This window comes from Marmota monax, unplaced genomic scaffold (assembly GCF_021218885.2).
Source record: "Marmota monax isolate L192 unplaced genomic scaffold, Marmota_monax_Labrador192_F-V1.1 WCK01_AAM20220418_F8-fsc00225, whole genome shotgun sequence".
Classification (NCBI taxonomy): domain Eukaryota; kingdom Metazoa; phylum Chordata; class Mammalia; order Rodentia; family Sciuridae; genus Marmota; species Marmota monax.
Genome location: NW_026694524.1, coordinates 27017 through 152953, shown reverse-complemented (window position 1 = coordinate 152953; position 125937 = coordinate 27017). Strand labels below are relative to the sequence as shown.

The window sequence follows — 125937 nt, the reverse complement described above, 5'->3', positions numbered from 1 at the left end:
TTTTTATTTATCTTTATTTGTTTATTTTTATGTAGGGCTAAGGATCGAACCCAGTGCCTCACACATGCTAGGCAAGCACTCTGTCACTGAGCTCCAGCTCTAGCCCATGTAAATAGTTTTTATACTGTATTATTAGACAATGATGACAAGAAAAGAGTATGTGTTCAATAGAAATGCAACCCCCTACTCTGCCCCAAATATTTTCCATCTGTAGTTGGTTGAATCCTCAGATGTAGAACCCACAAATAATGACTGTACTTTTTAATTCCAAGAGGGAAAATAGTAATTTTATAGGAGAGAAAGCTGGCAGACACCATCTTAATAAAGGAATTAAATTCTTGTAAAATACTGGATTGTAATTTTAATTTTCTTTGTTCTTGAAAAAATAGAATTGTGAAATGTTTCAGTGTATATGTACTACAAATCACTGTTATCCAATACATACAATTTTATGTCAGTTTAAATGAATAAAAACTATAGAAACAAATATGAAATATTTGATATATACAAAATAATTTGTGCCAAATGTATATAATAATGAAGTGAAATAATAAACACCCAACATGAGAAACAAACAAAATTCTTGTAAAATACTATGTAATTTACACTCTCCTTAATTTCCTTCATTGTATTCCTCACTGGAATGAAAGCTCCATGGGGGGAGTCTGAAGGAAGGGACTTGTCTGCCTCCTTACCACTGTGTCCCCAATGTCTAGAACAGAAATTGGCACATACCAGAGCTTAGAGGCAGGAATAAATGCATATACAACTGTCTAAATTCATCTCATTGTCAGTATTCTCTCACACACACACCTTTGTGTGAATATTCAGGGCTGAGGATTAAACCGGGGCCTCACACATGCTAGTCAAGTGCTTCTACTAGTGAGCCACACCCCAGTTCAGGATTCTATTCTTATTTATTTGTTTGTTTATTTATTTTTGGTATTTGGGATTGAATCCAGGGGCTTTTACCACTGAGCCACACCCCCAACCCTTTATTTTAAGACAGGGTAAGTTGCATAGGACTCACTAAGTTGCTGAGGCTGATGTCAAATCTGTGATCTTTCTGCCTCTGCCTCCTCAGTCCCTGGGATTACAGGCAGATGCCACCATGCTCCGTTAAAGAACTCCATTTTTTTTTTTCACTCGGGGGCACTCCACTACTGAGCCACATCCCCAGCCAGTTTTTGTATTATTTAGAGATAGGGTCTCACTGAGTTGTTTAGTGCCTCGCTTTTGCTGAGACTGACTTTAAACTTTAAAACTTTTCTCCTGCCTCAGCCTTCCAAGTTTCTGGGATTACAGGCATGGACTACAGCACCCAGCCAGAAGTCCATTTTTAAGAAAGCTCTGCTGTGTCTGTGCTAGCCTCTTGAGTAGTTCCAGCCACTAGGAGGGTAAAGTAGAAGGATCACTTGAACCTAGGCATTCAAAGCCAGCCTGAGCAACCCAGAAAGACCATTTCAAAAGGCCAAAACAAACAAAAAACAAAAAGGGGGGGCTAATATATAGAATTCCCAAGAAGCCATAAAAATGCGTCCTCTCAGTGAGGCTTTACATTTCTGGAGGCAGTGTAAAATGCTCCAATACTTTCTTCCATTCCCTCTCTCCTTTGCCTACTTTCCTACTTCACAGTTATTTTTTTTCTATCTGTTCCATCCAATTGAAATGTCCTTCCCTCTCCCATGGGAAAGTCCAAATCCTGTTTCAATTACTGTATATGCAATATGACTATGTACAATATACTTAATACATCACTGATACAACTGAAAACAATTCAGAGAAGAACTCAGCCACACTCATTGCTTCAGGTGCCACCTCTGCTGCTCCCCAAATTCAGATCTCCTGTGCAGACTCCACCCGCTGAATTCCAGACTCTGTCCCCAGACCAACATCTCTACTTGGTTGTCTGACAGGCATCTCAAATGTAACAGCCAAAACCAAACTCTTGATCTTGCCTCTCATCCACTCCTGTTGGAGTATTTCCCATGTCAGTTGATGGCAATTCCATCCTTCCAACTGCTTAGGCTAAAAACCTGGAGGCTCAGCCACAGAACTTCTGTTTATCATACCCCACATCTAATTTCAGTAAATCTGGCATTTTTGCCTTCAAAATAAATTCATAAACCCGGTGCGATGACGCATGACTACAGATCCAGTACTAGGGGGGCTGGGGCAGTTGGGAAGATCACTTGTGCTCAGGAATTGAGACCAGTCTGGACAACATAGAGAAACCACGTCTAAAAAAAAAAGTTTCTGGACATGGACATGGTGACATATGCCTGTATGCCTTTAATCCTAACTACTCCAGAACAGGAGGTTTGAAAGTTAAAGGCCAGCCTGGGAAATTTAGGGAGATCCTGTTTCAAAATAAAAAAATAAAAAGGATGTAGCTCAGTGGTAAAGAGCCCTGGGTTCAATAACCAGTACCACACACACACACACACACACACACAAAATCCTTAAAATGGTGAATTGGGGGCTGGGGATGTAGCTTACTGGTAGAGCCCTTGCCTAGCATGAAAGGCCCTAGGTTCCATCCCCAACACCACAAAAAATAAAACTAACCTAAAGGATCCCACCCTCTCCACTTCTATTTCCACCACCCACCATGGGCTGATTGATGATGTCTTATCATCTGCCACAGTCTGGCTGGGCACAAAATAACTGAGCCCCCACAAAGCCTTGTAGGTTCAAACAGCAACTCTTTATTCCCCAACTCTCACCGGCACTGCACACACACTACTCGGGAACACACTCCTTCCACGGAGCTCCTCGCCTCCAATCTCCCCGAACTCCCGCGAGAACTGCACGGGAACTCCAAAGTAGCAGGCGCCCAAGGCAGATTCCTGGAGCCGCCCTATTCCCGGAGCAGGGTCCATATACAACTCAATCAATCCAGCATCACAGCAATGATATACAGCTTAACTCAAATCATCATCTCAATGGTTCGCTGGTGTCACCTTTCAACCATTCCCTCTGGCAATATGCCAGGCATCATTTTGACTCTGGCTGTGGCTCTCAACAATCATCACTTCTTGGACTCTTGCAGATGCCTTTTAGCTGGTTTCCCTGCTTCTACCTTTCCCCCTATAGTTTGGTCTCTCTCCACACATAGCAGCCAGACTGTTTATTCTAAAACATAATTGGGGGTGGAGCTTAGTGGCAAAGTGTTTGCCTAGCATGTTTGAGGCACTGGGTTCTATCCCCAGCTCTGCAAAAAAAGTCAAATAACACACAATGTAATTTCTATTTTGTGACTCCCTGTTTAAAACTGTTATGGCTCCCCACGGATCGGTTCTTAGACTAAAAGGTAGACATCTCATCTGGCTTGCAATGCCCTTCCTGGCCTGGTCTTGCCTTTCCCAGACCTCATGTCATAATCCTCCTACTTTCTCTTTCTTCTTCAACTCTACAGATTTCTATGCTCTTCCGCAAAAATGCCAAGATGCACCTGGGCGTGGTAGCGCACGCCTGTAATCCCAGCAGCTCAGGAGGCTGAGACACAGGTTTGTGAGTTCAAAGTCAACCTCAGCAAAAGCAAGGTGCTAAGAGAGACCCTGTCTCTGAAAAAAAAATACAAAATAGGGCTGGGGATGTGGATCAGTGGTCAAGTGCCCCTGGGTTCAATCCTTGGTAACCTCTCAAAAAAAAAAAAAGTGCCAAGATGCTTCTAACATCAAGACTTATTGTACCTGATATTTCCTCTGCCCGGAATGTTTTTCCTCCATGTTTCCACATAGCTCACTTCCTCACTTCTCACCAGACATTTCCTGACTACTTCAAATGGTTACCAGAAAGGTCTCTCTGAGGTGAGGCAAGGAATAAATAAGAAACCAATCTGAGGGAAAATTATTCTCCACGATTATGAGGTTAGTCAGTCTCCTTGCTATAGGTCTTGCTATGTCACCAGTGCCCTGCACTTAGAAGGTGCTCAATATATCTTTTTCAAATGTGAAGGTCATTGAAAGGATGTGAGATAGAGAATTTGGGGTAAAGTGATAAAAGCATTTTATGTTAAACACCTTTGCTCATCATCACATCAGTGAGGCCTTCTTTAATTACATTAGCTAAAATTGCCACCTGTCCCCACAAATTTCCCCTTAACTTCCTCTTGCTCTATTTTTTCTCCATAGCATTTAGTAGTCATCATATATAGTGATGTGCCAAATATTGTTTTCATCAACAGACTGCATACATGACAGTGGTCCAATAACATTAAAATGAAACTGGAAAATTCCTATTGCTCATTCTTTCCTTCCTTCTTTCTCCCCACTCCTTCCTTTCTTTTTTATTTTTATTTTTTGGTACCAGGGATTAAATCCACAGGTGCTTAACCACTGAGCCACATCCCCAGCTCTTTTTTGTATTTTATTTAGAGATAGGTTCCCCTGAGTCGCTTAGGCCCTCGCTAAGTTGCTGACATTGGATTTGAACTCATGATCCTCTTGCCTCAGCCTCCAGAGTCACCAGGATTACAGACATGCACCACAGCACCTGGCTCCCTCCCTTTCTTTTTTGCAAGTGCCAGGGACTGAATCCAGAGTCTCATGCATGCTAGACAAGGCAAGTGCACAACCTCTGACCTACACCCCCCAAACCCAAACCCAAGACCCCCAAAGTCCTGATTCATTTTTGTTTTAAGAAGGGGTCTCGGGCTGGGATGTAGCTCAGTGGCAAAGCGTCTGCCTTGCATTCGCAAAGCCCTGGGTTCGACCCCGAGTTCCAGAAAAAACAACAAAAAAGAACCCCACCAAGAAGGGGTCTCAATGTATTGCTCTACCACTGAACCACAAATGCAGACCTTTATGTGTATTTTTATTATATATAATTTATATTATAGATGTAACTTTTAGTGGTAGAGGGCTTGCCTAGAATGCCAAGGTCTGGGTTTGTTTATCAGTACTGCAAACAAACAAAAATCAAGCCCACCCAGAGACTTGTTTCGTCCCAGCTACTTGAGAGACTGAGGGAAGAGGGTCACTTGAGCCCAGTATTTTGAGACCAGCTTGGGCAACAGAAGGGAGACCCTATATTATAAAAAATAAAATAAGTGATTTATATTATATAATCACAGATACCTACTATGATACATATTTATATGTGAAACTATAATTTTTACTTATTTTTTTATGTTTATGGTCTGTCTCACTCCAAAATATTAGTTTCACGAAGGCAAGACTCCCCATCACTTGGCCCACAGCTTGAGCTCCATAAACGACAAATGAATGAACTCCTTTGGCTACCTGAGCCTCAGTCTCTCCATCTGTAGGATGGGTGTGCCTTTTAATCTGGAGGCACCATCACTTTCCGTTTCCTTTTCCCACCGCACAGAGTACGGCTCCCGGAAATCCTCAGCTCATGCTTACATTTTCCCGAATTCTGCGCGCTGATACCCACCACGTGCACCAGACACTGGCCAGACAGGACTACCAACCCCAGCATGCCACTCGCGTTTGGGACGTACCATAGCTTGTAGGGGTATCTGGATCTGAAACGGGCGCCAGAAGCACTGGAGCAGAGGCAAACACCCCTCTTGCCAAGCATCTGTGGTACATTCCAGGCCGGGGGCCCTCTAAGGCCCCGCGCTTCCGACCTCCGCGCAAACTCTGGTTCTTCTTGCACGACGGAGGTGGTTTGCTCTTCCGTTGCCCCGTGGCTTCGGCTCATCTCCAAAAAGAAGGCGAGGCTTCCGCCCGGCACAGGGGGTGAGCTGGAGCACCTTTTCCCCAAGCCCCTTCCTTGGACAGCACTTGGAGGAGGGCGCTCCCCAATCCCAACTTTGGGGATCCCTTAATGGGTATATCTGGTGGCTACGGGCCCGGGGTGGCATTTATGGGATGTCTGCTTTTGAGAAGACCCTTAGTAGGCGGCCTTTGGGGGACCCTGGGGTGGGATTTGGGAGTCTGTTTCGAGGAGTACCCCTCGGAGGCAGGACTTAGGGGGAAGCTAGGGGAGACTTAGGGTCTGTATATGTGTACTCGTCCGGCAGGATTTGGGGTGTTTCCCTTGAGAGAGAGGAGAAGTTGGAGATTACTAACGTCTAGGCGAGGTTTGAGGAGGGCTTGTTTCAGGACAGGACCCGGTGACAGTGGGAACGTTCGGGACCGACGTGGCATTATGGAGGTATCTGTGGTCTTTGTGACCTCGGGTTCTATGATGAAGTCTCCGCGCCTGATGAGGTTACTCGGGACTGCGAGACTGGACACGTTGGGGCTCAGACCCAGGGAGAGGAGCCCCCCCAGCTTAGGCTGGGAAAGAGACCGTCTGCTAGGCTCTTCCTGAGCGGACGTAGTGCTTCCCGGCCTTCGTTGGTCGCGGCGGTTTTCATTATTCATAAGGAGGTGGGGCTGTGGTGGGAAGCAGTTTTTGGTCTCTTTCGCACCTGGTTCGCCAGAGGTATCTGCTTGCGAATTATTCTCGAGGGGGCGGAACAGCGTTCAGAAGGGGCATGCTGAAGGGGTGTTCCAAAGCCTGCCGTGCAAACTAGAGTTTATTGCTTATTCATACAACAATCAATCGAGGTGAGTAGTGCCCCGAGTTTTCTGAGACTTTTCTAGGGGCACTGTGCCCAATTTATGAGGGGCGTGGTTTTCACAGCTTCATCTGCATGATCCGCGGGTTAGATTTCTCTTATAGATTCCAGGATTTAAGCCCTGTGTCTGAAGGATGAGGCCTCGGCATTTCCTTCCTTCTGGCCCAGTAATCCCAGATTATCAACCGAGCCTCTGGATTCAAATCCCATGGCTTCATGCCAGTTGTGTGATATTTAGCCAAACTTCGAATGAGCATGAAAAATGGGTATCTGGATAACGGGTATACGGATAAAATCGCTCATTTAGCGACTTTTTAAAAAATATTTTTAGTTGTGGATGGACACAATACCTTTATTTTATTTATTTATATGCGGTGCTGAGGATGGAACCCACTGCCACACACGTGCTAGGCAAGCGCTCCACCATTGAGTTACAACCCCAGCCCTTAGTGACTTTATAAGTCCATTTTATCTTCAGAAAAATCCTAGGAGGTATGTTATTATTATCCCACTTTATAGATGAGAAAACTGGGACACAGGAAGGCTAAGTAATTTGCCTAAGATCACACAGTGGCCCAGCCAGGATTCAAACCCAGTCAGTCTAGTTCCTGAGTCTATAGTCTTAATAATCAAATGCTATAACATCCTTCCCCCAAGTTAATAGTAGCACCACTGCTGGGCACAGTGTTGTATACCTGTAGTCAGGCCACCAAGGAGGCCGGGGCAGGAGGATCACTTGAGCCCTGGTGAGATCAGCCTGGGCAATACTCTGTTTTTTTTAAAGGACACTACTATTGTTAGTTATATAGTATTTACTATGTATCAGTGTTCTAAACCCTTTCTACAAATTTAGGCATTTAAACTCCAACCCAAGCCAGGCACAGTGATGCAGGCTTGGTCCCAGCAACTCAGGAGACCAAGAGAATCTCAAGTTAGTGGCCAGCTTCAGCAATTTAGGGATACCCTGCCTTAAAATAGATAGATAGAGGACTGGGGATGTAGCTCAGTGGTAAAGCGCCCCTGGGTTCAATTCCCAGAACAAAAAAAAAAAAAAAGAGGGGGAAAGAGGAAAAAGAAACTCCAATGCAAGGTAAGTTACTGTTATTTTGATTTTCTGGATGGGGAAATAGTGGCCTAAGTTGGGGGTTTCTGTAGTGGCTGGAGATATCCTCACCCATAACTAGTTTTATATTAATGTAAATATGTTTGTATATAAATATACACACATATAGTATTTTAAATATATACACATATGTAATTTAAAAAAAAAATAGCAGTGTTTTGTGGCGATATTGTTCTAAGGCTCATTCCATAATTCACTTTTTCTGATTTTCATAATAAATTCATCTCTGTGAGGTGGATGGGTTCAATCACAATTTTAATCTTTACAGTTGTGGAAACCGAGGCACCTGTCAAAGGCAAATAGTGCATCTGGATTTGGTTGGACCAAGGCAGCCCTGGTTCCTGAGCAGTTAGTCAGGGATGGGAAGGAGGGGCTTATGCTTTCCACTGGGTTTCCCTGGTCTCTGCAGGGTCATCTATTATTACTCATGAACAGGAAGGCATGACCACATTGCCTTGACTATGTATCATAAATCCTTATTTGCTGGGATGGTTATCTATGAGTGTTTATGGCCATTCAACCTCATGAATAATTAATATACTGGGTGGGACCTTTGTTGACCTCTCTGAGTTTCCAGGTTGAGCTGCTGCAACAGCATCATTCATTATTCAGGAGCCAGGGGAGCACGGTTTTCCCTGCAGTAGCCCCATTTCCCTGAGTACAAGGTATTAGATGTAGCAATAGGCGGTCCTGCCTCTTTTGTTCCAGCCCACTGGGCCTTATGCATTATTCATGAATAAGATGCAGGCTTGGTCTCCTTGGCATCCAGGCTGCTGCAAGATTATTCATTATTCATGAGCAGTGGGTGTGGCTGCCATGTTTTAACATCCACTCTCTGGTTGCCTGGTGTTAGAACCAACTGCCTGGCTTCGTGTCTAATTCACAATCAGGAAGCGTGGCCTTGAGGTTCTTCCTTGGTTTCCATGACAGTCTGAGTGCAACAATTCATTCCTTATTCATTTTCCATGGGGCGTGGCCTCTTGTTTTACCTGTTTTCCTAGTTACTGCCACAGTACCCACCAGGTGGAGCTGTTCCCCTTCTAACCGAAAGAGTCACAACCGGGCAGGGAACATACATGATTCATGAGTGGGCGCGGCCCTCCTGCATCCGGGTTCCTGGGGGTGGGGCCCAGGGTTTTGTTCCGGCCTTGGGCTCTTCGGCCGCCATCTTGTGTCGGCAGAAGGGAAGAAGGTGGCAGGGAGCAGCACCACAACCACAACGGCCGGGGGAGGAGAAGGCGGCGGCGGCGGCGATTCTACGCGGCCCAGGCGGCGGGGAGGAGGAGGAGAAGGAGGAGGGTGGCGGCCGGGCTTGGCTTCGGCTCCTTGAGGAGTTGGCGGCGGCGCGACCCGGGGAACCGGCATTGGTAACAAACAGCCTTTCTCGGCACCTAGCCCCGGGGCAGGGGATTCGGGAGGCTGTGGAGAGGCCTGGGCTGGCGCTGTGCCAAGCTGATGTCTGGGCGGGCCGCTGTGACTCGGGCGCCAGTGATCAGCGGAGAAGGGAGCATGCCAGATTCAGGGGCGCGGCCGATGTTTCCCATCTGGGACCACCGGCTCTCTCTCAGGGGCTGCAAAATCTGACCTTGGGGTCGGACCCCCCCCCCCAAGATGTGCTTATGGAGACTCAAGTTTAACATCCTTAGTCAGGTACCTGACTCCATCTCGAACCTTATATCAGACCATAACTTCCTCCACTTTCCCATAAGGGCACTAGGATCAGCATTGCTGGGTTAAGCCCTTTCCCATTGTGTGATATTAAAGACTTTCCCAGAATCTCCCTTCAGACTCCTCGTGGCTTCCAAGAGGGACCAGACTTCAGGGAGGGTCCGTAAGGCCATCATTTCTGAGAGAGCACCTTCTTTAGTATTTCCCTTAAGACATCCGCTGGCCCACCCCCCTCCTCTGCCCCTTGCATACACTATCTGCCTTTAATGGGATTAGACCCTTTGAAAAGCCATTTTGCATTTTGGCCCTGGCCAGCCTTTTGGAGGCCCCTTTATACATCTGAGGTCTCCCAACCCCACCTGACCCCTAGCATCTTCTATCAGATACCCACTCTGGGCCCAGCATTTCTATTCAGAGACTGCTCTTAGCATCTGCCTTTAGAGATTCCTTTTAGTTCCTAGAATCTGCCGTTAGAAACTTTCACTACTTTGGGTAATTCTCCCTGTTATGTGTTTCTGGTGTTCTCTTCTGACACTACTGCTCACAGGCCTTAGCAACTTCCACATCAGATATCAGGGAGGAACTATTTAGATACATGATCCTCCATTAAAAATACCCTGCCACCATCTGTTCTTGCAGACCCTGTTGGCTTCTACCCCATTCTGTTGGACAATCCTCTTCCTGACCCAACCTCTGCCTTCAGAAGCCAACCAGGGTTTTAACTTCTCTTTTAATCGCACATCAGGCTTCAGAATCTGGTCTCAAATCTTTTCAGGATCCCCAGCAGCTTCAGTCAAAAGCCCTCAGCTTCTGCTTCCAGCCTCATAGAATACCAGTATCATACCCTAACAGGCCCACTAGACCTCCATCAGAATTGAGGGGACCCTCCCCCACCCCCCCGCCAAGCATCTACTTACAGAGCTTGCATGGGATCGAACATAATTGGTCAGAGAAACTAACTCCACTTGAGGACCTAGCCAGTGTTTACTTACTAACGTTTTTAAGGCTAAAACTGTCTGGATTCATCTTTCTTTCTCCACCTTGTCTGCAGCTATGGTACCTAGCATATCCTGTCAAGAGAGATCCATGAAGGGCCTTTGTGTTCCATTAGAAATCCCTCCCCAAGGGTCTGTCCTCAGAGACCTCTCCAGCCCCTCAGCATCCATTCTCACAGCCTCCTGGGACTTTAGGCATTAGTGTTATATACCTCTCATCCTGAGAAACAGTTATTTTTTGGTGGAGGGTTTTTCTGTGCCACCAGCATCCTTGGGCTCTAAAATCTCCCACCCATTCCTTGTGCAGCTTCCCCCAGCAACTGACCATCTTCCTCCTTGCAATGTCTGGGGGCCAACTGAAGTTTCTCGGACCTCCCCAAAAGATCCTTTTCCAGAGATGCAGATTTGAGTGTTTCCTAACACCATGGCTGGGTCCCCCTGGAACTTCTAACATCTCCTTTTCTATCTCCCTCAGAGCTCCTTGGGTTCAGACCCTGATTTTCCTTTTTCACATTCCCAAGGAATTACCAATTAACCCTTCCCAGGAAGCTTGGCAGGCCTTAGTATCTCTTTTCTGTGCCCTAGCTTCTCCATCCTGATCACTTGGCCCTGTGCCTGCCACTTCTCAAACCTACTTCAGGACTGTACCCTCAACTGTGGTTTGAGGGTAAAACATGCTCTGGCTTCACAATCATCAGTTTGGATACTGCAGGTCAGTTTTGAAACCCTCTAAAGCACAGTTCAGCTTTACTAAACAATTCACATAATATGCATTTGATAGGGGCCTGAGCGCTTGTTGAGGGTATACATGATGATGGTGGTTGTGGTGATGATTTTTGCTGGATGTGGAGATGTTTAGCTCCTTTCTGGGGGTTTCTACACCAAACTCCTCTTCACCTTGAGAAAGGGCTTTTCCAAACCTTGGCAATTGAAATCCACTTTTGATCAATTATCCCAAACCTGCTTAGGCCCTTGCTGCCAGCACTAGGGGTCTAGAGATAAAAGTTCCAGTTATTAAAGAACTTTCTGGCCCTGGATCATCTCCGATTTAAGGAGTAAGGAGAGCATATGTCCTAAACATACCAACCAAATGGCAAGGCAAAGATACAACTAAGTATTGGAGGTCCCTGCAGGTGTCCTTGCAGGATCTCACATGTTCTCAGGTCCGAGTTCTGACCACAGACCTTGACTTCTTTAACTCTCCTAGCAGTCCCTTGAGGACAGTTGTATTTGTCCCAGCTTTTGGATAAAATGGGGCTCAGAGGAAATGAGATCCCTACACTGAGTCAGGGAGCCAGTGAATGGAAAATAGTAATTGCCTTTGTCTCCTTCCTAACTCACCAAGCCTCTTCCTATCCAGGTTGGTTCTTAGCATTCTCAGCAATTTGATCAGCAGACTCATGGGCCCTAGCCAGCCTCCTACCTCCTCTTGTTCTTTCCCTTACCCTCTCATCCCTTAGCCCTCTGGGCAGGGCCTGGAGCTGGGTCCTGTTTACCCAGGAAAATTCAACAAACTATTCTCCACAAGCTGTGTGACTCTGGGTAGGCAAGTGGAGTTGTTTCTAAGCCTTTGTTTTCCCATTTGTGATTTGGGCATAGGGTTATGTGGTTCATGAGCATTGTTAGGATTAGACAAAGCCTTTTACCCTGGGATTGACTGGCAGTAAGCTTGGGGTAGACCATAGGGAGCTCTTGTCATTGTGGTTAGTGCTAGAGTGTGACAGGTGCCAGGGTGGAATCTTAAGTACTTGGTGTGGTTGGGTATCAAAAAAGGCTTGGTGGAGGATCAGTTATGTGAACAGAAAACTTCAGGGTAAGCAAAGGTTCAGTGCTTTGAGGAGGGAGCATTGGGGGTGAGGGGAAGTGATTGTGGGTCCTCTAGTCTCTAGCATCTAGATCTAGCCCCGCCCCCTCCCGTGGCCCCTCAGAGTTCATTGCCACTGCAGGCTGTATTCTGTCTCTGCAACCTAGTATATGACCCTTAGTAAGTCACTTGACTCTGAGCTCAGGTTTTCTCATTTATCCAGCAAAGACGCTAAATCCTGCCTTGTGGGGTCAGAGTCATTGAGGGGATGAAACTTGATAATACTGGGAAGTAGCTTGGGCTTCAGAGTCAGCAGATCCTGGTCAGGTCCCAGTTCAGCCATTCTCTGTGGGAATCTTGGTCAAGTCATCAAACATCTCTGAATGAATTTTTTTCTCCCTGTGTGAGTTGGGGGTTACTATTGTAGTCTAAACTCCACAGGGGTGACCTGAAGACAGATTGGAGACAAGGCTCGTACGATGTTTGGTATGGTATCTGGCACAGGGAGGACTCCTAGTGAATTTTATCATACTGTTAACCTGTTTAAGGGATTCCACATATAGATGAGACTTGAAATGTTTTCTTCTTTTTTTAATTGGCCTGGGCTCATTTTCCCCTCCCAAAGTTTGAGGTTGGATAGTTGGGCTTTGTAAAACTCCTCCCTGACCCCCTGGGGACTGTGTTCTCAGTAGGGTATCCCCTGCCATCACGCCACCCTGATAAGTGTGATACCCTGATGACTGTCCAAGCATTGTTTCCCTCTTGCACATCCCCCTATCCCCATCCCTGGGATAAAGGGAGAAGAGAGTGAGGGGAATGGCTGCTTGGTGTTGCCTACCTCCTTTGTGCCAGGTCTGTGTTTTTTCTCGTCTCAACCCCTTGGGGAAGGTAAACTGTATCATCACCCCTATTTTACAGGTGAGGAAATCGATCCCCATAGGGGTTAAATGATACCCGTCAAGGAGCAACATGGTCAAGATTTGAAACCAAGTCTATCCTGAATCCACATCCCTCCTCTGACCTCCCCACAAGTAGTCTTGTCGTTTCTTCACCCCACAGGATTGGAGTCTCTCCCTTATTTTCCTGGGCTGGGGAGAGGCAAATGGCTTAGTGGTCAACAACGTGGATTTGCAAGCCAGACCACCTGGGTTCAGATCTTACCCCCAACAGTGGTGTGACCCTGGGCAAGTCACTTCATCTCTCTATGTCAGTCTCTTGTAAAACAGGGTTGCTAATACATTAGTCTTCCTAACCCCATAGTCATATTAACAAGCAGGAAAATGTTCTTGTGTGCCCCAGGCTCACTTTGAACCTTCTTTTCCCCTCTAGATGTCCAGCTCGCCGCTGTCCAAGAAACGTCGCGTGTCCGGGCCTGATCCAAAGCCGGGTTCTAACTGCTCCCCTGCCCAGTCCGTGTTGTCCGAAGTGCCCTCGGTGCCAACCAACGTGAGTATCTTCTTCCTGGAGACTGACAGGCATGATGGTGGGTGGGAAGGTCCTTTGTATCGTTGTGCATCTCTCCACACCCCATTCCTGCACATCTCCCTAAACCTGTTCTTGCCCTCGATCCCTAGGGAATGGCGAAGAACGGCAGTGAAGCAGACATAGATGAGGGCCTTTACTCCCGGCAGCTGTAAGTGGGGCTAAGGCCTGGCTGGGGTAAAAGGGTAGGGTTGGGTGGGTCAGGCCCTGACCTGTAGTGCCCCCTAACTTGGCAGGTATGTGTTGGGCCATGAGGCAATGAAGCGGCTCCAGACATCCAGCGTCCTGGTTTCCGGCCTGCGGGGCCTGGGTGTGGAGATCGCTAAGAACATCATCCTTGGTGGGGTTAAGGCTGTCACCCTACATGATCAGGGCACTGCCCAGTGGGCTGACCTGTCCTCCCAGGTACCTCTTCCCAGCCCCATTCTCCCTGTTGAGGCACCGGCCCCACTGCCTGCCATAGTCTCTTCACTTTTTCCCCCCTACTTCCCTCTTTGTAGTTCTACCTACGGGAGGAGGACATTGGTAAAAACCGGGCTGAGGTGTCCCAGCCCCGCCTCGCTGAGCTCAACAGCTACGTGCCTGTCACTGCCCATACTGGGCCTCTTGTTGAGGACTTCCTTAGTGGCTTCCAGGTACTTGGGACACCCCCCACCCTCCTGCTTAATTCTCTCTGAGCCCATCTCTAGTCTGTTCAGTGTTATTCAGGATTTAACAGGCCAGCCTGGGCACCAGGTTTTGTGTTGGGAAGTCTACAGGATGGATGAATTCTAGCTTTACCTGCTGTATTTTGGTGCAGGTCACTTTGACCCTATGCCGTAGTTTTCCTGTTTGTAGACTGGGCATGGCAGCAGTATTGACTTCATTGGGCTTCTGTGAGGGTTAAGCGTTTAGAATAACAGCTGGCACATGGTAAGGGCTATATGGATGTTTGCTAAATAAAAATTCTGAGCTGGAACGAGGGACTGTGGGAGTTGAGGTTCTGTCTTAGGAGTCCTTGAGGGCCAGGGCACTAGAGCTGCACCCTAGTGCAGCAGTAGCCTCCCACCTCAGTGGGCAGGGATGGGCTCTTGGGAGAGAGCAGAGACTCAAAGATCACTGCCTGCCAAGCAGGCGTTGTCTTGAACCAGGAGCAGACGGGTATGGTAGGAGTGAGCTCAGACTTTGGCTCGAGACAGTTTTACTCCTCCTGGGTCTTGCAGGGCATCCAAGGTTGTAGGCAGAGAGCAGTGGGTGTTTGTCAAACAGGTGAGTCAGCTGTTCTCCAGGCTCTGCGCCTAGCTATCTCTTTAGCTTTCCTGACATAATGTAGGGATGCATTTTTCTCTACACTGAGTTTCACCCTTGCTAAGTGGAGTTGTACCCGCAGCAGTCTTCCTTAGGAAGACTGAATCAGAAAGACCCCAGACATCTATACCTTAAGGACTACTTGAGCCCTCCCCACCTCTGCCATTGTTTTCTCCCCCTTTCCCCTCGTTCCCCATAGGGCTGGGCCCTTGGCCTGAGCCTCCACTTCTCCACAGGTGGTGGTCCTGACCAATACCCCCCTGGAGGAGCAGTTGCGAGTGGGTGCATTCTGTCACAGCCGTGGCATCAAGCTGGTTGTGGCAGACACACGAGGCCTGTTTGGGTGAGTGCTGCCCCTGGCCCTCTTTCCCACTAACCCATATCAGGCCCAGGCCAAGACCCCCAGATTGTCACTGCCTTCATCCCTCCTCAACCACCTGAATTTTATATTTTGTGTGTTCACCTTTCCCCATATGGCATTGGCATATGATCTGATCCCCCCAGTGAGGCACTGAGTTTGTATATATTGACTGCACTTTGAAGGATGTGTAGGGCCTGTGTGCATGGGTTTGGCCATCAGTCTTGTCGTCTTCCACTATAGGCAGCTCTTCTGTGACTTTGGAGAGGAGATGGTCCTTACAGATTCCAATGGAGAGCAGCCTCTCAGTGCTATGGTTTCTATGGTCACCAAGGTGAGGAGACCAGCCTCAGGAGGCCTGGCATGCAGATGGGAAGTGGTAGTCCTCCCTGTCTGCTCCCTGAGCCTGCTTCTGAGGCTCACTCTTCTTTAACCAGGACAATCCCGGTGTGGTTACCTGCCTGGATGAGGCCCGACATGGGTTTGAGAGTGGCGACTTTGTCTCCTTTTCAGAAGTACAGGGAATGATTGAGCTCAACGTAAATCAGCCCATAGAGATCAAAGTCCTGGGTGAGCTAAGGCCATGGGGGCATTGGAGGAGAACTGGGTAGGATGTTATAGGGAGGAAACGTATCCCTGGGGTTCAGACTGAGGGGAGACACATCCTGAGTGGCTGAGATGAACCAGAAACAGACTCCATCAGTGCTCGTGGGCATGGGAAAGAATTTCTTTATGTTTGAACTGCCATTCCTGGGAGAAGGAATATGTAGTGTTAGAGTTGAGCAAGGGAAAGATGCTTGAATGGGGCAGATCAGGGGATCCACTCATGTCTGAGCTCATTTGGATAGGAGTAGAGAAAGGGTCTCCATTGGAGACTGGGGGCCAGGGACTACTCAGGGCCTCATGGGGTCTGAGCTGGCTCTGGGGTAGAGGCTAGATGTTTTTTAATGTCTAGGCTGGGGCAAGGATGGTTTTTTTCATTATCTTGTGGGCATTGTGGATTAGAAGGAGGGTGAATAGACTGATGACCTCCCCCATCTACCATAGGTCCTTACACCTTTAGCATCTGTGACACTTCTAACTTCTCTGACTATATCCGCGGAGGCATCGTCACTCAGGTCAAAGTACCTAAGAAGATTAGCTTTGTGAGTGTGTGAGGGGAGCAATGGGGTATGATTCTAGGCATTTCCAAATTCTTTGATCCTTTCTTTGGTTCTAATGTCCTTCTCCTATCCAACCCCCCAGAAATCCTTGCCAGCCTCACTGGCAGAGCCTGACTTTGTGATGACAGACTTCGCCAAGTTTTCACGCCCTGCTCAGCTACACATTGGCTTCCAGGCTCTGCACCAGTTCTGTGCTCAGCATAGCCGGCCACCTCGACCCCGCAATGAGGTAGTGGGGGGCGGGTGAGACAGCCAGGGCATAAATCCTTGGCTCTAAAGGCCCACCATGCCTCTCAGTCCACTTTCTTCCCTACCAGTGGCCTGACAGGGCCTCATTTGGTTCCTTCTGCCCCCCAGGAGGATGCAACAGAACTGGTGGCCCTAGCACAGGCTGTCAATGCTCAAGCCCTACCGGCAGTGCATCAGGATAGCTTGGACGAGGACCTCATACGGAAGCTGGCTTATGTGGCTGCTGGGGACCTTGCACCTATAAATGCTTTCATTGGGGGTCTTGCTGCCCAGGAGGTCATGAAGGTCAGCATGGGTGGAGTGGGCCTCATGCTTTCCTGACTCCATCATTTGCTGTCCATCTGTATCAGGCCCCAGTGAACCACTGACCACCTCCTTCCCCTCTCCTTCCCCCTTGCCAGGCCTGCTCTGGGAAGTTTATGCCCATCATGCAGTGGCTATACTTTGATGCCCTTGAGTGTCTTCCAGAAGACAAAGAGGCCCTCACAGAGGACAAATGCCTCCCGGTATGTGAGTGGAGCTCGTGGCTATGGGGAAGGCATCCTTGGTGGCATATCTGGGAAGGCCCCTCTCTGATCCTCTTTTCGCATTCCTCAGCGTCAAAACCGTTATGATGGGCAAGTGGCTGTATTTGGTTCAGACCTGCAAGAGAAGCTGGGCAAGCAGAAATACTTCCTGGTGAGTAATCCCACTGGAAAACCTGCTACCTTCCTTCCCCTGCCCTCTAACCACTTCTTACGTGCTTTCTACATCCTTAGGGGGAGGGTCTTTTTGTTTTTTTAACCACCTCACACCTTATTTTTGTTACCGTAAAGGAAATTCAGGTGTAGCCCCTGTTTTCTTCTCTGGTGCCTTGTCATTAAGATGGTTTTGGGCCAGTTATTTATTTATTTATTTAGATACTCAGGGGCACTTAACCACTGAGCCACATGCCCAGCCCTTTTTTTTTTTTTAATTTTTTAGTTGTAGTTGGACACAAAACCTTTATTTCACTTATTTATTTTTATGTGGTGCTGAGGATCGAACCCAGGGTCCCGCATGTGCCAGGCGAGCGCTCTACCGCTGAGCCACAACCCTAGGCCCCCAGCCCTTTTTTTTTTTTTTTTTAAAGAGAGAGCGAGAGAGTGAGGGGGGAGAGAGAGAGAGAAAGTTTTTAATATTTATTTTTTAGTTATCGGCGGACACAACATCTTTGTTTTGTATGTGGTGCTGAGGATCGAACCCGGGCCGCACGCATGCCAGGCGAGCGCGCTACCGCTTGAGCCACATCCCCACCCCCCCAGCCCTTTTTTTAAAAAAACTTTATTATTAGGGCTGGGGATGTGGCTCAAGCGGTAGCGCGCTCGCCTGGCATGCGTGCGGCCCGGGTTCGATCCTCAGCACCACATACAAATAAAGATGTTGTGTCCGCCGAAAACTAAAAAATATTAAAAAAATTCTCTCTCTCTCTCTCTCTCTCTCACACACACACACACTCTCTCTCTCTCTCTTTAAAAACAAACAAACAAACAAAAAAAAACTTTATTATTTATATGCAGTACTGAGAATCAAACTCGGTGCCTCACACGGGCTAGGCAAGTGTACTACTACTGAGCCGGCCCCCCAGCCCTTTGTTATATTAAGGTGCTCAAGGTCTTGCTAAATTGGCTTTGAACTTAGGATCCTCTGGCTTCAGTCTCCCAAGTCCCTGGGATTCAGGTGTTCACCACTGTTCCTGGCTATGGGTCATTTCTTAAAGTCCTGGAACCTGCAGACATGGTGTCAGACCTTCTGCTGGCTCTAGGACAAGTAAGGGGCCATGGATACTTCATATCAACCTGTGTCACTCTGATTTGCTTTCATCTATCTTGGCTGTTTCTTAGGTGGGTGCAGGCGCCATTGGCTGTGAGCTGCTCAAGAACTTTGCCATGATTGGACTAGGCTGTGGGGATGGCGGAGAAATCATTGTCACAGATATGGACACCATTGAGAAATCAAATCTGAACCGACAGTTTCTATTCCGGCCCTGGGATGTCACGGTGAGTCAGGTGTTGTGAGAGTTAGGAGATAAGGCTTTTTCCTTAACAGTATTTTGGGGTTCCCAAAACCACTCCCAAGCTCAGTGTGTTTCACTAAGAGGACTCCTACAACTGAATATTTAGTTGTACTTGTAGCTATGATTTATTACAGTTAAAGGACACACTGCACTATCAGCAAAGGGAAAGGAGCATGGAGTGAAGTCAGTTGCAAGTTCTTCTGAGTCCTCCCTCTTGAGGACATGCTTTATTTCCTCAGTTGCAAATTGTAATAAGACACATGAAATGTTGCTATCAGGGAAGCTTGTTAGAGATTAGCCACCCAGGGCTTTTATTAGCAGGTGCTCATGTATGGAACTCATGTGTCAAACTTCTGGACTCCAAGAAGGAACAAAGGTGTTCAACATAAACCGTGGTGTTTGCATCAACAGTTTAGGTTCAGTGAGTCAAAGATGAAAGTTTCTAGACTCTAGCCAAATGCCAACCTTGGAAGCATGCCTTTCTACAGATTGTGGTTTAGGCAGCTAGGGTCACTCCTCTGCACATATTTGTAACTGAGTTATACAGGGTTCTAGTGGAGAAGCCCATAGGGGACAATTTATATTTTAGCCTGCCCAGTATCTACTTTCCTTCCCTACTGGGTCATTCATTTATTATATGCCAAATAGTTATTAAGGTAGCAGGTACTATTCTAGATATGTGAGATACATTAAAGAATAAAACAAAGTTTCTGGTGGGGGAGACCAAATAGTAAATAATATATAAAATATTGATAGAATACATCAGTGAGCTGTACTGTTCATGTTGCTGGTGAGCAGTTCTGCAGATGATACAGCAAAAACACTATAAGGAAAGTTGAGTATACCAAGGTCAGTGTGCAGCCTTGATTACTGTGTTTAAGGAGAGGGCTGGGGTTGTGGTTCAGTGGTAGAGTGCTTGCCTAGCATGTGTGAGGCACTGGATTCGATCCTCAGCACCACATAAAAATAAATAATAAAATGAAGGTATTTCGTCCATAGTTAAAAATATTAAAAGTTAAGGAAAGCCTCATTTCTGCAAGACCTTAGTGGATGGGAGTGCCCTCTTCTGGGGAAGAGTGCTCCAGGCATAGATAAGACCCCACGGTTTATCCTGGTGGGGAAGGATTTTAAGCCAAGGAGGTGTGTGACCTGACTTAGGCTTTAAAAGGCCTCTGCCTTTCCTGTGTGCCAGCAACTTGGCTGTGTTTGGGGAAATCAACCCTGCGTATTGTTATCTGAAAGAACAATATATGTTGGGTTTAAAAAAAAAAAAAAAAAAGATGTTGCCCACTGTCTCTAATATGTACTTGTCCTCTGCTTCCCTGGCCATGTGGCATTGTCATAGGCTATCTCTTCTACTAAACCAGGGAGCTCTTGAACTCACGGTCTCCTTCTTCTCCAGTATTAAAATAAATCCTCAGGTGGATGGCTCTCTATAGATATGTATCAAGATAGCACAGAAATAACTGGGCCATGTTCCTCCACACTCACCCTGGAACTCTTCACCCCCTTAGAAGTTAAAGTCTGACACAGCCACTGCAGCTGTGCGTCAGATGAATCCACACATCCGGGTAACAAGCCACCAAAACCGTGTGGGTCCTGACACAGAGCGCATCTATGATGATGATTTCTTCCAAAACCTGGATGGCGTGGCCAATGCCCTGGATAATGTGGATGCCCGTAAGTTTGGAGGCGGGTGAGGAGGTCAGGGTCAAAGTTGTGTGTGGATGTGCATGTATGAGGGCTGTGGATCTTCCTGTCCTTTACTGATGTTAAGTTTCCTCCTCTCATATCTTTCCCCTCTATCTCCCCACAGGCATGTATATGGACCGCCGCTGTGTGTACTACCGAAAGCCGCTGCTAGAGTCAGGCACACTAGGCACTAAGGGAAATGTGCAGGTGGTGATTCCCTTCCTGACAGAGTCATACAGCTCCAGCCAGGATCCACCGGAGAAGTCCATCCCCATCTGTACCCTGAAAAACTTTCCCAATGCCATTGAGCACACTCTGCAGGTGAGTGGCTGTGGTGGGGAAGGAAAGAGGGTAGCCCTGTGGCTGCTGCTAGTCTCTCAGCCACAAGGCCCTTAGCCTTCGGATGTTGTAAGCCTAAGTGAAAGATGTGCTTTTTCTCCAATCTCTCCCCTTCCCCCACTTCTTGCCTGGCAGCCTAGGTTTCTAGGATGACTCATTCTTTTTTTCACTTCTATTTTTAAGTTTTTCTAGCATGTAGACAAGTATAAACAATACTATGCTGGTTACTCAAATGCCACTCCCTCTCTAGATTTAACAATTGTTAATGTTTTACCACATTTATTTCTTAGATTGATATAGTTTTTTATTCTTTGTGCTAGAGTGTCTTGGATATCACAACACTTTACTTCCTACTATTTCACTCTGCCTCTGCAGAGTAAGGATATATTTCTGTATAATAGGGTCTTTTAACCTCAGAACTATTGGCATTTGGGGGCTGAGTATTTCTTTGTCCTGGGGATGCTGTCCTGTGTATTGTAGGGTATTACCCAGCATCCCTGGATTCTACCCACTAGATGTCAGTAACACCCCCTCATCACTGTAACAGCTAAAAATGTCTACAGACATTGCCAGATGTCTTGGGGGATGGGGGTGTACAAAGTCACTCCTAGTCGAGAACTACTGCTATCTAAGCAAAGCACCATTTTCGTAATGAACAAAATTAATAGCCATTTTTTACCATCTCCAAGTTATTTGTTTTCTAATACTTAGTCCATATTGAGTTTTCCCTAACAGTTGTTCAAAATGAGTTTTACAGCTTGTTTGTCAGGATAATTCTGTCTGTATGACACACGCACATGCGGAACAGCACACATGTCATCTAGCTGAAGTCTTACAAAGTGAACATGCCAGACCACAATACAGAGTCTAAGGATAACCAGTGTTCTATCAGAATAAATCTCAGCACAGTGTTGGAGACCAAATCATTAGGACTGGTTAGGAGTATGGGGGTGGGAAACAGACCAGTTCCACCTGTCACTTTCCCTTGTGACTCTGCGGTTTCAAAGTGGACGTGTCTATATTTGTGCATCCACCAGTCTCATTAGACCATGTATGACCTTGAACTGAACCTCTTTGTGCTTCATATTCCTCCTCTAAAATGCGGGATAGCAGTAGCAACTACTTCACAGTGCAGCTATAAAGACCTTAACACTTACTATATAACTGGCACTGTTTCAAGGAACCTTTAAATATGTTCACAGGGAGCTGGGCCTGTAGCTCAGTGGTAGAGTATTCATGAGTTCAAGGTCACACATGGTCTAGTGAGAATGTGGTAGATGCACAAATATAGACACATCCACTTTGGAACCGCAGAGTCACAAGGGAAAGTGACAGGTGGAGCTAATCTTTTTCCCACCCCCATACTCCTAATCACACTGAATGGTTTGGTTTCTAACACTGCACTGAGAATTATTCTGATAGCACACTGGTTATCCTTAGATTCTGATTTGTGGCCTGGCACGTTCACTTTGTAAGACTGCAGTGGGTTAAATGCCCAGCTCTACAAAGAATATACTCACTAGCAACCCCATGAAATAGGCATTGCTGTTACAATGTCTATTTAGAGGTAGGGACATGGAAGTCAGGGGATTGACATGTATGCCTGAAGTTACAAAACTACATAATATACAGCAGAGTTGGGATTTGAATTGCAATCTCTAAAGTTTATATTCTCCAAACTACGTCACTAATGACTATTTCCTATCCTGGGAATTCTCAGAGGATAGAGCCTTTGTTGTGTTTTCTGCTGAGTCTCAAGAGCCTTTTTGTTTTTTTGTACTGGGGATTGAACTCAGGGGCATTTTACCACATCCCCATCCCTATCTATTTATTTTGGTACCAAGTAATGAAACCAGGGGCACTTCCTTACTACATTTTATTTAGAGACAGGGTCTCCCTAAGTTGCTGAGGCTGGCTTTGAACTTGAGGTCCTCCTGCCTCAGCTTCCCAAACGTGTGCCATCTCAACCAGCTTATTTGTTAATTTTGAGCTGGGTTCTAAGTTGCTTAGGGCTTTGGTAAGTTGCTGGGGCTGGCCTCGAACTTGTGATCTTCCTGCCTCAACCTTCTGAGTCACTGGGATTACATGTGTGTGCCACCACACACAGCAGATATTTTTCTTTTTTATTGTGATGTAGCATATGTAGAGTAAGATACACAGAACTCAATTTTTTTTTTCCTGATACTAGGGGTTGATCCTAGAGGTGCGTTACTGCTGAGCTATATCCATAGTTTTTGTCATACATATGTTGGTGTAATTATTGTTCAGATCAATTCAATTGTCTTTTTTTTCTTTTTATTTTTTTTGGTACCAGGTATTGAATTCAGGGGTACTTGACCACTGAGCCACACCCCCAGCCCTATTTTGCATTTTATTTAGAGACAGGGTCTCACTGAGTTTCTTAGTGCCCCAAAGTTGCTGAGGCTGGCTTTGAACTTGCGATTCTCCTGTCTCAGCCTCCTAAGCCGCTGGGATTACAGGCATGCACCACCGTGCCCGGCTTAATTCAGTTGTTTTTTTAAATTGCAGTGCTGGCATTGAGGGAATGGGGAAGGTTGTGAGGACTTCCCCTTCCAGAGCAGCCATGTATTTTACTTCCTACTTGCTTTATTCACTGGTGGGCTTTCTCATGCTCTTTTCTGCAGTGGGCTCGGGATGAGTTTGAAGGCCTCTTTAAGCAGCCGGCAGAAAATGTCAACCAGTACCTCACGTGAGTAACTCACAAACCCCCTCGCCCTCTTCCCTGCCTGCCAGACAAGGTATCCTGTCTTTTCTCCATCACTGTCACCCTCAACACCAGGCACACTTTTCAAAGGAACCAGTGAATGCTTGGGCCTCATACTGCTGGGGGTCAGGAATAGCTTTCCATGGAGAGGGTGGGATTGCCCTGGAGCCTACTCCTAGGGTCTCTGTGTAATCTTGCCCCTCGGCCCCTCCGCTCCCTGATAGAGACCCCAAGTTTGTGGAGCGGACATTGCGGCTGGCGGGCACCCAGCCATTGGAAGTGCTGGAGGCCGTGCAGCGCAGCCTGGTGCTGCAGCGACCACAGAACTGGGCTGACTGCGTGACTTGGGCCTGCCACCACTGGCACACCCAGTACTCTAACAACATTCGGCAGCTGCTGCACAACTTCCCTCCCGACCAGGTAATGCCCTCTTGCCGGTTCCATTTGACCGCATGCATTTCCCTGCAACAGGAGCCTGCCGTGGGCTCTCCAGGTGGCACCTCCCAGTTACTGGTCCAGCCATGGCCAGTACCTTGAATTATGGGGATCTCAGAAAAATGATTATGCCAGACCTGTTTGTTCTGTTTCCCACTCCATGGAGATGAGGTTTCTGTTTTCCTTACCTATGGTGCGGTTGAGTTAAATCCTTAGGCCTCATCAGGACTGTAGGAACTATGGGTTCAAATCCCAACTCTTTTTGAACTTAGACAAGTCACTTCTCTGCACCTCAGTTTCCTCAGCTGTGAAATAGGAACAATGATAATCTACCTCATGGGGTATTTTGTGAGGATTGATTAATTAGTATTTATTGATAATAAGTTCATTGCCTAGTAATCAATAAGAGTTTTTTTTTAATGGCTTCCTATCTTACATAATGTAAATGCTAAACAAAGCCCCTGGTTCCCCTGGCTTTGGAACTTCCATCTACAGTTCACTACAGTGTGGGTGTTTTGATATTGACTCCAGTCAACTTTGAGTGCCCAGCCAGGGATAGTGAGGAAGATTGGAGCCAAGATGATGAGTCAGGATTGCCAGAGAAGCCTCTAATTGCAGATGCTGCTTCACAAAAATTTCTCTCTCCTTTAGCTCACAAGCTCCGGAGCCCCCTTCTGGTCTGGGCCCAAACGTTGTCCACATCCACTCATATTTGATGTCAACAATGTGAGTCTCCTCCTGGGGTTTCTTGGGGTCAGGTGGAGGATGGGAAATGAGGTGGTGCTCCCCACCTGAGGGCTCATATGCTTACCCTGCCCCTGCCTTCCCCCAGCCCCTGCATCTGGACTATGTGATGGCTGCTGCCAACCTGTTTGCCCAGACTTATGGGCTGATGGGCTCTCAGGACCGAGCTGCCGTGGCCACACTTTTGCAGTCTGTGCAAGTCCCCGAGTTCACCCCCAAGTCTGGTGTCAAGATCCATGTTTCTGACCAGGAGCTGCAGAGCGCCAATGCTTCTGTTGGTGAGGGTGTTTGGCCAGTAGGCCAGGAGTTATGACCCCTACTTGTCTCCAACCCTAGTCTATCTTCCCCACCAGTCCTCTTCCCCTGGCTCTGTGACTCCAGGTCTGAGGCTGACCCCCCCCCCCCCCCCACACACACACACCTTCTTTTGCACATCCCTTTCTCTGTAACATGAAGAGGATCAGTTGAGTCAGATTATCTCTCTGCTCCTTCCCACTCTGGCCCTCAGGAGAAAGCCTTTTGTTAAATTCTTGCTCTGTGTATATTTGCCTTGGTTTTATTCTTTCTTTCTTTTTTTTTTGAGAGAGAGAATTTTTTTTTTTTTTAATATTTATTTTTTAGTTTTCTGCGGACACAACATCTTTGTATGTGGTGCTGAGGATCGAACTCGGGCCGCATGCATGCCAGGCCAGCGCGCTACCACTTGAGCCACATCCCCAGCCCCTGGTTTTATTCTTTACTCTCTTTTTTCTTGATCTGTTCATTCAGGGTTTTGGTCTTCACCAGTGATCTCCCCTTATATATACCTGCTTTGTCGTCTTCCACATCTCTCCCATTTCCCCATCCACACATCTCGGCCCCCTCCCCACCCATTTCCCACATGCATCTTCACCCCGGTATTGTCCTCCATACTTAGGCCGAAGTTTACTGACACCTTGTCTATATATTTATTCTCCTGTCTTCCCTTATATATCTGTAATGCATCTGAAACTCTCTACATTGACCTTCCATGTATCTCCTTCCATCTCTCCTTTCCTGTCCCTGTCTACCTTCCAGAATATCTGCCTTTCATGTTCTTCTCTGTATATTGTTGTAATCTTTCCTTTTAACATTTTCTTTCATCTGCACATATTCTCCTGTTTCTTCCCACACATCTCACCCTTGGTATATACCCTTTTCTTCCTCATTCTCCATCTGCCCCTTAGCTGCTTTTTCCTCTGTCCATTCAATTCATATTTCCCCCCCATCTTCCTCTCCATGTATCTTTTTGTATTGTGTGTGGTACTGGAGATTTAATCCAGGGCCCTGTACGTGCCAGCATGGTAGGCAAGTACTTTACCACTGAGCTGTATCCCAGCCTTTTATTTTATTTTGAGACTGGGTCTTACTAAATTTCCCAGGCTGGCCTCAAACTAGCCATCCTCCTCACACTCCTGAGTAGCTGGGATTACAGACATGTGCTACAGTATCCAGCTCTTCCATGTCTTCCTATCTCCCTCTACATCATTTTCCGTAAGATCTATACTTCTCCTGTTTGATCTGTCTCCCTTTCTCCTAACAGCTTCATTCTGTTCCTTAGAGAAATCTCTCTTTATTAGCCACTACCCCCCTCTCTCCATCCTTTTCAGGTTTGTACTATTTTCCAGCTCTACCTCTCCGCTTTGCCCCTCTGCTTTCCTAGAATATCTCTCCTTTCCAAATCCTGTATCTACCTAAATACCTTTTGCCCCACATTTCAGACCCTTGTTTGGATCAAAGGGCTGACAGCATCCTTCTCTTTGTGCAGATGACAGCCGTCTAGAGGAACTCAAGGCCACGCTGCCCAGCCCAGACAAGCTGCCTGGATTCAAGATGTGTCCTATCGATTTTGAGAAGGTGCTTGAAGAGGGCCCTGGGTAGGGCAGGGGTGTGGGCTGAGAATGGATTTCTAGGGATCTGGAGTCAGTGGGGATCAGATCATGAGTTTATCATGTGGCTCTGAATCAATTGGTGGTTCTTAGCCATCCCTCTGTGATCTGAGGAAGTCTAGCAAGGTAATTGCAATGGCGAACACTTGTGTTGCTAGAGGCTAAGAAGTCTCTTCCTCATCTGATCCATTCTTCCCATTAATAACAGGATGATGATAGCAATTTCCATATGGATTTCATTGTGGCTGCATCCAACCTCCGGGCAGAAAACTATGACATTCCTCCTGCAGACCGGCACAAGGTGAGGGGAATCTAGGACTGATGTTCCACCCTCTCCTGGGCTTAAGTTGCTGCATTCTTCCCTTTCTGTAGACCCTGAACCTCTTGCTACTTAAACACTACTACCTTTGGTCTCTTCCTATCTCACAGAGCAAGCTGATTGCAGGGAAGATCATCCCAGCCATTGCCACAACCACAGCAGCTGTGGTTGGCCTTGTGTGCCTGGAGCTGTACAAGGTAGTACAAGGGCACCGACAGCTTGACTCCTATAAGAATGGTTTCCTCAACTTGGCCCTGCCCTTCTTTGGCTTTTCTGAACCCCTTGCTGCACCACGTCACCAGGTAAGGGCCTGCATTGGGAGATGGGGTGTGTCTCTATAGAGCTGGCTTTAGTTTTTCATCACACCTTGTTACGGGGTCAGAGTTTCTGTTGACGTGTAACCTACTCCTTTTGTGCACTCTTTGTTCATTTTTTCGTTAATCACGTTGTTTAAGTACCTGCTACTTGCTGAGAGCACTGGTCTGCTTCCCTCCTGTGGACACCCTCAGAAAAGATGGGGTATATGAATTGTGTCCTGAGAGATTATTAATTATCAAATAATTGCAGCTGACATTTTTTGGATGTATACTAAATGCTTCACTTGATTAATTGATTCATTCAAATATTTATTGAGTACCTACTTTGTGCAAATCGTCTTTTAGGTGCTGAGGTTATATTCATAAAATAGGTTATATAAATATCAATTTGAATGATTTTGGAACTCCCAAAGAAGAACAGGATAGGGAGAGGCTTGAGAGTACCAGGGGTTGGTGAGTTTGGTGTTTTATTTTATTTGGTGCCAGGAATCAAACCCAGAGCATTACATGCTGAGCCTGTGCTCTACCACTGAGCTCCAGCTCCAGCCTCAGCCGGAAGTTTGGGGTTTGAAATGTGGGATGGTCAGGAAATATCTTGCTGCAAAAACTGATGTTAGCTACGTCTTTGGGGGAGGAGAGGGGATAAGCCATGCAGGCCTTGGTGGAGACTGGGGACCAGTCCTTGCACAGGGGTATTGAAGTAGTAGTAATGCCTGGCATGTTGGGGAATTAGGTCAGAGGATGAAGCAGGTAAGAGATGAGAAGACTATAGGGTTCCAGTGGCATAAGATCTTGTCAGTCATCAGTAAGAGTATTTTGCAGGTTACTCAGAGTGATGTGGGGTCCATGAGAGAGTTTTAACAAAAGAGTTTTGTGATCTGACTTAACATGAGTGTAAGGAGATGGAGGTGACAGGGGCTGGCCCTCTGGGGTGACCCTCATCTTAATCTCCCCTCCTTGTGCTGCAGTACTATAACCAAGAGTGGACACTGTGGGATCGCTTCGAGGTACAGGGGCTGCAGCCTAATGGTGAGGAGATGACCCTCAAACAGTTCCTAGACTACTTTAAGGTAAGGACCCTTACTCTTTTATCCTTCCTGGGGATGAGATGTGCAGGTGACTTGCTGGCCTGTCCATTCCCCTGACACTGTTGTCCCCCATCCCTCCCCTCCAGACAGAGCACAAATTAGAGATCACCATGCTGTCCCAGGGTGTGTCCATGCTCTATTCCTTCTTCATGCCAGCTGCCAAGCTCAAGGAACGGTTGGATCAGCCGTGAGTTGGCTGCTGGGTCAGCAGGGGAGGTCTTGTGTCTCTTGGGGATTCTCAACTCCCAGCTCTGCTGGGATACTTTACATCCCTTCACCTGCTCTGCCCCCACCTACCTCCCCTCTTCTCTTGCTTTCTGCTTTCCTGACCCTTTACCCTCACGCTCACCCCCAGGATGACAGAGATCGTAAGCCGTGTGTCGAAGCGAAAGCTGGGCCGCCATGTGCGGGCGCTGGTGCTTGAGCTGTGCTGCAACGACGAGAGCGGCGAGGACGTCGAAGTCCCCTATGTACGATACACCATCCGCTGACCTGCCTATACTCACCTAGGCTGGCCCCAGTCCCCCCTCCCCAGGTCCCTTCCATCCCTGGGTTCCCATTTGGCAGTGGCCCAACTGGCCAAGCCTGGTGTCTCCTCTTCACCCCCTACCTGAATCCCAGTTGCCACTGCTTTCTACCTTGTTTGGAACCTGACTCCTAATAAAAAGATATTAACCCAGAAGTGGCCTGCCCTGCTGGTTCCAGGGAAGGAGGGGCTTCCTGGAGCTATTTGGTTCTGATGGTGGCCAGCTGCCAAGTTCCTAACAGAGTAAATGTAAGAGTTGCCACCTCTTCTTGCTCTTTTCTCTTATGAAAATATGGAGGCACCAGTGAGGCCATAGAGAGTAGGTACCTGGGTCCATGTGAGTTTGATTGGAGGTGGGTTCAAATCCTACCTTCTCCAGTTTAACTGCAAAGAGGAAAGTTTGAGCAAGCAGGCTGCCAGGGCTTGGTCAGTGTTTTTTGTGTCCTTGGGGTAGATCCCTTCCCATCTGGCTCCAAGTACTCAGACACTGGGTAGGCCTTTACAAGATTCCTGGTGGTACCAGCAATGGCTTTGGTGCCTTTACTTCAGATCTCTGCTCCAGGGAGCCTGAATGGCCCTGCTGGCCTGAGGAATGTCACTGCCTTCAGACATACTGTGCAGTTTTTATGGAAGTATTTGAGAATGTCTAGAGAGGAAAAGCCTCTTTTCTGTCTCACCCTGCCCTCCTTGGCTCCACATCTGCCTGTATGCTTCTTGAGAGTGCTCAGGCTTCCTAATCTTCAAGGGGAGACCTGGCTATGGGAGCAGAGAAGTAATCATTGGTTAATGCAAGCAGGAGGAAGCTTGCCCTCACCCCCACTGGGACTGCAGACTATAGAGTTGCCATATTCTGGCTTTGGTCTTGGCTGAGCGCTCCAGACAGTTGAAGACACCAATCTGGCTGGCCACTATCACATAGGTGTCTTCCTCCATTGGTACTAGTGCCTGGTTCCTAAGGATACCACTCATAAATCTGTTCCTTTCCTTCAGGAACCAGTTTCTCTGCCCTCCTTAGAAACAAGACCCCTCATTTCTCCACTTAACTGAGTGTTGGGAATATCTCAATACATTCCTGAACCTGGCTAGGTTCCCATCACAGCCTGTCCCCACACCTGATGCCTCCTGGGCCAGCTCCTAGCCCCCAGGCACAGTATATGCCATTGACCACCTCCCTCTCATGACCATTTTTTTCCCCTTTTGTCTGCTGTGCTTGGGTGACCTCATCCTTCCATAGTTCCCATTTAGTCCTCACCAGGACACTGGGGCTAACAAGCATTTTACCTCTGGTGTCCGATTAATGGTGGTGGTAGCTGTCTAGGTCAAGTGGAGAGACTGCCACCACAAGCACCTTTCCAATATTAGTGCTCCATGTATGGCAGGCACTCCACACATCTGTCCACTGTCTCTCCTGTTACAAATGAGGCTTGCACACATGCTTTATTCCTCTCCCCCATTTAATTTTGGTACTGGGGATTGAACTCAGAGGCACTTTACTATTGAGCTATATCCCTAGCTCTTTTTAAAATTTTTGTTTTGTTTTGAGACAATCTTGCCAATTTGCTTAGGGCCTTGCTAAGTTGTAGAGGTTGGCCCCAAACTGGTGATCTTCCTGCCTCAGACTCCTGCACCCAGCTCCCCAGCCCTTTTTACAGCTCCTTGATCCCCTTGATCCCCTTGATACCTTATACCTGATACTCTGCCCTTCATCAAAACCAGCTTCTGAAGTTACCCATTAATCCTGGCTGTATATTAGTTCCTTTCCCACATACCATTTTACTATCTGTGTTTGTCTACTGTTGTACCTGCCAAATAGAAGACTAGGGGCTCAGAAGGCCCCAGTTGGGTCACTGCTGAGCCCTCTGCACCCAGCAGAGACAATGGACAGGTGGGACAAGGATGTCTCCTCTTACCTCTTCGTGAAACTAGTTGCCATTCAGACATTCAACATTTATTTAGTACCAACTATGTGCCAGGCACTGTTGCACACATTTGGGATCCAGCAGTGAATTAAAAAACAACAACATGGATGTGAGGGACTCCCTTGGAATTTTGCTTTGGCTTGGCATTCCTCAGCCCCATCTCCCTCCCTTTATTCAGATTTCAATCAGATTAGTGGTACCAACATTGAGCAATGACCAGACTTTAATTATGGGTAAGGAAATGATTTGTGAAATTTCAGAATAAAACTTTTCCTCTTAGATAATAATAATAAAGACAAAAAATCCACTCTGACCTCTGGGGACTTACATTCTGCTAGGTCGCAACCCAGAATAGCATAAGTAAATTGTTGGAAGTGGATTGGGGCTGGAAATGTGGCTCAGTGGTAGACCGGATTCCCTAGCATGTGCAAGGCCCTGGGGTCCTCCCCAGCACTGCGGATGGGGGAAAACGTTGGTGCTTTAGAAAGGTGAAGAACAGAGCCAGGTCTGGTGATATGGAGTTATGGGGATAAAGGATTTTTAAATAGGTACTTAAGGAAGTCATCCTGTGGAAGGTGACTTTGATTGAGGGATTTGGAAGAAGCGAGTGAATGAGGCATTCTGATATATGGGGCAAGGGCATTCCAGGCAAATGGAACTAACCAGTGCAAAGTCCTGGATTGTTCTTGCCTTATTCAGAAACTGAAGGAAATACGGCTGGAGTGAAAGAGAGGAAAAAGGGTAGGAGACGTCTATCCAGCGGTGGTGATTTGTCTTTGTCAATATTTCCACCCCCATCATGGCCCAGGAAGTCCTTACTAACATGAACTTTAATGAAAATCCTAACTGGTATGATCAAGGCTGCCGTTAAGGGAAGCTCAGAAGAGGCAGGGAGCCTGCTTTTGAACTGGGATGCAGTGTAAGGAAGTCCCAGAAGGCCCGCCCAAAGGCTGCCGCCCCTTGAGTTGGACTTAGGGATAGTGTAGTTTTTCCACGCAGAGAGAAGTGAAGGATTAGGTATGCCTAGCAGCGCCTGGTACACAACAGAGAACAGTAAACAGAAATAAAGCTACGGAGGGGAACTGCGGACAAGACGGAGTTGAGGTGGCTGGAAAAAGCAATTCAGAGTGCATGCGCTCCCGGGAGACAGGAGGAGGCCCCGCCCCACCCAAAGTTCCAAGCTTGCGCAGTAGTGGAGCCCGCCCATTTAAAGGTCCACCTTTCTTCTCAGCCTAGGCTCCACCCCAAGAGGTCGGAGGAGATAGGAAGGGTTAAGGGCGGGATGGTCCCCGATTGAATGTTCTTTGGACCAGTCACCTTGCGGAATATTCAGCCTGTAGTTAGGAGTACAGAACAAAAAAGAGCTTCCCCCCACCCCGGTGAAAACCAATGAGAATCGGGCAGAGGAGAAGGGGCGATTAGGAGGAAAGGAGAAGTCACGCCTCTTCAGTTCAGCCACGCCCTTCATTCTTGCTCTGCCTCACCACAGGGAACAAATCCGATTGGCTTGGAGACAACCTCAAAGGGCGGGGCTGCACACGTTCACAGTGGGAATGAGCAGTGGGGGGAGGCAGCAGGGCGGGGCTAGGCTGTCCTATCTAAGATGGTAAAAGCCAATGATTATCCAGGCCATCTCTTTTAGAAAAGTCATCTTCTCTTGAACCTTTAAAATTCCTGCCTCCCGGGGCATCTCAAGGGACTAGAACAGATTGTCTCATCTTTTTTCCTCCTTGCAAAAGTCCCGTTTGCCACCATGGGAATGTACCAAGTGAGACCGAATAGGGGTAGAGAGTGGTGACCAGCAGCCTGGCCACTGGCTGCTGTTCACCTCGGCGTTAACAAACCTCGGCAAGATCGAAACTGAGTACTAAACCTCCACATTTACCCCTGGCGCCGTTCCAGGGCCGGCGCCACATTCCCCTGTGGGCGCGCAATGGCCGTGCCCCCTCCCGCTGCGGACGCGTTTTTTGGTACAAGCAGTCAGAGGTGAGTCCCCTCCTTCCCACTTCACCCTTTCCAGCGCGTGCGTGCGCATGCGTGGAGCGCAGCGCGCGCGGCGGTTGGGCCGTTGGCTGTTCGGCCCTGGGATCCGCCGCGTCTCCGCGAGCAGTCGGCTCTGAGCCTCGAGCCGCAGTGAGCACTCGGATTCCAGCGGGCGCCAACGAGCCCGGGGGCATCGCCCACAGCGGCCAAGCTCATGGCCGGCTGAGCGGGACGCCGCCTCCGCCTCAGCCACCGCCGCCGCCGCCGCCTCCTCCTCCTCAGCCGGCGGCGGCCCGGGCCCAGCAGCCATGGCCGAAGACTACTGGGACGGGCGCCTGCGGCGAACTGGAGGAGAAGGAGGTCGCGCGGCCTCATCCTGGGCCGCCGCCCCAGGCGCCACCGCGCCGGCCCCGCGGCTCTGAGGTTGCTCGCGCGCCCCCGCCGGTGAGCGCGTCTCCAAGACCTGGGGTGGGGGCTGCTCCTTCTATAGAACCAACCCCGACACCGGGCGGCGCCCCGGGGTCTGGACTGCCAGACTGGCAGGTGCCCCCTTCCTCTAGCGAATTTCCCAGAATGCATCAGGGTGGGGGGTCATTTGTGGCCTCCCTGACCTTGGCCCCGCCCTGGGCCCGTCCTGGGTGCTGGGGATGGGAAGTGCTGTGGGTGCTAAGGGGGAGCAGGGTGACTAAAGGACCAGAGGATGTGGAAATGAGTGACAGAGTAGCTAAAGACTCAAGGTTTGGTAATGGGGGCCTGAGCTGTGCAGGGGTCGGAGCATGTAAGGTTTGAGGCCCAGTGTGTGTTAATGGAAGGGGATTGCAGGTCCCTGAGGGATCTGGGGTCTGTTTAGGGGGTAGGGTCCCGGGACAACTCTAAGGACTTGCTAGTGGAGGTTTGGGCTGCAGAGGCCCAGTATACGTTAATAGGTGACAGGGTGGTGGAGGTAACAGAAAGTGTGGCGATAAGATCAGGGCTAAGAGGCCTAGTGTGTGGTGATAAGGGTCAAGTTGGTATTAATTTTGTGTATTTGTTAATGGTGGGGCTATAGAGTGTGAGGGTCCAAGGTGTGCTCATGGAGGGACATATAATTGGAGCCCAATGTGTGCTAAAGAGGGTCATGGCCTTAAGGGTGTATGCATGTAGTAATAAAGATCTGGATAGTGTGAGGTCTGGTGTATGCCAAGGGTGTGTAATGGGGACAGGATGGTAGAAGATCTGGGCTTGTGTTAATGGGTATCAGAATTGCATATATGTGTGAAGGATGATGATGATGAGGGAAGTGTCTTAGTATGTAAGAGCTCAGCACACTAAGGGTCAAGGTGAGGTGTGAGTCCACAAAGGGAATGTGAGACTCCAGAAAGTGCAGGGTAATACTGTATATAAAGTTCTAGTGACTGACTGCTAATGTGGGTTTAAAGTCATAGAGACATGTAAATGTGTACCATCTGGGGGAGAGTCAGCCATATGAAATCTGGAATATAAGGAGTGTCAGAACATTGTAAAGACAATGTGTGTTGGTGTGGCACTGGAATATATTGAGGTTCAAGGGGAACAGTGGTAGAGCTGTGGAGGTCATCTAGTGTATAATAGGGGGAAGCAGGGCTATGAAGAGGGCGTAAGTGTGAACCAACAAGGGTTAAAACTGTGGAGGGATTGAAGCAAAGAGAAACAGAGGTCAGGAATATGTGATGGTGTAGGTGTGCCAAAGTGGATTAGAGCCATGGAGAACTGAAGTGTGTGCTAATGGGGGTCAGGGCTGAATGGAGAGCTGTGTACACTTAATGACGGTCAGACCATTACAGAACAGTGTGTTGTGTATCCCTGGGGAATAGGGCTGAGTAAGGGTTCAGGGTGTGCTAATGGGGAGGCAGGACTTGTAAGGCTATGTGTGTGCTAATAGGGGTCAGGGTGGAATGAAGGTCCAGTTTGTGCTGATGGAAGGGATAGGGTAGTAGAACGACTTGACAAGATGTATGTTAACGATGGTCATAGGTGTGAAGGGGCCTGAGTGTGGGCAAAACCAGTCAGGGATCTTCAAGGTTTACTTTGTGCTATTGAGATCTAGAGCAGTGTGAAGGTTCAGTGAGTGTTAATTCAGGTCAGCTGTAGAGTGTCCCAAGTGCATGTTAGTGTGGGCCAGAATTCTGGGGGGGGACCATACATTGATAGAGGATCGGTACTGTGAAGTGAAGGAGCTAACAGGCAACTGGGGCAGGGAGGGGCCTATGAATGTGGTGCCAAGAATTACTTAGAGGGGCTGAGCATATGCCAACGGTGTTTAGTGCAATAAGTTAGGGCTTTGAATGCTGCAGTGGAGTTAGAGAAATCATGGATGCTAATGGGAGTTAAGATGTAGTGAGACCTTCTTGAGGGTATGTGCCCATGACGGTCAGAATGAGGAGTTATATGACCATGGGAGTAATAGAGTGTAATAATAACTGTCCCCAGTGGATTGTGTGTTATGAGGTAGCAAATATCCTTCAGTATGTGAATAGTCGGAGGATAGGTGTGTGTCCTTGGGGGTCATAAAGGACATATGCCCTTTTAAAAATAGTTGTAGATGGACACAGAATCTGTATTTTATTTATTTTTATGTGGTGCTGAGGATCGAACCCAGTGCCTCACATGCTACAACTGAGCTACAACCCTAGCCCCCTGGGCATATGCCCTTTTTGGGGTAGAGTTATATGTCCAGTTTCTTGCCCCCTTCTTCACTTATTTCAAAATCTATAGGCCCACAAAACTGAAATGATAATAGTCTTGCTGCATATAAATGTTGAAGTGTCTGTTCACAGGGGCCTGCTTAGCTTCTCTAAACTCACCACTGGGAGTATTGCATGATACACAGATTTCCTACCACATCTTCCTAAAGTTTTCAAGAAATGGAACGCCATAACGTATCTAGCCCTTGAGGGTTCCAGAAGTCATGACTACTCTTGTCTCCCTCTCTGTCTTCCATTCAGCCCTACTTAGAGTTTCTCCAACCCCTCCCCCATTCCCTGTCACCACATTCAAAGCAATGGGTATCCATGCCATATGGGGACACAAGGTAGTCTTTGGGAGCTGGCCATGATTTACCTTCCTTAGCCATAGGTCCAGTGTTCAGCCTCACAGGTCAGGATTTTGTTGTCGATATCCTGGGTTCTCTGTGGATGGACCTCATCCTCTATCTGGGTCTTTCTGTTAGGCTAGACCCTCTTCCCTTCTTGAGGGCAGTGAGTTTAGCCAGACAGAAGCAGGGGTGGGAGCTGCTGAGTTAAGCACTTGATTTCAAGGTAACAGATGACCCATTTCTCTCAAATGCAGCCACAGCCTCATCCTCGACCTCCTATCTAGCTCTACTTCCCTTGGGCCCAGGGCCATCTTAGTCCCTGCTGTTAGTCCAGATGGTTCCTGGGCCAGGTCTTTCCCCCTCTTCACTGGCCCAGAGCCCAGGAGGAAGCAGAAGAAGGCCAGCTTAAACCTTTTGATGGCCCCATTCTCTCTAGCAGCCCATCTAGGTCATATTCCTGGACCAGCATCTCTGGGCCACCTTTTTTTGGGTTGTTCATGAGTAGCAGGGACTCAACCACCTCAGCAGAGGTTGGTCCTATGTGATCATTTGTTTCTGTCATATGTATGCTTTCTGTGTCAGTAACTATTTCAGGTCCTCAGGATATATGTGAGACCAAAACAGACAGAAATCTATCCTGTTGGTGCTACTATCTAGTTGTGGTGAGGAGATAGACAGTAAAGAGCAAAGAGACCAATAAATAGATGGTGTCATTTCTAAGGAGATAATAAGTGCTGGGTGATCTACTTCAGGATGGTTGAGATTTTTAAATAGGGTTATTCATAGAGGTCTCATGAAGAAGGCGACATTTGAGCAATGAAATGAAGTGGGTGGGGAGTGAGCTATTTTACATTCTGCATGAAGGGTGTCCTAGGTATCAGGAACAACCAGTGCAAAGGCCCTGAGGTAGGACTGCTGAGTGTAGTTGTACGATGACAACCGGGAATGGTCAAGGGGGAGGTGAGGCCAGAGAGGTAACAGGGGCAAATGAGATAAGGGCCACATTGAGGACTGGGGCGTTAATTTGGGGGGTGATAAAGAAAATGTACGTTGTCTAGTAGAGGGAAAAAAGTGACTTGGCTTGTGAAAATCTGAGATGGACACTGTGGGTCCCAACTGGATTGAACCTTTCCAGCAGCTCTGAGGACAACTAGGGTATACTGAGATGGCCCCTCCCAACACCACACAGTGGTTGGGTCTGGACAGGAACTCCGCACCCCCTATCTGGGTAGAGCAGTGGGGTAGTCCACTAGTCACCATGACAATGGTTGCTGGGGGAGGCCTGAGAGTCCTTGTAGCCACAGGGAGCATTCTGCCTTGGCAGTTGGGGGCGATGTGGGGCTGGTGCCAGCAGAACATGCCATTCTATGGGCGCGCCCGGGGCTGTGTCACTGGTCCCTCAGTTCTGGGCGAGCCCCTTGTCCCACCTGTGGCTGGGTCCATCACTACCGCTGCACCTGAGATTGCCTGCTGTAGAGCCCTCTGCTCCCACAGTGAGGTTGCCACCGTGGAGACCAACAATCTACTGGGTGGGCCCTTGCCCTCAGCCAGCCACCTAATTCTGAGTACCCAGGTGGGCTACTTAGGAGTGTTTATATCAGTACTCCCAATAGGTTGTCATAGGTTTTAGTGTGCCCATGGTAGTCAAGCAAATGCTAATGTGGGACCCATTTCTATTCATGTCCCCTGCTCAGGTCGCCATGGATCGGATGAAGAAGATCAAACGGCAGCTGTCAATGACACTCCGAGGGGGCAGAGGCATAGATAAGACCAATGGTGCCCCTGAGCAGATAGGTCTGGATGAGAGTGGTGGTGGTGGTGGCAGCGACCTTGGAGAGGCTCCAACACGTGCTGCCCCTGGGGAACCTCGCTCTGGACGGGGCCCACTTAGCTCTGCACCAGGTTAGTCCACTGACTACTACTTCTCCTTGCTCCCAGTCCCCAGGTGCTGTCTCCCAGCCAAATTCCTCTTAGACTTGTGTTATTTTCATTTTCCTTTCTTTTTCTCCCTTTCCCTACAATTCTTTCTTAACATACTGTCTGTCTTTCCATTGGTGCTCCTTTCCTTGGCTTTGTGTCCATGCTCCACGGGAAAGGGTACCTTGCCTATTAGAGTTGCCCCAAGACTCCCTCTGCCCTTCTGCACTCTGTGATATGATAGCCCTAAGGCCTCTTGGCACTCTGCCAGCCCCGGGGCCTGCCTTCCTAGGGCCTTTGGTTACCTCTGCTGCCACGGGCCTTCTGGCCCTGGGCCAGCCGCAGTCTCCGCTCATCCCTGGAATGAGGTGCTCCACTAGGTGACTACTTTTGCCTGTCATCCCCCCACACACCCTTTCAACCTCTTCTAGGCCCACCTGGGCTTCCCTGGGCTCCACTACCTTGTCCCTGAGGGACTCAAGGCTGTTTCCTGGGGCCATGTGCATACATGGGAATGATGAGGGAATGTGTTGTGTGTGTGAGGGGGGTGTTCTTGACCCCACCTGGCCTGCCTTCCCCCATCCCTACCACCAGAGATTGTGCACGAGGACTTGAAGATGGGGTCAGATGGGGAGAGTGACCAGGCTTCAGCCACATCCTCGGATGAGGTGCAGTCTCCAGTGAGAGTGCGCATGCGCAACCATCCCCCACGCAAGATCTCCACTGAGGTGCTTAACCCCCGTCTTGGTGATGGAGGAGCTGGAAAAGGGGTTGGGTCTGGGGAAGTAGAACTCATGGTCCTGTTTTTCCCTTGTCTTGCCTGCTAGGACATCAACAAGCGCCTGTCACTCCCAGCCGACATCCGGCTGCCCGAGGGCTACCTTGAGAAGCTGACCCTCAATAGCCCCATCTTTGACAAGCCCCTCAGCCGCCGCCTCCGCCGCGTCAGCCTGGTGAGCACCTTCTCTTCCTGCTCTCTCCTCCTCTTGCTCCTCTCCTAATGCCATCCCTTGGGCCTGCTTCAACCTGCCTCCTTCATCCCACAGTCTGAGATCGGCTTTGGGAAACTGGAGACCTACATCAAGTTGGACAAGCTGGGTGAGGTGAGAGACGGCCAAGAGAACTATGGTGGGGATGGAGGTCAGTAGAAACTCCCTGCAGCCTCATAGCACCTCTCGTCACACTTCCTTACACCCCAGGGTACCTATGCCACCGTCTACAAAGGCAAAAGCAAGCTCACAGACAACCTTGTGGCACTAAAGGAAATCAGACTGGAACATGAAGAGGGGGCACCTTGCACCGCCATCCGGGAAGGTACAGACCCCATCTCATATGGGGGTTATTCCCCATGGCACACAAACATTCCATGGTGAGGATAAAAACTAGAGGTTCTGGGAAACCTTTCTCAATGCTCTGGACTTCCTGAGAATGCCCATCACCCACATATCCAGGTATTAGAGTAACCAGGAATCTGTAAATGAACCAGGGAAGGTGAATGAATTGCAAACCATGGTGCCTGCTTTGGTTCTGAGAGTACCCCTTAAAGTGTTCAGAATAGCACCTGGAATGGATTTGCGTTGTATAGAAAGTAAGCATGAAGACTGGGGATGTGGCTCAAGCAGTAGCGTGCTTGCCTGGCATGCGCGGGGTGCTGGGTTCGATCCTCAGCACCACATACAAATAAAATAAAGATGTTGTGTCCACTGAAAACTAAAAAATAAATATTAAAAAATTCTCCCTCCCCCCCCCTAAAAAAAAAAGAAAGTAAGAAAGTAAGCATGAAAACTCAGTTTCACACTGTGCCACAGGCCTGTATACTGAGGATTGGAGCAACTCCCCTTCCCAGAAACCAAAATCAGACTGTAAAAACCTAGTATCTTATGAACCTGGTGCAGCAATCCAAGGTTCTTGTTTCGTACATGTCTCTGCGCTTTATTTTCCACATTTGGAACATGGAGGCACCTTCCTGGCATAGGGTGGGTTAGAGCCAGTTGCTGTGAGATGTTACCTCATGGGGAAAGAAAGAAATGCGGGGCTTATCCCTATCTGGTCCATGTCCTCACCTTTGTCCTGAGAATGGGACTCTGACTCTTGCTCCATCTCATTCCCATGCTTCCTGCAGTGTCCCTGCTCAAGGACCTCAAGCATGCCAACATTGTTACACTACATGACATTATCCACACGGAGAAGTCCCTCACCCTTGTCTTTGAGTACCTGGTAAGGTTGGGTGGCAGTGGGTCCTGGAGGGAGGTGGGGAGATGGCCAAGAGCTTCTGGATGTGATGCTGTTCCTGTATTGCCTCTTTTCTCCTCAGGACAAGGACCTGAAGCAGTACCTGGATGACTGTGGGAATGTCATCAACATGCACAACGTGAAAGTGGGTGTGGGGCAAGAAGCAGGGACAGGAGGGGGATTCCACCCACTCACTCCACTGCACCCCCAAAATCTTCCAGAAGTGGCCATTCCCATTTGACTTTTTTTGCTGGGAATGCTTGACATTGGGTGCCTGTCCTCTTTTGTTTAACAAAGCTCTGGGCTCAATGTGTTTGGGAGGGAGCAGTTCCTGCCTGCTGGGGGTTGGGCTGGTGGATATCCTTTGACCTCTGCCTGTCATTCCTGGGTTCCCAGCTGTTCCTGTTCCAGCTGCTCCGTGGCCTGGCCTACTGCCACCGGCAGAAGGTGCTACACCGAGACCTCAAGCCCCAGAACCTGCTCATCAACGAGAGGGGAGAACTCAAGCTGGCTGACTTTGGTACCACCAGCCTCCCCCTTCTTCCTCTCTTTCCCGCAGCCTTATTCTCCCACCACTCCCCTTCCCCATGGCCACTTAGTCTCATTTCCCATCAGCCTTTCTAAACTTTGCCTAGGACACCCTCTACCCACTGCCCGTGATCTCCTTATTCCAGCTGCCCCTTCTCTTTGCTGCCCAGGCCTGGCCCGTGCCAAGTCAATCCCAACGAAGACATACTCAAATGAAGTGGTGACACTGTGGTACCGGCCCCCTGACATCCTTCTCGGTTCCACGGACTACTCCACCCAGATTGACATGTGGTGAGGAGAGGTGGAAGTATAGCAGGGCCAGGTGGTGAAGGGGGTGGCTATTGCAGCCACGCCACCCAGCCAACTGCCTCCCTGTTCACTGTGCCCTCCCTGCCCAGGGGTGTGGGCTGTATCTTCTATGAGATGGCCACAGGCCGGCCCCTCTTCCCGGGCTCCACGGTGGAGGAGCAGCTGCACTTCATCTTCCGCATCTTGGGTGAGGAATGCATAGGCCCTAGGAGCTATGGGCACATGAAGGGAGGATATGAGATGTTTGGAATCAAACAACTCCTCCCTGTTAGGAACCCCAACTGAGGAGACATGGCCAGGCATCCTGTCTAATGAGGAGTTCAAGACATACAACTACCCCAAGTACCGAGCTGAGGCCCTTTTGAGCCACGCACCCCGGTGAGGCTGGTGGGTGGGGTGGGCATTAGGGACCAGAGTGTCCAAACTCAATGTAAAACAGATTCCCTTGTCCTTGTGGTAGACTTGATAGCGATGGGGCTGACCTCCTCACCAAGCTGCTACAGGTGAGACCATTTTCCTGAACCAGTCTTAGGGGTGGGGAGGTTCCAGATATGGGGACACAATGACCCCCAGGGGCTCTGAGGCTGGCAGGAAGGAGAGACCTTCTCATTGAAAATACTAATGCACCTACTTCCCCCCAACTCAGTTTGAGGGTCGCAATCGGATCTCCGCAGAGGATGCCATGAAACATCCATTCTTTCTCAGCCTGGGAGAGCGGATCCACAAACTTCCTGACAGTAAGTAGAGTTGGAGAATGGATGAACTGGGGCAGGGATTGTGGGGAACAAGACTCCTTGGGACAGCTGAGCTGGTTGTGAGGGTTCTAGCTGTGCCATCTCTAAAGAGACATCTTTGTTCATACAGTATAATGGGTTGTATTTACTAAAATATTTTTTTGGTTTTCAGTTCCTTTACCTTTCACAAAAATTTTCAAACATACAGTACATAAAAGACATTTCCTGGGCTGGGGATGTGGCTCAAGCGGTAGCGCGCTCGCCTGGCATGCGTGCGGCCCGGGTTCGATCCTCAGCACCACATACAAACAAAGATGTTGTGCCTGCCGAAAACTAAAATAAATAAATAAATAAATAAATAAATATGAAAAAAAAAGACATTTCCTTATATATGTGCTAAAAAATGCACAAAGCTTAACTGTACAATGCAGTTAATTTTCACATACTAAGCACACCCATGTAGCCAACACACAAGTCAAGAAATGAAGATAGAAGCTTCCCTTGAGCTCCCTCACATCATCTTGGTTATTCCAGGCCCATTGTTGTTTTTGTTTGTTTGTGGTATTGGGGTTGAAACCGTGGGCAATTTGCCACTGAGTTTCATCCTCAGCCCTTTTTAAAATTTTGAGACAGAGTCTCATCAAGTTGCCCAGGCTGACCTTGAACTTGCCATCTTCCTGCTTCAGCCTCCCAAGTAAGAGTAGCTGAGGTAATCAGCAGGACCATTTTTAATGCCACTTTTTAAAAATAAGAAAATTCATTTAACCCAATAAATGCTTGTTAACCTTTGCTGAGCATGGTAGCGCACCCAACTACTTGGGAGACCGAGGCAAGAAGATGGCAAAATGTTATAAACAATAATAAAAATAAAAAGGGCTGGAGATGTAGCTCAGTAGAGTATTCTTGGTTTCAATCCCCAATACTGCCAAAAAACAAAAACAGAAACAAAAAATATAATATGATGAGTTCACACAAGTACTATAACAATTCATCAACTCAGCTAATGTGGTTTTCTCTACTTCCCTCTGATTATTTTGAATCAAATCCAATCCCATAGATATATATTCATCCTTAAATAATTTGGGCATATTTATCTATGAACAATTTTTTTAGAAAATGTTATCTTACCTAAAACAATTGGCCCACTGGGTTAAATCATATATAAAAAATGCAGGACGTTATGGCACACACCTGTAATCCCAGTGGTTACCGAGGCTGAGATAGGAGGATCACAAGTTCAAGGACAGCCTCAGTAAAATAAAAATAAAAAGGTCTGTGAATGTAGCTCAGTGGTAAAGGGTCCCTGAGCTCAATCCCCATTATCAAAATAATGGTTTAAATCAGATTCTAAAATACCATCCATGACCTGGACTTAACAGGTAGTCATTGCAATACCATTATCACTCTTGAAAATAACTTCTTTGTAACATGCAATAATCCACATCCCATATTCTATAGTTGTAGCTGGTTTGTGTGTGGAATTATTTGATGAATGAAAGGCCTCTTGAAAAATAGGCAACTTAGAGCTAGGGTTGTAGCTCAGTGGTTGACCACATGCATGAGGCACTGGATTCTATTCTCAGCACCATACATACATACATACATACATACATAAAATATTGTGTCCATCTACAACTAAAATATTTTTTTAAAAATGGGCAACTTGGTCTAATTCCTTCAGTGGGACCATACAGGGGCTGGTCTTGGATGGCCCCATGGGTTTTCCCTTACATAGGTGTCTCTTCCACCCACAGCTACTTCCATATTTGCACTAAAGGAGATCCAGCTACAAAAGGAGGCCAATCTTCGGTCCTCATCAATGCCTGACTCAGGTAGGTGTGGCACCTCCCTTGTCCCTGCCCCTGCCCCACCCACCTACCTGCTTGCCCACCAACAGCCATCTGCTCTGCTTTCCCCTGCAGGCAGGCCAGCTTTCCGTGTGGTGGACACCGAGTTCTAAGCCAAGTTCTAAGCCACAGACCGAGGTCCCAGCAGGCAGCGGCTGGAGGGATGCCACACCCCTCACAGGGCAGACCCCAACTGTATCCTCCCTGCTTGCTGCCTGCCTACCTGCCTGAGCCACACTCACCTGCCCACTTGTCCCCTGCCACCTGCCCAAACACCCAACCATTGGCCTGTCAACCCACCCATTGGCCTGTCTGCTGGGTGCTAACAAAGCTCTCATCACTCCTTTGCTTGGTCTGTCTGTCTGTCTCTCTTTCTCTGTCTCGGTAGTTGCCGGCGGACAGCATGGCCGTGCCAGCCTCCCACACTGAGGCCAGGCCTACCCCTCCTCATCATATCCTCTCCCAGGACCACTACCCCATGGCCAGCCAGGGGTCTGGAGCTAGCCCAGGCTGGGGCTCTTGACTCAGACAAGAAGGTGGCGATGCCTTGGGTCTGAGGCATTCTCTACCTGCTTTCCTGCCTGCCCCATCTGCCTCATGTTGTGTGGGCCTTTTGTTTGTTTGTTTGTTTGTTTCATTCATTGTTTATTTTTTAATTATTTTAAATGAGGTTTTCATTTTTTTAAATGCAATATCTCTGTATACAGACTGGCTGGGCCCCACCCCCTGTGTGAGGCCCTCCCACAGTATTTTGTGCAATGAAGCCCCACTCCCAGCCTTTCAGAGAGGCAGGGACACAGCCCCTATTTGGAACCCTGACCATCACCAGACCCTGGGATCGGCTATGGGAAAGCATGCCTCGGCCACTCGCCTTCCTCCCTTGCCTGCCATTCCCAGCTGCAGGGGGATCTGTAAATTGCTGGAGACTCTGGGAGATGGACAAGTTGTGGGGGGAGATCCCACTCTTTCCCTCCTACAGTCCTGTAGCCGGACCTCCTTCCTTCTCAGGGTCTCCCCAGCCCAGCCCAGCCCTCCTGCCCTGTCTCACTCGGTGCTGTTGAGTAGGGGCCCTGCCAGGAAGGAACTGACCAACTTAGCCAGGAGCCATAGTGTGTATACATGCATAAGCAGGGACAGAGGGACACATGGGGGGTTTGTGCCCAGTTGTTGCTCCCTAACCCCTGGGAGGGTGAGACAGGGCAGGGACAGTCTCCAGGGTCATCCCTGGATGGGTGGTTACCTCCCCTTCCTCTACCCTAAGCCCTTGGGGCCCTTAAACGGGGTGGGAGGGCAAGGGTGGGAGCCTTCCTAATGGGATTTGGGGGGTTGGGTTCCCGAATGCACCATAATCGCTGTATGAAATATTAAAAAGTTTAAAGTGAAAAGCCTGATTGCAAATCCCTGTAAAGGGGTGGGGGCTCAAGCTGGGGTGATTTCTAGAAACTTGGAGAATTCATACCTGGTCCCCATCATCTAGGAGAGCATTGGGAGTAGGCCAGGGACATGGTGTGATTATGAACAAGACCTGATAGATTGTACATATAATGGTGAACATCCAATTGAAGCAGGAAGGGCAGGCTGAAGAGTGTTGATGGGCTGAGAATCAAGCAGAGAGGAGTTAGATATATCCAGCAATAAGAGCCTGACAGGGTAGAGGCAGGGGCTGTAGAGAAGCTGTTTGAAGGACACTGAAAGCCCCAGGGTGTAGGGATGAAGCAAAGAGGCCCAGTGTGACCACCACATATCTGACCAGGACTGATTGGAGAAGAAATGAGATAAGGTTAGATTTTGGACTTCTGAGTAGGTAGAGGAAGAATCCTTTAATACATGGATTAAGTTCAGGAGTGGGATCACAGAGCTGGAAGTTTTGGATTACTGGTGTCCAAGAAGTAGTGGAAACCATGGGCATGGGTGAGGCGATCTTGGGAAGAGGTCCCAGACTGGGACTTACCCTCATGTGGGGATAGTTGAGGTTTTAATTTACTCAAAGTTTTTTCTGTCCTGTAAATTCTAGCTCACATCTCCTGAATCAAGAATAGACAACAGGCTGAAGTGGTGAGGTGCGCAGGGCAGGCAAATGCTGCAAGTAATTGTAAGCCTAATTAAGTGGCTTTTTCTTGAAACCCAGTGGTGGTAACCTGAAGACCTCCAATCACACCACTGTGTCCTTGTATGCATTTTGATGGTATTTCAACTTGTAGTTTCATGGTGCCATAGTGGCTGCCATGTCCCCAGAGATGGGAATGCAAGCCTGGAAAACAGGACACCCTGTTTTCTTGTAACAGGGCTGGAAATTTCACAAGCTCCTCAGCAGATTTCCTGTGCTATCCATCTCTTAGGTAGAATCAGGAGATATGGGCCACCTATGGCAGCAAGAGAGGCTGGAAAAATGAGGACTTTGCAAAGGGGGATGAGATTGCCAGGCCAGACATAAGAGAACTGGAATTCACCCAATTGCTCTAGGAATCCGTAGGGTTATTGGTATGAGCAGAATCTGGTTTCGGAAAGGTGAAGAAACCAAGACTAGGGCTGGGGATGTAGCTCAGTGATAGCATGTACCAGGCCATGGGTTCAACTCCCAGTATCTCAAAAAAAACAAAAGTCTAGGGCTGGGAAGGAAGGCTTCTTGGATTTACCTGGTTGCCCAGGTAAATGGGAAGGGACAGTTTGCAGAGGGGCAAATTAAGTGAATTTGACAAGATTCAGTTGGGCTTGAAGAGCAGTTCTTTGTCATGTGTCAGATCCAACTCAAATGCCACTTTCTTTGGGGGCCCCAAGTGAAAGAAGTGCTTTTTCCCCTACAGGGCTTACACAACCCTCAGGGTATTGTGACCCCTTATCTGTGGCATGTCTGGTTTGGGGGCTGGAATTATGTATGAGTTACAGAGATTAATCTCTGTCTCACAGAGGTTAACTGAAAATGAAATAAATTATGAGGTTGTGTGTGGGTGAGGAGGATTGAAATTGTGCAAGGAGACAGACATGTATGGATATGGGCCTAGGAATGTGTAAAAGCAAGGTTTTTGCCTGTGGTAAATCGGTAATAGTAGCGAAGGAAGTCACTGAAACAGTCCTGGAATCTTGATGAGCCTGTCTTAGGGGAGTTTGGGACAGCCAGGTGGGGACCGCCAACAGGTAGATAAACATGCAGAGAGCCCCACAGAGAAAAAATTCAATCACCAACCAGTAGAGCTGGGAGCCCTAACAGAAAAAAATAGTAGCATAAACTAGCATAGTGTTTTTCAACCAGGGACAACGCCCACAGGGGGCATTTAATAATATCTGGAGGGAGAAATTTGGCTGTCCTGAAGGGTGCCACTGTTATCTAGTAGTAGTGCCAGGGATGTAACTGAACAGCTTGCAAAGTTCCCCACAATGCAGAAATGACAGTAGTGCAGAGGCTGAGAAAGAAACCTGGCCTAGCACAATGCTTCTCAAACTTCAGCCTCAGGATCCCTTTTTTATATTCTTAAAAATATTGAGGACACCTAAAGACCTTTTGTTTAGATCAGGTAGTCTCTGGATATTTCCACAATACACACATGAGAGGAGTGAAAAAGTATTTTGAAAATAGACTCTGAAACCCCTGAGAGGATTTCCTGGGCAGAAAGCCCTGGAGCACAGTTTGACAATCTCGGGCCTGGTGTTTAAGGTCACACTTCTAGAACCAGATTTCCTGAGTTGGAACTACAACTCCAGCACTTATTAGCTGGGGGACAATGTGTTAACATTTCTGGTCCTCAGTTACCCCCACTGTTGCCCATGGAAGGCAAATAATAGTACCTGCTGCCTGAGGCTACTATTTAAATCCAACAACACACTTAAACTGGGCAGACTACTAGTTATTATTGCTGTGACTCCAACACACAACAGGAGCCTGGGGCTGACTTGCCTTCATCACTTTTGTCTACCGAATAAATCTAGTTCAGGAAGGGAAAAAAAAATGGCCTGCAGGCCAAGGTGGTTATCTGGAGGAGACCTCTTTTGCATTGGGTCTTGATGGATGAGAAGGGTTGTAGAATGAAAGGAGGGCACTCTGGTCAGGCTAACAAAAGTGCCACTCCCAGGATAGGGGTCCGCAGTACTTAGCAGAGAATCAGCAGAAAAGCTTTGGGGCCTTTGTGATTCCCTGAACACTCCTTAATATGTCCTTGCCCACCATGGGAAACTCAGCCTCCGCCTTCCAGGCAACCTTTTACCCTAACTCAACATGGCGTTAGAATCCCAGAGAGCACTATTGTCTTTCTTAGTTACCAACTGGGGGTTTTACCCTGTGTATGGGTTGCAGAGATCACAGCCCACCGCCCGATGCCCGCCTAGCCCTTCGACGCGTCCGAGCGAGGGGCCCATTTCCAAGATGGCAGGAGCCCCCTGACTGTTTGGGGGGCTCTGCTTCCGTTTCCGGGATCAGAATCCGGAAGTGGCAGTTGAGGGTCCTCTTCCTATCTTCAGTTGCGTTGGCAGTTAGAAGAGGACGGACGGCGATGGCGGCGGTCGCAGCGGACCCGGCCGCAGCTGCCGTCGCGGAGGCCGCTGAAGACAGAGAAATACAGAATGAGGCGATCCCTGGTCTGGACGACCAGTGGCGCCAAATCGAGAATGGCGAGAGTGGGCGAGAACGTCCACTGCGGGCTGGCGAAAGCTGGTGAGGCTGGGTTATAGCGAAGCTTTGGGTGAGGGGATGGCGGGGACCTTGGCAACCGCGGGGGACTTGGAAGCCGATGTCTGTGGAAGAACTGCTGCGGGGAGGGGCCGGTAGGACAGCGGGCGAGAGGGGCGGGGAAGTGCTTGTGAATGAAACGCAACGTCTGGGAAAGAGGCGGGGCCTGTGTAGTGCAGTCTGACGCCTGAGAACAAAATGGGGTTTGTTGTAGTGGAGGCGGGGTCTGAGAGGAAACAGTCATGGGGGTTGGGGCCTGCGTTGTGGAACCTGGAGCCTGGGAAGGAGGCGGGCTTTGTAACGTAAGGCGGGGGCGTGGCCTGCATTACGTAATGCAGCGTCTGCCGCTAGGAGCAGCCTCTTATTGCTCCCAGGCGCCTGCGACTGAAGCGAGCCTTGTGACGTAAGCTGAAGAGCAGAATCGGAGCAAATAGTTGTGGGCCGGGGGAGGGAGCGAGCGCTTACGTGGAAGGAGCCCGGCGCCTGGGAACGAGGCTAGTCTTGTGAGGTGGGCTGAGGGGCGTGGTCTGAGGCCAAGGAAAGACGGTGGAGGGGAGGTTACTAAGGCAGAAAATGGCGCCTGTGAATGGGCAAAGTTTGTGACGTGATGGGGTTTTTCTGGCGGAGGCCTTCCTAGGACGGGAGAAAGTGCAGGTGATTAGCATTGGAGCGGCCTTCGATGTTAAGTTTTTCTATTTTAGTATTATTTTGCTTTTATAATCAGGAGAAAAACGTCATTTTTAAAAACGGACCTTACCCTGATAAATCGACTTTTTCTACTGATTTTTTTTTCCCCTCATCACTGCTGCTTAAAGTTTACTGCTTCTGGGTTTATTTTATTTCTCGCCAAGTTGCATCTCTCTTTTAAATTGTTAAACGCATAAGATCCTATAAAGATTATAGTATAAAATGTTTACACAAGTCAGATTGACGTACATCCTTTTAAAATAAACTGTGTACTCTTCAAAAATATCAAAGTCCTGAAAGATAAAGGCTGAAGAACTGTCCCAGGTTAAAGGAATTAATTCATTTTAGCAAGTCATGATAACTAAATACAACGGATCCTAGAACAGGAAAAATAAATAATTTTAAAAATCGGGTTTTCTCATTTTTTTCTTTCAATGGACCATTCCATGGAGAAATCGGTAACATTTGATTAAAGTTGATAGATTAGATATTAATGTTTCTGTTTCCATTATTGTGATAATTATATTGTGGTTATGAAAGAATATCCGTGTTTTTAGGAAATGCATACTGAAAATTTTAGGGATAAGGAACCATCGTGTAAGCACATTATTCTCAAATGGTTGAAATAATAGCATATGTAAAAATGCATGTACGGGGGGGGGGGGGTGGGAACTGGGGAGATGTTGGTCACAGGAGAAATTTCAAGCTAGACAAGGGGAACACATTTGGGAGGTCTGTTGTACAAATATGGTGATTATAGTTCATAGATATCTATTGTATACATGAAAGTCGCTCAGAATATTTATTAGATGTAATGGATATGTTAATTAGCTTGATTTAGTTATTCCACGGTGTATACATATATTAAAATACCATGCTATACACTAAAAGTACACACAATTTTGTCAATTTTAAAATAAATAAAAATACCAGAAATGATATATAGAAACAACAATTGAGCCAAAAGGTAAAATGTTAGATTGGGGAGTTTGGATGAAGGGCGTATGGGAAGTCTGTATTATTTTTGCCATTTTTCTGAGTTTTTTCAAAGTAAAAAATTAAGAATAAAAATGTGTGAATTTTCCACCCAGGTTAAGATTCACAAACACAAAAAAATCCTTTTGTGCCCTTTCCAGATGGAAATTCTTCCTACTCCATGAGAAACTGTTATCTTGAATTTTTTAAAATGCGTTTTTGAATTTTGGATTGAGTCTCTTCATTTTCTTGAATGTTCTCCCATAGGTGTATGCATCCCTAAATAGTATTTGTTGTTTAAACTTTCTCTTTTTATGTATGGAGCATATATATAAAATCACACTTTATATATGAAGTTATATTTTTTAAAGTGTGCATTTCTTTAATTTTTAAAAATATACACAGGAGAAGCCATGTGTTTTACATAGGAATACACACATCACAAAGCATTTCTTATAATTTTCCAAAACTCTTATTATATCAGTCTAAAATTTATAAATTAAATATATCAGAATTTTTTTTAAGTTAAACGAAATCCCTGAAACTACTAGATATGCTTAACTTTTACAGGATGTATGCTGTGAGCCCTTATATCAGACAATACATGGTTATATATAACATTCATGGTGTTAACCTTGATCAGTTGGTTATGGTGGTGTCTGGCAGGTTTTTCTATTCTGAAGACACCATTTTCCTCTTTACATAAATAGTGATTCTTTTTAAAACATACATCATGTCCATCCATTCCTAAAATGTTCCAGCAGCTTCCTATGTTTTGCATTGTAAATGCCAAAATTCTTATAGCAACCTGCAGGCCTTTGTGAGGCTGGTTGCCTGTTTCCATTCTGATTTCTTCTGGAATCACTCAGATGACACACCCCCTTCTTCTCCCCATCCAGAGCCAGCCATGTTGGATTCCTGTTGTTTAAACACATCAATTCTTAGGGCCTTTTCCAGTGAGGTTTGCCTACTTTAGAGAGTTCTTTAATAAAAGTACTAGTGAAATGTGTATCCCTGTTACTAGGGAAATAAGTTGAGATTCACTAAATTGGCAAAACAGAGCCAAGCAATGTTTTTGTACCATTACATCATAGCTCTCCAAAAAAAAAGAAAGAAAGAAAGAAACAGAACATTTTATATCCCTTTTGGAGATGTTAAAAGGGGCCTCAAGGATTTGGTCTTTGCCCCTTCTGACCTTTATAACGATGTCATGATTATGTCATTGGTAGATAGGACAAGAAATTCTATCATCTTTGCCAATACAGTTTAAAATTATCCCATCAGTAATAGGGTGATAAAAATGTTTTGGAGCCAGGAGGGAGGTGGTGGTTGCACAACATTGTGAATATATTAAATGCCTCTGGATTGTTCAATTTAAGTTAATTTTATATTACGTGTAATTTCACCTCAATATTGGTTCAGTATTGAAGCCAGATTGTCTGATATCATGGGTATTATCAAGAAACATTTTTGCTAAACTACTTAACAATTTTTTTTTTAGTTGTAGATGGACAGAATGCCTTTATTTTATTTGTTTAATTTTATGTGGTGCTGAGGATCAAACCCAGTGCCTCACGCATGCTAGGCAAGTGCACTGCTGCTTAGCTATAGCCCCAGTCCCCTAAACTACTTTTTTATTTTTATTTTTTTTAGAGAGAGAGAGAGAGAGAATTTTAATATTTATTTTTTAGTTTTTGGCAGATACAACATCTTTGTTTTTTGTATGTGGTGCTGAGGATCGAACCCGGGCTGCACGCATGCCAGACGAGCGCGCTACCGCTTGAGTCACATCCCCAGCCCCCAAAACTACTTTTTTAATGCTTATTTATTTAGATAAGAGCAAAGCTTCTAGATGTTCTTTAATTTCCCTTCCATTTATAGGGTTTGAGTCAGTATTTATATCTGCATCATTTTAAGACTAAATTCAAATATAATAGTATAGTTTCCTTGGAATTTTTAATTTTTATTTTTGATGATGAACCTTCTACAAACATGATTAAATCAGAGTTAACTGAGGGAGTCTCTTGCATGTCTGCAGCGGTTCATAGCTTCCTAACAAAGGTAAGCAATCACAGGGTTCACCTTGTCCAGGTGAAAGAAGGGGAGGGTGGCTGGGTTCAGAGTGTTGCAGCAATGGATAGTGATTTATGAAGGGACAACAACAATTTCTTAGAAGGTTATACTTAGAAATGTTGAGGAAAGATATTTATAGTAGTGTATCTCATTCTATATAATTAACTGTAATTACCTAGGAAGATAAGCTTTCTTTTTGTTGTATCACTTTGTAACATACTAAGTTGGAAAATGAGGACTTTTATATCAATTTCAAGTTAATTAAAATTTGGAGAATTTTAGATGAACATGATGATTCCTGTTGTCCTTTTAAATGGGTGATGAGACAGATCTTTTTTGTTACCTTCCAAAGACAGTTTAGTCATTAAAGAACATTTTAAACAATAACATTTTTCTGAAATTGGGAAAGACATCAAAAATAGTTAGAAAAGATATAGTTGGGCATGGTGGCACACATCTGTAATCCAAGCAATTTAGGAGGCTGGGGCAGGAGGATTGCAAGCTCAAGGGGCAGCTTCAGCAACTTAGTGAAGCCTTAAACAACTCAGCAAGACCCTGTCTCAAATAAAATACAAAAAAGGGCTGGGGATGTGGCTACAAAGAATGATTTTTAATGTTAATTTTTGTTAAAATTCTGTTTTTAAAAAAGAAGTTGATTATTTCCTCCTTTTGCAGTAAAGTTATCACTAAACACAAATTAGCTTTCCTAAATAAGTGAATTTCATAGACTGACTATGGAGGCAAGTAAATTCCCAAAGGGGGAATGAAGGTGTCTGTGGTGCAAGATAGGGTGGGAGATGGGGGGCTCTGTGGAAGGAGGCTATATTTCCCAGAATGAGTGACCTAGCAGGGTCTGCGGGTGGTCAGTTCACCAAAAAAAGAAAAAAAAAAAGGCTTTGCAGAAATGTTTGCCTATTCAGGTGAGTTGTCACTATTCCAAGTTTTTCTTTTTGTTTTTTATTTTATTTATTTTGGTGCCAGGGATTGAACACAAAGGTGCTTAACCCACCGAGCCACATCCCCAACCCTTTTTTTAAAAAAAACTTTATTTTGAGAAAGAGTCTTGCTAGGTTGCTTAGGGCCTCACTAAGTTGCTGAGGATGGTTTTGAACTTGTGATCCTTCTGCCTCAAGCTCCTGAGCTGCTGGGATTACAGGTGTGCACCACTCTGCCCGACTCATTGTGACTTTAAATTGTACATTAATTGCCTAGCATGAAGGCATGCACCTGTAATCCCAGCTACTTGGGAGGTTGAGGCAGGAAGATCACAAATGTGAAGCCAGTCTTGGCAATTTAGTGAAACCCTGTCTCAAAATAAAAAAGGGTTGGGGATGTAGCTCAGTAGTAGAGCACCCCTGGGCCCAGCTACTATTTCAAGTTGTTGTTGTTGTTGTTTTGTCCCTTCATCCCCACACCTCTCTTGTCAAGGGAAAATTAACATGTTGAAGACTCACTTTTGAGCTGAGGGTGTAACTTAGTGGCAGAGAACCTGCTTAGTATGCATGAGACCCTGGGTTCAATGCTCAGCACCAAAAACAAATGAACAAAAAAATAATCACATTTATGAGGAAAAACAACTAACACAATGTGATGTGTGTGTGTGTGTGTGTGCACACACATGTATTATCATTTTTGGCCATTTTCTTAAAAAGTGAGGCTATTAAATATTTGAGACAGCCTTTTATATGTTGAAAATTAATAGCAGGGACTCAGGCTGAGGGAAGAAGATTTCAAGTTTGAGGCTAGCCTCAGCAATGTAGTGAGATTCTGTCTAAAAAAAAATAGGGGGGCTGGGCAAGTGGCTCAATGACAAAACACCCCTGGGTTCAAACCCCAGTACCAAAAAAAGAAAAAAAATCATACCAAAGTAGGGGTATATATGATATGTGGGAGTCTGTAAGCTTTTATGTTCAAGCCCTGGAATCAGAATAATAACAGTCATCATATATTTAACATTTAATATACATCGAGTATTTTTCCAGATTTTACAATTTCTCAAAATTTTGCAGGAAGATTTCAGCACGGCCCTAAATGTTTATCCTTGGAGTGCATAGAAGTTTCTCATTTAAAAGAGGCAGTTGAATTGTACATAAAGAAATGGTTAAGATGGTTAACTCTGTATGTGTGTGTGTGTGTGTGTGTGTGTGTTACTGGGAATTGAAGATGTTGGATTTTTTCTGTTACATGGGTTCTCTTTAACCACTATTTTTGTTTTGTTTTGTTTTTGATACTGGGGATTGAACCCAGGGGTGCTTTACCACCGAGCCATATCCCCAGCCCTTTAAGAAAAATTTTTTTTTAGTTATAGATGAACACAATACCTTTATTTATTTTTCTTTTTATGTGGTGCTGAGGATTGAACCCAGTACCTCACATGTGCTAGGCAAGTGCTCTACCACTGACCCACAATCCCATCCCCTCCAGCTCTTTTTATATTTTATTTTGAGACAGGGTCACACTAAGTTGCTTAGGGCCTTGCTAAGTTGCTGAGGCTGGCTTTGAACTCACTGTTCTCCTGCCTCAGCCTCCTGTGTTGCTGGGATTATAGGTGTGTGCCACCATACCAGGCTTTTTAACCACAATTTTAAAAAGAAGACTACTTATAAATGCAAAATTTTATTATAAAGCTAGTAATCATTATATATTATATAAATATGTCAGTCATAAAGAAAGATGTATAAATATTGGGGCTGGGATTGTGGCTCCGTGGTACAGCACTTGCCTAGCACATGTGAGGCACTGGATTCAATCCTCAACACCACATAAAAATAAATAATAAATAAAGGATGTACTCATCTATAACTAAAAAAATTAAAATGTATAAATATTATGTCTCAATAAAGTTGAACAATAGCTGTAAATGTATATTAATAAAATTTATCATTTTGCCTCTGGGGAAAAAAGCCAAAATAAATCTTATACATGATCCTCCACAGACCTAATACATGAAAAATGACGATATGCCAAAAACAACCTTACGATTATATTTAGCACTTTAAATTCTTTGCAGTTTCTGAGCACATTTTCAAAATTAGTCAAATCCATTTCTTAGCTGAAGAATTTTGCCTCCGTTGATCTAGCCTTTTAAAAATACTATGTACTCAACATTAGCTGCAAACTATTTATTTTGAGCCTAATGTTACAGTGTTATCTCTTGTGACTAATACAAATTACCCATCTTTTATTCTATAATAAAACCTCATGTTTCTCAGCACTGTGGTTGTTTTTTGTTTGTTTATTTGACATTATTGAGCAGTTTTAGTCTTTAATTAAAGATCTCATTCAGTGTCCTAAGAAGATGGCTAATCTAATATCCAAATCTGAGTTTTACTGAATAAATTTTGCTTTTTACTTTTTTATATAATCTTTTTTTAAATATATTTTTAGTTGTAGTTGGACACAATACCTTTATTTTATTTATTTATTTTTATGCAGTGCTGAGGATCGAACCCAGCACCTTGCATGTGCTAGGCGAGCACTCTACTGCTGAGCCATAACCCCAGCCCTTGCTTTTTTTTACTTTTTATATACTGCTGAAACTTTTCATCTTGAATTTTAATGTGTTGATAGTTTAAATTTGCTAGCCATGGGAAGTTGTACAGCTAACCCCCAGATAATCACATTATACCCTTGTTTCTTCTCTGGGCACCAGGTTCCTTGTAGAGCAACGCTGGTATAAACAGTGGGAGGTGTACGTGCAGGGAGGGGACCAGGACTCCAGCACCTTTCCTGGCTGCATCAATAATGCTGAGCTCTTTGAAGGTACCAGGCCCCTGCCTATCCCCTCCCTCTTAACCTTGCCCTGGAGTTCCTATTCCCTCTGTCCCTATGGATGATTGTTGGCCCATTCTCTGCTAGGTCATTGCTGGGTTGGCCAGAGTTATTAGTTCTTGCCTGATTCACCCCTTTGCCTCATACCCTCACCTCACCCTACAGATCAGATAAACTGGCGCCTCAAAGAGGGACTGGTGGAGGGTGAGGATTACGTGCTGCTTCCAGCAGCTGCCTGGCATTGCCTGGTCAGCTGGTATGGCATAGAGCATGGCCAGCCACCTATTGAACGCAAGGTATAGTGGGTAGGGGAGGGTGTTGGGTGGGGTAGATTCCCTGGGAGGTTGGGTGGGAGGAAAGCCTTGTAGGCCCAGGATGGGTCCAGACCCATGTGCCCATGTGGCTCCATATCTACTGGGTGGATGCATCTGTGTCTGCCTCTCTACCCTTACAGGTCATAGAGCTGCCCAACATGCAGAAGGTGGAAGTGTATCCAATAGAGCTGCTGCTTGTCCAGCACAGTGGCATGGACACAGCTCTCACTGCTCAGTTCAGCCACTCTGATTCTGTGGGTGAGTCTGAGGGTCATGGGATGAGCTGGAGTTCCTAGCTATGGGTCACAGTTAATTGAATCAAGGATGCATGGGATTAGGCTTTTGCCAACTGAGAAGGCACCAGTCAGACCACTGAGGACCAAGAAAGCATTGGCCAAGGTGGGTGGAAGCCCTGGGGGCTGTCTGCTGGAGTCCTGATGGTATATGAACTGCATTCCATTGGCTTGGATGGTGTTGCTGAGGATATTTGCTGGGAGTTTCATGTCCTGAATGTGGGTCAGTCATTTGGAGATTGATTGGGGCACAAGGTATTGACCAAGTCTGTGAAGTCAGTGGGGATGGGTCAGGATTGCCAAGATGGGTTGATTATCGTGGGACTTTGAAGATCTTGAATATGCTTCATTTTTCTCCACAGACCTAATATTGCGCACAGCTCGGGAGCAATTTCTGGTGGAACCCCAGGAAGACACACGCCTTTGGATCAAGAATGCCGAAGGCTCTTTGGATCGCTTGTGCAACACACATATTACGCTGCTTGATGCTGCCATTGAGACTGGGCAGGTAAGAGTAGGAAGCTTTTCAGCTCAGGTGGTCTGCCACATGGACTCACCTGATAGTGGTCAGACCCAGGTTGGGTAGGAGCTGGGTGCCCACAAGGCCCTCCATTAATGTCTTTCCTTGTTTACTTTATCCTCCTATCCAGTTGGTCATCATGGAGACCCGAAACAAAGATGGCACTTGGCCCAGCGCACAGCTACGTGTCATGTGAGCTCTTGGGGTGTCTAGTCTAGAGAAGGGGCATCACACAATAAGCAGACTGACTGAACCTATGAGTACAGTGCACCCACATGTAGTAGACCCTGAGCTGATAGCATTTCTCATTCAATCCCAGGAACAGTGTGTCGGAAGAGGATGAGGACTTCCAGGGCCAGCCTGGCATCTGTGGCCTCACCAATCTGGGCAACACGTGCTTCATGAACTCGGCCCTGCAGGTTGGGCCATTAGAGCTGTGTCTGGCATAACCCCAGGGGTGGGCTTCAAGAACTGGGGATTGGGGACAGAGCTAGGGCAGGGGGAACTGCAGGGCAAGGGGTCAAGTTGGAAGCTAAGGCCCCAGGAGTCTGAAATGACATGCTCACATTTGCTCTAAAATATCAATACCTTCTCCCTCTACATGCTCTGTGCTCTTCTTTTTTTTTTTCAGTATTTTTTTTTTTAGTTGTAGATGGACACAATACCTTTATTTTATTTCTTTATTTTTATGTGGTGCTAAGGATGGAACCCAGTGCCTCACATGTGCTAGGCAAGCGCTCTATCACTGAGCTTCAACCCCAGCCCTGCTTCTTCTTTTCTTCTCAACTTTGCTACCACTTTCATCCTTCTCCGAAAATACTATGATCTCCCCATGACTTGCCTGCTCCCCCTTGTCCCCTTCTTTTCCCCTTGCCTCCCTTGTTTTTCCTTTTTATTCCTTCCTGGCTTTCTTTTCTCTGTCCTCATTTGGGAAACCTTCTTTCTCCTCTTCTCTGCCTTATTCACCTAAACCCTCCCCCACAGTGTCTCAGCAATGTGCCACAGCTCACGGAGTACTTCCTCAACAACCGCTACCTAGAGGAGCTCAACTTCCGAAACCCATTGGGCATGAAGGGTGAGCTCGCAGAGGCCTATGCAGACCTGGTAAAGCAGGCATGGTCCGGCTACCATCGTTCCATCGTGCCCAATGTGTTCAAGGTATTATTTCTGGTACCTCACTTTATCTTGCCTCTTATGACTCCTTCATTCCCTCTTAACTCTGACTACACTACCTATCTTTTCAGAACAAGGTTGGCCATTTTGCAACCCAGTTTCTGGGCTATCAGCAACATGACTCACAGGAGCTGCTGTCGTTTCTTCTGGATGGGCTTCATGAAGACCTCAATCGGGTCAAGAAGAAGGAATATGTCGAGTTGTGTGATGCAGCTGGACGGCCAGATCAGGTAAGATGCTCCTGAAAGTATTCATCCTGAAAGTCCTATTAAAACCACTTAGGCCACTGCCTTTTAAGTTCCTTTACCCTGACTTTACCTTTAGCCTCACTCCTAGGTTTACCTCTGTTCCCACCCCCAACTTAGAATTAACCCCTGCCAGGTTCCTGCCCCAAACAGTGAACATGGTTCCAGATATTCCTACCTGGAACTCTACCACTGGACTTGAGTGCTTACCCTTAACCCTGCACAAATACATCTCCAAATTCTGGTTTCCCCCTGCCCTGGGCAAGCTTCACACCCACCATGACACTTTCAACAGGAGGTTGCTCAGGAGGCCTGGCAGAACCACAAACGGCGGAATGATTCTGTGATCGTGGACACTTTCCATGGCCTCTTCAAGTCCACACTGGTGTGCCCCGATTGTGGCAACGTGTCTGTGACCTTTGACCCCTTCTGCTACCTCAGCGTCCCACTGCCTGTCTGCCATAAGAGGGTCCTGGAAGTTTTCTTTGTCCCCATGGATCCCCGCCGCAAGCCAGAGCAGGTGTGTTGGGGGATGGGGACATAACAATGGACATGTAATCAAAGTGTGATTACTTTGCCACACCTCAAGGCTTCTTTTACTCACCATAAGCCCTTTTGATCTTTTTATGGATGCTATTTCTCTCTCAGCATAGAGTTGTGGTCCCCAAGAAAGGGAATATCTCGGATCTGTGTGTGGCTCTGTCCAAACACACAGGTATAGCGCCAGACAAGGTAAGATTCTACAGGGGAAGTTTGGGTAGGATTCAGGGGCAAGGAGGCAGAAAGCCTTAGGAGCCTTGCAGACTGATCAGACCCCTCAATCTCATTCCCAGATGATAGTGGCAGATGTCTTCAGTCACCGCTTCTATAAGCTCTATCAGTTGGAGGATCCTTTGAGTGGCATCTTGGACCGTGATGATATCTTTGTGTGAGTAAGGAGGTGATGAGGAGACAGTACTTCCTCAGGAGGCTGGTCCTCTTTCTTTCTTTTTTTTTTTTTCTCCTCCTGGGGATTGATCCCAAGGGTCTCATAAGCATGCTAGGCAATTGTTCTATGACTGAAGTATACCCCCAGCTCTACTTCCTTTTTTATGATTCAGCCTTAACCCTTCCTCTTTGCCATATGCAGAACTGTGGCAAGGAGTGTCACCTCCTCATTAGGGGAGGGAAGCTACTTTTCTTATTTCATTCAGTACTTCCTAGGCCCCTCCTATGTTCTAGACTATCATAGTCGTCAAAACAAAAATGCAGTTTTGAAATATGAAACTCTAAGATACTTTCTGAAAATAAGAGCATTCAGAACAATTTTGAACCTTTTTTGTGGTGCTGGGGGTTGAATGCTGGGCCTTGCAAATGCTAGGCAACTAAGTGCTTTACAACTGAGCCACATCCCCAGCTCAGTACAAGTACTTTTTATTTAATTAATTTTATTTCTTGCATTGCTAGGGATAGAACCCAGGGCCTTACACATACTAGGATTCTACGGGGGAAGGCCGAGTAGGATTCAGGGGCAAGGAGGCAGAAAGCCTTAGGAGCCTATAGACTGATCAGCCCCCCACTCTCATTCCCAGCACTTTAGTGCTGAGCTATATATTCAGTCCCAGAATAATTTTTAAACATTTAGGCAACTAAACACTAAAATGGGGAGTGCTTTCTGAGTAGAAAAGTTCTTTGCATAGCAATCAGTTTCTTTAAAAAAGAAAGTGGAGGGCTGGGGCTGTAGCTCAGTGGTAGAGCTCTTGCCTCGCACGTGTGAGGCACTGGGTTTAATCCTCAGCACCACATTAAAAAAAGAATTAAAAAAAAGAAAATGGTTTTTATTTACTTATTTATTATTATTTCAGTACTGGGGATTGAATCTAGAGACACTTTACCACTAAGCCACATCCCCAACCCTTTTTATTTTTGAGACAGGGTCTCACTAAGTTGCTTAGGGTCTTGCTAAGTTGCTGAGGCTGGCCTTGAACTTGTGATCCTTCTGTCTCAGCCTCCCTAGTTTCTGGGATTATAAAAATTTGTTTTAAATCCTTTGTCACTAAAATTTTTTAGTAACCCCCTCAGCACTCTGATATTACCAAAGTACTTTCTAAAACAGAATATAAAGTACAGTGTAAGTCATCTGACAGTTTGTAAAGCACAAAATATTTGACATCTTTTTCAGACCCTTTAAAAATAGTTTTAGATTGTGAGGGATGAGTGTGTGGAGCAACTGGGACAGAGTCAGGGAGTCTTTTTTGGGGATTCCCTGATAGCATATAACCTAATGTTCACTCCCGACAGATATGAGGTGTCAGGTCGGATTGAGGCCATTGAGGGCTCAAGAGATGACATTGTGGTTCCTGTCTACCTGCGGGAGCGCACTCCAGCCCGAGACTACAACAACTCCTACTATGGTCTGATACTTTTCGGGCACCCCCTCCTGGTATCAGTGCCCCGAGACCGGTTCTCCTGGGAGGGCCTATATAACATCCTGATGTACCGGCTTTCGTAAGTGACACCTTCCAGGGGCAAGGGGAAGTTGGGGTCTGAATTCAGATCCAGGTGTTCAGCTGCTTATTTGATACTTTCCTTTCAACAACCAAAAGATAGTTCAAACTTAGCATGGCTATATAAGAACTTGTAAGTTTTTTAGTTTCATTAGACCTCTGGTTTTGCTACTGCCTCTTTTAGGTATTGGAAATACAGAGGCAAATAAGACTCATAATGTAGAGACAACTTCATCTTAAAATTTGTCTCATCCTTGAAGGGACTTGGCTGTGTTTTTATTGGTAGATTTTCATTATATCTAAAATCTACCATCCTTGCCATGGCAAATAAAGCAAAGCATTGTCTGCATTGATCTTCCCTTCATTTTATAGAAGTCTGCCCCTCAGAGGCTTCCCTGAGGGGAGTTCACAACTGGTTGTGTCTGTTTACTGGTGGCTTTTTAGAGTTAACATTCCATTCCTGACTGTAGCATATGAGCCTACATTCTCAGGCCACTATTCGGGTCCCTAGCATTTATGTCATCTCTGTGCATTTATGTCACCACCTCACACCTTCCAGGCTTATAATCAAGAGCTGTTTATGTGAGGGCTTAGCAATAGCTTCCCCTCCATGATTACCGAAGTAAAACCCTGGGCTCTGCCCCCACTGTCCTTGTGCCCCTGCCTTGGGAATATCTTCTGTTCTGTTACAGACGCTATGTAACCAAACCCAGCTCAGATGAAGAGGATGATGGAGATGACAAAGGTAAGGGAGAGAGGTTCAACAAGGATGAGGGATCTACACATTGCGTTCCATGGCCTAAGTGGGGGAGAAGGGTTGAGGGTCAGTGGGTGGAGAATTGGGAACAGATGTGACCCACTCAGTGTTCATCAGTATATGCATTTCAATTCAGTCTCTGGAACTCACACAATCCTATCTCTGATATCCCCCCTCATTCTAGGCGAGGATGAAGACAGTGATGAAGAAGAAAAAGAGGAAATGCCTGGGCCCTCCACCAGGGGCAGCCTTCGAGACTCTGAGCGAGAACAGGCTGGGCCTAGCTCTGGGGTCACCAGGAGGTGCCCATTCCTCTTGGACAATTGCCTTCGGACATCTCAGTGGCCCCCAAGGCGACGGCGTAAGCAACTGTTCACCCTGCAGACAGTGAACTCCAACGGAACCAGTGACCGCACAACCTCCCCTGAAGAAGTGCAAAGTATGTCCTTTGGCTGCAAGCTAGGGATGGAGCAGCGGGAGGTGGGATTTTGTAGCAGCAATAGCTGTGACCACCTCCTCTTCGCCCCCAGCCCAGCCATACATTGCCATGGACTGGGAGCCAGAGATGAAGAGGCGCTACTATGATGAGGTGGAAGCTGAGGTAAATGGGATACCAGGGATGGGGGGCACTTGCAGCTTGTACTCCTCAACCCTTCCCTTTCCAACTTCTCCAGCCAGCAATAGAACCAAAAAATATAGGCCCAGAGCTGGCCCGGCCATGGCATCTTGACATTCTTTGAGAGCTCCAAGGCCTCAGGTTCCTAGCTTTCAAGTTTGACCCACTTGGCACATGGCTTCCACATGGCTCCTTGTCTCTCCATTCTTCCTTATACTTGGTCCTGTGACCGTGTATTCACCCACCCTAGGGCTACGTGAAGCATGACTGCGTTGGGTACATGCTGAAGAAGGCTCCAGTGCAGCTGCAGGAGTGCATTGAGCTATTCACTACTGTGGAGACCCTGGAGAAAGAAAACCCCTGGTAAGGGCCCAGGAAGGGGCCTGGAAGGGCTCTGTGGGGTGATACTACCTACCCAGGTGCCTGTTACCTTTCTAAGTATATCTCCTTCCAGTCGGCCCTGCACTCAAACCCTTCCTGCTACACTGGCCACCATCACCCCATATCTTAGAGCCTTTGCCTGGTCTGTTCCTGCTCTCCAGAATGGTCTTCCCCTGTTACCTACATACTTAGGTCTCTAATCATATGTGACCTCCTCAGAGACACCTCCTCTTACTACCCTGTTAAAAGTCACCTTCTGGGGCTGGGGCTGTACCTCAGTGTGAGGCATTGGGTTCAATCCTTAGCACCACATAAATAAATAAAATAAAAGCATGCTTACTGTCATTCTACAACAACAACAAAGTCATCTTCTCCCACCCTTGCCTCCATTTTCTGTCTCTGCTCTTTTCCTTCTAGCTAAGGATTTCTTTCTAGATCAGTTATGCCACTTGAAGTCATGTCCTATAGCCCTGTTTGTATGCTTCATCTTCTCTGTTAGAGAGTAAACTCCTTGAGCTGTGTGTGGTGGTGCACACCTGTTATCCCAGTGACTTGGGAGGCTGAGGCAGGAGGATTGCAAGTTTGAGGTCAGCTTCAGCAACTTAGTGAGACCCTGTCTAAAAAACAAAAAAAGGACTGGATGTTGGTTAGTGGTAAAGTGCCCCTGGGTTCAATCCTCAGTACCAAAAGAAAAAAAAGAGAAAACTCTTGAGGGTGAAGACTTCTAAATTAGTTCACGGCATCTCTTTTGCTGCTTACAAGCAAGTTGGACATTTGATAGATGCTCAGTAGATAGTTGCAGAATGAACAGAGTGAAAGAGAACCAAAATTCTAAAGCCAGTCTCAAAAACAAGAACAGGGGCTAGGGTTATAGCTCAGTGGTAGAGCACATGCTTTGCATATGTGAGGCCCTGGGTTTAATCCCCAGCACATGCACACAAAAAATACAAAAAAAAAAAAAAAAAAAAAAAACAGGACCAGAGGATTAAACATTAGGCAATTGCTAAATATTTGCTGAAGGAAGGAGTGGCTAAAATATGAAAAGAGAAAAGCAGACAAATGAAAGGCTGGCTCCAAAATAAGACTAGCATCTCATGGGCCAGGAGTCACACAAAAATACAAAAGCATATTGGAAAGGCAGCTGACAAGGTTCCAACAAGTAAACAAAAGAATTTTAATGAGAGCAAACCAGAGTACCAGGTAGACTAAAAGTCAAAGCATCATTTAAAAAAATAAAAGAATATCACTGTGGGCCAGACAAGGCACTTGAAAGACAGACAGTACACAGGCCATATAGTAGGTGCTCAGAAGGTGTTCCTTGACCTGACTTGGTTCTTTCTATAGGTACTGCTCCTCCTGCAAACAGCACCAGCTGGCCACCAAGAAACTGGACCTGTGGATGCTGCCTGAGATTCTCATCATCCACCTGAAGCGCTTTTCCTTTTCAAAGTTTTCCCGTGAGAAGCTGGATACTCTCGTGCAATTTCCTATCCGGTCAGAGGCCAGAGGGAGGATGGCTAGGGGAAGGCAGGGCAGTGTGTTGGAGGGAAGCCTAGTGTTAACCATTGTCTCCTTACCCACAGGGATCTGGACTTCTCCGAGTTTGTCATCAAACCACAGAACAAGTCGGCTCCAGAGCTGTACAAATATGATCTCATTGCAGTTTCCAACCATTATGGGGGCATGCGCGATGGACACTGTACGTTTTACGTGCAGGGCTATGGGCAGGGACATGGCCTGAGGGGGGTAATGGACTAAGGGTGTTAGGATGTCCCCAGTGGTGACTAGGTATGTGGGCCAGGGGCAATGTTATCAAGGTGGGAGGAGGAGGGTGGGTGAGAATGCCTTCCTGTCCCTTTCAGATACAACATTTGCCTGCAACAAAGACAGTGGCCAGTGGCACTACTTTGATGACAACAGTGTGTCACCTGTGAATGAGAATCAGATTGAGGTGGGGCATTCATCCTCTTTATACCCCTTCTCCTGACTCCACCCTCCTCCTCTTGCCCGACATCCACACTGACTTGTGTCTTCTCCCTACAGTCTAAGGCAGCCTACGTCCTGTTCTACCAACGCCAGGATGTGGCACGCCGCCAGTCCCAGCCTGGCTCATCTGGCTCTTCAGTCTCCACCACTTGCAGTTCCCCACCCAACCCTGAGTTCATGGATGTTAACTGAGCAGCCCTGGAGCTCACCACAGGGAAGGAAGCCCTGTCTGCCACCCTACTTCTTGTGTCCACCCCACTCTTACCCGTGTTCGGTGCCCCCCCCAGGCATTGCAGGCTTAGATGTGGCTACTGTTTTCCTGTGCTGCTGTATTTCTCTTGCCTGGAAAGAAGAGGCCCTGTGCCCCCGGCAGTGTGCCCTGCCTGTGTGTGCCCGTAGAGCAGTGACCTTCCCTTCTAGTCTTATTTATGGTGTCCCCTCCCCTCTTTCCCCACCTGTGAGTGTTCTTAGTGGCCAATGATGGGGGTTCACCTGAACACAGAGTGTATTTTCTTATTGAGACCCTGTACCTTTCTCTGTGTGTGTCAAATACATAAAGCTCCAGTCTGTTCCTTACTAGGCAGCGTGGTTTATTCTCCCCATGTATGTACTTGGCACCCATTTTAGGCCTAAGTTCTTTGTGCTTATTGAATGCCATGTGTGGTGTGTGGTGGATGCTACTGAGTGCTCATCAAGCAACAGCTGTGTGCCATGTGTTACCTTCAAAGTGCTTTTATAGCACCGTCTGAGTGCCAGGCACTATTTCAAGCACCAACCCTATGCCTAGTTTTTTCCAAAGCCTTTTACAAATACCAATTCAATCCTCACATCTCTGGGGAGTTGTCATCTCTAGTTTCAGATGGGAAAACAGGTACAGAAGTCAAGGAATGCCTCTGGTTTGGTCTAGAGGTCAGTGTATCTCATTGGTCACACTGGAGATGATCCCTGGAGGGAATATTTGGCCTGCTTGGACCCAGAGCTGCACTAACAGCTCTTGTGCAAAGGGTACGCCTGGAAGAGACAGGCAACCCTGTGGGCACACATGTTGTTTTAGGACATAAAGATTGCTCACCAGGCCACCTCTCAGAGGTCTAAGAGGTATTAGTCCCTGTGAGGAGATGCCTGCAGAGGTGGGATATTGACCTGGCCAGACCCCTACCTGATAGGACAAATGTGTTTGTGTTGCCTCTACATTGACCCCTTCTCCCACCAGAAAGGTCCCCCACCCTCCCCAGAGAAGAGTGAGATGGGCGTGCCTGCCACAGAAGAACACAGAGTGTAAGCATTTCCTGACAAACCTCTCCCAGAGGAGCCAACTGTCACATGTGAGAAACTAGGCTCCTGTGGGGACAGCTGTGGGGTGGAGTAGAGAGGGCAAGTGTATGGCCTCTGGACATAAATAAGTCACCCAGCCCTTCACTTGGTGGATTCCTGCTCAGTGGCAGCTGAGGGAACATTCCCACAACATTCCCTCCAGCCTGATACCTTTTCACTGGGTCTGGTAGGACCCACTGGGAAGGCTACTCAGTCCAGCATTGCCACCCACAAGCCTCCCAGCCATTCCATTGACAAAGGCAGGAATCAAAGTGGTTGATGTGAGAAACTCAGCTCAAACTGACTTAAGCAAAAGCAAGAAGAGAGATACTGGTTACAGGTACAACTGGATCCAGGCATTCAAAGGCTGTTGCTGACTTCTCACAGAGACCACATAATTTAATCACTATACCAATCCCTTTTTGTAGATGAGAAAGCAAGCATAAAGAGCTGGCACAGAGGCTGGGGATGTGGCTCAGTGACAGAGCATTTGTCTAGATCATGTGTAAGCCCTGGGTTTGATCCCCAGCTCTGAGAAAAAATGGCATTGGCCCAGAATGGGCTATACAGGAATGCCTCATTATCAATCCCTGACAAAGCTCAGCTAAAACAAGCTATTTAAGAGACCTGATCCAACCAAAGACATCTTGAAACAAGACAATATGTGTAAGACTAAGGAGAAATAAGGCACAGTTACTCAAAGAGTCCTCACTTTTTAAATTTTTTTTTGTACTGGGAATTGAACCCAGGGGTACTTAATGACTGAGCCACATCCCCAGCCCCCTCTCTTTTTTATTTTTTGGTACCAAGGATTGAACTCGGTGGCACTCACCCACTGAGCCACATCCACACCCTATTTTGTATTTTATTTAGAGACAGGGTCTCACTGAGTTGCTTAGCACTTAGCTTTTGCTGAGGCTGGCTTTGAACTTGTGATCATCCTGCCTTAAACCTCCCAAGCTGCTGGGATTACAGGTGTGTGCCACCACGCCCAGCCCCAGCCCTTTTTAAAAAATGTTTTAATTTGATACAGGGTGTCCCTAAGTCCTTAGGGCCTTTTTAAATTGCTGAGGCTAGCCTTGAACTTGGAATCCTCCTGCATCAGCCTCCAGCCTCGGTGGGATTACAGGTGTGCACCACTGACCCCAGTTGAGATTCCTCATTTTAGACTAATCAACTATCAATGTAGGACATTTGCCATGATTATAGAAATAAAAATGATTAAAAGTAAATAAGGAATTTATATTTGGGGTGTACATAGGGTTACTGGGGATTGAACCCAGGGGTACTTATTGTTGTTTTTTTTTTATTTTTTATAATTTTTTTATGATTTATTTTTTAGTTATTGGCGGACACAACATCTTTGTTTGTATGTGGTGTTGAGGATCGAACTCGGGCCGCACGCATGCTAGGCGAGCGCGCTACCACCTGAGCCACATCCCCAGCCCTGTTTTTTTTTTTTTTTTTAAATCACTGTGTTACATCCCTAGCCCTGTGCTACATCCCTAGTCCTATTTATTTATTTGTTTATTTATTTATTTTTGGTACTGGGGATTGAACTCAGGGGCACTCGACCACTGAGCCACATCCCCAGCCCTATTTTGTATTTTATTTAGAGACAGGGTCTCATTGAGTTGCTTAGTGCCTCGCCATTGCTGAGGCTGGCTTTGAACTCATGATCCTCCTGCCTCAGCTTCCCAAGCCACTGGGATTACAGACATGCACCACTGGGCCCAGCTCCTTTTTATTTTTATTTTTTAGTTGTAAGTGGACACAATACCTTTATTTTATTTTTATGTGGTGCTAAGGATCAAACCCAGTGCCTCACACATGCTAGGTGAGTATGTGTGAGCCACACATACTCTGAGCCACAACCCCAGCCCTCCTTTTTATTTTTTGAGATAGGATTTCACTAAACTGCTGAGGGTAGCCTCGAGTTTGAGATCCCCTTTTCTCAATCTCTAATTCAGTGGGATTACAAGTGTGCACCACAATTCCTGGCAGGAATTTACAACTTTTAAAAATAAAAATGACCCACCGACTTGAGAGGCTAAGGGAGGAGGATTGCAAGTTCAATTCTAGCCTCAGCAATTTAGCAAGGCCCTGTCTCAAAAAATAAGGACCAGGGGTGTAGCTCAGTGGTAAAACACCCCTGGGTTCAATTCCTAGTACCCTCCAAAAAGTAAAAAGTTGAGAAAGAATGAAGTAGAAGTGATAGAGCTGAAATAGATTAAATCTAAGAAGTCAGTGGATGAGTTAATAACATCAGATATACTGAAGAGAATTTATATGAATGGGAATACAGGTTAAAGTGTATTATGCCAGGCACAGTAGTGTATGCCTATGATCCCAGCTACTCAGGAGGATGAGGAAGGTAGATTGCAAGTTTGAGGCCAGCCTGGGTGATTTAGCAAGACCATGTCTCAAAATTTAAAAAGAGCTGGGGATGTAGCTCAGTGGTAGAGCATTCACCTACCATGTTCAAGGCCCTGAGTTCAATCACCAGTACCACAGAAAAAAGTGTATTAAAGTATGCATGTTCTAAAAGATTTTCCAGTAGACTAATTTTGATAAACTAGAATATTAAGGTAAAGGGTAAAGAAAGTATAAATTTTAAACAAATGGTAAGGGGAATAAAATAATGACAATCCAAAATAAGGCAAGAAAAAAACAGGCTGGGTGTGGTGGCATACGCCTATAATCTCAGCTACTCAGGAGGCTGAGGCAAGAGGATTGCAAGTTCCTCAGCAATTTAAGGAGGCCCCAATCAATTCAACAAGACCCTATCTCAAAAAGTAAAACTTAAAAGGGCTGGGGATGTGGAGTTGTTAAGCACCCCTGGGTTTAATTTCTGAAACCAAAAACAAAAAAGGAAACAGAACAGATAGACAAATAACATATATGCAATAATTTGGAATCCCTCCACTTCAAGAGGGAATGGGGACCTGCCCTGCCTCTTCAAGACTCACCAAGACTGCCATGTTGCAGGGGAGAATGAGGAGTGAAAGCAAGTAAACATGCCACAAACACTCCTGCTGTTTATTTATTTTTTAAAAACTTCACACTGTGGATTGAACCCAGGGGTACTCTGCCACTGAGCTACATCCCCAGCAGTTTTTATTTTTTTTGAAACAGGGTTTTGCTAAGTTGCCCAGGCTGATCTTGAACTTGCCAATCCTCCTGCCTCAGCCTCCCAAGTCATTGGATGACAGGCCTGCACTACCACACCCAGCCACTCCTGCCCTTTTTAAGGTGACTTTTTCTTTTGTCCATTGATTGATCGATTGATTGAGGTACTGGAGATCTAAACCAGGGCCTTGCACATGTTAGGCAAGCACTCTACCACTGACTACACCCCAGCACCTGAGGGGGCATCGTCTGAGTTGCGCACTCAGTTGCTGGAAACCTTTTTACTGTTTTTCAGAGCTCTAATGCAGTTGGTTCTAACAATTCTACTTTTTTCCCCCATGTTAGGCATTTTGCTGTTATTTCCCTTGTGTATTATGTTTTACGCTACCATGTTTTTGGTGTCTTTTTATATAATCTGACAATATGTTTTATTTGATCATTTACATTTAGGGTCATTATTGATATATTTGAGTCATTTGTCTAGCTATTTGTTTTCTATCTGTTCTCTCCTTTTTTTCTGCTTTCTTTGGGGTTAATCAAGTATTTTTATGATTCCACTTTATCCCTTTTGTTGGCTTATTAGCTGTAACTCTTGGTTTTATTTTCTGATTGCGCTAAGATTTGTTGTATACAATAATCCCCATTTAGCCACAGGGGATACATGCCAAGACCCCCAGTGGATGCCTGCCTGAAACTACAGATAGTCCCAGTCAGTTAGTCTGTCTGTCTGTCTGTCTATATGTAATTTTATATGCATACATACTTAAGATAAAGCTTAATTTAACTAGGCTCAGTGGTACACACTTGTAATATCAGCAATTCAGGAGGCTGAGGTTGGAGAATTCCAAGTTCAAGGTCAGCTTCAGCAATTTTTTTTTTAAATTTTTTTTTAGATGTTGATGAACCTTTATTCATTTATTTATATGCAGTGCTGAGAATTGAACCCAGTTCCTCACACATGCTAGGCAAGTGCCTTACCATCAAGCCACAACCCCAGCCCCAGCTTCAGCAATTTAGCAAGACTATCTGTCAATGAAAATGGTCTGAGGATGAATCTCAGTGATAAAATGCCCCTGGGTTTAATCCCCAGTACCACATACACAAAAATTGGTTTAATTTAGTGTCATCGAGTTTAAGGGAATTGGGTTGGAATTACCTTCAAAGAGAAACTGGTTCTCATTTGAGTACTTACTTCCCTTCAACTTTGCTCCATCTCAGAGTCCCATTTCAACTATTTTTTGTACAACATAATTCAGTGGTTCATTTTAAATAAAATATTTGATTTGATAATGGTTGTCAGTAAGGCATAATTTTCAATGGGAGATATTCCATCAAGATTCAGCAAGACAAAGTTGTATTATTCCTCACATGAATCTAGTTCTACTACCACCAGATAGTTGCTTTTTTTTTTGTGTGTGTGTGGTGCCAGGGATTGAACCCGGGGCCTTGTGCATGCCAGGCAAGTACTCTACCAACTGAGCTATGTCCAGTTAGTTTAATTGATAGTTAATTAATTAATTTTTTATGTGGTGCTGGGAATTGAATCCAGTGCCTCACACATGCTAGGTAAGCGCACTACCACTGAGCCACAGCCCCAGCGGCATGATAGTTAATTGATAGTTTAAATTAAAAGGTCTGGGGATATAGCTCATTGGTAAAGTGATAATTTTAATTGATGCTCTGCTTCAACATCTTCAACCTATTGTTAAGTGTGTCTAATAAATGCTGATTTGTGGTTGTTAGAATGTTTAATTTTTAAATTAGAGTAAGAGATTAACAACAATAACTAATAACAAAATTGAACAATTACTATATCAAGGAAAAATAAGGCTTATTTGAACACAAGCATTGTGGTACTTTGATGGCCAATCTGATAACTGAGGTGGCTGCTAAGTGACTGATGAGCAGGTAGCATATACAGGACAAAGGGATGATTCATGTCCTGGGCAAGATAGAGTGGGGTAGCATGCAATTTAAAACATGAATTGTTATAAAAACATGTTCTTTAATAAGTTGTAAAATTGCTTATTTCTGGAATTTTCCATTGAATATTTTAAGACCATAGTTGGCTGTAGGTAATTGAAATCCTAGAAACAGAAACTGCAGATAAAGGGAGACTATTGTTCATCTTAAACTTAGCAAAATCTACCTTTAAGTGGTATATTACTATTTTTCATATAGGTTTTTTTTATGGTGGCACTGGGGATTAAATCCAGTGGTACTCTTCCACTGAGTTATATCCCCACCCAGCCTTGTTTATTTTGAGACAGAGTCTCACTAAATTGCCAAGCCTGGCCTTGAATTTGTAATCCTCCTGCCTCAGCCTCCCAAATTGCTGGGATTACAGGGTGCACCAGTAATCCTGTTTATGTGCATATAGTTTAAGAACTTCACAATAGTGTGCTTCCATTTCTCTATGCTCAGACTTTATGCTATCATTATCATGCATTTTACTTTTACATGCTATAAACCCCAAAGTATGTTATTTTTATTTAGGTGCTTAATTGCCTTTTAAAGATATTTAAATATTTTTTAAAATCATATATTTTTACCCATGTTGTTACTATTTCCAGTGCTCTTCATTCCTTTGTGTAGATCCTGATTTCCAACTGATATCATTTTCTTTCTGCCTTAAGGATGTCCTTTAACATTTCTTGTGGTGTAGATCTGTGGGTAATTAATTCTTATAATTTTTCTGTGTATGAAAAAGTATTTTAGGCTGGGTATTGTGGTGCATGCCTGTAATCCCTGTTAACTGAGAGGTTGAGGCAGGAGAATTGCAAATTTTAGGTCAGCCTGGGCAACGCAGGGAGACCCTGTCTCAGAATAAAATGAAGGAAGGGTTGGGAGTGTAGAGCACTTGTCTGGCACGGGCAAGGCCCTGGATTCAATCCCCAGTACTAGGAAAAAAGTCTCTATCTCACCTTTTTGAAAAGTATTTTAATGGGTATAGAATTGTAGGCTGACAGTTTATTTTACTGGAAATTGAACCCAGAATCACTTTACCAATGAGCTACATCCCCAGGCCTTTTAATTTATTACTTAGTTTTTATTTTGAGACAGAGTCTCAATAAGCTGCCAAGACTGGCCATAAACTTGGGATCCTCTTGCTTCAGTCTCTAGTGTAGCTGAAATTATAGGCATGTGCCATTGTCCCTAATAATTTAATAGGCTGAACGTTAGTTTGTTAGTTAGTTTGTTTTTCACTAATTTAAAGACCTTGTCTTGCTGGACATGGTGGCACATGCCGGTGATCCCAGCAGCTTGGAAGTCTAAGGCAGGAGGATCACAAGTTCAAGGCCAGCCTCAGCAGCTTAGCAAGACCCTGTCTCAAATAAAATATAAAAAGGGGCTCAGGAGTGGTTAGGGCTGTGGCTCAGCAGTAGAGTGATCACCTAGCATGGGCGAGGCCCTGGGTTTGATCCTCAGCACCAATAAAAATAAATAAATTAATTAAAGATATTGTATCCAACTACAACTAAAAAATAAATATTAATAATAAAGGGCTGGGGATGTATCTCAGTGGTTAAGTGGCCCTGGGTTCAATCCCTGATGCCAAACAAACAAACAAAAAACCTTGTCTTCTTTTTTTCTTTTTGGTACTAGGTGTTGAACTCACAGGTGATTTACCATTGAGTCACATCCCCAGCCCGTTTTATTTTTTATTTGAGACAGGGTCTCACTAAGTTGCTTAGGGCCTTGCTAAGTTGCTGAGACTGGCCTTGAACTTGTGATCCTCCTGCCTTAGCCTCCAGAGTCGCTGGAATTATAGGTATGCTTGCACCTGGCTTTCTTGTCTTTTTGCTTGTATTACCTTCAGCAAGAAATTTGATGTCCTAATTTTGTTCCTGTTTTAGTCAGCTTTTCCACTGCTGTGACTAAAAGACCTGATAAGAACAATTGGAGGAGGAAAAGTTTTTTTGGGGGGGACCCACGGTTTCAGAGATCTCAGTCCATAGAAGGCTAGCTCCATTCCTTAGGGCTTGTGGTGAGGCAGAGCATCATGTCAAGGAGGAAAGCTGCTGGGAACATGGCTCCAGGAAGCAGAGAGAGAAAGCTCTCCTTTTCACAGACAAAATATCAACCCCAAAGGCACATCCCCAATGACCCACCTCCTCCAGCTATACCCTACCTTTCTACAGTTCCCTCCTGTTATTCCCCATCAGGGGATTGATGCACTGATTAAGTTAAGACTCTCATAACCCAATCATTTCACCTCTAAATTTTATTGCATTATCTCACACATGAGCTCTTGGGGGACACCTAATCTGAACCATAATAGTTCCTGTGTACAGGTCCCTTCCCACTTCTGTCTGCTTTTTAGATTTTTCTCTTTAGCACTGGTTTTGATCAATTTGATTATGATGTACCTGGGTGTGTTGTAGGGACAGATGAGGCAAGGCACTGAAGATGGCAGGAAGCAGTTTTATTTGGCTGCAGCCAGGTTCAGAGGGCACAGCTTTTGCTGTAATTAATCCCTTGAACCCTGAGTTTGGACAGTTTCAGAACTTGATACCTAGCAGGTAAGGGGAGGGGCTCAGAAGTTCACAGTCTGTAGAAGTTCACATAAAAGCAGCTTTTTCTTTCACTGTTTTGGGAAAGTTAACCCTTCAAGGACAACACCTGAGAAGGGGAGAGCTTCTTCTCCCCTTTCTTTCCTCCCCCTGCCAGCTGTTATCATGGAGCCCAATTGGTAACTTCTCTTATCTTAGAAATGTAGACATCTCTGTGAAGCCCCAGCTCAAGGCCAGAGGCCTTGTTTACACATTTCTACAAACTACTGGATACATGTTTGTGGAAAACTAGTAAGGGGGTGCTGATTTCTTCCTAGCCAGTGGCCAAGTAAAACAGGGCAACACGAAAATTGGAAGTTTATCTACATTAAACTCTTTTGAAGAGACTCTTCTGCTGACAGTCCTAAATGCAGCCATGGTGAAGATTTCTGGAGAAACCCAGTTAAGACTTTTCTGTGGAGAAAGGGGGTGCCACTACAGGGGTAGTTTCCTATGCTTAGGGTTCTTGTATTCTTGGATTTTTAGGCTTCTAGTGTTCTTCAAATTTGAAAAACTTGGACAGGTTTTTGAGTGTCTTCTCTCTTTGGACTCAAATTACTCATATAATATGTTGCTTGACACTGTTCCTCAGCTCACTGATGCTATTTCTTCCTTCTCTCCAGTGCTGGGGATTGAACCCAGGGCCTCATGCATGCTAGGCAAATGGTCTACCACTGAGCTATATCCCTGGCCCATTTTTTTGTTGTTTGGGTCCTTTTCTCTATGTTTTATTTTTTAGTATTTTCTAATTGCTATGCTTCAATTTGACAAATATATTTTCCTTCTGCAATGTCTAATGTGCTGTTAATTCCTTAAGTGTATTTTCAACCAGGCCATGTAACTGTTTGAATTGGGTACTTTTTATATCCTCAATGTCTCTATTTAAGTGTTTGAACATATGTCAGACTCTGAGCTACTTTTACTCACAAACACTAGAGATGCCAATGTGTGGGGATTTTTCTACATCAACAATGGTTCTCCAACTCTCCAGACAGCAACTGGGTGTCCAACAATTCAATTCAATTGACACTACTCAGAGTTCGTGTCATACCCCACAAGTTAAGGGCTTGATCCCACAAGACTGGCTCTACTTGAGATACCAATTGAAAAATCCCAGCCAGTTGTGGCAGTGACATATGCCTGTAATCCCAGCTACTCAAGAGGCTCAGGAAGGAGGATTGCAAATTCAAGGCCAGCGTCAGTAATTTAGTGAGACCCCATCACAAAATAAAAAATTAAAAGGACTGGGGATGTAGCTCAGTGGTAAAGCACCCCTTGGTTTGCTCCTAAATACCCCCTCCTAAAAAGAGGAAAAGAAAAATCCCAGGCCTCCAGGACTTCTGACCCCCTCCTTTGGTTTGATAATTTGTTAGAATGGCTCACAGAACTCAGGAAACACTTCACTTACTATTACTGATTTATTTTAAAGTGGATATGACTCAGCAAGAAATAAATGGGAGAGATTATAGGGTGAGATGTGGGGGAGGGAACACCCTCCCAGAATCTTCATGTGCTCACCAACACAGAGCCTTTATGAGGTTTCATCACATAGGCATGATTGATGAAGTCACCAGCCATTGGTGATTAACTCAATCTCCAGTTCCTTTCCCTTCCCAAGAGGCCCCAGTCTTCTAATCACTTGGCGGTTTTCTCTGGCAACCAGCCTCTACTCTGAAGTTACTGAGGTGCCCACCAAGGGCCACCTCGTTAGTATAAACTCAGGTATGGTTGAAGGGCTTGTTATGAATAACAAGCTGCTCCTCTTGCCTCATGACTCTGGAAATTACAGGATTTTTAGCTGTGTGCTAGGAATCAGGAACAGAGACTACATATGTTTCTTATTATAATATCTCACATATGATTATAATAGTAACTGTGTTAGTATCCCTCTCTGATAATTCTAATATCTAATATCTGTCAGTTCTGAGTCACTGTGGGGTTGTTTTTGAGGTTGTTATTGTTGCCCAGAGTGGCCTCAAACTTGGAATTCTCCTGCCTCAGCCTCCTGAGTCACCAGGATTATAGGTGTGTGCCACCTTGCCTGGTTCTGAGTCAGTTTGCTTTTGTTTAAAGACAAAAAAATCTTCAAATTTATTGCCTTTCTTTACCTAACCCACCAAAATAAATTTTTCTTAGTACTGCTATTCCTTTCCACAAAACAAAAGCAAATAATTCAGACATCCTTTATCATTAAAAAATCAAAGAAAATCTTTTCTATTGCCAACACTCTTCATCTGATTTTTAAAAAACCATCTTAAACCACTTCTCCATTATCAAGTTGAGCCTGTTTTTTTCTTCTTAAGTTAATGTTTTATTTTATATTTTTATTGGTGCATTATAATTATGCATAATAGTGGGATTCACTATGCATTATATTTGTACTTGCATATAACATAATTTGATCAATCTCATTCTCCAGTACCTTCCCTTTCCCTGCCCTCCTTCCTCTCCTCAATCATCTTGCTCTACTCTATTTATCCCTTCTTTTATTGTTATTTTAATTAGTGATATATATATATAAAATTAATTGTGGTATATTCATACATGCACATAGCATAATTTGGTAGATTTTATTCCCCAGTACTTCCCCTTGATCCTCTTCCTCTGCTCTATTGGTCTTCCTTCTATTTTCATGAGATTCCCCCTCCCTTTTTATTACAAATATGGAACACACAAATAAGAATTTGTGTCATCCTTGCTCAGGGACCAAGCTAATCTTCTCTGTATCATTCCAGTTTTAGTATATGTGTTGCCAAATTGAGCACTGAATGGGTGTTTTTGTTTTTTGTTTTTGTTTTTTTGGTACTGGGGATTGAACCCAGGGGTGCTTAACTACTGAGCCACATCCCAGTCCCTTTTGTTTTTTGGCCAGAGTACCTTTTTATTTTTTATTCTGAGTTGCTTAGGGCCTCGCTAAATTGCTGAGGCTGGCTTTGAACTTGTGATCCTCCTGCCTCAACCTCTTGAGCCACTGGGATTATAGGCATGTACCATCATGCCTGGCACTGAGTTGGTTTTGATTGATTTATTATTTCCTTATTATAGACAATGTTTTCCTACAAAGTTATTCCTGGAAATCTTTGATTGGATCTCAGATATTGCTGGATTTTTTTTTTATGGTACCAGCAGTTTAATCTAGAGCCTTGAACATGTTAGGTGAGCACTGAGCTATATCCACAGTCCTTTTTATTTATTTATTTTATGAGACAGAATCTCACTAAATTGTCCTGGCTGGCCTCAGACTTGTAATCCTCCTGATCCTCCTGCCTCAGTCACCTGAGTAGCTGAGATTACAGGCCTGCAGCACTAGGCCCAGCTCTATTTTTCTTTCTTTATTAAATTAACATATAATATTGTATGTATTTATGGTATACAACATGTTTTCAAATATATACATTGTGAAATGACTAAAATCTAGGAAATTAGCATATGTAGTGCCTCACATAGTTATCATTTGGTGGTAAGAACACTTACCATCTCTCTTAGCAGTTTTTAAGAATATATTAGGAAAAAAATATATTAGTAGAGGTCAGGCATGGTGGTGAGCACCTGTAATCTCAGCAACTTGCAGGGCTGAGGCAGGAGGATCGTAAGTTCGAGGCCAGCCTCAGCAATTTAGCAAGGCCCTAAGGAACTTAGTGAGACCAGGTTTCAAAATAAAACATAAGAAAAAGGGCTGGAGATGTGGCTTAGTACTTAAGCATCCTTGGTTCAATCCCAGTGCTACCACACACACACACACAAAAGGTGGTGTTGGCAAGGGTTGTAATTCAGTGGTAGAGCACTTGCCTAGTATCTGTGAGGCCCTGGGTTTGATTCCCAAGCACTGAAAAAAGAAAGAAAGAATCCATTGGTTGTAAAGATGTGAATTTATTTTATGGCCCTCTATACTGTTCCATTGGTCAGTATGTTTGTTTTTATGCTGATATCATGCTATTTTGATCATTATAGCTTTGTAGTATAGTTTGAAATCATGTAGTGTGAAGCTTTTAGCTTTGTTCTTTCTCAAGATGACTGAGGCAGGAGGATCAGGAGGATTACAAGTCTGAGGCCAGCCAGGACGATTTACAAAAGACATTCGGGGTCTTTTGTAATTCCATACAAATTTTAGTTGTTTTTTTTTTTTTTTTTTAAATTCTGTAAGAAGTCCTTAACATTTTGGTAGGGATTGCATTGAATCTGTAGATCACTGAGCTACAGCCCCCATTGGATTTTAAAATCCAGGAAAAGGTTAAAAAAAGTTTTTTGTGCCATCATAACCCTCATCCTTAAAAGTTTTCCCTTAAGAACTAGACAAAAATTGGGACTGGGGATGTGGCTCAAGCGGTGGCGCGCTCGCCTGGCGTGCGTGCGGCCCGGGTTCGATCCTCAGCACCACATACAAAGATGTTGTGTCTGCCAAAAACTAAAAAATAAATACTAAAAATTCTCTCTCTCTTTCTCTCTCTCTCTCTCTCTCTTTAAAAAAAAAAGAACTAGACAAAAATTGATATAAACACGGGTATCTGTGTTTTTAAACTTTTCCTTAATATATCTTTTTAAAAAGTGTACATCTGGGCTGGGGACATAGCTCATTTGGTAGAGTGCTTGCCTTTATGAACAAGGCCCTGGGTTCAATATCCAGAACCACACACACACAAAAAGTACACTCTTCCAGTGTAATAAGGAGATAGGAGGGAGAAATATAGATGTTAAAAAGAGAGAGCTAGGCAAGGTGGTGCATGTCTATAACCCCAGCAATTTGGGAGGCTGAGGCAGGAAGATTGCAAGTTTGAAACCAGTCTTGACAACTTAGTGAGACCCTGTCTCCAGATAAAAATTGAAAAGGGCTGGGATGTATCTTAGTGATAAAGCACCCTTGGATTTAATCCCCAGTATCATATACACTAAAGATAAAGAGGGGCTGGGGGTGTGGCTCACTGGTAGAGCACTTGTGTAGCATGTACAAGGCCCTGGATTCCAACTCTAACACGAGAAACAAGAAAGAGAGAGAGAGAAAAGAAAACAAGAAGGGGGAAAATGAGTAGCATGTGGATGAGGTTTACAGAAATGGACTGTGACCATTCACTCTTTCTGAATCTTTAGGTACAGTTTCCATAGAAGGCAATGCATGGCTGATCCTGGTCCCAAGCATCTGCCAGTCACCACTCTGAGCTGGTCATTGCCTGTGTTAGCTACTCTATAAATGGTAAAAACAATGTGTAAAATCTCCATAGAAGAACTCTTCAGTGTGAATATATTTCAGGTATTGTTTAAAATGAACAGTGTCTGAAACCAGGATTCCAAGGAATCATTCAATTCCCCCCTCCCCATTGTAGCCAGTTGGTCATATGGCAAAGGGAGAGAGAGAGGACTGTTTCTCTTCCATAAGAGGTGTTGAGAGCCACACCCAAAGGGGCCCCAGCAAACTTCCAGCTGCCGGCTGATGATTGGCTCACAGCGGCCCCAGCAACATCTAGCTGATTGGCTCCTCTGCGGTGATGCTCATTGGGCTGTTTCCCTGCCCTTTCAGACCATGGAGCTGCTCATTGGGGGACTTTTTTGGCTCCGCCCACATGACCCAGCCAATCAGCCTCAAGAGCAGGAGGATTGTGGGAGGTGGAGAGAGAGGCTGGTGTTGGAGAGAGAGGCTTGTGGAAAGCCGGTGGTGGCAGTTGGGGCTCTGAGGGTTTTTCCTGAGAGGCTGTTTTGTTTGGCGTGTGTGGTTCTAAAAATAAAGTTAGTTTCTTTTGACAAGTGGCTCCTGATTGTGCCCAGCCAGACTGCGGCATTTGGTGGCCCGTACGGGGAGCGACTGAGGGTAAGTGATAAGGTAAACTGCTCGCCCCTGAGGGCAGGGCGAGAGGATGGGTAGCCATTTTAAGATTCCTCTTTTGTTTGGCTTCACTTTTGTTTTAAGTTGCCTGTCCCTGGAGATGAGTGAGACGGAAGAAAAACCGCTCACATCTGAGGAAAAACTATTTGCGTCTGAGGAACAGATAGGGAGAAAGGTCATAATGATTTTTTGTTGTTCCATTTTTATTTCATTCTATCTCGGTTTTGTTTGGTGTTATCTTGTTGGGTTGTATTATAGTAGAAATATGGGATCAGAAATTAGTAAAACACAAACCGAAAGAGTGTTAAGTAAATTGTTAGAGGAAGGAGGCATCCCAGTAAAATCAAGAGCAGTCAGGGCATACGTTGATACAATACAAAAATGTAGCCCATGGCTTTTTAAGGAGGAGTTGTTGAATATATCGCAATGGAACCATCATGCTGAAGATTTAAAAAGAATAGAAAAGAAAAGCCCAGGGACTCTGCCAGTTGGCACATTGCCATTGTGGACGTTTGTATCTTGTTTGCTTAGTCCAAAGCCTTCAGTTCAGACAATGGTAGAGGAAGGAGAAGACATATTGATTCAAGTAAAAGAGAAGGTCTCTCAAGCTAGTCAGACAGAGGAAATGATTCAAGTAAAAGAGAAGGTCACTCAAGTTAGTCAGACAGAGGAAAAGATTCAAGTAAAAGAGAAGGTCTCTCGAACTAGTCAGACAGAGGAAAAAATTCAAGTAAAAGAGAAGGCATCTCAAGCTAGTCAGACAGAGAAAGAAAGTGTAAAACAGAAAAAGCCATCAGGGGGAAAGTTACAACAGGAGACTGCTACTAACACCTTTCTATCACCAGAGGGTGTAAGTGTCCAACCAACAGCACCACCTCTACAGGAGACTGCTACTAACACCTTTCTATCACCAGAGGACGTAAGTGTCCAACTAACAAGGCCACCTCCATATGCTGGGAGGCCCCCGACCCCCGCAGTTGATAGTTGGGATCCTGAGACAAAATCTCAAATATTAACATGCCCTGTATTTGAGGCAGGAGGGCAGCGAGTTTACCATGTTTTAAATTTCAAAACAGTGAAGCAGCTAAAAGAGGCTGTAACAACCTATGGTCCTCAAGCACCCTTCACTGTAAGCATGGTCGAATCCATTAACAACTTGGACATGACGCCAGCAGATTGGGCTAATATGTGTAAAGCTGTGCTAAATGGAGGACAATACCTGTTATGGAAGGTTGCCAATGAGGAATTTTGCAAGGAGACGGCTAGGCGAAATGCAGCAGCTGGTTATCCTCAGAGAAATCTAGATATGTTGTTAGGAAAGGGACCTTATGAGGATCAGCAGCAACAAATTGCATATGATCCTGGTGTATATGCACAAATTGCTGTAGATGCAATTAAGGCATGGAGGACTTTACAAGGACATGGAGGTTTACAAGGTCAATTATCTAAGGTAATACAAGGAGCTAATGAACCTTATGCTGAATTTGTAGATAGGCTTATTCAAACAGCTACCAGAGTTTTTGGGAATACAGAACAAGCAATGCCATTACTAAAACACCTGGCTTATGAGCAAGCGAATCGTTGGTGCAGAGATATCATTAGACCATGGAAACATGAAGATTTAAACACATATATTAAATTATGTAGAGACATAAATGAACAAGAGCAAGTCGTGGCAGCTGCAGTAAAACAGGCTTTAGATGCCAGAGACATTAATGAACAAGGGCAAATTGTGGCAGCTGCAGTAAAACAGGCTTTAGATGCCAGGCCAAGAACATGCTACAATTGTGAACAAACAGGACATTTTAAAAGGAATTGCCCCATTGGAGGAGGGTTTAACAAAACTAGGTATCAAAGGAGTAGAATACCAGGTATTTGCCCACGATGCCATAGAGGGAGACATTGGGCTAATGAATGCCGTTCTCAAACCACCATAGAGGGTACTCCATTATCAAAAAACGACCAGGTGTTTATCCACGATATCGTGGAGAAAGGCATCGGGCTCCATTGCCAAAAAATGGACAGGGGGGCCCAATGCTCCGGGGCCCAAAACCACAAATATACGGAGCACTGGAGGAACCCAGCAACCCCATCAGGGTAGTGCCCAGGACACATTGTCCATCAGATCCCTCATCAGACAAACCAGAGGGAGCGCAGGGTTGGATATCTGCACCTCCGCCAGAGCAGTACTAACTCCAGAGATGGGAGTTCAAATCATTCCCACAGGGGTGAAAGGACCTCTTCCCAAAGGAACAGTAGGCTTATTATTGGGACGCAGCTCTTCTACTCTAAAAGGACTTATGATAAGTCCTGTGGTAATTGATCCCGATTATGAAGGTGAAATAAAAATTATAGCCAGTTCTCCAAAGGGTATATCAGTAATTTCACCAGGAGATAGAATAGCACAGTTACTAATAATACCCAGCCTACATGATAAATTTTCCAGTCGTACTGTAGAAAGAGGTTCCAAGGGATTAGGCTCCACAGGTGTAGATTGGGCTATGCTTTCTTTAAATTTAGATTCTCGCCCCATGCTAAAACTAAATATTCAAGGACATGAATTTAATGGGCTACTGGATACAGGTGCAGACCTTAGCATCATCTCTCGTCAAGAATGGCCAAAACATTGGCCATTACAACAAGCCACTCAAACGCTTCGAGGCCTAGGAGTGGCGACTAATCCCCATAGAAGTGCAATGGTATTAGATTGGAAGGATCCTGAAGGATGTGAAGGAACTATACAGCCATATGTATTGGATCATCTTCCCGTAAATTTATGGGGATGAGATGTCCTAGATCAATTAGGTTTGACATTAACAAATAACATCAACCAAAATGCACCCACTATTATGACTAGACAAGGTTTTAGGAAAGGAAAAAGATTAGAAAAACAAGAACAAGGTATAGCAGCACCAATACAAATAGATCAAGGAACAGAAAGACATGGGTTGGATTTTCAGAAAGGGCCACTGAGACAATCAAAATTACTTGGAAATCAGAAAGACCAGTATGGGTTCCTCAGTGGCCCCTGACTAAAGAAAAGATACAAGCAGCCCATGACCTGGTCAAACAACAATTAGCAGAAGGACATATACAACCTTCTGTATCTCCCCATAATACTCCCATTTTTGTCATCAAAAAGAAATCTGGTAAATGGAGATTATTGCAAGATTTAAGAGCCATTAATAATGAGATGGTTATTATGGGACCTGCTCAATCAGGGATTCCTCAGTTGTCTGCTTTGCCAAACACCTGGTATGTTTTAGTTATAGATATTAAAGATTGTTTTTTTTCAATTCCAATTCATCCTGAGGATAGTCCACGTTTTGCATTTACTATCCCTGCACTGAATCATGAAGGTCCTGATCAGAGATATGAATGGAAAGTACTCCCTCAAGGGATGGCTAACAGCCCAACTATGTGTCAAATTTATGTTAACAAAGTAATCCAGCCACTTAGAAATCAAAATCCTGAACTACAAATATTTCACTATATGGATGATGTATTATTAGCACACAAAGATAAAAACACATTGCTAGAATGTTATGCCACACTTACAAACTTATTAAAAAATTATAATCTAGAGATAGCAATAGATAAAGTACAATTAAATTTTCCAATTAATTATTTAGGAGTTCTATTATCCTCAACCATGGTCCGTCCACCAAAAATTCAAATACGAGTAGATCAACTCAAATCACTTAATGACTTTCAAAAGTTATTAGGAGACATAAATTGGATAAGGCCTTATTTAGGTATACCAACAGGAGAGTTGGGACCTTTATTTGATATCCTAAAAGGTCCATCAGATCCAAATTCACCCCGCATGTTAACGCCTGAAGCAAGAAAGGCATTAAAAATCATTGAAACATATATGGAAAATACGCATTTGGATAGAATTGATATGTTTGCCTTTATTATTTATTGTACTACCAACAAAAAATATTCCTACGGGAGTATTTTGGCAAGAAGGTCCATTATTATGGATACATTTATCTTATTCTCCTAACACTATTCTTACTGGGTATCCTGAGGCTGTAGGACAATTAATACTCAAAGGAATAAAAGCAGCAAAGGGAGTGTTTGGAATTTCTCCCAATAAAATTATTACTCCATATACTATGAATCAAATTGATGAGTTAGCTAATGAGTTAAATACTTGGGCAATAATCATGTGCAAATCTAATGTTTCATTTGATAACCACTTACCATCTAATCCTTTATTGTCTTTTTGGTCATTGCATCCTGTAATTTTTCCAAAAATGACAAGAAAAACACCTATCATGAATGTTCCAAATATATTCACCGATGGATCAAATAATGGTACAGCAGCAATAGTTACACCTGATCAAACTTTTACATTTTTAGTACCCAAACAATCAGCTCAAAAGGTAGAGCTTAATGCAGTATTACAAGCTTTTGTGATGTTTAAAGATTCTGTATTTAATTTATTTTCCGATAGTCAGTATATAGTTAACGCTATAGTATCCCTTGAAGATGCTGGTAGGATTTCCCCTTCTTCTACTGTTTTCTCTTTGCTTTCCACTATACAAAGTCTAATCTGGGACAGAAAAGATCCATTCTTTATAGGACATATCAGGGCACATACAGGATTGCCTGGAGCCCTTAGTTTGGGCAATGATTTAGCAGATAAAACTACACATGACATACATATTTTCTCTACACAAGAAGAAGCTAAAAATTTTCATAAAAGGTTCCATGTCAATGCTAATACTTTACAAAAGCGTTTTAAAATAACTAAGGAACAAGCTAGACAAATAATAAAACAATGTCAAAATTGTGTGACCTTTTTACCACAAGTTAATCTTGGAGTCAATCCTAGAGGATTGATACCTAAACATATTTGGCAGATGGACGTCACACACTTGCCAGAATTTGGAAAATTAAAATATTTGATTGTTACAGTTGATACCTCTTCTGGATTTTTGATGGGCTCCCTTCATGCCGGAGAAAAAACTAAAGATGTTATAGCTCATTGCTTACAAAATTTTGCCACTGTGGGTGTTCCAAAACAGTTAAAAACAGATAATGCCCCTGGTTATACTTCTACCTCTTTTAAACAATTTTGCTCAACATTTGGCATTACTCATATAACAGGAATCCCATACAATCCACAGGGACAAGGCATAGTTGAAAGAGCTCATCAAACTATTAAAATGTACTTATTAAAGCAAAAAGAAGGAATTGGGAAGGGGTATATATTCCCCAAAGATAAACTTAAAATAACCCTTTTTACTCTAAACTTTTTAAATTTGGATTCATCAGGACTTAGTGCTGCGGAAAGGCATATGTGTCCAAAAAATGTGCATAAGCCCAAGGTACTTTGGAAGGATATTCTAACAGGACAATGGAAAGGTCCTGACCCAGTAATTGTCTGGAGTTGGGGGTCTGTTTGTGTGTTTCCACAGGGAGAACAGCAGCCGATTTGGATTCCAGAAAGATTAACTAAAGCGATTTCTACAGACCAAAAAGAAGATGATTTGGCTCAAATCCATAACAACTGATATCCAAAACTCCAGTTTGGCTATTCTTACATCTGCAACAGAACCAGGATGCTTTTTTCAATATCTATTTTATTATTGCCCTTTGCCATATCATGAAGTTCTATTTTGTTTTTTGAGCTCATACAGACCTAGGTTAATGTTTTGCTGATCAGTTCTATTTTTTGACTATAGAGTTTTTAAACATTGCAATGGAGATTTCACCTGTAAAAAGTTATAAGGCCTTTACTATAATGTTATGTGTTGTATGTATTATATTATGTGTGCACACTTGTGTTTTGTGTTATATGTTTGAATGTATGTATGTCCATATATCATATATGATGAGCGCTCATGATAAAATGGATCCAAATATTTTGTTTTTTCACGTGATTTATATGGTTTAATTTAAATTGGGTAAACAACTGTTGAGGATTGTTTTAATATGTAAACAAAAAAGAAGGTTAACAGATCTGTTTGTTTACTTTCACCTTTCCTTTTCATTATATTTAATAATTCTCTTAAAGATAATGTAAATTGTTAAGAAAATTGTTTTATTTTAGTGCCTTCTGTAATGTTACATAATTTTTTCTTTAGCCATTATTGCCAGAATTCCTATCTTCATCCCAGTGCTGGTGAAGTCAAAGATAAAACCAATCTACAGCTTCTACAATAGCCATCACTGAACTGCTTGCAGAACTTGCCTGGACACATTGTGAGCTCACCTGTATGCATTGTGAACTATCTGTTGGTGCAGCGACTTGTGGTAGTGTTGGGGTATTTTTGATGATGATGTCATTGGTGGTACAATTTTTCCAAAAGGAGCCGTCAATTGGCTTGGTGTATCTTCCTCCCTTCTGCTTGTCATGATCGTCCAGCTAAAATTTGGGGGCCAACAGAGGTGAGGCAAAGAACCTCACCCTCCCGCTGGTACAAAGACCTCTCCACAGGTGTGGCTGTATACTGGACCTGTAGTCAGTGACGGGTAAGATCCAATTGCAATGGTACCAACCTAAGGACCATATGTACTATTGGACAACCTAAGGCAGGCACGGTCCCTAAGCCACATGCTTGTTGTTTAAACAGAGAGGGGGAGATGTTGAGAGCCACAGCCGAAGGGGCCCCAGCAAACTTCCAGCTGCCAGCAAACTTCCAGCTGCCGGCTGATGATTGGCTCACAGCGGCCCCAGCAACATCTAGCTGATTGGCTCCTCTGCGGTGATGCTCATTGGGCTGTTTCCCTGCCCTTTCAGACCACGGAGCTGCTCATTGGGGGACTTTTTTGGCTCCGCCCACGTGACCCAGCCAATCGGCCTCAAGAGCAGGAGGATTGTGGGAGGTGGAGAGAAGCTTGTGTGGGAGAGAGAGGCTTGTGGAATGCCGGTGGTGGCAGTTGAGGCTCTGAGGGTTTTTACTGAGAGGCTGTTTTGTTTGGCGTGTGTGGTTCTAAAAATAAAGTTAGTTTCTTTTGACAAGTGGCTCCTGATTGTGCCCAGCCAGACTGCGGCAGGCAGGGTCTTGCTAAATTGCCCAGGATGGCCTCAATGGGGATCCTCCTGTCTCAACCTCTCAAGTAGCTGAGATTACAGGCATGTGCTACCATTCTCAGCCCTATACTATCCTTCTATGACTATTTTTTTATGGTACCAAGGATTGAACCCGGGGCCTCATGCATTTTAGGCAAATGCTGTACCACTTATATCCCAGAGCCCTTTAGTATCCTTCTAACATCCCTCTTTTCCCTTCCACACTTTTCCTCCAACAGTCTCCAAAGTAGAATTTGGGGAAAACCTGTTTTTTTTTTTTTTCATAGAATTTTGTAAATACTTTCAAGAAATCAGGAATTCTGTTTCTATTTTGGAAGTACAATTTTATTTTGTTTTGTTTTTTTAAGAGAGAGAGAGAGACAGAGAGAGAGAATTTTTTAATATTTATTTTTTAGTTTTCGGCAGACACAACATCTTTGTTTGTATGTGGTGCTGAGGATCGAACCCGGGCTGCGCACATGCCAGGCGAGCGCGCTACCGCTTGAGCCACATCCCCAGCCCTTTTGTTTGGTTTTATTTTGTATTTTTCTGGTGCTGGGGATTTAATTCAGGACCTCAAACATACTAAACATTGGCTCTACCACTGAACCACACCCCCAGCTCCAGAAATACAATTTTAAAAACTGCACCTTGTCAGGCATGGTGGTATATGCCTGTAATCCCAGCAACTTAGGAAGCTAAGGCAGGAGGATCAAAAATTCCAGGCCAGCCTGGGCAATTTAGTGAGACCCTGTCTCAATATAAGAACAAAAAGGACTAGCAATGTAGCCCAATGTAGCACCCCTGGGTTCAATCCCCAGAACCGCATGTGCGTGCGCACACACACACACACACACAAACCCAACAATCCTTTAGAAGTCACTTATCAATTTCACTGAAAATATAGCTTCCCAAATTGATATTTGCATTTTAAAACATTTTAAATCAATGTTAGAGATAAAGACACAAATCATGTCCTAGAGCTTGGTAATGTACTCAAAATAGTGAATTATGTATGACAGACTTTATTCTCAAATCTCACAAGGTACTTCCTTTATCTGAAGTTAGCCCTTTTCAGGTGTCTCTTCCATGTCATCTTGCTCTAAGATAAAAAGGAGCACCTTTGATTCTAGTCAAACCCTGATCCTGACTTCTCTTTCTGGTCTTGATCTTTGTCTGCAGCTGTAAAAGGAATATGTTGAATGATGCTTTTAACACAGAATTCTTGCCATTCTCAGTTTTCATAGTCCTAAGAACACAAATGAAATAACAGAGTAACCTAAATTTTATGGGAATGAATCACCTGTGTTTAGTCTCTCTCTCTCTCTCTCTCTCTCTCTCTCTCTCTCTCTCTCTCTCTCTCTGTGTGTGTTAATATTCTAGGAAGAATATAATGACAATGAATGCATTTCTGAGCAAAATTAAACAATAGAGTTGGCACAATATGTCCAACAGTCTCTATGGCAACCTCTCTTGACTGTGTGTGCATATCATTTACTCATCCTGGTAACTCATATTTTAAAATACAAATGGTTTTACATTCATGATCATGCATCTGTGATCATCAGTTATTTTTCTCTGTGGTGACTCTCTACTATTGTTTCTGCTCAGGGATCTTATAAAAGCTGTGGAGGAGGTAGGTGGAGAAGACACAGGAGATGGATGACTCATTTTAACCTTTTCTGGAACAAACAGCTTGATTATTTTAGGGGGAAAAATGACTTTAATATCTGCTTCCTCCCACCACCTGTAATTTCTCGGTGAAATTACAGTGCCCCTTAGCAATGACCTTACCCTTCAACCACCGCTGTCAGGCTAGGGCTACTTTTCAAGTGCTGTGTAGGCTTGACAGTGCTTTGCATTTAAGTAATTCTGGGGAAAACTTTTGGTAGAGAGGCTCAATTGTTTCCTCCTTGTTGGAGACAATTCTTTGAGAATCTCATTTGCTGATATCTCATCGTGAGAGTTTAAGAATCACTACAGATCATCTTTATTAGCCTCATTAAACTAGATAGGCATACAAACCATAATGTGGCAAACCTGAGGCTTCTTGACATCATAGCTTAGACAGTCAGCTTAGATAGTTCAGACCACCACATCTTCAGGGCATATGCATTTGATAAAGCCCTTTCTCTCCATGACTTTCCATTAGTTTTCACCACGGTGTTAAAAATGTATCAATATTCCCTGGTGAGTTTTCCAGTATCATGGATGTGTCATCTCTCCTGTGAGCTGTGACAACAACAATGATAAGATAAGAAGGATCCACAGAAGGCAGGAATCCCTCTGTGACCCATGGGCTACTGTAAGGATGTCATCTTGGTCAAAGGAAGCATTTTGTTCTGCTCATGCATGGCTGAAGATCCAGGGTTGAATGAGTGATTTGAACTGTTGTTCTTTGCTTATTATACCAGAACAACCTACACAAAAATGATAGTGACTCTTCAAAATTATGTTGAAAAAATAATGCTTTTTTTAGAGGCAGGGTCATGCCGGGGATGTAGCTCAGTAGTAGAGTGCTTGCCCAGCAGGTATGAGGCTGTAGGTTCAATCCTTAGCACTGAAAAAAAGAAAAAGTTTAAGTATCAGGGTCTTGCTAAGTTTTGAAGGCTAACCTTGAACTTGAGATCCTCCTGCCTCAGGCCCCTGAGTTGCTGGGATTACAGGCATGTGCCACTGAGCCCAGCTGACACTGGGGTTGAATGCCCATCATAGCTTTCTTCTCACAAAGAAACCCTAGGATTCTCCATCTCATCCTTCCCAAAACAGGACAATTGGTCTTTCATCTGACTCAAAAGCTAGCAGAGTTTTTTTTTCCTCAGAGACAAAGAGCTATGGTTGCTAAAGCATTCAAAAACAAATAATAATCTATATAAGACTCTTCCTGTGGTTTGAGAGTTCACTGCCATCTGTCTACGTGTATTTTCTCTTGCTCCTGAAATTCTGGTACCATGCCCATGGTCAAAGCAACTAACTCCTATGGCTATTAGAATTTCTTCATTTCTTTACTGCTTTTCACACTTGCTTTCTGCTTTTCATGTTGCTATTGAGTAAACTCAGCTTCTTGTTCATAGCAATTATCAGTTTTTCTTCCCACTTTCCCCACTTTGGGGCTGGGGATCCAAGCCAGGGGCTCATAATTGCTAAACAGTTGTTTTAACACTGAGCTACATCCCCAGCCCCAGTAGGAAATCTCATAGTGAGAAGCAATAGGAGGTTTTGATTCTCAGGAAATATAACCCAATTATCTCTTTTGTTCTGACATATTTTTCCTTGTCCTTGTTACTGTAGTTATACCCAGAGAAGTAATATTTGGTTTTGCATGAGTAAAAATCCCTGTGTTTCCCACCAAAGGTAGTTCATAAGTTCATAGTTGCCTTTTTTTTTTTTTTTGGTACTGGGGATTGAACCCAAGGGCTGATAACCACTGAACCACATCTCCAGCCCTTTTTAAAAAAAATTTAGTTGTATATGGGCACAGTAATACCTTTATTTTGTTTAATTAATTTGTTTATGTGGTGCTGAGGATCGAACCCAGTGCCTTACGCATGCCAGGCAAGCACTCTACCTCTGTGCCACAACCCCAGCCCCATCTCCAGCCCTTTTTAATATTTTATTTAGAGACAGGGTCTCACTGAGTTGCTTAGCACCTCACTTTTGCTGAGGCTGGCTTTGAACTCATGATTTCCCTGCCTCAGCCTCCTGTGCCACTGGGATTACAGGTGTATGCCACCGTGCCCAGTTCACAGTTGCCTATTTTAACAGATAATAGGTAATATGTACTGCATAGTCCTTTCCTTAGACCTTGAAAATAATTTTTAGCTTTTGTTCTGCTATACTGTTATTACCTGTTGCTTTTTTGGAAGCACAGCAAAATAACTTGCTACTCTTTTAAAAGTCATAAACACTTTTTAAAAAATGTTCATTTTATTACCAAAAAATGCCCTAACACATGCAATAAAGCTTGTGAAATGGCTGGGTGTCGCGACCCCTCGCCGGCAAGGGAAAACACGACACAGGATTCTTCTTTCAGCAGTTTATTCAGGCCTTGTTTCATGTATCATCTTCTAGCGGCCCCCCACCGAGCGCCCAAGCATAGCCTAATAAAGCCTCCCGCATACCAATCTTAAGCCGCCACGTGGATCTTTCTCATAGGGTGGTCAGGGATTGCACGCCAATTCTCCATAAAAGGAGTTGTTTATCACAGGCCACAGTGGAAGCCGGCGCCATCTTCTAATGGCGGCCACGGTCTATTGGAACGGCTCACCACAGCTGGGGACAGTTTTAGGCACATAAAGGGTATCTTTGTTTGTTAGTAAAATGCTAGAATGTGGTACCTACAACACAATCATATTGTGACATACTTTCTTAATTGTGAAACGAAGTTTAAATTATATTCCAATTTAATGTTATATGGGATTCTTTCAAATTATTTGAAAAACTAATAATTCATTTAATACAAGTGGTGCCATTTGATGAATTACATCATCAGTCTACCAGATCTCTATCTTCCCTTTACCAAATAGCAGAACTTCCTATAGAATCTGGTAGACCAAGATAGGCCTTTCCTATGAGCAGTAGTGACAAAGTTTTTTAAATATGTGAATTGGTGGTATTTTTTGTGTACTTTTTTTTTCAGTACTGGGAATTGAATCCAGGGGCCATTTATCATTGAGCTACATCCCCAGCCCTTTTTAAAAAAATATTTTGAGACAGGGTTTCACTAAGTTGCTTAAAGCCTCTCTAAATTGCTGAAGCTGGCCTCGAACTTGTGATCCCCCTGCCTCAGACTCCTAAGTTGCTGGAATTTTTTTGTGTACTTTCAATAAAAAGTTAAAAGATTAGTTGGATGATTTTTTTGAAAGTTGTTTTTGTTTTTTAATATGTATTTTGCTTCAGAGAATGATTTAGTGATTTCCTATGAAATGCCGAGTCTGTCTGCTCTGAGAGGTAGCAAGAAGCCACTAAGGAAAATCAGGGAGGGAGAGGACCCATTAGGAGGTTATAGCCCTTGTTTTCTGAGCTTTGAGCAAATGTGCAGTGAATATTATTTATGTCATTGGTATTAAAGTGCAGTTATAGCATTTTTATAAATGGTTGGCTTTTTGAACATTTGGGTTTCATTGAATAATACAGCCTTCCCTGGTATCCCTGGGGGGTTGGTCTAGGACACCTGTAGATACCAAAATCTTAGATACTCAAATCTCTTATATAAAATGATGTAATATTTGCATAGAACCCACACAATATGCCCACATACTTCATTTTAAAATATATTTTTCAACAGTTACACAAGTTTATTCAGAACAAAATTGCAGGGGTTCCCAGTGGTGACTGAGACCCCCCCTCCCATATACTTTAAATTATTATTAATTTTTTTAGACTTTTATTTTTTATTTTTTTATATCTTTGTTTTTATTTATTTACTTTTGTATATGGTGCTGAGGATCAAACCCAGTGCCTCACGCATGTGAGGTGAGCACTCAGCCACTGAGCTACAACCCCAGCCCATACTTTATTTATAGATTACTTATAATAACTGATAAAATGTAAAAGCCCCATAAATAGTTGTTATACAGTATTGTTTAGGGAATAATGGAAAAAAAATGTCTGTCCATGTTCAATGTAGACAGTTTTATTTTTTCCCACATATTTTTCTCTCACAGTTGATTGGATCCCTGAATGTAGAACCTATGGCTACTGATGGTAACTGCATATTAAAATGGTTTGATTTCCAAGTTTGATCCATTTAAAATATATAATAAGCATCTTATAGATAAATAAATATACCTCCTCCCTCTTTTGGGGGGTGGTGATACCAGAGATTGAACCTAGGGTGCTTAACAACTGAGCCACACCCTCAGCCTTTTTTGTATTTTATTTAGAAACAGGGTCTTGCTAAATTGCTTAGAGCTTTATTAAGTTGCTGAGGCTGGCTTTGAGCTTGTGATCCTTCTTTCTCAGCCTCCTGAGACATTGGGATTACAGACGTGCACTACCAGGCCTGAACCCCTCCCCCCCTCCTCCACACACACACATTTTTGACACTATAGGGTGATATTGAAATGTTCCATAGTGGCTCTTCTTTTTACTTACCTGTAACAGTGTAAGCACTAATTCACAGTTACATATTTAAGTAGCAATGGGAATATGTTCAGAATGAGTCTTCCCTTTGACATTTTATATTATATAAACACTATGGAATGAATCCATTGCTGTTGCCATCACCATATGTTTTGTTCATCACTTATGTTTTTTTCTGTTAGTTTGTACATAGCAGAGCAAGCACTGGAGTTAAGACAGCTGGCTTGAATCCCAGCTTACTAACCACATGGTGCTTAAAACATAGCAGCGGGCATAGGGCCACATATGCCCATTCTCTGAAGTTGGATATGATAATTACATTTATTTGCCTTTTTTCCCCTGGGATTGAACTCAGGGGCTGTTTAACCACTGAGCAACATCCCCAGCCCTTTTTAATATTTTATTTAGAGACAGGATCTTGCTGAATTGCTTAGGGCCTTGTTAAGTTGCTGAGGCTGGCTTTGAACTCATGATCCTCCTGCCTCAGTCTCCCTAGCAGCTGGGATTACAGGTGTGTACCGCTGCACCTGGCCTAACTCAAAATACTGAGACTAACTATGTTTATTATGTAAATAACTATAAGTTACTTTATAACTTTGGTGAAATTATAAGTTTGATAAATGTATATAATCAAAACCTTCCATTTAATGGTGGCATATACCTGTAATCCCAGAGACTTAGGGGCTCAGGTGGGTGGATGTTAAATTCAAAGCCAGCCTCAGCAACTCAGCAAGGTCCTAAGCAACTCAGCAAGACCATCTCTAAATAAAAAATAAAAAGGGCTTGGGATGGGCTGGGGTTGTAGTTCAGTGGTAGAGCACTTGCCTAGCACATGCGAGACCCTGGGTTCAATCCTCAGCACCACATAAAAATAAATAAATTAAATTAAAGGTATTATGTCCATGTATGACTAAAAAGTATTTTAAAAAAGAATTTAAAAAAAGGGGCTTGAGATATGGCTTAGTGTTTAAGTGCCCCTGATTTCAATTCCTGGTATCAAAAAAAAAAAAAAAAAAAAAAAAAAAAAAAGAAAAGAAAAGAAAAAAACCCTTTCATTCACATTGGGTATAGTGAAGCATGTCTCTATTTCCAGAAGCAAGAGGATTACAAGTTCAAGACCAGACTGGGCAATGTAGGAAGACCCTATCTCAAAATCAAAAGAGCTGGTAATGTAGCTCAGTGGTATAGCTCTTGCAAGGCCTTGGGTTCAATCCCCAGTAGTACAAAGACACACACACTCATGAAGAAAACTTAGAGATAAATAAGCTTTTGTCCTCTTACTAATCCCCCTCCACTGAGTTGGTATTACTCCAGTGGTATGTAAGTAGTCTACCACTGAGCTACATCCCCAGCCGTCAGTCTGTCAAAAAGATATTTGAACATGCAAGTGGAAGGGGTGGGGTGACCTCAAACATCAGAACAGACATTGAGTGCAAAAAGGTGGCCACCCACAAAAGAGAAGCCATGACAAACACTGGTACAGTGGCATATAGGCAGACAGTGCCCTACATCTGTGCATACCAAGGGACGGGCACACCATTCATTGCACCCCCAAACTACCAGTGCTATAGAATAATATTGGCCATGTTACCAGAGCACTCACTATAGTAACATTTTTAGGGAATACATTTTACATGAGCATGAAAATTTTCATCTATTGGCCTGCTTTCAGATTTTGTTTAATGCAACAATATGTTTTAACTTTGGAAAGGAGAAAATAATGGTAAACTAGAGACTGAGCACATAGTTTTTACTTTGGGTGTAGGTGTTTGCTCACAGTTCCTTCCACAACAAGCCTGACTTTTATTTATTTATGTTTTTGGTACTGGGGCATCTAACCACTGGGCCACATCCCCAGCCCTTTTTAAATATTTTATTTAGAGACAGGGTCTCACTGAGTTGCTGAGGCTGGCTTTGAACTCGAGATCCTCCTGCCTCAGCCTCCCAAGCTGCTGGGATTATAGGCATGTGCCACCACATCTGGCAAGCCCAACTTTCGATGGAAGAAAGGACATTGTGAGTCCCAACCCACGAATGAGATATTGGATAAATCACCTTACAGTTCAGCATCTCCATTTCGTGACATGTAAGGCTGTGCAGGACATTTGATTTAGGTTGTTATTGGCTTAGTTAATCTCCAAATACCCTTTTCACTGTAAAATGCCTGTGATCAGGGGTTGGATATGTTGTTCAATGGTAGAGTACTTGCATAGTGTGCAAAGTCCTGGGTTCCATCCCTAGCACCTCAAAAAAAAAATGTCTGCATTCGTGGGTCATACACATGCACAAATTTCTTTTTTTTTAATTTTTTTTTTAGTTGTAGATGGACACAATACTCCATTTCATCCACCCATTCTTATGTGGTGCTGAGGATTGAACCCAGTGCCCCATACCCATGAGGCAAGAGCTCCACCACTGAGCCACAATCCCAGCCCACAAATTTCTTTATTATTTTATTATTGTTTTAATTTTATTTGTTCTGTTTAGATATACATGACAGTAGAGTGCATTTTAACATATTATACATACATGGAGTATGACTTCCCAGTCTTGTGGTTTTACATGATGTGGAGTTACGAGGCTACGGGTATAGTTCAGTGGTAGAGCACTTACCTAGCACATGTGAGGCACTGGATTTGATCCCTAGCACCACATAAAAATAAATAAAATAAAGGTATCTAAAAAAAGATGTGGAATTACACTGGTTGTGTATTCAAATATGAACATAGAACAGTAATATCAATTCATTCTACTGTCTTTCCTATTCCCTTCTTCCCTCCCTTCCCTGCATAAATTTATTTACATTGGATTTCTTCTAGGAAATTTACAGTTATGTTTTCTTGTCTTCTCTCTTATAATACCTTAAATTTTACTCCCAGTGGGTTCCTGACCACTAACACAGTGCAGGGTTCCATCCCTCTTGGGTGTTGACACATTAAGGCAATTCTATATAGGAGGCTGATGTAGGAAACTGTAAGATAAGGTGACATTGGAAAGATGTTTCATCAAAATGCCAAAGCATGCAAAAGCATATCCTCCCTCGCATTTACGCACATTGATGTCAAGTGGTCAAGCAGTTCCTAAGCAACCGTGTGGAGGCAGTTGCTAGGCTGGCTCGTCACATGTCCACTGATTTAGTTGGAAAAGAAACCCTGAGCTCAAATACATTCAGATAGTTTATTGCTTAAAGGGACAGTAAGAATAAGGCCATCATGATGTCAGTTCCCATGTGCCGCAGTCTGGCTGGGCACAATCAGGAGCCACTTGTCAAAAGAAACTAACTTTATTTTTAGAACCACACACACCAAACAAAAATAGCCTCTCAGGTAAAACCCTCAGAGCCTCAACTGCCACCACCGGCTTTCCACAAGCCTCTCTCTCCCACACAAGCTTCTCTCCACCTCCCACAATCCTCCTGCTCTTGAGGCCGATTGGCTGGGTCACGTGGGCGGAGCCAAAAAAGTCCCCCAATGAGCAGCTCCGTGGTCTGAAAGGGCAGGGAAACAGCCCAATGAGCATCACCGCAGAGGAGCCAATCAGCTAGATGTTGCTGGGGCCGCTGTGAGCCAATCATCAGCCAGCAGCTGGAAGTTTGCTGGCAGCTGGAAGTTTGCTGGGGCCCCTTTGGCTGTGGCTCTCAACATCTCCCCCTCTCTGTTTAAACAACAAGCATGTGGCTTAGGGACCGTGCCTGTTAGGCAGTCCAATTCAACATATGGTCCTTACCCGTCATCGGATGAACTGACCTCTAGGCGTCAGCCTCCTGTCTTAGGTTGGTACCATTGCAATTGGATCATACCCGTCACTGACTACCGGTCCAGCATACAGCCATACTTGTGGATAGGCCTTTGCACCTGTGGGGGGGTGAGGTTCTTTGCCTCACCTCTGTTGGCCCCCAAATTTTAGACCATCACTAGTAGAGGAGGATGCAAAATGCCATGACATTAAGCCAATTGAGGGCTCCTTTGAAAAATTGTACCACCGGTGACATCATCAGCAAAAATACCCCAACACTACCACAAGTCGCTGCACCAACAGATAGTTCACAATGCATACAGGTGAGCTCACAATGTGTCCAGGCAAGTTCTGCAAGCAGTTCAGTGATGGCTATTGTAGAAGCTGTAGATTGGTTTTATCTTTGACTTCACCAGCACTGGGATGAAGATAGGAATTCTGGCAATAATGGCTAAAGAAAAAATTATGTAACATTCCAGAAGGCACTAAAAGAAAACAATTTTCTTAACAATTTACATTGTCTTCACCGGCACTGGGATGAAGATAGGAATTCTGGCAATAATGGCTAAAGAAAAAATTATGTAACACTACAGAAGTCACTAAAAGAAAACAATTTTCTTAACAATTTACATTATCTTTAAGAGAATTATTAAATATAATGAAAAGGAAAGGTGAAAGTAAACAAACAGATCTGTTAACCTTCTTTTTTGTTTACATATTAAAACAATCCTCAACAGTTGTTTACCCAATTTAAATTAAACCATATAAATCAAGTGAAAAAAAATATTTGGATCCATTTTATCATGAGCGCTCATCATATATGATATATGGACATACGTACATTCAAACATATAACACAAAACACAAGTGTGCACACATAATATAATACATACAACACATAACATTATAGTAAAGGCCTTATAACTTTTTACAGGTGAAATCTCCATTGCAATGTTTAAAAACTCTATAGTCAAAAAATAGAACTGATCAGCAAAACATTAACCTAGGTCTGTATGAGCTCAAAAAACAAAATAGAACTTCATGATATGGCAAAGGGCAATAATAAAATAGATATTGAAAAAAGCATCCTGGTTCTGTTGCAGATGTAAGAATAGCCAAACTGGAGTTTTGGATATCAGTTGTTATGGATTTGAGCCAAATCATCTTCTTTTTGGTCTGTAGAAATCGCTTTAGTTAATCTTTCTGGAATCCAAATCGGCTGCTGTTCTCCCTGTGGAAACACATAAACAGACCCCCGACTCCAGACAATCACTGGGTCAGGACCTTGGTTAATCTCTCTGGAATCCAAATCGGCTGCTGTTCTCCCTGTGGAAACACACAAACAGACCCTCGACTCCAGACAATTACTGGGTCAGGACCTTTCCATTGTCCTGTTAGAATATCCTTCCAAAGTACCTTGGGCTTATGTACATTTTTTGGACACATATGCCTTTCCGCAGCACTAAGTCCTGATGAATCCAAATTTAAAAAGTTTAGAGTAAAAAGGGTTATTTTAAGTTTATCTTTGGGGAATATATACCCCTTCCCAATTCCTTCTTTTTGCTTTAATAAGTACATTTTAATAGTTTGATGAGCTCTTTCAACTATGCCTTGTCCCTGTGGATTGTATGGGATTCCTGTTATATGAGTAATGCCAAATGTTGAGCAAAATTGTTTAAAAGAGGTAGAAGTATAACCAGGGGCATTATCTGTTTTTAACTGTTTTGGAACACCCACAGTGGCAAAATTTTGTAAGCAATGAGCTATAACATCTTTAGTTTTTTCTCCGGCATGAAGGGAGCCCATAAAAATTCCAGAAGAAGTATCAACTGTAACATGCAAATATTTTAATTTTCCAAATTCTGGCAAGTGTGTGACGTCCATCTGCCAAATATGGTTAGGTATCAATCCTCTAGGATTGACTCCAAGATTAACTTGTGGTAAAAAGGTCACACAATTTTGACATTGTTTTATTATTTGTCTAGCTTGTTCCTTAGTTATTTTAAAACGCTTTTGTAAAGTATTAGCATTGACATGGAACTTTTTATGAAAATTTATAACTTCTTCTAGTGTAGAGAAAATATGTATGTCATGTGTAGTTTTATCTGCTAAATCATTGCCCAAACTAAGGGCTCCAGGCAATCCTGTATGTGCCCTGATATGTCCTATAAAGAATGGATCTTTTCTGTCCCAGATTAGACTTTGTATAGTGGAAAGCAAAGAGAAAACAGTAGAAGAAGGGGAAATCTTACCAGCATCTTCAAGAGATACTACAGCATTAACTACATACTGACTATCAGAAAATAAATTAAATACAGAATCTTTAAACATCACAAATCTTGTAAAACTGCATTAAGCTCTACCTTTTGAGCTGATTGTTTGGGTACTAAAAATGTAAAAGTTTGATCAGGGGTAACTACTGCTGCTGTACCATTATTTGACCCATCAGTGAATATATTTGGAGCATTCATGATAGGTGTTTTTCTTGTCATTTTTGGAAAAATTACAGGATGCAATGACCAAAAAGACAATAAAGGATTAGATGGTAAGTGGTTATCAAATGAAACATTAGATTTGCACATGATTATTGCCCAAGTATTTAACTCATTAGCTAACTCATCAATTTGATTCATAGTATATGGAGTAATAATTTTATTGGGAGAAATTCCAAACACTCCCTTTGCTGCTTTTATTCCTTTGAGTATTAATTGTCCTACAGCCTCAGGATACCCAGTAAGAATAGTGTTAGGAGAATAAGATAAATGTATCCATAATAATGGACCTTCTTGCCAAAATACTCCCGTAGGAATATTTTTTGTTGGTAGTACAATAAATAATAAAGGCAAACTTATATCAATTCTATCCAAATGCATATTTTCCATATATGTTTCAATGATTTTTAATGCCTTTCTTGCTTCAGGCGTTAACATGCGGGGTGAATTTGGATCTGATGGACCTTTTAGGATATCAAATAAAGGTCCCAACTCTCCTGTTGGTATACCTAAATAAGGCCTTATCCAATTTATGTCTCCTAATAACTTTTGAAAGTCATTAAGTGATTTGAGTTGATCTACTCGTATTTGAATTTTTGGTGGACGGACCATGGTTGAGGATAATAGAACTCCTAAATAATTAATTGGAAAATTTAATTGTACTTTATCTATTGCTATCTCTAGATTATAATTTTTTAATAAGTTTGTAAGTGTGGCATAACATTCTAGCAATGTGTTTTTATCTTTGTGTGCTAATAATACATCATCCATATAGTGAAATATTTGTAGTTCAGGATTTTGATTTCTAAGTGGCTGGATTACTTTGTTAACATAAATTTGACACATAGTTGGGCTGTTAGCCATCCCTTGAGGGAGTACTTTCCATTCATATCTCTGATCAGGACCTTCATGATTCAGTGCAGGGATAGTAAATGCAAAACGTGGACTATCCTCAGGATGAATTGGAATTGAAAAAAAACAATCTTTAATATCTATAACTAAAACATACCAGGTGTTTGGCAAAGCAGACAACTGAGGAATCCCTGATTGAGCAGGTCCCATAATAACCATCTCATTATTAATGGCTCTTAAATCTTGCAATAATCTCCATTTACCAGATTTCTTTTTGATGACAAAAATGGGAGTATTATGGGGAGATACAGAAGGTTGTATATGTCCTTCTGCTAATTGTTGTTTGACCAGGTCATGGGCTGCTTGTATCTTTTCTTTAGTCAGGGGCCACTGAGGAACCCATACTGGTCTTTCTGATTTCCAAGTAATTTTGATTGTCTCAGTGGCCCTTTCTGAAAATCCAACCCATGTCTGTCTGTTCCTTGATCTATTTGTATTGGTGCTGCTATACCTTGTTCTTGTTTTTCTAATCTTTTTCCTTTCCTAAAACCTTGTCTAGTCATAATAGTGGGTGCATTTTGGTTGATGTTATTTGTTAATGTCAAACCTAATTGATCTAGGACATCTCGTCCCCATAAATTTACAGGAAGATGATCCAATACATATGGCTGTATAGTTCCTTCACATCCTTCAGGATCCTTCCAATCTAATACCATTGCACTTCTATGGGGATTAGTTGCCACTCCTAGGCCTCGAAGCGTTTGAGTGGCTTGTTGTAATGGCCAATGTTTTGGCCATTCTTGACGTGAGATGATGCTAAGGTCTGCACCTGTATCCAGTAGGCCATTAAATTCATGTCCTTGAATATTTAGTTTTAGCATGGGGCGAGAATCTAAATTTAAAGAAAGCATAGCCCAACCTACACCTGTGGAGCCTAATCCCTTGGAACCTCTTTCTACAGTACGACTGGAAAATTTATCATGTAGGCTGGGTATTATTAGTAACTGTGCTATTCTATCTCCTGGTGAAATTACTGATATACCCTTTGGAGAACTGGCTATAATTTTTATTTCACCTTCATAATCGGGATCAATTACCCCAGGACTTATCATAAGTCCTTTTAGAGTAGAAGAGCTGCGTCCCAATAATAAGCCTACTGTTCCTTTGGGAAGAGGTCCTTTCACCCCTGTGGGAATGATTTGAACTCCCATCTCTGGAGTTAGTACTGCTCTGGCGGAGGCGCAGATGTCCAACCCTGCGCTCCCTCTGGTTTGTCTGATGAGGGATCTGATGGACAATGTGTCCTGGGCACTACCCTGATGGGGTTGCTGGGTTCCTCCAGTGCTCCGTATATTTGTGGTTTTGGGCCCCGGAGCATTGGGCCCCCCTGTCCATTTTTTGGCAATGGAGCCCGATGCCTTTCTCCACAATATCGTGGATAAACACCTGGTCCTTGTTCGTTTTTTGATAATGGAGTACCCTCTATGGTGGTTTGAGAACGGCATTCATTAGCCCAATGTCTCCCTCTACGGCACCGTGGGCAAATACCTGGTATTCTACTCCTTTGATACCTAGTTTTGTTAAACCCTCCTCCAATGGGGCAATTCCTTTTAAAATGTCCTGTTTGTTCACAATTGTAGCATGTTCTTGGCCTGGCATCTAAAGCCTGTTTTACTGCAGCTGCCACAATTTGCCCTTGTTCATTAATGTCTCTGGCATCTAAAGCCTGTTTTACTGCAGCTGCCACGACTTGCTCTTGTTCATTAATGTCTCTACATAATTTAATATATGTGTTTAAATCTTCATGTTTCCATGGTCTAATGATATCTCTGCACCAACGATTCGCTTGCTCATAAGCCAGGTGTTTTAGTAATGGCATTGCTTGTTCTGTATTCCCAAAAACTCTGGTAGCTGTTTGAATAAGCCTATCTACAAATTCAGCATAAGGTTCATTAGCTCCTTGTATTACCTTAGATAATTGACCTTGTAAACCTCCATGTCCTTGTAAAGTCTTACATGCCTTAATTGCATCTGCAGCAATTTGTGCATATACGCCAGGATCATATGCAATTTGTTGCTGCTGATCCTCATAAGGTCCCTTTCGTAACAACATATCTAGATTTCTCTGAGGATAACCAGCTGCTGCATTTCGCCTAGCCGTCTCCTTGCAAAATTCCTCATTGGCAACCTTCCATAACAGGTATTGTCCTCCATTTAGCACAGCTTTACACATATTAGCCCAATCTGCTGGCGTCATGTTCAAGTTGTTAATGGATTTGACCATGCTTACAGTGAAGGGTGCTTGAGGACCATAGGTTGTTACAGCCTCTTTTAGCTGCTTCACTGTTTTGAAATTTAAAACTTGGTAAAATCGCTGCCCTCCTGCCTCAAATACAGGGCATGTTAATATTTGAGATCTTGTCTCAGGATCCCAACTATCAACTGCGGGGGTTGGGGGCCTCCCAGCATATGGAGGTGGCGCTGTTGGTTGGACACTTACGCCCTCTGGTGATAGAAAGGTGTTAGTAGCAGTCTCCTGTAGAGGTGGTGCTGTTGGTTGGACACTTACACCCTCTGGTGATAGAAAGGTGTTAGTAGCAGTCTCCTGTTGTAACTTTCCCCCTGATGGCTTTTTCTGTTTTACACTTTCTTTCTCTGTCTGACTAGCTTGAGATGCCTTCTCTTTTACTTGAATCTTTTCCTCTGTCTGACTAACTTGAGAGACCTTCTCTTTTACTTGAATCATTATGTCTTCTCCTTCCTCTACCATTGTCTGAACTGAAGGCTTTGGACTAAGCAAACAAGATACGAATGTCCACAATGGCAATGTGCCAACTGGCAGAGTCCCTGGGCTTTTCTTTTCTATTCTTTTTAAATCTTCACCATGATGGTTCCATTGTGATATATTTAACAACTCCTCCTTAAAAAGCCATGGGCTACATTTTTGTATTGTATCAACGTATGCCCTGACTGCTCTTGATTTTACTGGGATGCCTCCTTCCTCTAACAATTTACTTAACACTCTTTCAGTTTGTTTTTTACTAATTTCTGATCCCATATTTCTACTATAATACAACCCAACAAGATGACGCCAAACAAAACCGAGACAGAATGAAATAAAAAGGGAACAACAAAAAGTCATTATAGCCTTTCTATCCTCCTGACATGGGCATCCGTCCTTTCTCCCTATCTGTTCCTCAGACGTAAATAGTTTTTCCTCAGATGTGAGCGGTTTTTCTTCTGTCTCACTCATCTCCAGGGACAGGCAACTTAAAACAAAAGTGAAGCAAAATAAAAGAGGAATCTTAAAATGGCTACCCATCCTCTCGCCCTGCCCTCAGGGGCGAGCAGTTTCACTTACCCTCAGTCGCTCCCCGTGCGAGCCACCAAATGCCGCAGTCTGGCTGGGCACAATCAGGAGCCACTTGTCAAAAGAAACTAACTTTATTTTTAGAACCACACACTCCAAACAAAAATAGCCTCTCAGGAAAAACCCTCAGAGCCTCAACTGCCACCACCGGCTTTCCACAAGCCTCTCTCTCCCACACAAGCTTCTCTCCACCTCCCACAATCCTCCTGCTCTTGAGGCCGATTGGCTGGGTCACGTGGGCGGAGCCAAAAAAGTCCCCCAATGAGCACCTCGCCCAATGAGCATCACCGCAGAGGAGCCAATCAGCTAGATGTTGCTGGGGCCGAGGAGCCAATCAGCTAGATGTTGCTGGGGCCGCTGTGAGCCAATCATCAGCCAGCAGCTGGAAGTTTGCTGGCAGCTGGAAGTTTGCTGGGGCCCCTTTGGCTGTGGCTCTCAACACCCATGTCCCCAGTCCCACAGGATGACATTAAACTAGAGAAGCCAGGTTATGGACAGCACAGGTGGTGGGGTCACTCTGTCATTGTGTGCGTGTGTGTGTGTGTGTGTGTGTGTGTGTTGCTGGGGATCAGACTCAGGGCCTCCCAAACACTAAGCAAGTGCTCTACCACTTGGCTACATCCCCAGCTCTCAGTCTGTCATTGAAAGGCCAATCCTATAAACTACAGTCAAGCAGTTTTATAATACTTATGGAAGCCTGCAGCTGGGCTACAAACATAGTCAAAATAGAAAGTCTCATATCTCCCTAGAACCATGGAGGCCAGGAAGCTTGTCTTGCCTTGTTCTGGGAAAATAAATGTCAGGATGTTCTGCCATAACTCAAGTCAGATTTCAGTCAAGCCTTTCCCTACATGGGAAAATGTCCTATATGGAGATGTGCAAGTTTGCCATGGTGTCATGGAAGAGCTGTTCTCAACAACTGTAGCTTACAACCTTTTGTGGACCCAAGTGAGAATTCCTTTTTTTTTTTGGTACTGGGGATTGAACCCAGGGGTGCTTAACCACTGAGCCACATCCCTAGCAACACCCCCCCCCTTTTTTATTTTGAGACAAGATCTCACTAAATTGCCAAAACTGGATTTGAACTCACGAGTCTCCTGCCTAGGCCTCCTGATCCACTGGGATTACAGGTGTGAGCCACTGTGCCTGGCTCCCAGCTGAGAATTCTTTTTACCTTTTTTCTGGAGTACTGGGGATTGAACTCAGGGGCACTCAACCACTGAGCCACATCCCCAGCCCAATTTTGTATTTTGAGACAGGGTCCAGAGCCAGAGTAGCTAAGTATGTTGTTAAACCAGGTGCAATAATAGATACTGTTAATGGCATGAAACCTGCTCTGGCTGGCCAGCAGGAAGTTCAGTGTGATGTGATTGCCCATCACTACTCATAAAAGAGAGTTTAGACAGGTTTGTGTGTGGCAGGCAAGCCCAGAGCTGGCATTCACTTACAAAATGGCACCCTATTGGGGTACCAATTATAGCAGGACTATAACTTTTATATATATATATATATATATATATATATATATATATATATAAAATTATAACTATAATATAATAATATAGTAATAATTAATAACATTTTTATATATATGTATTTTTTTGGTACTGGAGATTGAACTCAAGGGCACTTAACCACTGAGCCACACCCCAGCCCCTTTTTCTATTTTATTTAGAGACAGGGTCTCCCTGAGTTACTTAGGGCCTTGCTAAGTTGCTGAGGCTGGCTTTGAACTCACAATCCTCCTGCCTCAGCCTCCTGAGCCACTGGGATTACAGGCATGTACCATTGCACCTGGCTATAAATATTATTTATTAAAACAGGAATAAACCAATTTTGTGTCCCCTATGAAAGCAAACCCTTTGAGTGAAGTTAAATAATTCCTGCAAAGTAGGTTGAAGAAGTATTTCTGGAAAGAACAATTTTGCTACTGCTATGGTCTGAATATTTGTGTCCTTCCCAAATTTATATGCTGAAATCCTAACCCTAAGGCAATGAAATTGGAAGGTGAGATGTTTTAGGAGATGATTAGGAATTAGTGTCCTTATAAAATAGGCTCAAGGAATATTGCTGACCCCTTCATGTGAGAACTCAGGGAGAAAGTGCCATATATGAACTGGGATGTGGCCTGCCACCAGACACAAAATATGCCAGTGCCTTAATCTTGGACTTTTCAGCCTTCAAAACTAAAAGTGAAAAATGTTGTTGTTTATAAGTACTCTGTGAAAGGTAATTTGTTGTGGCAGCCAGCATGAACCAAGAGCTGTCACAGCCAGAGCAGCTCCACCACTGTAGCTTGCTCAGGGCAAACTGGGTTTTGCTAATAGATTTGCAGAGACCTCAGTAGCAGCATCTGTTGACTTGGGGTCTAGGACACGGTTACCAAAGCATTCTGAGATGACAGGCCAGGCCAAGTGTCCTAAAGGCAAGCGCCAAGAAAGCCTGATGGTGCCTCCCGCTGTGTTACCATTCCAGCTTGCTTTCCTTTTGCCAAGTGATCAGCATAACTAGAGTCTGAAAGCAAACTTGTTTTCTAATCTTCCTCATACTTTCTCCATACTATGTCTAGATTTACCTTGAGGTGCCTCAGTAGTTAGTTTCTTTTCTTTCTTTTTTCTTTTTTTTTTTGGTACTGTAGATTGAACCCAGGGGCTCTTAACCACTGAGCCACACCCCCAGACCTTTTTATTTTTATTTTCCATTTTAAGACAAGGTCTTACTAAATTGCTTATGGTCTGGCTAAGTTACTGAGGCTGGCCTTGAACTTGCAATCCTCCTACCTCAGCCTCCTGAGTCGCTGAGATTATAGGCTTGTACCACCAAATCCAGATTCATTCCTCTCTCTCTCTCTCTCTCTCTCTCTCTCTCTCTCCTTCCTTCCTTCCTTCCTTCCTTCCTTCCTTCCTTCCTTCCTTCCTTCCTTCCTTTTTTTCTTGCAATATTGGGGATTGAATCCAGGGCCTCACACATGCCAGGCAAGCTAAAACCTAGCCCTAATGGTTTCTTCTTTGTATACCTGATGCTGTCTAGAACATCTCCCACCCCTTCACATTTGCACTGCTCTAGGGACCACTCAGCAGTAGTCACCTTGGACCTATGAGCACCATTGTCAATATTTGTGACTGCCCAGACTAGCAGAATAAGCAGGCAGGATGAGAAACACCAGTTGTGGTATGTGTGGAAGGGACAAATGTTGAGTGAAAAAGTGTGGTTTGAGTCTCTTTATAGATAGTCTGAGCCTTTTCTCCTGCCCCCAATTTCATAATTAAACACTTTATTTTTTATTATTTTGGAGAGAGCACTGGGGATTAAACCCAGGAATGCTTTACCACTGAACCACATCCCCAGAACACTTTTTTTTTTTTTTTTAATTTTGAGTCAGGGTCTTGCTAAGCACCTGAGGGTTTTGTTAATTTGCCCAGGCTGGCTTTGAATTTGTGATGCTCCTGCCTCTACCTCCTGAATTGCTGGGATTATAGGTATGTACCTCTACACCCAGTCTATTTTTTAATTAAAAAAATTTTTTTGGTACCAGGAATTGAACCAGGGGCACTTTACTTTTATTTAGAGATAGGGTCTCGCTGAATTACTTAGGGCCTCACTAAGTTGCTGAGACTGGCTTTGAACTCACAATCCTCATGCCTCAGCCTGCATAGCCACTGGGATTACGTGCCCAGCCATGAGTCTATTTTTTTTAATGGCATTTGTATCTGTGAGTGTATGGGGCATGAAATATTCAGTTGGGTAATTTTTGCTAAAAGGCAGCGCCATTTGGTTCTGATTGGATATGTTTCGAGAATCCAAAAATGGACCCTCATCCATGGATGCATCCTGGAATAGTTTGTCTCCACCTGCTGCGGGGACAGGGATTGGAGTATTACATCCTGAAAAGACACCTACTGTGATCAGTTTCTGGCAGATCTGAAGAGAAGAGGGACTTCAGGGCCTATTTGTTAGGTCCAACCAGCTTTATTGACCTGAGATGGGATATACACTTTGAACTTCTCTTTGCCACCCGACTGTGTAACTAGCAGTCTCAGGTGTCCTTGGGTTCTTGTACTGGAATCACAAGCCTTGTTTTGGGGCCCAGTCCTGCATGGTGGAGTGGTTACCACATTCTGTACAAGGCTGTGTCCAGGGCACCATGGCCCTTATCTGAGCAGTTTGTTAATGCTTATCCTGAAAACGCCCTAGGCCATGGGCATCCACACAAGTGACAAATGGGTGTGGATCTAGTACAATCTACCACCATAATGTTTGTCCAACGGAGACCAAGAGTTGGTCATCCAGTCAACATGCTATCAGGGTAGGTCTAGGACATGCCCTGCAGCCTGCAACTTTGCCCATGCAGTGCTTTAAAAAAAATTTAATTTTGAAATAATGATAAATTCACACAAAGCTGCAAAAACAAAATAGTACAGGGCTAGGGATGTGACTCAATATTAGAGCACTTGCCTGGCATGCATGAGGCCCTGGGTGTTCAAACCAGTCTCAGCAACTTAGTGAGAACCTAAGCAACTTAGCGAGACCCTGTCTCTAAATAGAAAAGGGGCTGGGGATATGGCTCAGTGGTTGAGTGCCCCTGAGTTCAAGCCCTTAATGAAAAAAAAAAAAAAAAGGATACTGACACTGGTATAATCCACCAATTGTATTCAGTTTTCACCAGTTTTACCTGCATGTGTGTGTGTGTGTGTGTGTGTGTGTGTGTGTGTGTGCGAGTGAAGTGCTATGTAATTTTGTTACATTTGTAGACTCATGTAACAACCCCTACAGTCAAGATTCAGAACTGTTCTTTGAGCACAAAGAGCCGGTGCTAACCCTTTTATGGTCCCGTTCCCTCCCTTTTGTCCCCTTGGCAACCACTAATCCTATCTCCATCTCTATAATTGTGTTATTTCAAAAATGTTACATAAATGGAATCACACCATATGAGATCTTTTGAGATTGGCCTTTTCTTCTACCCAGCATAATTCCTTTGAGATACCACTAAGCTGTTGAATTATCAATAGTTCTCTCCTTTTCATTGCTACTCTGTAAAAACGGATATATCACTGTTTGTTTATTTAACCACTCACTGAAGACATCCTGGCTAATTCCAATTTGGAGCTATTATGAGTAAAGCTGCTAAGACCATCAGTAGACAGGTTTCTGTGTAAATATAAATTTTCATTTCTCTGGGACAAATGCCCAGGAATGCAATGCTGGGTAAATGGTAGTTATATGTTTAGTTTTATAAAAAAACTGCTAAAGTATTTTCTCCTACTCTGTAGTTTGTCTTTTCTTTCTCTTTAAAGAGTCTCTTTTCAAGGCAAACATTTGTAGTTTGGATGAAGTGCAGTTAATTAAATTTTCCTCTGTGCTTTCCAATGTGCTTTTTGTGTTATGTATAAAAAATCAATGTGTAGCCTGAGATTCTTAAATATTTTTCCTGTTTTCTTTCTTTTCTTTGGGGGTGGCAGGGGTGGTGCTGGGGATTGAACCCAGAGGTGCTTAACCACCAAGCCACATCTCCAGCCCTTTTTATGTTTTATTTGGAGACAATGTCTTGCTAAATTGCTAAGGCTGGCCTCAAACCTATCTCAACCTCTCAAATTGCTGGGATTACAGGCAGGTGCAACCATGCCCAGCTCTTCTGATTTCTTTAAAAATTTTTAATGTGTTAGGGCTGGGGTAGGTAGAGTGCTTGCTTAGCATGTATGGGGTTCTAAGTTCCATCTCCAGCACTGCAAAATTTTTTTAAGTGTTACATTTTATATTTAAGTCTATGGTTCATTCTGGTTAATTTTTGTATAAGGTATGAGATTTAGGTTATGGTTAATCTTGGAAACCTGTGGATGTCCAATTGCTCAGCACCATTTGCTGAAAAAGCTATCCTTCCTCCGTTGAATTGTTTTTGCTCCTTTGTCAAAAATCAGTTGGGCATATTCACATGGGGATCTCTCTGGGTTCTAGACTATTCCATTGATCCGTGTGTCTGTCTTTCTGCTAGTCCACATTGTTTGGTTCCTGGAGCTATCTACTAAGCCCTAAGGTCAAGAAGTATGATTCCTCCCATTTTTTTCTTTTTCAAAATTGTTTTAGCCCAGGCATGGTGGTGCATGCCTGTAATCACAGTGGCTCAGGAAGCTGAGGCAAGAGGATAACAAGTTCAAAGCCAGCCTTAACAACTTAGTGAGACACTGTCACAAAATAAAAAAAATAAAAAGGGTTGGGGATATGGTTGAGTGGAAAAGCACCCCTAGGTTCAATCCCCAGTACCAAAAAAAATATTTTAGCTATTTCAGATCTTTGCCTTTTCATATAAATTTTAGAAAAAGCTTGTCTAGATCTATGAGAACTTGTCTGATACTTCTATTGTAATTACATTAACCCTAAATATTAGTTTGGATAGAATTTTGTTTTTAAATTAAATTAAATTTATATTTATTTATTTATTTACCACGTGGAGTCTTCCAATCCAAGAACATGATATATCTCTCCATTTATCTGATATCCTCTGATTTATATCATCAATATTTTGTCAATAATAGCATACAGGCTCTGTACATTTTTTTTTAGTACTAGGGATTGAATCCAGAGATGCTCTACCACTGAACTATGCCCTCAGCCCTTTTTATTTTTTATTTTGAGATAGGGTCTTGCTCAGTTGCTTAGGGCTTCACTTAGTTACCAAGACTGGCCTTGAGCTTGTGATTCTCACATCTTAGATTCCCAAGTAGCTGGGATTTCAGACACGCATGTGCCACTGCATGGATCTTCCTGTACATATTTTGTTAGTTGTATCCCTAAGTATTTCAACATCTTTGGAGCAATTGTATATGATATTGTGAGGGTTTTTTTCTTTTTGTTTTTTGCCTTTTTTGTTTTGGTGCTGAGGATCAATCATAGGATCTTGTACGTGCTAAGCATGTCTCTACCACTGACCACTGGGCTGTACCCCCAGCCCCTGGTATTGTGTTTTAAATTTGATTGTCAGTATATAGAAATACTATTTTGTGTGTGTGTGTGTGTGTGTGTGTGAGAGAGAGAGAGAGAGAGAGAGAGAGAGAGAGAGAGAGAGAGAGAGAGAGTGTTCCAGTAAAACTTTATTTACAAAAACAGGCAGTGATCCATATTTGGCCATAGGCCATGGATCCCTTCTCTAGGAGAACATAAAAGTGGATATACTTAGGATTTCTTCTCAAAGGCAGTTTTCTGTTTTTATTAAATGGACAAAAAATACTGAAAAATTTTTTTCCATTTGAAAAAAATTTCTAGTATATTGTTCTCTTTAGTACTATTATGGTTTCTTTTAGTCCAAAGTACATAGTACATAGGCTAATGCATATTTCTATGGCTAAGCATATCAATTTGTATCAATTCTGAATATATATATATATACATATATATATATATATATATATATATATATATTAGGGTGGACACAATACCTTTATTTTATTTTTATATGGTGCTGGGGATCAAACCCAGTGCCTCACCCATGCTAGGTGAGTGCTCTACTATTTGAGCTACAACCCCAGCCCCTGAATCCTTTTTATATGCATCCTTATCAAATGAAATAATCCAATACTTTTCCCCTGGATGAAGCATTTAGACAAAAGATTTCTCATGGCCAAAAATGCAAGCAGCCTGCCTGTCTCTTTGTCATACATAAGTCCTTTTGTATCTTCTTATGCCTCAGTTCTTTCATGTATTTATTTTTTTTGCAGTGTTGGTGCTGGGGATTTAACCCAGGGCATAATTTATGTTGTGCAAGTACTGTATCACTGAGCTACATCCCCAGTCATTTTTATTTTATTTTTGAGACAGGGTCTTGCTAAGTTGCAAAGGCTGGCCTCAAACTTGAGATTCTCTGCCTCAGCCTCCCAGCAACTGGGATTACAGGAGTGTACCACTGAGATCAGCTTTTGTTACTGATTTCTAATTTGATTTCACATGATCAGGCAATTTATGATTTCAATTCTTCTAAATTTGCAGGGATTTGTCTTATGCCCAGGTAATGGTATATCTTGGTGAATGTTCCATGGGCACTCAAAAAGAACATATATTTGTTGTTATTGGATCTCATGTCCTATAAATGTCAATTAGATCCTGTTGATTGATGGTATTGTTCAATTCTTTATCATTGCTGTATTTCTCTTTAGTAGTTCTCTTAGTGCTGAGGAGGGGGGTTGATGGCTTTTGTTAGAAATGTGAATTTGTCTACTTCTTGCATTCCAATCAGTTTTTGCTGCTTCTTTTTTTTCTTTTTTTGAGATAGGGTCTTACTATGTTGCACAGTCTAGATTTGAACTCCACAGTCCAAGTGGTCCTCCTTTCTCAGCTTCCTGGATTCATGTCTTTTGAAGCATTTTGTTTCATGCAAGCACATTTAGGATTGCCATGTCTTCTTAGTGGATTGATTTTCTTTGTCACTGCGGGTTGATTTGTTCTGAAGTCTGCCTTTAAAATTTATGTTGCATGGTACATTTTTTCCATCGTTTTATTTTTAGCCTACCTATGTCATTATATTTGAAGAGAATTTATTTGTGTATGGTGCTGGGAATAAAAACCAAGGGGCTCAGGCATGCAAGGCAAATGCTCTACCACTGAGCTTCACCCTAGTTGAAGTGAATATCTTAGAGATAGCATATAGTTGGTTGTCTTACTCTGTCAATCTCTTATAATTGTTTATCAGGACCATATATATTTAATTAGTGATATGTTTGGGCTTCTGTCTGCTCATGTTTTTCTCTATGTCATTTAAGTTGGGTAATTTCTACTGTTCTGTTCTTTTTTTTTTTTTTTTTGGTTGGGAGGTACTGGGGATTGAAGTCAGGGGCACCCACCACTGAGCCACATCCCCAGCCCTATTTTGTATTTTATTTTTAAATTTTTTTAATATTTAAATTTTAGGTGTAGATGGACACAACACAATGCCTTTATTTTTATGTGGTGCTGAGGATCAAACCCGGATCCCGCCCGTGCTAGGCAAGCACTCTACTGCTGAGCCACAATCCCAGCCCCTATTTTGTATTTTATTTAGAGACAGGGTTTCACTGAGTTGCTTAGGGCCTCACTAAGTTGCTTAGGTTGGCTTTGAACTCGTGATCCCCCTGCCTCAGCCTCCTGAGCTGCTGGGATTACAGACATGCTCCACTGCACTGGCTACTGTTCTGGTTTCAAGGTCACTTTTCTTCTGTCATATTTGTTCTGCCATTGTTTTTCACAAAATTTACATTTCTATATTTTTCAGTTGTATAATTTCCATTTGGTTCTTTTTTATATCTTCCACTTGGTGACATTTTCTTTTTTTAATATTTATTCTTAAGTTTTAGGTGGACACAATTTCTTTATTTTACATTTATGTGGTACTGAGGATCAAACCCAGTGCCTCATGTATGCTAGGCGAGCACTCTACCACTGAGCCACAACCCCAGCCCACATGGTGACATTTTCTATTTCTCTTTTCCAGTTTGAAATGCTTTTATAATGACACTTTGAAATCTTTGTCAGATAACTCCAGAATCTGATTTGTTTTGATATTGGCTTCTTATTATCTTTTTTTCATGTGCATTGTGACTTTTCTGGTTTGGAGTATTTTTTTAATGGGTTTGGGTGTCACAAGCTTTTTTAAAAATATTTTTTAGTTGTCGGGCTGGGATTGTGGCTCAGTGGTAGAGCGCTTGCCTAGCATGTGTGGGTTCGATTCTCAGCACCACATAAAAATAAATAAAGGGCCACCAACAACTAATAAAATATTTAAAAAATATTTTTTTAGTTGTCAATGTACTTTTATGTTCCCCAGCCCTTTTTATTTTTTAATTTTCAGACAAGATCTTACTAAGTTTCCCAGGCTGGCCTTGAACTTGCAACAGCCTTGCTGGGATTATAGGCATGTGTCATCATGCCTGGCACTATTTTTTTTGTTTGTTTGTTTTTTTCAATGCTGGAGATTGAATCCAAGGCCTTGAGTATATTAGGCAAGTGCTCTACCATTGAAATATACCTCCAGCCCAGAGGGTTTTTTTAAGTTGTAGATGGACACAATACCTTTATTTTACTTATTTATTTATTTAAACATTTTTTTAATGGGTTTGGGTGCCACAAGCTTTTTTAAAAATATTTTTTAGTTGTCAATGGACCTTTATTTTTATTATTACTTTTTTAAATATTTATTTTTTTAGTTGTAGTTGGACACAATATCTTTATTTGTTTATTTGTTTATTTATATGTGGTGCTGAGGATTGAACCCAGGGCCTCGCATGTGCTAGGCCAGCATTCTACTGCTGAGCCACAAGCCCAGCCCCCATCACCTTTATTTTTATCTATTTATATGCAGTGCTAAGAATTGAACCCAGTGTCTCCCACATGTTAGGCAAGTGCTTTACCACTGAGCCACAACACCAGCCCCTATTTTATTTATTTTTATGTGGTGTTGAGGATCAAATCCAGTGCTTCCTGTGTGCTAGACAAGTGCTTTACCACTAAGCCACAACCCTAGCCCCCCAGAGTTTTTTTTTTTTTTTTAAAGCACTTCCTGGGCTGGGAGTGTAGTTCATTGGTAGAGTGCCTGCCTAGCATGCACTAGACCTTAGGTTAAATATCCAGCACCATAAAAATAAAAATAAAATAAAGCAATCCAACTCTATTAGGTTTTTGTTTAAATCAATGATCTTTTTTTTTTTTTTTTTTTTTTGGTACCAGGGATTGAACTCAGAGACATTGATCACTGAGCCACATCCCCAGCCCTATTTTGTATTTTGTTTTATTTTTTTCTATTTTGTATTTTATTTAGAGACAGGGGGGTCTCACTGAGCTGCAGAGCACCTTTTTTCTGCTGAGGCTGGCTTTGAACTCAGGATTTTCCTTTCTCAGCCTCCTGAGCTGCTGGGATTACAGGCATGTTCCACTGCACCTGGCTCAATGATCTTTTTTTTTTTAAGTGGTTTATTCAGCACACAGTTCAGGCAGTTGAAAATCCAATCAGTATGGCACCAGATCTGGTGAGAATGCCCCTGGCTATGTCACAACATGGCAGAGGGCATCACAATGGAATTACACCAAGAGGGAGAGATCACTTGGTGAGATGGGAAGCCAGAAGTGACTTGGAGGTCAGATTTGCTCTTTTATAGCAACTTGCTCTTTTGGTTGTTGTTGTTTTGTGCTTTTTTTTTTTTTTTTTTTTTTTTTTTGGACACTGGGGATTGAACTTCACTGAGCCATATCCCCAGCCCTTTTATTTTTTTATTTCGAGACAGGGTCTTGCTAAGTTGCTTAAGTCCTGGCTAACTTGCTGAGGCTGACCTCAAACTTGCAATCCTCCTGCTGTTGGAATTACAGGTATGCACCACCATGCCTGGCTAATACAATGATCCCACCCTCCCTCATCCATTATTTTCATGTGGCTGAGTTGAGGAAGCTAAGTGGGCTCCTGTTTGTGTCTTATCCTATTGCCACTATTTTAATTGTGGCATTTCTTCTTTGGGAACATTCTGTATAATCAGGGGAAGTGCTACATGTGCCTAAAATATCTATTCTTACCATACTTTAAGCATTATCAATTTAAAGCATTGGGTGTGTATTGGTCAAATAAACCATGGCACGGTTTGAATAAGCATCAACTGTGTTGAGGTACCACAGATTAGCCAACAGGACATAACCATCCAATAGTCCATTTATTAGGAGCAAGGGGGGCCAATGTCCTATGTAACCAGGACTCACAAGACCACTGGGCCAGGTCTTGACAGAAGTTGCAGGTCTGGCATGCAATGGTGGTTTCTGTAACAGAAACAGAATCTTCTATTTTATAAGAGACAGCGTTTTTTTTTTTTCTCTTGACTTGCAGAAGGCCTGAATGTTGTGAATTCACTCACATAGATATGAGAAACTGCTTGGTGAGCAAGACTCTGGTTTTGTTGGGATTGGTCAGCTACCCCTGCTGGTAGAGCTGAGATAAAGCCAGACTGAGGCTTTGACTAGCCAATCCACAGGACATCATCCACGTTGTGAAAGCTTTGGGAGTCAGAGGGTAGAGTCACTTGCACTGAATCTTGACTGGTGATGAATAGCATGGAGAGCTCTCCATTCATGCTTTTTACATGAGGCAGTGACCTGAAAAGAGAAAAAGGATGAGCTATGGGATTCCACGGGGTCTCCTCATATCCCTGAAGTTGGTCTGTACAGTTCCCCTGTTGTTCTCCAAAAAGGCATTGTGGCCTTACTTGGCCCCATGTCGAGTGCCCATTTGTCAAACTGTCAAGCAATCCCTAAGCACCAGTGCAGTTAAATTTGGTTCATCACATTTCCATAGATTTAGCTGGTATGCAGACAACAAGCCCACGAGAATTTATTATGTACAGACAGTAAAAGCAATGTCAGTATTGTTTTACTCCTCACAGACTTCCTCCCATGGGACTACACTGAACCAGGGGTGACAGATGACAGAAAACATCCATGGTGGCTTGCTCCATCATGGAGGATCTTCTTCTAAACTATAGATAAGCCATTTCATAGACTTGCACAGAAGTCTTTGGCTATAGCCAGGCATGGTGGCACATACCTATAATCTCATCGATTTAGGAAGCTGAAGCAGGAGGATCCCAAGTTCAAGGAGAGCCTCAGCAATTTGACTGAGACCCTAAGCAATTTAGCAAAGCCCTGTCTCAAAATAAAAAAAATAAAAAGGGTTGGAGATGTAGCTGAGTGGTAAAGCACCCCTGAATTCAATCCCCAATACTAACGGGGGAAAAAAAGAAATTAAATGTATAAGATTATTCTATTCATAGGTAATTTCAATTTAGAGGTCCTTTGCATTCCCTCATTTGTCCTTTGTACAGTTGCTGTGTATTCATAGTAACTTTTTGTAAACCTTCAAGAGCTATAAACAAAACAGTTCTCTGTTGCCAGAGACTTATATTTAAATCAATATTATGAGCCAAACATCTAAATTAATTTCTTTCTTTCTCTTTTTTTTTTTTGTACTAGAGATTTAACCCAGAGGCATTTTACCACTGAGTCACATCCAAAACCTTTTTATTTTTCATTTTGAGACAGGTTCTCCAAAAGTTGTTGAGGACCTTGCTAAGTTGTTGAGGCTGGCCTCAAACTTGTGATCTTCCTGTCTCAGCCTTCGGAGTTGCTGGGGATTATGGTATGTACCACCACGCCTGACACATTTAAATTTCTTTTAACACATGATTAGCTGTTTATATCTTCTATAGTGCAGGCAAGTTAAATTCAGATTCTTATCCTCAGTTTTTAAATTAAACTGGATTTTTTTTTGGGGGGGGTACTGGGGATTGAACCCAGAGGCACTTAACACTGAGCCACATCCCCAGGCCTTTTGATTTTTTTATTTTGAGACAGGGTTTCACTGAGTTGCCTAAGGCCTCCCCAAATTGCTAACGCTGGCTTTGAACTTGCAATCCTCCTGCCTCAGCCTCTTGAGCCACTAAAATGGATTTTAATAAGTAGTTCAGGGCTGGGGATGTAGCTCAGTGGTAGAGCACTTGCCTAGCATGCTGGAGATCCTGGATTCCATTCCCAGCATTATAAACAAACAAATGAAAAACCATTTTGTATTGTTATTAATATTTCCATGAAGTGAAATTTTCTAATAAGGATGCATTTGAAAGCACAGGGAAAGGAAGAAACATGAGATTAAATGGTAAGAATGAGAGAAGCACACAAAAAAGGAAGAAAACAAGATTTAAAAAAAAAAACAAGATTTTTTTTTTTAAATTTTGAAGAACACCATGTCAATTTTTTAGACTTTACTAGTCCTGCCAAAATCTTAGGATAATTCAGCTCTAAGAATCATTTTTGTTCTGGTACTGAAGATTGAACCCAGCAGTACTCTACCACTAAGCTACATCCCCATCCTTTTTTGGGGGAGATGGGTGGGTACCAGGGATTGAACTCAGGGGCACTCACCTACTGAGCCACATCCCCAGCCCTATTTTTTATTTTATTTAGGGACAGGGTCTCACTGAGTTGCTTAGTGCCTCACAGTTGCTGAGGCTGGCTTTGAACTCGTGATCCTCCTGGTTCAGCCTCCTGAGCTGCTGGGATTACAGGCATGTAATCCACTGTACCTGGCCCCAGTCCTTTTTTTTGTGTTCACACAGGGTCTTGCTAAGTTGCTGACATTGGCTTCAAACTTCCTCCTGCCTCAGCCTCCATTGTCATTGGTATTTCAGATGTGTGTCACATGCCTTGTAAGAATCTTTTTTTTGTGTGTGTGCTGTGGATTGAAACCAGGGCCTCATGCATGCTAGGCAAGCACTCTACCACTGGACTACACTCCCAGCCCATAAATTTTTAGATTAAAAAAAATACATATTTTTTTTAGTTGTAGATGGACACAATATCTTAATTTTATTTATTTATTTTATGTGGTGCTGAGGATCAAACCCAGTGCTTCATGTGTGTGAAGCAAGTGCTCTACCACTGAGCAACAACCCCAGTACCTTAACTTTTTTTTTAACATTTATTTTTTAGTTGTAGTTGGATATGATACCTTTATTTTATTTATATGTGGTGCTGAGGATCAAACTCAGGGCCCTGCACGTGCTAGGCAAACGCTCTACCGCTGAGCCACAACCCCAGCCCCTTAATTTTTAATAATTCGAATAATCATTGAAAAAATGATGGGCTGGGGCTGTAGCTCAATGGTAGAATGCCTGCCTTGCACATGTGAGGCACTGGGTTCGATTCTCAGCACCATATAAAAAGAAATAAAGATATTGTGTCCATCTACAACTAAAAAATATTTAAAAAAAAGAAAAAAATGACAAGTATTGGACCTTTATTTTATTTATTTATATATGGTGCTGAGAATTGAACCCAGGGCCTCACACATGGTAGGCAAGTACTCTACCACTGATCCAAACCCCAGCCCCTACAAGTATTAGGAAGGAAAATTGTACCTTTTTTGGTAGTGTTGGTGCTGGTGATTGAACCCAAGGCCTGGCCATTCTAGTCAAGGGCTCTATGAGCTATATCCTCAGCCTGGAAGTTATACCTTAAATTTTTGGCTTTTCCTTCCCCTTTCCCTTCCCTTCCCCTCCCCCCTTCTTCCCCTTCCCCCTTCTTCCCCTTCTCCCTTCCCCCTTCCCCCTTTTCTCCCTCCCCTCTCCTCCTCCTCCTCTTCCTCTCCTCCTCCTCCTTCTCCTCCTCCTCCTCCTCCTCCTCCTCCTTCTCCTCTTCCTCCTCCTCCTCCTCTTCCTCCTCTTCTTTTTTGTGGTGCTGGGGATTAAACCCAGGGCCTTGTGCACTGTAAGTTTTTTTTCTCAGTGCATCATGATTATACATAATCATATGGGAGTCATTGTCACATATTCACACAAGGTAATTTTTAAAAATGTAAATACTGTTTATTTAACTTCAAAAAACATTTCAGCATTGGAAACATACAAAAAATAACATAACATTGCAAATTGTATTTAAGTACAAAAGGTTCTTGAACTTTCATTGATGCAGTGGCTCTTTGCTTTGCTGACAATGAAGAATTCGACAGTTTGTTTGAAAACAAAGTTTAAAATCTCCTGTACTTAATTTAAAAAAAAAAATCAACATTTCTCATGCCAGCTGACTTCCCCTTTTCCACAACTAAGAAAGGTAACAGAATGGTATATCACTATATACAAAAACAAGACAACCTGAAGCTAAATGGATGCCCACTGTAGTGTCAACAGATTTAGCCTCACAGTGCACACCCTGAGCTACAGCGCCTCCAAAAGGCATATTCCCCCACAGCCTCAAAGCCAAGCAAGGAACATCAAGAGTGTCTCAATTGTTTTGTTCTTTTTACAAACTATAGATAAATACAGTTGTAACTAAGGGCTTCTAGCCAATAACCAAATAGTTAACACCACCTTACAAATTAAAAAAAAAATGCCAGAAACATTCAAATACTTTGTCACCCCAACAGCAAAATGTACAGAGTAAGGAGAACATATTTTTAAAATGTTTGGAAATACATACAACTTTGATAGTTTCAGGGTGCCCAGGGCCACTTCCTGTAAACCACTGACAATTTCTAGAGCATATTGAGAGACTACAATATGATTGTGATCAAATTCTGTAATTGAACTAATGAGAGTAACAGACGTATCTTAAATAAGATGTTGTCAATCACGGATGGCGCTCCGATACTCCAAGGTATTCATAAGCAGATGGATAAACGGCTTTTTTATTCATCCTCCTCTTCTTCTTCTTCCTCCTCTTCCTCATCTTCTCCTACCGTTTTCCCAGCATCTTTAGTGGGGCCCTTTGCGCCACCAAACTTTCGTTTTGACTTGTAGTCAGCAACATCCTTCTTGTATTTCTCCTTCAGCTTTGCAGCCTTAGTGATGTACGGCTGCTTTTCGCCGTCACTTAAATTTTTCCATATCTCACCCAGATTTTTCGCCACTTCTCCGATGGAGATACCAGGATGTGTGGACTTGATCTTCGGGTGGAATTCTGAACAGAACATCAAGAATCCAGACGGTGGTCTTTTGGGGGCATCAGGGTCCTTCTTGCCTCGCTTACCTGGTCCATAATCCTTCATTTCCCGATCATACCGTGCTTTATCTGCCTTTGCCATTTCATCAAATTTAGATTTCTCTTTCCCGGACAATGCCTTCCATCTTTCAGAGCACTTCTTGGAAAATTCTGCAAAATTGACAGGAACTTTTGGATTTTTCTTCTTATGTTCTTTTCTGAAAGTCTGAACAAAATAGGCATAAGCAGACATCTTGCCCTTTGGTTTCTTGGGGTCACCTTTAGGCATCCTGATGTCCATTTTGTTAAAAGCCTCCTGATGAAAGAAAGTGCCCCTTGAATCCGATGCTGCCACCCGTCCAGTACGGACGCCACAGGTTTCTGGGGGGTTGGGGCTGTGTGGCTGGGGGTGGATGGGTGGGGATGGGTGTGGCCTGCGGTTGCCTCACAAAATGTAATTTGTTACATATGCACACCACATATATGGTACCTAGTACCCACCCCCCCTTTTTTTTCCAGTACTAGGTATTAAACCCAGGCCTACTCTACCATGGGGTTATACCCTCAGCCCTTTTAATTTTGTTTTAAGACAGGTTATTTTTGATATTTTTTGGCTAGCTCCAAACTTGTGAATCTCCTTCATTAACTTCCCAAGTAGCTGGGATTATGGGCCGGTACCACCACACCCATCTAGGAGCCATCATTTTTTAGGGGACAAATTGCTGTCGATTTGGTTTCGTTGTAATGGCAACCTCAGCTGGCATCATGGACCACCAAGAAGTAAACTTGGAGGCAAGAGGTGGGCAATTGATTTCATCAGGTATAGCCTGGGCTACTTTATGTCCTTGGTTCTTTTATCCCTCCTTTAGAAGCTGGGATCCTCTTTTAGTGCTAACCCTATGAGCTCTTCCTCCTGCAACCCCAAGAAAATGGCTGTTCAAAGTACCATCAGTGTCAGGCAGAATAACATTTGTGTTTGGAGGACTATCAAATATACAGACTATGTTTGGTATCAAAGTGGTCAGATACTTAAAGAAAGATGTGATTTCAGCCAAACTGCTTCAAATAATTAAATATACAAAAGTTCAATTTAATAGGGGTGAAGGCAGGAAGTAATACTCTTTTTTAGTGGTGTTAGGGATGGAACCCAGGGCTTGAGCATGCTAGGCAAGCACTCTACCACTGAGCCATTCCCTAGCCCCATAATACTCTTTTATTTATTTGTTATTTTTTAGTTTTACATGACAGTAGAATGTATTTTGACTTATCATACATACATAGAGTATAACTTTCCATTCTTGTGGTTGTAGAGGAAGTGGAGTTTCACTGGTCGTGTATTCATATATGAACATAGGAAAGTTATGTCTGATTCATTCTACTATCTTTCCCATTCCTACCCTCCCTCCCTTCCCCTTAATTCCCCCTTTCTAATTCCGGGAACCTCCACTCCTCCTTCTCTATTGTGAGTCAGCATCCACATATCAGAGAGAACATTCAGCCTTTGGTTTTATAGGATTGGCTTATCTCACTTAACATGATAGTTTCCAGTTCCATCCATTTACCAGCAAATGCCATAATTTCATTCTTCTGTATATATGTACCACACCATGATACTCTTTTTATTCACATTAATGTATGACAATCTCCCAAAATGTGATACAAAGCCCAAAATAGAAATGGGATTCCCCTCTTGAGAACCTTAAGTACGGGAATCTACATAGTTATAAGGCTAATGGACACACACACACAATCATATGTGTGTGTGTGTATGTATATGATATATATATATATATATGTATATTAGTATCATATATATGCTAATGGCTAAAGTATACTGATATGTGTGTGTATGTGTGTGTAAATCTATGCTTTAGCTATATTCTTCCAGGTGTTTAAGGGCAATTGGTCAAAACTGATCTTGTGTGCTGGGGTTGTGGCTCAAATTAGAGTGCTCACTCACCTAGCATGCATGAGGTACTGGGTTCGATCCTCAGCACCATATAAAATAAAATAAAGATATTGTGTCCACCTATAACTAAAAAAAGAAATATCAAAAAAACTGATCTTGTTCCTATCTACTTTTAAAAGTCACCTGAGATTCCTCAGAGATCACTAAACATTGTGCGTGTAACTTATTTTTTTTTAAGAGAGAGAGAGAGAATTTTTTATTTTTTAGTTCTCGGCGGACACAACATCTTTGTTGTATGTGGTGCTGAGGATCGAACCCTGGCCGAACGCATGCCAGGCGAGTGCGCTACCGCTTGAGCCACATCCTCAGCCCATGTGTAACTTATTGACAACAGGTTACCTTTATCCAGTTATAAACATTAGATGACAAAAATAAATACCAACTGAATTTGTTATTTCTATATGAATCTGAAGAAGGCTATTACTACCGATAATTTTAGTTTGGAGAACACGAACTTGATAAAGTGCTCTCCCCTAAGCTTTACATTTAACTAAGTTTAACTTTTAAAGTAAAATTTAGAATCTATAGTGTACGGTAACAATAATCAATGCAAAAATCAATGGATAGGGGCTGGGATTGTGGCTTAGCAGTAGAGCACTTGCTTAGCACGTGCAGGGACCTGGGTTTGATCCTCAGCACCACATAAAAATAAATGAATGATAAAAAGGTATTGTGTCCAACTACAACTAAAAAAAATATTTTAAAAAAGTCAATGGAGGGGCTGGGGATGTGGCTCAAGCGGTAGCGCGCTCGCCTGGCATGCGTGCGGCCCGGGTTCGATCCTCAGCACCACATACAAACAAAGATGTTGTGTCCGCCGAAAACTAAAAAATAAATATTAAAAAAATTCTCTCTTTCTTTCTCTCACTCTCTCTTTAAAAAAAAAAAAGAAAAGGTTTCTTTCTAACTTCTGGTGCTTCTTTAAAAAAAAAGTCAATGGATAGCCTTAAATATCTTATACATTTAGGAAACAGTGTTAATAATCAGAAATTGACTTAGTCAAAGCAAACAGATATAAGACAGGTCTTCAAATAGTAGTGTGGCCCTTCTATGTCAGATACAATATATAAAAGAGATCACTTATTAGTTATCTTGCCAGTAAATTTTCATTTTATAAACTTTTCCATAACACTTAGACAAGGCTTAGACTGATAGTTCTCAGATGCATATATATACCTAGTCACATATATTTAGGGTGTCAACTATATTTTTATAACCTAAGTAACAGATGTTTGTTTAACCAGTTACAAAGTAATCATTTAAGACTTTAACACAGGTACAAACCCTAATTCCTTTAAGACTTAGTTTCCTCAAGTAATAAAACCTAACAAATACAAGAAAATTATCTTGATAAGAGCAGATGGATGTTTCAGACTTTACTTCCTATCAATACATTAAAGTTCAAATAACTTTGACTGTGCTACTTATGGCCAATTTAATCACAAACACAAACTTTCTGAGATTACCTTCCACAAACCTGTGACTTACTAAGACATTCACAACTTTACATCCTTAGTTTTGTCCTCTTTCATCTTGGACTTTACCTAAAGAATATTTCTTTACCAGACAAAATACTTTCTCATTCAGAAACATTTCTTTTACCTTCTAATTTTCCATGCTAAAATATGTTTTCATACCTATAACTTCCTTTTATCTTTTCTAGTTTTGGGCCCTTTATTAAACTCATATTCTGAAACAGTCCTTATGTTATCTGTGCATTTAATTTACACAACAAATTTCATCCCAGGAGAGGGTTGGAAAATCTAGCATATACAATAAAATTGTCTTAATCTTTTCTCTCCCTTGTGGCATTCAAGGGGTTGGAAGACAGGTTATTTTTGAGCCTTGCCACAGTCTGGCTGGGCACAATTCAGGAGCCACTTGTCAAAAGAAATGAACTTTATTTTTAGAACCACACAGGCCAAACAAAACCGCTCCTCAGGAAAAACCCTCAGAGCCCAATTGCCACCACCGGCTTCCCACAAGCCTCTCTCACAACCACAAGCCTCTCCACCTCCCCCAATCCTCCTGCTCTTGAGGCCGATTGGCTGGGTTGTGTGGGCGGAGCCAAAAAGTCCCCCAATGAGCAGCTCCGTGGTCTGAAAGGGCAGGGAAACAGCCCAATGAGCATCACCGCAGAGGAGCCAATCAGCTAGATGTTGCTGGGGCGCTGTGAGCCAATCATCAGCTGGCAGTCTGAAAGTTTGCTGGGGCCCCTTCCGCTGTGGCTCTCAACAGAGCCTGACCTATCTCTCTTATCATTATTAAAATGCCATCCACTGTAAGTGATTTCTCCACTGTCATTTCTACCCAGAGGCTCCTTTTTGGCCTTTTTCTTATTCTAGGCATATTGATATGCAATGGAGGAGGCCCTTTCCATCCTTTTCTTTTCCTTTTTTTACATTTATTTTGCTTATTTAATTTTTATGTGGTGCTGGGGATCGAACCCAGGGCCTCACATGTGCTAGGCAAGCGTTCTGCCACTGAGCTACCACCCCAGCCCCTCCATCCTTTTCTTTAGGCTTCCTTGAAGATCCTTTTTCAGAGGCTGCCTACAAAACACAGGTTGGCCTTAGTTTCTGTCTGTTTCTTTTCTGGGTCCATTTATTTATTCTGCCAGTCTCCCCAGGCATTCAGTTTGATGGGATACTGTTATAGAAAGAATTGCTCTGCCCAGTGATGAATATCCCCTGGCCAAATGGGGTGTCCTAACAGATCTTAAAAGGAGAGACTATTCCTGTCCCCAGATCATAAACTAACTGTACTGAAACCTACTGCCACATCTTTTGTGACCATCAACCTCCACCCCCCCAGGGGCAAAAGTGACTGCAAGGCAGGGCAGAGGCCACATTCTCTTTGACCGATTTTCTACAGCCCAGGCAGCCTTTTTGGGATCTTTTTCCAGTTTAGGACTAGTATTCTTGACCACAATGAGAAGATCTGTAGCTGCCTGGGGCCAGATGAGTAACAGTGCTGAGAGTGCCAGCACTGGGTTTAAAAGATTTAAATCTTTTTAACCATTTCTTCTGGTGTCCTGCTATCCTTGCACACCAGAGGCAGTGCCTTTTGGCACCTTCAAATTAGTTTCTGATAGTTCAGACCCCTTATCATGCAACTGCATAAATGCCTGTACATATAGAATCTCTTTCATACTTTACCCCTGACAGACCAACTTTAATGTCAAAATTGTTTAATAATTCAGAAGAAAACATTCAAAGGCTAGATTGTGTTTCAGTAAACCCTCTTTCTCTTAGACAGGTTTATTCCTATAAGTGGCCCATGCAGCCAAGATCTGGTGAGATCTACACATCATGGCCCAGGTCTTAAAGGGCCAGTAACAGACTAAAAAGACAGACTATAAGGTCCTTGCTTAGCATCTGGATGGCCATCTTAAGTCACAGTCACCATTTTAGGATTTAAAAAGATGAAGACATTTAGCACTCATAGAGGATTTGGTTGCATAATGGTGAACAATGGCCAACTTGCCCCATGTACACATATTATCAGATAGAGGTATATACCCCCCCTTTTTTTGGAACTAGGAATTGAACAACTGAGGAGCACTAGAGCACTGAGCCACTCCCCAGCTCTATTTTGTATTTTACTTAGAGACAGGGTCTCACTGAGTTGCTTAGTGCCTCACTTTTGCTGAAGCTGGCTTTGAACTCAAGATCTCCTGTCTCAGCCTCCTGAGCCGCTGGGATTACAGGTGTGGGCCACTGTGCCCAGCTGGAGATATATACTCTTCTATATACCTCTAGACATAATAGGCATAATTCTTCAAGGGAATGTGCCTGGAGTTGGAGTAAAAATAAAAATGTAAAGGAAAAATGCACAGAAAAAAGTAAAGTTTAAAAAGCAAAAAGGAGCTGGGTATGGAGGCACAAGACTGTAATCCTAGTGACTGGGGAGGCTGAGGCAAAGAGGATTTCAAGGCCAGCCTCAGCAACTTAGTGAGACCTTAAGCAACTTAGCTAGACTTTGTTTCAAATATTTAAAAAAGGACTGGGGATGTAGCTCAGTATTAAAGCACCTCTGGATTCAATCCTCAGTACCCCCTCCTCCCAAAAAAGAAGAGGCCTGTGTGTTATCCCAATTCTCAGAAGAATGTTTTATTTGCTTGTTTACCTTATTATTTATTTTTATTTTTTGGTGCTGGGGATGGAACCTAGGGCCTCACACATACTAGGAGAAGTGCTCTATCACTAAGCTACACCTGAGAAACTGATGTGACTCCATTTTTGAAAAACCAGCCTGTACCTCAGAGCAGGACCTATCCAAAGCAGGACGGTGACCCTTGTCCTTGGAAAACCTGTTCCTAAGCACATAGCTACCCTGCTGAGTCTTTTGTCCATACCAGATGTCCTAGACTCAGCAAACGCAAGTTCCTGAAAAGACCAAAAGAATGCCTGAGGCCTAATTTCGACCATAGCAACAACCAATCAGAGTGAGACAGGGAAGATACCTGAAATACCAAGCGGCCCTCCCAGTAGTTTTGGTGATTGATAGAATGATTAGGCAACCCTGCAGTTTAGCATATACACTCTTGCAACCCCTCACGGCCTAAACCAATCAGTTCAAACGTATCCACCACTTGAACTAACCAATCATCCTTACCCAACTTGTTCCCGCCAGCGCTAATCAATGTTAAGAGTTGTTGTTTGATTTTCCCGCTGTGTGAAATGATTTGCTGTGTGATGTTGTGACACATAGACTATCCCCCAGGCCAGGACTCACTCCTCGGGACCGCTGCGGTTGTGAGTCCAGACTCTTGTGTGATTGCATCCGATTCGGCTCCTGGAGGTCTATTGGGGTCCCACGAATCTGCAATTACATACCCCCAAGCCCCTAATATTTTTGTTTGTTTGTTTGTTTGGGGGG

At 43.7% G+C, this 125937-nt stretch overlaps 4 protein-coding genes and 1 non-coding gene across 8 annotated transcripts; 3 read left to right on the top strand and 2 right to left on the bottom strand.

Moving 5' to 3' along the window:
- Window positions 1-5557: 5557 nt before the first annotated feature.
- On the top strand, window positions 5558-28947 carry Uba1 (ubiquitin like modifier activating enzyme 1). 3 transcript variants are annotated; one of them, XM_046420210.2, is made up of 27 exons: window positions 9011-9025; window positions 13185-13309; window positions 13455-13571; window positions 13700-13758; window positions 13844-14012; window positions 14108-14242; window positions 15131-15237; window positions 15496-15586; window positions 15690-15822; window positions 16300-16397; window positions 16498-16644; window positions 16773-16949; window positions 17066-17170; window positions 17262-17342; window positions 18527-18682; window positions 20214-20379; window positions 20516-20712; window positions 23376-23440; window positions 23680-23875; window positions 24542-24616; window positions 24723-24912; window positions 26421-26509; window positions 26750-26842; window positions 26971-27162; window positions 28146-28247; window positions 28352-28452; window positions 28621-28947. In XM_046420210.2, exons 3-27 carry the CDS (start codon window positions 13455-13457, stop codon window positions 28754-28756), a joined length of 3177 nt encoding a protein of 1058 aa, XP_046276166.1. In that variant the 5' UTR covers window positions 9011-9025; window positions 13185-13309; the 3' UTR covers window positions 28757-28947. The 3 variants fall into 3 exon arrangements, with proteins under 3 accessions (XP_046276165.1, XP_046276164.1, XP_046276166.1); XM_046420209.2 differs by lacking the exons at window positions 9011-9025; window positions 13185-13309 and adding an exon at window positions 5558-5708; XM_046420208.2 differs by lacking the exon at window positions 13185-13309 and having other exon boundaries at window positions 8870-9025.
- A 3810-nt stretch (window positions 28948-32757) lies between these two features.
- Window positions 32758-44634, top strand: Cdk16 (cyclin dependent kinase 16). 2 transcript variants are annotated; one of them, XM_046420206.2, is made up of 16 exons: window positions 32758-33137; window positions 37440-37647; window positions 38257-38390; window positions 38490-38615; window positions 38709-38765; window positions 38862-38976; window positions 39785-39879; window positions 39977-40039; window positions 40291-40414; window positions 40593-40713; window positions 40821-40918; window positions 41004-41109; window positions 41192-41234; window positions 41378-41468; window positions 43220-43297; window positions 43701-44634. In XM_046420206.2, exons 2-16 carry the CDS (start codon window positions 37446-37448, stop codon window positions 43739-43741), a joined length of 1494 nt encoding a protein of 497 aa, XP_046276162.1. In that variant the 5' UTR covers window positions 32758-33137; window positions 37440-37445; the 3' UTR covers window positions 43742-44634. The 2 variants fall into 2 exon arrangements, with proteins under 2 accessions (XP_046276162.1, XP_046276163.1); XM_046420207.2 differs by lacking the exon at window positions 43701-44634 and adding an exon at window positions 43388-43659 and having other exon boundaries at window positions 32759-33137.
- A 3117-nt stretch (window positions 44635-47751) lies between these two features.
- Usp11 (ubiquitin specific peptidase 11) lies at window positions 47752-64825 on the top strand. The gene is made up of 21 exons (XM_046420205.2): window positions 47752-47957; window positions 55360-55469; window positions 55644-55774; window positions 55933-56050; window positions 56448-56593; window positions 56736-56797; window positions 56925-57024; window positions 57590-57763; window positions 57850-58008; window positions 58319-58543; window positions 58672-58755; window positions 58857-58951; window positions 60304-60510; window positions 61202-61254; window positions 61451-61705; window positions 61797-61867; window positions 62133-62245; window positions 63608-63757; window positions 63847-63962; window positions 64126-64214; window positions 64307-64825. Exons 1-21 carry the CDS (start codon window positions 47797-47799, stop codon window positions 64439-64441), a joined length of 2754 nt encoding a protein of 917 aa, XP_046276161.1. The 5' UTR covers window positions 47752-47796; the 3' UTR covers window positions 64442-64825.
- Window positions 64826-75902: 11077 nt separating this feature from the next.
- On the bottom strand, window positions 75903-76010 carry LOC124076338 (U6 spliceosomal RNA). The gene has a single exon (XR_006846321.1). It is a non-coding gene; the product is annotated as a U6 spliceosomal RNA (small nuclear RNA).
- Window positions 76011-117761: 41751 nt separating this feature from the next.
- LOC124076329 (high mobility group protein B3-like) lies at window positions 117762-119376 on the bottom strand (the record flags this gene model as incomplete). The annotated part of the gene is made up of 2 exons (XM_046420219.2): window positions 118846-119376; window positions 117762-117848 (listed from the first exon to the last, which is right to left on the bottom strand). Coding segments are annotated over exons 1-2 (618 nt in total), but the record flags the coding sequence as incomplete, so codon positions are not given.
- Between the last annotated feature and the right edge of the window lie 6561 nt (window positions 119377-125937).

Excerpts from the sequence above, each read along its gene's own strand:
- Uba1 (XM_046420209.2), top strand. The coding sequence starts at position 13,455 with ATGTCCAGCTCGCCGCTGTCCAAGAAACGTCGCGTGTCCGGGCCTGAT. Across the intron at positions 17,171-17,261 it reads CAGAGGACAAATGCCTCCCG|CGTCAAAACCGTTATGATGG; the intron begins GTATGTGAGTGG and ends CGCATTCCTCAG. Across the intron at positions 23,876-24,541 it reads ACAACTTCCCTCCCGACCAG|CTCACAAGCTCCGGAGCCCC; the intron begins GTAATGCCCTCT and ends TCTCTCCTTTAG.
- Cdk16 (XM_046420206.2), top strand. The coding sequence starts at position 37,446 with ATGGATCGGATGAAGAAGATCAAACGGCAGCTGTCAATGACACTCCGA. Across the intron at positions 40,415-40,592 it reads ACTCAAGCTGGCTGACTTTG|GCCTGGCCCGTGCCAAGTCA; the intron begins GTACCACCAGCC and ends TTTGCTGCCCAG. Across the intron at positions 40,714-40,820 it reads TCCACCCAGATTGACATGTG|GGGTGTGGGCTGTATCTTCT; the intron begins GTGAGGAGAGGT and ends CTCCCTGCCCAG.
- Usp11 (XM_046420205.2), top strand. The coding sequence starts at position 47,797 with ATGGCGGCGGTCGCAGCGGACCCGGCCGCAGCTGCCGTCGCGGAGGCC. Across the intron at positions 60,511-61,201 it reads ATCCTGATGTACCGGCTTTC|ACGCTATGTAACCAAACCCA; the intron begins GTAAGTGACACC and ends GTTCTGTTACAG. Across the intron at positions 63,963-64,125 it reads GGGCATGCGCGATGGACACT|ATACAACATTTGCCTGCAAC; the intron begins GTACGTTTTACG and ends TGTCCCTTTCAG.